General features: G+C 40.1%; 1 protein-coding gene across 1 annotated transcript; it reads left to right on the top strand.

Annotated features, from left to right (window-relative positions):
* Nucleotides 1–65596: 65596 nt before the first annotated feature.
* Nucleotides 65597–126132, top strand: MUC2 (mucin 2, oligomeric mucus/gel-forming). Its single transcript, XM_076343512.1, has 56 exons — nt 65597–65666; nt 67323–67587; nt 70117–70231; nt 70924–71014; nt 71410–71519; nt 71759–71975; nt 72433–72558; nt 73267–73384; nt 73708–73846; nt 74486–74596; nt 75604–75673; nt 78285–78422; nt 79002–79166; nt 79770–79864; nt 80783–80913; nt 81573–81824; nt 82722–82774; nt 83058–83167; nt 83598–83749; nt 84207–84345; nt 84921–85031; nt 85336–85515; nt 86586–86825; nt 88793–88949; nt 90028–90156; nt 92050–92197; nt 93068–93111; nt 93668–93865; nt 94243–94272; nt 94633–95130; nt 96042–96275; nt 97932–98366; nt 100191–100625; nt 102450–102698; nt 104709–105143; nt 106968–107402; nt 109721–111405; nt 112687–113028; nt 114765–114939; nt 115508–115755; nt 116918–117101; nt 117233–117437; nt 117760–117938; nt 118185–118187; nt 118590–118659; nt 118981–119081; nt 119246–119277; nt 119442–119619; nt 120229–120333; nt 120953–120993; nt 121653–121775; nt 122247–122345; nt 123015–123143; nt 123818–123857; nt 124149–124278; nt 125708–126132. Exons 1-56 carry the CDS (start codon nt 65597–65599, stop codon nt 125955–125957), a joined length of 10944 nt encoding a protein of 3647 aa, XP_076199627.1. The 3' UTR covers nt 125958–126132.
* Nucleotides 126133–129345: the final 3213 nt, after the last annotated feature.

The raw sequence follows: 129345 nt of genomic DNA, 5'->3' as shown, positions 1-129345 counted from the left end.
CAATATGATAGAAAAATTGTTCAGAATACTAGGACTGATATCCATATTTATTTTAGAAAGGATCTAGTGAAAATTGTGTCTTTTCAGAAGGGTTATAGCCTTCTGTATCCTGTCTTAGAGGAACAGCACATCCTGTAAAATATAGTATATCAAGTTAGCATGATGACATTTATTCATTCTTGTCATGGATGTGGAAAACTAAATGTTTAATGAATGAAATTTAAATTGAAAAGTCAGTACCTCACATTTCTTCAGAAAAGAACTTGTGAAAAGTTGTATTGGTTCTGACCAAGTGTTGATGTAGCTCAGTATTTTATTTCCAGCAGTGATCATTAGAAGACAGCCCAAGGGAAGAGTACCATCAGGTCAAGCACATATACTTCCCCAGATACTCTCTCAGTCTCCAATTATTTTCAGTTCAGGGGATTTTGTGAGGCTATTGGGATTTCTCTGCTTACCCCGCTTGTGCTCTGGCTTCCAAGTACTTGTCCAGCCTCCTTTTGAACTAAAGTGAAATTTATTTATAACAGAAAATACCACAATCACCGCTGTCAAAAGTTACCATTTTAATTATCAGTTAACATTTTAATTATATCCACATTTCTAACAGTACTTCTGATAGCTAATATTTTTAGTACTTTAAAGCTATAATATGCTAATTATTATTTCTTAGACTCAGAATGACTAGCACAAATTTGCAGTAAGTAGGTGGTTGGAGTTAATTTTGCTTACAGATTTGGGTGCATGCACACAAGCCATTCTTAGGACTTAAGGGAAAATTTCTGGGAAACTACCAGAACTGTGGCAACAATAGCTTCAGCTGGCACAGCTGGATGTTGAAGTGGAGATCTGTCCATACCCTGACTCCCCACTGGCTGCTGGCTATAAAGGTGAGGAAGAAGTATTCCATATTCCTATCTTTCACTCACACATAAATTTGTTTTAACCTGGAATTTTTAAAATAATCTCATAGACCTAGTCTATATGCAGAATCAGCTTTATTTCATTTCCTGGATTTTGCAGCATCAAAAGAATCCTTTTCCTAAATTCTTAGATAATATTAGGCAGTAATCTGCAGGAATGAAAATCAAACAGATCACACAAATGACCTCAATAGCAAATTTCTAAATGTGGAAGGCTACTAAACTGCTCACAGTTTCTATCCTTAGGCATCAAAACCCCAGCATGACACACAAAAGCACTTTCCAATTAGTGCAAAGCTTACCAGAGTGAGACAACATATTTTATTGCCTTTTTATAGGCAAACTCTTCATTCAGAATTTCTAAAACTAATGCTTTAAAATGTATGCTCCTTGAGGCAAGGACTTATTTTTATTATGTGTTTTGTACAGTGTCTTCTGCAATATGGAATTAGTGCTGAATGGAATTGTTACTCATAGTTGCAACATGAACGTTACCATGTCAGGCACTTACTTCTTTGCAGAGATTCTTTCTGTTTTTTGAGAAAAAATTGAGGCCAATAATTTCCTTCAAAAGCTGTGAAAGGAAGAAGACATCAGCAAGATGTTATCCTCTGAGCACAAGGAAGTTGAATATTGGTATATTTATTTATTTGTTTTTAAACATGGTACAAGTCAAAGCAGGGTCAGCACATATGAATTCTGTCCTGCCACACAAAACTAATAGAAATTATAGTGGAAAACCACATAATTCATCTTGTAATAAAAAATTCTTCTGCGACTGGTAAAATGTTACCAAAAGCTGCCAGAAATCCTATGCAATATGGTATTTCCTGTACTTCATCCTCAAATCCTATGTTCCTTGTTAAAAAAAGGTGGGATAAATCTTTCCTCATGTTTTTGAACTCTTATTCCACCATCTGGGTAGAAGTAGTGGAGGGAAGAGCCAAAGCTGTGAAAATATGGGAGAAGTAATGTCCCATGTGTTCTTCACAAGAATCACGGGATCTGTAGCTGAAGAGTGGGAAATCCCCAGGCCTAGTTTTTGCCTTTGCTGCTCATGTTAAGGCAGAATGATGAAAGCTGTTACCTGCTCCCTTCCACACACCTCTTCACAAAGCCTGTTCTGGTTATGAGAAGCCAAGGAGCGTTTAGCAAATGTGGAGTATAGTATGGTCCCTCTTCCATCACAGACCCAGACCTACTGTGTGTGCACAACTGCAACGTGTCCTCATACGTACCCAAAGGTTCTTTTGCCTAGCAGCTTGCTTCCTGCCCAAAGTGCAAAGAGAGTAAAATAGATGTTGAAAAAGGTTGCCACAGCCAATCTATAAGCAATGAGCCTTGTGCAGGGACAGAGGTGATGCATGCATGGAGTGAGCTTTCATAGAGTCAATAGCTGGATAGTAACAACCAAATCAAGCTGTAAGAAAAAGGACCCGGGGTGCTTCAGAAATGTGCTACTCATTTTTAAAGTTTGTCAGGTCCAGTATTTCTTAGATAGCAGGAGCAAATATCCTGTAGAAACCTTAGAATTCTCTACTATATGTTTAGGATCTTTTGCAACAGAGAAAATAGGAAGGTATGTTATGGCAGAAGGCTTCTTTAATCACATAAACCAGGCCAAGTATACATACATATCTATATATACACTACAGCTCTGCAGGCTTCTGTTGCTTCCTTATATACTGAAGAGAATAAAAGCCCCTAGGGAGCTCACCAACTGTAATAGACTCTCTAGCCAATTCCACGCTGTGCTGCTGAATGTGAAGTAATATTTATCATGTGGTATCTCAAGGATTGTAGGAAAACAGGTGAGGTTTTGTCTTGTATGTGAGGCTAGATTAAGGCACAAGAGGGCATTTTGGAGAGTAAGAGTTTCAGCACATGCCTTTGCTTTGAATCTGAGATCCAGACGTCTCCAACTTCCCCATTAGTCTATGCCTCAGTTCTTCCCTGAAATAATACTTATTGAAAAAGATGTTATCTGGGTAAACTAATCTAAGCTTTTAAGAGCTAAAATACTACATTGGTGGAATTGTATACAATGAATATTTAGACAGAAGGGAAATAAATTAAGGATGTAAGTTCAGCGACAGAAGCCAACCCCAAATGTTGTTCTAGTAGCTTTAAATGACATTCATCTCAGCCAGTTGTCTAGACTTTTTTCACAGGCTGTGAAAGTAAATACAAATTTGCTGAGTATAATTTGACTTGCAAAATATGTGTCTAACATGGAGCAAATGGATTATACACAAAAATTTTGTTTCTTTCCATTGGTGTAAGGGAAACCTTAGGTGACTATCTGTGATGTAAATGCCAAGGCAGAAGTTCAGTGAGATATGTTCCCTCTATCCTTCTTCCTAGATATTGTGTCCATTTCAATGGGACAGTGCTCCATAAACAAAAAATGAAACTCAAGAGTACAACATAACATAATTTTTCTAAGTTGGAATAAGTTATCATCATAGTAACTTCCTGATAAACTAAACAAGAATATTTCCACAAGAAAGAAACAGCACAAAGCAATCTCATTAGCTGTTGAGTTGTAAGCTGCTATACTCACGACATGGCCAGTACTTCAACTTCCACAGTTGTCTGACACACTTGTCAGAAAATCATTGTAGATCCTACTCATGCTGCCCTGTCCTCTATAATTGGTCAGCACTGGCCAATAATTGTTTGAAATTTTGCCAGTGTTTCAGTACAATCTCCGTGGTCGGCCTGCAACTCAGCAGGCATCTCCAGAATACAGCATGCTTCTTCCTCTGTCCTTCCAAATTCCTAGTGAGCCATGCATCACAGTAAGTACACCACAAAAAGTAATGGAGTCAGTTTGTGTGACTATCAAGCTAACACTCTTTACATCTAGAGTTGCTGCTGCCTTTTTTGAACCCCTTGATTTTGGTATCTCCATTTGTTCAATAATCTATTATTGTTGGTTTAACAGTTTTGCAATCACTACGGTTTAATCCCAAACTAGAAACACTACATTAATGGGATTTAAAAGCATGTAACAGCTGCCTTCAGAGGTTATTTGATTTGCAGGAACTGAACATATTCCTAAAACATTATTTCAAGTGAGATCTATCTAGAGAGCTTGATGTAAAACAAAAAGTCTAATACTTTATGGACAAATATTTTAGATCAGAACAGACAGTTTGGTTTACAAAGCTTATTTGTAAGCTTTTCAAACTCAAAATTCACAAGTCTAAGCACGTCAAACAGTTACCAAATGTTACAAATACTCCAGGTTTGATATTTAGATTAAAAAATTGAATGTAATAATCATCCTGGATTGCATGGAGCTGTGCAAGAATTATACTGAAAATAACTAAGGATATGAAATTCACTTTAACATTTTGCTCAAAGAATGGCTAGTACAGACCCATTTGCTGGCTATCTGCCAATCAGTCTGTATTCTGTCAGATCAAACTATTAAACTAATTACAGTACGGTAATTATTCTCAGCATTTACATTCTTTTTCTCACACTTAACTCTGAAGAGATTAGTAAAATCATCCTGGCAGTTTTATTAACCATTCATAACCACATGAAATGGTAGATTGTATAGATGCAGCAAGTGCTATGGCCCCACGTAGAAGCTGTATCTAGCAACCATTCAGGAATTTTCCATTGAAAAAGTTGTCCTAGTGGTAAATGAAATTTCTAAACTACTGAAATCCTCCTTACTGACATTTTACTATTACTGCAAATATTCTGTTTTCCTTTGAGAAATGGGATGATTTTGAGTTGACATGAAATACTTAATTTTGAATTAGCTCAATAGAACTTTAAACAGACTTTCACTTTTCTTACGTAAAGGAAGTTTTACTTTCAATTCTTACTCTACTCTAGTTGGCCCGACTTCCTTGAGAATTATATCTGTCAAAGTGCAGTTTCTGTGTGATCAGTCTGTCTAGTTCATGACAGCAATACAATCCAGACAGGGAACCTGACTTACTGTGAAGAAATAAGTCATTTTTTTCCTATACTGCGGTTACTATGAGACATCTCTATGAGAAAATACAATTTTATGTTGTAACTACTTCAATCAAAGTAATTCACATCAGCTAAATGCAAAATATTTGTTTGATGTAAAAAATTGAAATGAAATATTTTTTGTACTTCCAAACAGAAATAATATGGGATTTCTGTTCTGTAAAGGGTTCAGTTTTTATCTTCTCATTTGGGACAAAAAGAAATGTCATAATGTCAGGAGTTCTGGAAAAGACAAGAGCTTTAAAGTAAATTATATAAGCCTAAAATGAAAGTTAAGAGCAAGGGTAGGGCTAGAGTCATAGCTATAATATTAGTAATCAGTTGCACATGTTCATGATGATTTCTATTCAATATGAAATTATTAACTCCCTTTGTCTCTTCTGAAACAAAATGGCTGAACAGCAGAAATCAAGGTAACTTCCTAGTTACACACTTAGTAAGAAAAAATATCACGACTGTACATAAACTTCTCTTAAGGATCCATGCACGGTTTTGACTATTGAAATACCTAAAGTGGTGAAGCCTCAATTTAATCAATGAATCAGCATCTCTTATTAAGTAAAAGCTAGAACTAACAGTTTTAATCTGGTTTTAAACTTCTGTAGTTTTTTTTTAACCAGGCTAATGCATGTTTACTGCTTTTTTTGAGTTATCAAGGGAAAGAGGAAGAGGGTCTTCCAGTTTCTATCAGACTTCACATCAAGTATATGTTCTTCCAATGAATATTTACATTTCTAGTTAGAGACAGACTCAAGATATGGAAATTGGATGCAGATCCATGATGAGGAGAATTGGAGTCCTTGCTTTGATTTAACTCATTCTAAAGAGACAAGACTTGGATCTAGAGTTAGAAACAATGAGCATCCCGCATGTTGGCCAGTTTTAAAACATATAGATCAACCTCTTATGGTTCAGATATGCCTCAAAAAATTGTCTGATTTCAAAATCTTTCTTGACAGAATGAAATCTCTATTTGTTTTCATAGTCTCCAACCACACATGGCATTTCAAGGTCCCGAAATGTTGATACATCCCAAAGTGAGAAGACTGCTCTGTAAGAATTTTCTAGATCCCACTTTTAGGCTTTTATGTTTAAATTCAACTGAAGTTCCATCCTAGACAACACAGTTCTTTATAGATGAGGCCCTATTTGTAATTGCCAAGTTTATACATAAAGCTTGTGGCTCAGTAGGGGTCAACAATAATTTTCCATTTGATTGCGAATATTAGTATTTATAGTAATACATCTACTCATCTAACATATGAAGTCATGTAGATTAAGAACTTGCAGGCATCTGCATTTGGGGTTAGGACCCACGTTCAGGTACTTGACTTGATCTTGGTTAAAATGGTACTAATATAGTGAATGGAGTTATACTTGATTTATACCAATATAACTGAGATTAGAAATTGGCTCTGAGAGTCTACAAAAGGGTTGAGTTGCTTATATTTTAATTTTTTTTAGTGCTACAGTTTAAGTCAGTGATTTAAGAGTAATACATGTCCTTGTGCAATTTGAACTATATGGTTCATTAAATGTAGTAAACACAATACAGAAGAAATAAATTTAACTTTGTTCAAACTAAAGCAAGTGAAGTATGCTTTTTAGCAGCTTGCAACATGTTCTTGAAATCAGAACTGTAACAACTAATAATTACAGAGAATATACAGAAGAGATAAAAAGAAACCATTATCTTAAGCAATGCCAAACCATGGCAAAAAAGGCTCACTCTCAAAGAATCTATTGAAAACACTACAGGAAGAGGAATGAGTAAGAATGCAGAGTAGCTACAGAGTCAATGAAGTTACTTGTCAAGTCTTTTTAAAAAATTGGTCATCTGATATTCAGATGGGTTGGATCAAAAAAGTAAGACAGAGCCATTTAAAAGACTAAAGAAGTATATTGAATAATACATGGAGGAATACTTTAGGAGTCATGCAAAATTTTTAGACTGGAATCATTTGCCTGTTTTCCAGCACAGGGTTCTTTCTATCACATCATTCTTCAAAAAAGTAATGCCATCCCATAGTTCATACTTAATACTTTTTGCAGTTTGCATAACAAAGGAAAAAGGTTTTGATCATCACTCTACACAGAAGATATACAGCTTCCACAATGACATCACTAGAGCACTGCATCATGAACATCTGAAAGATGAAGGCACCTGGCAGCTTGGAAACGCAACATAAGTCCATTAAAAAAATATTCCCTGTATCTAGGGAACCAGTTTTAGGGAATGATCCAACAAATCAGTAACCACGTTTCTAAAAAAAGAACAAATAGTTCTATTTCAGTCATGTATTTATTAAATATGCAGTTGTGTTTTAAGATGCAGTGAGGGAGATGTGTAAACTTAATTCTGATGGTCATGGGAAAGGAGAGCAAGACCTGAACCTCATGTGTTGTAATATTACAATGGAGTCACCCACTTCATTTCAATACCTGCATATTTTCCTTCAAATCATACCAAGAGGAAGACAGGCAACTTAGACTTACCGGCAGATTGCAGAAAACTGCAGAAGATGAGCAGTATTACTGTCGGAAACATGATGCATGCCCTAACTGGAGAGTTTTTTTCAGTACTCTCCTCCGTTCCAAATGGGCAGTGCTGCTGCTGCCACTTTCTAGGCTTACCTCTTCAAGCTTGGATGCTTTATATATAGAATTGCAATGCCCTCCCTCATTCACATGGCTTTCAGAAATTGCAACAGCAGAGCACCCGCCAAACAGGATCTCCTCTTTATCAAGTTCAACACACCTAAATGCCATTTAGAAAGAAAAGAAAAAAGAAAACACAAACCTTCCCCAGTTCATTATCATTCTTACAAGGTTTTTATAATGGCTTCTATTTGTAACAGCTCAAACACATTTAACTTCATTTACTGAACAAATTTGGTATTATACCCAAAAGCAATATGCAAGAAGACAAATAATATACAAATTACAATCAGTCTTTGATAAGGAGAGGAATAATATTGGACCAGTACACAAAGTGGAAGAATGAAGTGCAGGAGTTTTGGAACTGCTGGAGAGAATGTGTGGATAAAAGATGGTAAGGCATGGATGAACAGAGATGCAGATCTCAGATTTTTTCATTAACTCTTCTTTCATTAACTTTTATTCGCTCTCCTGAGTGATAATGTTCATCTCTCCCTTGTGTGACTTTTTAAGAAAAATGATAAACTTTGCCTCAGTAAAAAGGGCTGTCCATGGTACAAGCACAGGAATAATACAGCTTCTTTCCTGAGTTTGCAGGGGAGCTAAGTAAACTCTTGCCTACCACCTTAGCACTGCCAAGGGCAGAGGGCAATCTATGTTACAAAATGGGAAAGGCTATTGCACAGCGGTACTTTGGCAACTCTGACAAGTTCATCTCCACCTTCCCACCAACATCCCAAAAGATCAATTCCAGTTCTGTTACACTACTTGGATCTCTCCACATCAGAGGTGAAACATTGAGTGCACTGGATATGTTCACTGTATCACTGCCACCACTGAACTGACACAATACAAGAAGAACTTTACTTGCTTGATCCTGTCATTTTTCACTAGCACAGTGAAAAATGTGCTAGTCTTGAAGTCTTGAAGTAATTACTTCAAGAAAAAATATTCTAATTAGAAGACAACTGTCCCCATAAAATATAAAAGGTATGGATTACTTCTCCATATGAATCTCTTCAGCCTTTCCTGTTTCACCTATGCAATACGTATGTTATGTAATTAATTACTTTCCTGCATTCTTATTGTTTTGTCCTTCTCTGGCATCATTCTTTTGCTTAAAAACTGGCTCCTCACCATGTTCTCAGAGTTATCCCTTCTGAGTTGTGCGAAGAAGCACAGGAGAGACAGCGACCATCCTTTAATGTAACTTCAATCCTGGTTGAACTTGGTTGTAATTAAAATAAAAACATTAAACTTTAATTGAAATTAAGGTCTGCCTTTTTTTTTTTTTTTGCCTTTTCTTCCCCTCTCCCTGCCCCCCCAACTGAAGGGTAAAGTATACGGTTGTTGGTAATAGAATTGTGACCCTGAATTCCAAAATTTCTGTTGAAAATTTTCTGTATCTGCCTTATAACAAAAAAAGTAAATGAACAAAATCAAGAAAAATTATTTTCAGTGAGAAAAAAATCTGTTTAGTTAAACCCCGGACATTTAAGAAAGAATTTTACACCAAGTATTTGATCACATCTACATACTGATCATTAGCATATCCCATGGTTTCAACTGGATTCTGAACATTTAGTATTAAAATCCTCCACAAGATAAGACAAGAACAATCTCATCACCTTTGACTCTCTTGCACTTGATGCATCATTTTTTTGTTTACAGATCCTTTTCACAGATTTCACCTTAATGTAGTTAAAATTACTTTTAAAATTAAATGTAATAATGTGAGAATTACCATTTAACTCCAATATTTAAATCTTGTATGTAACTTTTATGTAGCTCCCTTCTGAGATGCGGGAGTTCATATACTTTAAAAGTGCATGATAACTGCTCAGCACTTTCTGAATAAACAGGACCTTTTTCCAAAAGGTGTCAGCATAAATACCCTGTATCACTTGTCACTTCTGAAAATCTTGATCAAAGTGCAAAAATATTAAGTCCTCAAAACAGCCTCAATATTAGGTTGATACTACAATAAATCTGTAATTATTAAGGTTTCACAAGTGTACATATTACATTTATTTCTGGCAAATCAGCTCTAAGTTCTTACTAATGAAATCCAAACCAGAATTTTGTTTTTCACACTTTTAGGAAATAACTGCTCTATGAAGATCAGGAACTGTAGTGCTCCCTAACAACTCAAACTTGATCACTGATAGTGTCATACAGAAATTTACCTTTCTCTGACAGAAAAGATGGAAAAAGTTTCATCACTGTTGTCACATAGGTATTTATTTTCATTTGTTACATATCTACATAATCTTTCTGTCAAGCAGTAATAAATTAAAACAGCTGATATAAATGATTACTCCATGACTTGCTCATTTCCAGAGCCGGGCACTTGAGAGCAACATTTTTGCTATCAAAGATACCAGACTAAAACCTCATGAAACTATGATCACTGTTAATGCGTGAGAAGGTACCAAAGCCTTTATATACCACCTAACAGCTAATTTTCCTCTTCCATTACCAGGCCTTCAAGCTTTCCTCTGTAGCCTTTATGTTTACCAAAACCTTTTATGCTTTTATTATATGAACCTTAAGAAGAACTTATGAAATGCAAATACTGGCAAAAGTTATTACAAATACTTATCCAAAATATTGTTTTCAGTTCCCCATATTTGTAGCAATGTTCTTATATGACACTTATTCTATCTGAGAAGTCAGGATAAAGATTTTACCTTCAGCTATTATGGAAAGAATTTCACTGAATCAGCCTAAATACTTATGATTCAGCAAGTAATTTGTTATTTTATGAGGGCATCCAATGATGATGTAAATACAATTAATCAAAAGTGGCCATCTGTGACTACATTTAAGTCAGGACTCCAGACCAAGCTAAAAGCATTTGCTGCAGGACTATGAGAAGTGACTAAGTCCATAGTACATAGACAATTATTTTATGTGGAAGAGCCTTGTGAAAAATTGTCTATCCAGCTATAGTGAGAGAATGATGCCTCTAATTAATGGCTTTTTTCCCATGTCATAATTATAACTGATTTAGTAACAACATTAACTGTCAGAAACTGGCATTGTACAGGTGAGCAGGGGTTATTCTGGCCATATACATTATCCAGTAAAAGTTTCTCAGTGTTTAGGTATAGTTTACTTTCCAGCATCATGTATACTTCTGGAAGATTTTGGAATGTCAAAGGAATTCGTTAAGCTAGAAATTATGCATATTGAGAGAGTCATAACACTTTAACTAAATAACAGACTATCTTGCACAGTTTAATTCATCTAGGAAATTACAGGTGTATCAATTCTAGAATATTTTGATGCTTTTATGAAGATCCCTAAGAAAATATTCCACTTCCAGTAATATACTCCTTTTCTGTGTATGATTTTAGCAGCCTTGCATATATTTGGATAAATAGCTACATATTTTTATAAAGAGTCAAACCAAAATACAGCGTTTAATTAGCCCTAGGCCTTGTGGGTGTTCAAGTAATTTCCAGCTTTTGAAGCTTGTGCCTCTAAGATTCCTTTGCTCTTTCTGGTATGTAAAGATACTGGCTACAGCTTGATAGCAATCTGACACAACAGCTAATCTGGTGTGTTTTTTTTTTCTTTGAGCTCCAATATTTGATTTTCTATCTTATTCAAGTTTTAAATCATTGTAAGATACACTGGTTTAATGTGAGACTATTAAAATCATACATACTTCAGCTTCCAAATTATTGTAGATGGCTGGCCTTCAAACAAACATTTTAGAATATTCATGGTAGCATCATTTATGTACAATGGATATACCATATCTTAGAAATGCTGTGTCAGAATTAGGTAAAATAAGGCTCTTTAATACAACTGGGTTATCTTTATGACTGAGACATTCACTATGACTGGCAGGGCAATCTCAATTTCTACCTGCAATCAAATAGACTATTTTCTATTAGCATACCTTAACTATATGCATATTTGAACATATCTGGCATGAATACAGACATGGAAAGAAGTTTGAGATCCTTCGAACATGAAATTGGAAAATAGGATTGCCACATGAAGATTTCAGGCCAATTTTTATCCAGCATCCTGTCCAAAAGAGCACCGCAAATTTGCCTTAGAAATTTCACAGTAGGTATGGCAGAATGTTCCCTTCAGTATCTAATCCATTTTTAAATCTTGGTAAGATCACATTGTGGTAAATTAAACACTGTGCAAGAGTCACAAATGGGGAGGCTCCTTAGAAATATCTCACTTTCCTTAAAGAATTTTGCATTTGACAAGAGCAGAAGCACATCCATCTCACTCAAGATTTTGACTGAACAGTAGTATCTCTGCCGTATAAGGCAGAAACACTAAATTCCTATAGGGATAACTGAATATAAGCTGACTGTATCTCTCATGCAAAATTTTCAAATTATTAATATAAACAGAACTTAGCTACAGACTGAACAAAGCTTTAAACAATGAATGAATGAGAATTTTGTCCTGGATATGGACAACCAAAAAAAGAATTGAGTAACCTTTTCTCTGTACTATTGTGGAAAAAAGTGGAGTATTTTTTATTTCCCTACTGCAGTGGAAAGGAGTTAAAAGGAAATATTCCTACGCTGTAATACATACTGATTATTTTATGTCCTGGTCTTCTGTTCTCACAAAAAATAGCTTAAGTGAAAAATTAAATAAAGAAAGGCAAGTAATGAGTATTAGGTATTTTACATAAAACTCTTTAAATAAAGGCCAGAAAATTCAGTATTGTGAACATATGACAGGAAGGAAAAGAGGGATGCAATGACTAGTCAAGTCAGAATGAAATGGGGAAACATTAGTGCTTCACCTTACACAAGGTAATTTCATTACCAGTCCACTATTTCAAAATAAACCTAAAGATCAACATAATTGGCATTATTATGCTAAATATAAGAAAACAAGCTCCCATTTTGTCTGCCTGTTTCTCATTGTTATTTTTCAGGTAATTTAGCCAGGGAGCAAAGGATCTCATACACTGCTGCTTCTCTAGGCTAAGCTTATTGCATAGATCAGAGGCTTCTGTATAGTTGTCTGAGTAGCTGTCAGGCTATCGGGCAGGCAGGCACCACATAGCCAGCTGGTTGCCCCTGCTGCCAAGATGCTTTCCAAAGAAACTGACAGTAGAATAGGTACATACTCTAAGAATGTTCCAATTGTGGTAAATAAGAAATTTTTGGCTGAGAAATATTCACCAAAAAATCATAACCAGCTACGCCGTTATCCTCAGCCTATGTCCCACCTTTAGAATCCCCTGATATTTATGTTCATTCTATGTACCTTTCTACCCGCCTCTCTTCATGCTTTTTGTACACTTAAACTCCTTCCCCGAACAGTACCTAAAAGAAGCCCAGTATGATTGCACCATCAGACACTAAATAATCCACCTTATGGTTTTAGTAGAAATCCACACTTCCTGCTTTCCTTTTGGTCACCAAAATCAAGAGAATTCTCTTTCTCAGTACCTAGAAAACGGTCCATAATTCTGGAATTTCTCAGATACAGTCTTCAAAATAGATGAGATACCTCACACACAAACAGAAAAAAATGCTATTGGGTAGACTGTTAGGGCTGCCATTCACTTGGAGCCAGCTCTGCTGTCCTTGTGTATCAGACTACAGATATTTAAGTGTAAAATTTCATTTAACAATGTAAATTATGTTTTGTTGCAATGTACAGAGACACAGTGGCTATAGGTGTTATGGAGGATTTAATTTCTTGTTTTACAGTGCACATAGATGAAAAGTGAATACAAACTAAGAAATAACAGCACTCTCTCACTGTTCGAAAAGTAGTACTCTTACACTGTTCCAAAAGTACTTTTGTACTTAAATGACTGTAAAGTCAAGTCTTTCCCATATACTTGTTAAGAAAAAAATGTAGAAAATGATTAAACACATGCCTCTAAAAGTGGTAAAGACTTCATCAATTGGTACTTAACTTTTAATTATAATTTGTTGGGGACAATGGCCTGAGACCTCCCCGTGTGTTGGCTTTATGCCTCTGGCATTCACTTTGATGAATATCTCAGATACTATAGCTGTGGGGACCTCGGTTGGTGTCATTCACTCTTCGTATCCTGCCAACATGAGAGGCTGAGAAAGCCTGCCACTCCCACAGTTCTCTGAAGCATATCTGCTGCCCTGAAGACAAACTTGGACAAAATATTTGAAATGCTTCTGGAGTAAAACATGTGGGGGAAAAAAAAACTCCACACAAAACAAGGCAAGGCCAGCCACTGTGAGAGTGCGCTCTCACATGATACCGTGTTATCCTTCCTGTGCACAGGAACACAGGGAAGGCAAACTCTATTTGCTCTCATCTCCCACATTCTCTTCTGCTCCTGAATTCTGTGTTGTTGATGCTGGATTCAAACTGGTTTGCATTCTGATCTCTGGAGCCATCTGGGCTGCACAGTTTGTTCTATAACACTTAATCCTAAATTCTGGCCGTTTTAGCTACAGTGCTGTCAGAAAAGAACAGAATGATACAATTGTGGAAAGAGAAAACATAGAGGGAGTGTCTCCTTTATTCATGTCTGTCTTCTATCTCTTGATACTTGTATATGACTTTTTAATTAAAATTTCCCTCAAACACTATAATTGTGAACAAAATCTGTGCAGTATCTCTTAAGGCCAAATTTATCTTCTAGTGATTAAGTAGTCTGTAGAGGCGGACATTGACTCTCATTTTCATTTGCTTCTAGTAGTGAGAATAAGGGTATGACCTCTTGCTATTTCTTGACTATTCATGATGACCTCATATCAAAGTCTAGAGACAGATTAGACTTTATGCTGAACTAAAACCAAACTTGGTATGCTCCTTTTTTGACGAAATAGAAAATGTTGATACAATTTTTTTTTTTTTAAATTCCTAACATATTTTTTTGCTCTGGGTTGTATTAGCATGGAGAACATTTATTCTATGAGAAAAAAATTGGGAAAGCGCAGGTCAATTTTTTTTTTCAGCTTTTGGGCTTTAACAATTAACCTGTATTCCTTTTCTAATTAGGAATTCAGGAATTACCCTGAATTATATGTCAGCAGTTCTCTTGGGCAGCATGCATTTTGACTCCATACAATACAGCAAAGGAATGGAAAGCATTACACATGAAAGCAGCTGTGGTTCAAATGTTTCTAGCTTAGTTAAGTCACATGAACAGGAAACAGCCTAAGTTCTCCTAATTGCTACACTCATAATTGCCATGCAGCTGAAGTAAATCTGTAGTTTGTAATTAATGTTCAAACCAGACTTAGAAAAAAGTTATTTGCCACTTGTTACATCACAGCTCTATTAATTTAATAATCAGACAGATTTTATTACCAGATATAGAATGAAAAACAAATATATTGTGTGAACCAGGAATCCATTAAGTACAAGCTTTGACCTCTACTGGTAAGAAAGTAAAATAAAACCTGTATTTACACAAATATTAAGAGCTGGGAACAGGAAGTCAGTGGCAATCACATGTTTAACTTGCCCTTTAATGTGTGTGCATTTTAGAACAGATAGTCTCCAATTGATGCTAATATAATGTATCAGCTAAGATAATACAGTCAAGCATATACTTTTGTTTACTCTTTACTTGATACATTCTGACCCTTTTTCTTTTTTGTGCATTTTGGTTGACTTGGATTTAAAAAAAAAAAAGAGAGATAGATTCACTTTGCCAAAGCTCTTAGACTTCTGAATTATGATAGAGCAGATTTGAAAAACATTACTTATATCTTATTCTGAAATTTGGAAACCTCTTTCCAGTTCTAAGGAAATGAAGTTATTGGGAGAATGAAGCAAAGTTAAAGGTGTAAAAAGCATGAAGGGATTAATGAAGGTAGTTTCCATGCATACAGTTTCAAGAACAAAGGACAGTATGGCCATTTTTCCCATGGCCAGAGAGCACTATGTATGGAGAATCGTAAGAACACATTCATAGAAATCATACATTCTCTTGCAACAAGAATGAACAACTTGCATCACTTTTGCATGTCTCTACTTTTGACTAGTACAAATACATGATGGAACTGCAGCTGCAACTTGCAACTATTATTTACAGATGCTTGGCCTCTTAGTCCAGACAACTATGTTTCTGTCGTATCTCTTTCTGTCAGCTGATCCTTTAATATATTAAGACTTCACTGCATGGAGAGACTGGCAGCCATTTTGTGTTTATTTTCATGTAGAATGAAGATGTCAGCACTATGTTTCCTCACAAAGATTTGACATTTTTGTCCTCATTTTTCACCCTAATACATGCTACAGATTCAGACCTGAAAACTCTTTGCTTCTGTGTGCGATTTAATATAATCAAATCTATATGCTACTGTCAGTCACACTGTTACAGTAAGAACAGTTTTTCTCATTGGGAAAAAACCCCACTATTTGAAAGTTCTGTGTAATTAAGTGCACATGCACTTTTAATACTCTAAGGTTCCTAAGGAAGATTAAACATAATAAAGTATGAAGAATCAGTTGGAAAATCAGAACTAGATATTAAATTGCCTTTATTTGGCAGTTTCACTTTTAAGATTTTAAACTGAGCATAATATAGCACTGAATTGCTGCACTGTGCCATGTAGTTATATCTTTAGTATCTCAAGCTTGGATTTTCTCCCCTTGGGTCAGGTAGTGGGTGTCTCATGTGCAAATGTACAGGGCAAATATAAAGAACTATTTCACAGAGCTTAGGTAGGATCCAGACTTAATTTTAGCCCTTACACTTGTGAGTATGACTACTCTCTTGTGCTCTTTGTTAAAGTAATTGCTAAATTAGTAGTAGGTACTCTCAATGAGTTGTTCTCCACCTTTTTTTATTCTAGACTTTCCTTTCAGGTACATGTTCCACTACTTTAATTATTGACTTGAAATCTCTAGTTTCTCATCGTTCAGTTTAAGAACAAACAGAGGGAGGAATAACAAAAATATGCATGTATGTTATGTACCTACAATACAATATAAACAAGATATCTGCCAAATGTATTTTCTATCTAAGGTGCAATACACTGATATTTTCCTAAGAAGTCAGAACATACATTGCTAAATGCATCTAAGATCTTATGCAAATAAGCTAGATGACAACTATTATAACAAGACTCAACATATTTTCCACCTGCTAATACTTACTGTGTATATAAATGTATATACATACATATATTGTTTGTATACATATACATACTGTTCTTTTGACCTTTTCTGGCGAGTCCAGAGAACTGTGCTGCTGCCAGGTTTGCTGATGACTCTATACAGAACTGAAAACTTCGACCAATCAAAGAGTTTAATGTGGCCCAAAGCATGTGAAAAAAATGCAAGGCCACGTTTTGTTTCTCTGATGTAATTCTGGTATGATGTTAGTAATTCCGTTTGAGTTAACGTCCCAGTTGTTCCAAGGCCTGTGACGGCCGAGCTGTATATAGTATACTTACCTTAGTTTCTCAAGAGAGTATCAGCAGAGTACTTGCTTGTTGAGAATATGAGGTATATGAGAACTTGAAATTGCCTGTGGGAAATCTGGAAAGTTGAACTGTTTCTCTGTTTATATATTTTTAATTAAACAAAATTAATACACCCATGAATGCTGGCAGTTGCTGAAGTCTATGATAAAACTCTTATGTACTTTAAAGGTAATATTCCCCAAGTCTCAAAAGCAGTGGAAAATTAATATCTGAGAAGTACCAGAATGTAAAGACAATTAAAAAAAAAAAAAAAGTGGAACTTTAGCTTTTCTTTTATCATCTTTATCTATCTTCCACACATTTCCAGGCAGAACTCAATTTATTTGTGTTTCATTGATCTTACCTGAGAAGCTAGAGCCTACGATATTTACATATACTCTCACCAATTACTACAACCCCTCACTATGTGGGGGAGTGGTGCCTCTGTAAATGTGCAGATTCAAGGAAATGTCATGTATTCCTCGCCCTCACTGAGGAAGCATATGTTTCTGGTTACTCTGGGGTTTGGCAGCCTCTGGATTTTCAATAAAAAGCTGACATTGTAATGTCAGATGTTTCATACAGAGTCAGAAAAGAACAGGAAGACCTTCTTTGTGTTACCCTTTCTTCTGCTGCAAAAACCGCAAATACAGGTGCAAGGGAGTTTAATTCTCAAAGCATCCTTATTGACTTCTGCTAGGCTTCCTATAGGAAGGTGGGCTTCCCACACAGCTTTATGTTGAGGACTGAGTGAAATTCAGTTCCAAAGAGCATATTGCATTCCTACTAATTGCTACTGCAATACCTATCTTCTGCTGTATCACATTTATGATCTTGCTTGAGTTTCTTTCAGTAATGCATTGAGAAACAAGACTACCTGTCTGCCAGGTATTGGTTCAATCTCTTATTCTTTCACCAAGGTGAGAAAGATGTATGCAGTGGGGCTTTTCTTTAAAGAGTTGGTGTTTTATAAACACCATTAAATGTAATAGAAATGTTGAGGTCAATGCCTTTGCCGTGGTTTAACTCCAGCTGGCAACTAAGCACCACATAGCCACTCACTCACTCACTCCCCTACCGGTGGGATTGGGGAGAGAATCAGAACGGTGAAAGTGAGAAAACTCATGGGTTGAGATAAAGGCAGTTTAATAGGTAAAGCAAAGCTGCGCACGTAGGCAAAGCAAAACAAGGAATTCATTCATTAATTCCCATCGGCAGGCAGATGTTCAGGCATCTCCAGGAAAGCTGGGCTCCATCATGCATAATGGTTACTTGGGAAGACAAACGCCATCACTCCAAATATCTCCCGCTTCATTCTTCTTCCCCCCAGCTTTATATACTGAGCATGATGTCATAAGGTATGGAATATCCCTTTGGTCAGTTGGGGTCAGCTGTCCCAGCTGTGTCCCCCCCCACTTCTTTTGCACCCCCATCCTACTCGCTGGTGGGGTGGTGTGAGAAGCAGAAAAGGCCTTGACTCTGTGTAAGCACTGCTCAGCAATAACAAAAACATCCCTGTATTATCAACATTGTTTTCAGCACAAATCCAAAACACAGCCCCATACTAGCTACTGTGAAGAAAACTAACTCTATCCCAGCAAAAACCAGCACAATTTCCCAGGAACATTTTTCACATGATGCATGACAAGTAGTGAGCATTATGGCAAGTCCTCTCTGGCTCTCTGGAACAAGGTAAGCTTGTTCCTCTTATAGGTTAGCTTGTTGACAAGACTACCAATTTGCTCAAAGAGCACCGCTGTAGACTAGAGCCTTTTCCAGAACTTTCAACAGACTTTTAAGAATACTGAATTCAGACAAGGGAGTCTGCTGAAGATAAGGACTGGGACTGGATTTGAAATTGTGTGGGAAGGCTGCATAGATAACAAAGGACATGTATGATATACTTGTAATGGACTGCTGAGAAGGTGCTCTGCAGCATTTTTCGTTGGCTGCCATTTCCCATATACTGAAAATTTCATGTCCAGATATACCCTGTTTCTTCCAGTCAAGCAATAAAAAGGCAGTGTCATTGTTTGGAAAGATGTTTAGTAGCCTTACATCCTTATATCCAATGAGAGACAACAGAAAGAATTGTTTGTCGCCAATAGTTGCTATCTGAGAATACTTATGTATTACAGCCTATAATGACAAATGGAGGTAGTTTTTCTGCACAAAGGAAAACATCACGAGGGCTGCAAGCTACAAACTGTTATAATAAAATGTTACTAAGCTGAAGTACATTAGTAACTGTTGAAACACTTCTGCTGGTTTTGCCAGTACTAATCATACCTTCTGCTATTTTATTATGCTTGCAATGATGATGAATGCTGGTGAGAGAGAGGAAATGGTGTTTTCCAGCAGTTTTTACAGTGGCTAAACCTGAATGCATTTTTTTTTAAGATCTCTCTCCTCACATCCTATTTTGGGTGTGAGCACTGAGAGTAAGCAATAAAAACAGTGGAGTGGCTGCTGTTAGGAGATGGAGGCTTTCTACTGTTTTTTACAACTTCATGGTGTCAATGTTAGAATACATCAAGGAACTCGGCTTAAGGCAACCTGCATCATGGGATTCTTACTTGGAAAGAACTTTATCTTGGAGCAAACAAGATAAACAATCTTGGCCATTCTCTTGACAATCTGTGCGGAGGTCATTCATCATTTATATGATCATTCATACACAATTGCTGCTTTCATAACACTAAGTCAGATAGGGAAACCACTGGATTGCTGAAGGCAAATTTATTGTCTATACAGCCTGTCCCTGCAGGAAAGTTCTTTCCAATTTCACAGATAAAAGCAGCACAACACTTAGGACACCGCTGTCTGTACTGCTACACTGAGTTGCATCACTGAGATTATAATTCTCAACATTATTTTTTTAACAATATGTGAAAAATTATATTGTGTATAATGTTCAAGATTTAGCACTTTAATACTGTCTACTTGCTGAATCAAATTTTAAAGAGACCAGCAGAAGGTAGTTAAATGATCATGATTAAAATACTTGTCAGTAAGCATCAAACTCAACAGGTATCTCAAGAATGACATAAACATGATTCACTGTATCAGGATATCCTTGAGTGTTTGAGGCTTTGAAATATTTACAGCAATGTTTTCTAATGGATACAAATATAAGAATAAACAAATGGAAGTTCACTCTGGGTTTTTGATTGCTTATTGTCAGTGAAAATGCAACCCATCTGTTCTTTTCATGTTGCTTTTCGAAGTATTCAGCCCATTTTGAAGCATCTGGATTTAGAGCAGTCAGGTTATTGGTTCTGCCAAAGGAAATGTTCACTCATGGCTACTGGCAAGGAGGGAAGGATGAGAAACTCTCATCATTACTAAAGTATGTACTGTTAAGTATCAGCATCTAAAATGTCCACATTATTAAAGAAGAGGGATTAAAAAAAGACACATAATGTTTTCTCCAGCTGTCTTCTCCAGACTTGGGAGACATAAAAGATCATCAAGGTAACTCCTTCTGGTTCTGACAATAATGATGATCCACATAAAGACCAGTAACATACTTTGAGACTGGTGGCTAAAGATTGCTACTGAGTTGAATACCTCATTGAACCGGGGAGCCTTTGTCTGATCACCCATACAAAATGGTACTGTAACCGCTGTATCCAATGTAGCAATACAAAAGCAGAACACCAGTATAAGAATTTGTGGAAATTATAAAGGCTCCATTAATAAGGCAGTTACAAACCATCTGTGACTTGTGATGTTAACAAATCAACTTCTTGTTGCTTTTCCCAGGATCAAGTGTCCCAATATGCCAACAACTTACCATCAGTAAAGATACTGCAGATGCTCATGAAATCATGAGTCTGAGACAGACATCTCCAAATCAAAATTCCCATTTTAGTTGGGATTTTTTTTCCAGTATTCCATGGAAACTGATTTCCAAAATTCCATATGGTACCATGCTTTGTTGATATCCTTACTTTGGGATCATCTGAAAAAGAAACTTCTGAGCAGCTTTAAGAAGTTTGGAGCTATATGGCATCCACTGGAGAGTAGATCAGATAAATTCAACTCATAATGCCTTGGAGTCAAAATCCATACATTAGGCTTGTACATTTTTTTGATTCCTCAATTTTTACCCGGTTTCTACTTCAAATTATGAAAAAAAGCTGAAGTTCTCCCCTGCCTCTCTGACACTGAAGTTCTATGGCTACCAATGCAAAAATAGGCAGAAGCATTCAAAAATACTAAGAAGTTACTGAGATGTGATTATATCCTTTCTAATATGACAAACCAAGACTTTTGGTGATTATCTGTGACATTTTGACATGTGACATTGGAGCTGTTCTCAGCCTTGCCCAACTTAGATTAGCCTGAAGCACTGAAAGCCTACTATCCAATAACATTGATGCTAACTGAACAAAAATTTACAGAAGCAGACACATGAGCATTCATCAGTGGAATAAAAAAGCCCCCAAACCCAACCCTGTAATTGTGGCTGTAGTAGCTTGTTTGTGGTTTGTGTGGAGTGAAATACAATGCTAAAGAGTATCTCTCTCTCCAACGACTAGTTAACTCTTCCATTTGTACCCCCCATGCTATTGAATGTTATACTAAATACTGAATCATTCATTACAGGCTTACAAGCCAAGAAAATCGATCATGAATGTGCTGTGCTGGCTGCTGCAGCATATTCAGTCAGACTCAAGTCTTGAAAATGACTCTTAAAGTTCCAACAGCAATGTAGGCACATGCAGGTGTGAAGGGGATACCTGATTAAGAAAACCAACTGGTGGGCTCAAAGCTTTTTAACCCATAAACTCATAATGAAATACCGTTACAGCAGGCTATCCTGAAAAAGGTTAGCCAACCACTTCAGCTATGTTAAAAGCAGCACATCTAGCTACCATGCAAATTTAAACTGTTAGCCAAACGTTATGTCTAGCAACTCAGAACTACTGCAAACACACAGAAAGTGATAAACAACAAAATTACTTCTCAGGATACAGTGAGTCACTTAATTTTTCAGTATTTCTCTGGAAAATGATCCAAACCCCACGATCTAAGATCTCTATCGATTCTAGACTATTCATAGGCTCCTTTTAGGGGGAGAAAAACCTAACTTCCTGGTAATGTAGTGTTACTTGAAATGACTTATGAATTTAGCGTCACTGCAAACATCTGCTGTAACATTACCCATCCTTCAGCAATTGTTTGTGACTCATAGGGGTGGTGTATTTGGTAACTGGAGTGCTTTCACCTCTTGGACTCAGGAATTTAACCAGAACCAGCTGCATCTGAGCCTTCAACATTGAACTGTGGTAAGCGAAGTCAGACTATATGGAGGCCTTACAGTGGCCTTCTCGGTAAAACTGAGTTTTCCTGAAAAACAGACTAAAACAATTACCATTTTAAACTATAAGGCTCTGAATGCTTTTGATAAAAAAAGAAAGTAATAGGGGAAAAAAAATGGGAGAAGACTGTAAACACAACTCTCCACCCACAGCATCCTCACAGCACAGCCTTTTAACTTGGGGCACATTTTCCCCTCAGCAAACCTACATGGCCTCAGCCACCCTGTGCAGAGTCCCCTGTGGGTTCTCAGGACTCTCACTTCTGTGAAGGCATACCTACTCCTTATGCTCCCAACAGTGCCACGCACACTATACTGCAGGCTCCCTCACAGCACTTTCAACTTAACCCAGCTACACTACACGCCCCCCCTGCCCTCCCCTGTAACCTTCCCTCTCCTGCTCACGCCCAGATGCTCCCAGGGAAAGCCCCGCCTCTCCTTAGGGTTGCACCTTACGCAAGAGGCAACTGCCATGAGGAAGGAGGAGGCAATTTTCTCCTCTACCACTCAGCTGCCCTCTTTTAAGGCAAAATACTATAAAATACACACTAAATTGCAGGCAAGTGGATAAAATGTTACTGTCCCTTGTACTTTGAAAAAATTGAGTGGGGAGATGGGCTGAGGTACTATTAGTGTTAAAATCTACCTCCTGTTCCTGTACATCAGGAGGATTTATGTTTTGTCAGAAGACAGGGAGCTGCCTGAACATGAGTTTCCTTCACCAGTCAGTGGGGGGAGTTCCTGACTGCTGAAGAGCGAGTGGGGCTCTCCCCTGTCAGCAGGCCAAGGAAGCCATGCTCTGAAACCTCCCTGCAGCCACGGGTCTCTGGTATATCCCTCAGACGCTTCTTTTGGAGTCAGTGATCACCCTGTGATCCGTAATGCCTGTGGTCAGTCTGTCGGAGCTCCCTGAAGCAATCACTCAGAGGGAGCACTTGCTGTAAGTGATTCAAGGAGTGTGTGATGGGACTGAGTGCACCCTGGCTGGCTGGTTATCACATGCAGAGAAGTGGGAATGGCATGTAAGCACTGGGCAATACTGAAGTTCTTTTTATACCAAAGTATAAATGTCTGTCAGTGATGCTGGCCTGTGTGAACCTGATGGAGTTTGCCTGGGTCTTTTTGTCTTGGTGTTCTGTGTGTTGCCACTGCCTGCAGCGCTTCCATTTGTTCTCCTTTACAAGCATAGCAACCTGACTGCTTTTCAACACCAAATTTTACTACTGTGGTTTTAAAATCTGTTGTGAATAATGAGAATATTGAGATGTCTCAAGAAACCAAAAAATCTTGGTAAACATTGGGTACCTGCTGGTAGAAAACAAATTATAACATCTATCAAAGTTTGTGCTGTCTTTACAGCTGTCCATGCTTTGAAGGACACAACATGCTTGCATGTGAGTGAAAACCTCCCCCAGCCCTGTTTCCCCAGTTTAATTTGAACCTAAGTCTTCTCTATTTGTAGCATGCAATTTTGAAACTCTCTGTTGAAGTACCTCACAATAATCAAAAGACTAATAAAATACAAAGGTCATTTATGTAGACACAGTGTACCAAACTGAATTTAGCTATGGGATTGACTTAGGCTGGTTTGATTATTCAAACTTTAGTCTTAATTTTCCTTAAATTCTTTGCTGTAATTTATTCAAAAGTATATATGTTCTCTTTTAAAATCCAGTTACCAGTGAGGTGTCAAAAAGCAACATCTTTTTGATGTAATTTAAATCTAGCATGCTAAGATGATACATTCAGTTCATATGTTCTACACCAAGAGCTGGAAATTAAATAGTAGGAGGGTTTTTTTGAAAATATTTTTCATTTTGTAGCTCAGTAATAATTTTGTGGGGTTTGGGGGTGTGTGTGTGTTTGTTTTTTAATTTTTGTTGGTTGTAAGTATTATTGTTTTAAATCTTAGAGGGTCAACAGGCACTTTGCTATCTCTGGAATCCAGGATTCTGAGTAGGTTAATAATCTCCAGCATCCCTTTTATATCAAAGAATCCAATAAAATTTAAAATGTTTACTCTTAGCTGAGTTTCCAGGACTTTAACTACGCAATCAATAGATAGAGTATGTTTACATATTGCTAGCAGTCGGTGAGTCACTGTTTAGTATTTGCATTCAGTGATGATGTTGTTAATACCAGATTGTGATATCTCTGCAAGTTCCGTACAGGTTTTTTTACACTGCTGGTCTAACAGTCAAGTTTATCTCATCTTGTACCTATGGTATCTAAAGAAATTTTCAGGATATTTGTATAGATTTTGTTCGAAGGACCAAACTGAATCCTCTGAAGCAGAGGAGATGTGGAGAAAATGGCTGCTTGACATCTTTTGGCAGTATTTCTTTGGGGCAATTGCTGAACTTACAGGAGAGCTTTCAGAGTAAAGTGTTGCCTATCTGAAAAAAGAACTAATTAAAAAGACTTGTTTTTTTGGCACTTTTAATAGGTCTTGCCAGTTAATTTGGGCTTTTTGGAACCAAGCAAGTTCTCTACTTCCATTTAAAAATAAGTGGGGAAAAAAGAATGCTTTTTTTTTTTATATATATATATTACTAATTACCAGGCATTATCTAGTAACTGGTATGAGATTTGTGAGGATGGAGACTTTGTTTTCTTCTACAACACAATAGAAAGTTTATATTCAGGGTCCATTGTCTGTGAATGGGATTAAAAAAAAAAATCACTTTCTTTTTGCTGTGAGAACGTTCTTATATTTTCTTCATAAAGTACTATCCAAATAGGTCTTAGTGAATAATCTTAAACAGTGTATCTTCACATTTTTTTCTGAATTTCAGTTCAGCATGTCTCTTATTCCTTCCTGCTTTCATATTTTTCACTTTTATTTCCTTCCCATTACAAAGGGTAGAAAAGTAATGTTAGAAGGTGAATAAAAACATATAAGAATTACAGAATCATTAAGTTCAGAAGGGGTCCAACTCCCCTGCTCAGGCAGGGCCGCCTAGTGCTGGTTGCACAGGACCCTGTCCAGATGGCTTCTGAATATGTCCAAGGATGGAGAGTCCACCACTTCTCTGGGCAACCTGTTCCAGTGCTTACTCACCCTCATGGTTAAAAAGTGTTTCCTTACATTTAGATGGACCCTCCTGTTCTTCAGTTTGTGCCCATTGCCTCTTGTCCTGTCACTGGGCACCACTGAAAAGAGCCTGGCTCCAATCTTCTTAACACCCTCCCTTCAGCTATTTATATACATTGATAGGATATCCCCTCAGCCTTCTCTTCTCTAGGCTAAACAGTCCCAGCTTTCTCAGCCTTTCCTCATATGTGAGATGCTCCAGTCCCTTAATTATCTTTGTGGCCTGTTGTTGGACTCTCTCCAGTATGTCAATGTCTCTCTTGTACTGGGGAGCCCAGAACTGGACACAGCACTCCAGGAGTGGTCTCGCCAGTGCTGAACAGAGGGCAATGATCACCTCCCTTGACCTGTTGGCAGTACTCCTAATGCAGCCCAGGATGCCATTAGCCTTCTTTGCCATAACAGTGCATTGCTGGATCATGTTCAGCATGGTGTCCACCAGGACCCCCAGGTCTTTTTTGCAAAACTGCTTTCCAGCTGGGTGGCCCCCACCACCTACTGGTGCCTGGGGTTGTTCCTCCCCAGGTGCAGGACTTTGCATTTACCCTTGTTTAACTGCATGAGGTTCCTGGCAGCCCACTTGTCCAGCCTGTCCAGGTCTCTCTGGATGGCAGCACAACCCTCTGGCATATCAGCCATTCCTCCCAGTTTTGAGTCATCTGCCCCATCATCCACATCATTAATGAAGATGTTAAACAGGACTGGACCCAGTACTGACCCATGGGGAACACTGCTAGTTACTGGCCTCCAACTAGATTTTGTGCCAGCTTCATCAGCTTGACTACGAGGATCTTATGGGGGATAGTGTCAAAAGCCTTACTGAAGTCTAGGTAGACAATATCTACTGCTCTCCCCTTGTCTACCAAGCTAGTAATTTAATCATGGATGGCTACCAAGTTGGTCAAGTGTGAATTCCTGCTGGTGAATCTATGCTGACTACTCCTGATGACTTCCTTGTCCTTCATGTGCCTGGAAATGGCTTCCAGGATTAGTTGCTCTATCACCTTCCTATTGAAGTGAGGCTGACTGGCCTCTAGTTTCCTGGGAGCTTCTCTTAGAGGAAGTACCAAGATCTCACCTTGTATATCAAGTGTTCCAATTAGTTTGAAACTGTTACTTTCAAACAAATGGTGCTAACCTTCAGTTTGCTACTGGAAAAGCCTAATCCCTAAAAATCTCTTTCTGTGGCTTAGTGGAGTAATTGTATTTTGATTCCTTAAGTATTGCTTAAAATACTAGCATTTCCAACGTTCAAAACATTTCAGGAGTTATATTAAGTTGCTCTGATTTCTTTGCATGCCTCTGGTCAATTGTCTCTGTATTGTTCAGTAAGATAACAAAAGTAGTTCCTTAAAGAGAATCATTACTATTAGTTAGTAACCATTAGTTGTTCAAATAGCTAAAACTAATTGCTTTTTATTCTAGTGATCTTTCCTTCCTGCTGTCTGAGGACATGACTTCTGGCCAAGATCCCAGCAATCCTCCCTCAGCTCTGTCCTCTCCTCATTCCTTTCATGTGCCAAGGCCTCCCTTAGTTCTGGACCATGCAAAAATATTAGACGCTCTCTGCTACTGCCTACTATGCAAGTGCTCTACCCAAATGCCAGGCAGAAGGACTGCAGTCACTGGGAGGCTAGCAATCAGGAAAAAAGTTGATGTCTCTAGTCCAAGGCAGAGAAACTTTCAAGGCAGTCGGAGATGGTAAACAGTATTCTGTAGAAGGTTCAGACTTAGAGGTCTCCTACGGAGCTTAGACTGGATTCCTAGCTCTGAAATCATGGGATGCAGAGGCTGTTTCTATTTTAAGGTGAGCTTTTCCTGCAAGGCCTAAAATGCTATGACTAATTTGCAAGATCTAGTTTCTCTGCCTTCCCCTGAGTTGCACAGCAAGGTGACTTCTACTTTAGGGTAGGGACCTATCATTCAATCTCTTCGATTCCCCACTTCCATTATTAACTCCCACTACCACCGGCACTGTTCCTTTATACTTCCTAAGCAGCGTATGGTTAACACTGTTCTGCCAGGCAGGAAGAAACTTATTTGTGCCAACCCGAAGATGAGGATACTAGGAGAGGAAAAGATAGCACTGGAACTGGATCTGGTTTTACTGTTTGTTCGACTGAAAAGAGTTTGTGTCTCTCAGGGTACCCCTAACAACCATTTGCCAGCACAAACCAGCTACTTCCTCTGCACCAGCCTGTACTATAGAAAACTAGATATGGGTCTATGGTTGTTTTATTCACCTTTAAAATCTGTCACTCTGAGTGATTGGCTGTTTTATCAATGCCAAAAGCAAACCCTGATCAAGCAGCCATCTTCTTCCAGTGCTCTGCTTCTGTCACCTACTCCATGTAGATTTGCATTGTCTCTGCTGTGTAGGCCTTTGTGTAGGCTGAGTAGGCACCACAAAGCTGCAGCCATATCTCCTGGGAACAACTTTATGCTGCTAGAAAATCATTCCCACGTCTTCATATGTGGTAACAACTTTGAGGAAATGTTTGGCCCCTTTAAAGATAAGGAGGATGGTAGCCATTCTGAATAACAACATTTGTGAATGGTGGCCTATTGTCGTGTTTCTTTGGGGTTAGTTTATAACAGAAGATTGACATCATTAGAGCACTACACAATTTATAAACCTGTACAGTATGCAAAGGCTAGGATGGAAAGAAACTAATTTGGAGTGCACTGCCCCCTCTGAAAAGCATCCCCTCTGAAAAGTGTGTAATACTGTACAGTTGCTTCCTCTCTGTGAAAGGAAACCCCTAAAATTGCAGGAGTAGGAGGTCTGATATGCCAAACAAGGAGGTAATTTGGGGAAAAAAAAGCATAGCAAGTACATACAATGTAAAGGGGCAAGATACATTTTTACTTTTCTGGTCTATTGGGTAAAAGATTAAATAGGTAATTAAAATGGTACTTAGTGACCCTTCAGATTCACATTAGTTCATGTGTTTGGGGGTCTTCATTTCTGCTTGAAAGGCTTGGACAGAACTTTGCCTTACCAAGCAGCCTAGGAGAGGAGTGTTCTCTCATGACACATCATTCTGTGTCATGGTAATTCATATGAAAATGCTATCTTCAGAAATTTGGAGTGGAAATATGTAGATGACCTCCCACATACTTAATCATATATTTCTGTGAGCAGAAGTCAAAATTATTTGGTAAATGGTATAATAGCATATAATAGATAAATGGTATAATAGCAAAATTTTTTCTTGTCTGGCTATAGGCAAAATTTTCTTGGTTTCCCTCAGTGTGGGACCGGAAATCCTTTTTATCGTACAGAGAATCCGTGTGCCTTGGCAGTTCTGCAGTTTAAACTTGATTGCCCACCCAGAACTCCCTATTGTAATCCTCAGGTAGACTTGGCTGCTTCTGCATGCACTCCACTGTCCCTTAATTGATTAATATTGCTTCATTTATAAAGTTCCATAGGCAGAGGTGACATTTGTATGGTTTCATTTGGATGGTGTTTGAAATATTGTTGAGTACAGAATGTCTGTCACATTTGACAGCACAGTAACAGCACTACCCATATTTTATATGCAATTGTGCAAAGTAATTTGGGCATTTCTGAGTTTGAAAGCCAAAAAATTCTTCTTTAATCCACATACAAATTAATTATTTAGAAAAAAAGGTTCACAAGTTTTCATTTTTGGCTTTACATGTAACAGGAAAAAACTGGACCTGACATACATAGACAAGGTCTACTGCTTCATAGGATTCATTCCCTGGATTTACACAGGTGTGGCACAGCAACATTTATCTACTTGTAAAAATATATTTATGTATATTGATATATTATATTTGTTGATGTAATAACTGCACAAACATGACTGGTACATTCCTTATGAGTAGTAAGCAAGAGGTTACTATATACGTTATTGGCAGTTGAAGAGCAGGTATGTCTAATGATAGGTGCTGGGATTTTTTTGAATTCCTGCTTATACATGAGTGAGGAAGATATTTGTAGAAACCTCATCACCAAATCCATTGAATTTGCCTGCAGTGAATTTACCTTATTTAATTTAAATTTATCCATTATTAATCAGGTGATAGAAGAAAACAAGTAGCTGGGGGAAAAAAAAGTAAATTATTTTTTCATTTTGTTTTAATTGTTTTTAAGAAAAGCAAATACACAATTTCAGTGAAAGTTATCTTTTCCTGTTTTTTAAGATTTTAGATATTTAGTGTGATCTATTATTATGATTTTAGCAAATATCTTCTTAATATTCCCATGTTTCTTTATCTGGCATTTTTAAAAGAAAACTTAAAAGCAATGAATCAAGGCCTGTTTTACATCCAAATTCAAGTTTTGGAGTCACTGTCCCTTCACTATTGGACTCTTGGACCCAGACAGAACTTCAAAAGGAGGATGCAGCTTCTCAAGTCTGAGGCAGCAACAGAGTGCCTGGGCCTGGGGCACTTGGTCTTCTGGCCTGTCAAGAGCTGTGAAGTTGTTGAGGAGCTGTGCTTCCAAGTGAAAAAGCTATGGGAGGAGGTCAGCAAACTTTGCAGAATCCAAAAGGATGAGAAAGTGATCAACTGGCACTTCTCTGAGACCCTGCAGCTTCACTAACCTCAACTTTCAACTGTAGCGGAGAGATGGGAAGAGCCTGTGCCTATGAATTTGGAAGGTGGAAACTCCCATCATGGCAAAGGCTGGAAGCTGGTGACTTCTCACACTGGGAAGAAGGCTGCAGCCCCACCTCATGACTTGCAGTTACAGAATAGGTTTCCTGCCCCCATAGCTGATGAGGAGCTGGGAGTGCCATCAAATGGAGCATCTCCAGTGGCTGACCCTGAGCCACTCAGGACCACTAGAAGGAAGTAGCAAGCGATCATGGCTGGAGACTCCCTACTGCAGAGGACAAAGGTCTCCATCTGCTGACCTGATTTGTCATTTAGGGAGGTTTGCTGCTTGCTAGGTGCTCGAATTTAGGATGTTATAGAGAAGCTACCAAGGCTCGCCTCACACTCCACCTAATACGCCCTGCTGCTCTTCCACGTGGGTGCCAAAGATACTGCCATGGGTGGTCTGGGAAGTATCAGGTGTGTCTGAAGGGCACTGGGGAAGTGATCAAGTGCAGGGGGATGGAGGTGGTGTTCTCCTTGATTCTGTCACTGAGGGGAAGGGTCTGAAGAGGACTCGATGGATCCTGCGGGTTAACAACTAGTTGCACAGCTGGTGTCGGCAGCAGTGCTTCAGTTTACATGACCGTGGGACCCTCTTTGAGGGTCCACAGCTGCTTGTAAGAGATGGCATCCATCTGACTGAATGGGGCAAAAACATCTTTGCCAACAAGCTGGCCAATTTGGTAGGCAGAAATTTAAACTAGAAACAATGGGGAAGGGATTGATTCCTCAAAAATCAACTAAGGAAGTTAGGGAGAGGGTAGGCAAGCCAAGGGCCCAGATGGTGGGAATCGAAGGGGCATAGCAATCAACAAAACAGAGCTGCAGTGGAATCTCGAGCTTAGACATGTGAAGAAGAAAGTGCCTGCAGAGCAGCCTTATGGTAAAAGCTGTCTTGCCTGTTCTGAGGAATCGGCACGCTTGGGTGCTTCTCTGAAATGCTTCTACACTGATGAATGCAGCGTGGGGAACAAGCAGAAGTTAGAAGTCTCAGTGTAGTTACAGGGCTGTCACCTCATTGGTATAATGAAGACATGGTGGGACAGCTCACATGATTGGAGTGCGCCAGTGGAGGGATCCATCAAGGCAAAATCCAGCTGTTGATGCACATAATTTGCTCTCATAAATCCAATACCTTCTCAAAATTAATATCATCCAGTGTGATTTCCCACTGCTGTAAAAGGAGAACTAAGGTTATAGCAAAGATAAGACAAATGGTAGTGATAAAGGAGGAAGTGGCAAATTTAAGAAATAAAGGATCAGAATTTGCCAAAAATAACGTTAAGAGAATGACATTACTTAACAAACTTTTTTCCTCTGTTCACATTTAGATATTTCTATTTTTAAAATGTTTAGCAAACATCTTTAAAATACTATAGTGAATGAGACAAAACAATTTAGAGCTTAAAGTAATGAAAAAACTTCCAACCACACAGGAAAAAAACCCCAACCAATAACAAAGCAAAATTAAATGCCACCACAAATAAAAGATGCTGAGGCTAGAATGCTAATAAACAATGACAAAATAAGTACTCCAGAATATAAGTAGAAATTGTGTATTTTGACATCTAGTAATGTTAAAAACAACCAGGAGTGGGATGCTTACTTCACTACCAACATCTGATTGAATTTAAAATAAACATCCTAATATATTTGTTATCATAAACAATAATAGTGTTTTAATAGTGTCATATTAATTGAGGAACTGCCTTGTCATTGAGTGCTCTGTGATCATCATCAGTTGATGACTTGTTATTTTCTTTGACGCTCATTTATGGCAAGGTGCTAGCCTTATCTTTTAAAAAAAATTGTATCTTCTCCATTGCCTCCCTGGGCTAAATACAGGTGAAAAATAAAATTAATATCTAATTTGAAGTATTACTTCAAAAACAAAACCATAATTATAACCATGAGACCTTAAGCAAATCTTAGAAATTTGGAAATACCTGAATGCAAAAGTTGAAGTCACAGTATACTTTTGGGAAACTAGTAATAGAAGGAATATAAACCCTTTTTTCAAAAACAAATGCTAGAAAGATATTTAATGAGTCAGTTGTCTACTGACAAAGTATCTTGGTATTCTTTTTTCTCCAGAATGGTCAGTCAGTCCAAAGGAAAGGAAGGCAACATTTCCATTTATTGCCTTTATATCTACTAGTGAATTAAAATAGCATGAGGTTTATAGGGTGTCTGTTAATCCCATTTGGGATGGGATAGGAAATCACAGTCATTCAGATAGTGGCAGCTATATTCTGAAAATTCCTATGCAATTTCTGTTTCTGAGGAAGCATCATTTTTCAGGAAGGAGGTGTGTATGACTAACTGTAGAATACAGATGTTATCTCATTTAGTATGGGGTCAGAGAGTGCCCTGAGAAGCTGATACATACTTCTAGTAGACCATCTCCATTAGTCAGATAGAAAAAATACTATTTGAATTGCAGACACAATGATGTTACTTAAGCAAATCATATTCATGAACACAGTTTCACGTCTGGTTTTTCAGTGCCTGAAAAGTTTCTGTTAGGAAGCACCAAAATGATTTTTACAGAACTCAGCTAAAACCTGCTTTTGAGCCACGATAATAGTTGTTGAAGCCAATGTATACTTTAAAAAGAAAGCACAATGAGTATTACCTTTTCCTTCTCACCTCTCACAAACTGGACTATAGAGCTATCACAGTGAATTTGTTAGATTCTTGGTTAAAAATCAAAGAGAATAGTAGTGTAATGCTATCTAGATAGAATGAAGAATGTTCTAGACAATTTAATAGTACTGAGTAACGAAGACCTGTGTGTCTATAATATGGTGTACACACCATCATGCAGGAGGTGGGAAGTATCTGTGTTAGGATTTTTCATGGTTTGAGCAGGTCTTTCATGTTATCTGGCTAGATTCCAAACATCTGCTCTTAAATTTTTAATACCTGGTCTTATGTAGCTTTCTAATTGTTCATGAATTAAGGCTTTTGTTACAAGATGTAGACTGCATTAAGAATGTCAGCTAGAAATATGGCTTGGGTTTTAAAAAAAAAAATGCTAGTAGTCTCATGGGTGAGTCATTTCTTTTTGTCATTTCAAGAGCTTAAAAACAACAGTAGGTGTCTGGAACTGATACTGAAACAGGGTTTTAACCTCTTCCCCATGTGTTTATTTCTATTGCTTTAACAGATAGCAACCATTCTGTAATCTTGGAGTCCAACATGATAAGATTCCTTATTTTTTCCTAACCAACCCTGCCATCTAGCCTGCAAAGTCTGATTTAATGTACAGAAAAAAATGAAAAAGGAAAATATAAGAACTGTACTTGTTTTCATAGTAATAAAGTTTTATGGATAAACTCTTGCTGTGTGTAGAGTTTGAGTGAGCACACTTTATGTGGCACACTTTTGTGGAAAATGGGAATGGGCTCTCCCCTGCCAAGCAATACAGCAGATCAACAAATACCCTGCTCATTTATCAGAGCTGGAAATGCAGGTGAAGGAATTTACAACAAGAAACTCCCAAACGTAGGCCAATGAGTGGTCTTACCACTAGAAGAGACAGGTCACAGATGTGCGTTAACACTTTCCTCAGTGTGTACCATGTGCATGGAATAAATGAGGAAACCTTAGTCTGAATCAAGCAAGATGCTCTGCATTCTTATTTAGCATTTTAAAAAAAGGCAGTTTACAGCTTCTGAAAAATGTAGACTGTAGATTTCTGTCAGCTAGTAAGAACTGTGCTATTAACTATTGACTAGAAATCACTTTGATGTTAACTTCAGCTCAGCTGAACAGGATTTTAATTATCTTGTTCTGTATTCTTCAAATAGTCCCACTGTGATGTCTGACTTCTACCTGTAACATGACAGGGCAAGCAGCACATGCAAAAGTGCAGTAGAAAGTTGTCTTCATGTCATTTTCTTTCCATCTTCATTCAAGATCAGCTATATTGCTGCCTTCTACAGCTCACTCTCTGGGCTAGTTCTGCATGCTCACATTGCTTCTAATTTTCTCATGGGTTTTAATTACAACTTCATTGGGTGGCAGTAGAGTTCCTGCCTTTTTGGAATTGCCATTGTGTTGCTGCTCCAGGCATGTCATGATTCCAGAAAGTAAACCCCGTGCTCGCTTCCCTCTGGGAGTAGCAGTTCTTTCCTATTTTGGAGCAAAGTCAGTCTCACCTTTAACCAGTACAGTAGCATCACATGTTTTTCACAACCAGTATTATTTGCTTTTACAGTTTGATGGCTCCTTTTTTTTCCCCTGAGATATGTTTGCCCCTCCTGGGAAACAGCTATTCCTGTATTTCTGCCTACTAAGTCAGATAGAAGGAGAAATTTAAAACCTTCCAGTCATCATTATTCTTCCATATATCTGGGGCAAAAATGCACTGGATTAAGTTAAATACTATAAATTAAAGAAAACACTCCAAATTAGATCACGAATTCTCAATGAACGCTAATCAGGTGTCTCCATGGCACTGAATCTGAAAGATAATTCATTACATGGGGAAGTGTCTGCAAAGCTTAATTCTGGATCCTTAATAGGCCATATTTGAAGCCATCCTGTTACTCTTATTTCAAAGAAATCTGTGTAAACCAGCTTTTCCTACTGGTAGTACCCTGGAGTAACTTCCTGAGATAGTCTGGTTGCTGGTGATTGCAACAGGCTCCCAGCAGTTCTATGGCTGTAGAACTGTGAACAATGCCAGGAGAGAAAGTTGGTTAATAAGTTACAGTGCCCTCAGGTTAGTTTATTGTGAGTGACCTGGATCATGGTGCATGCTTTACAATGCAGTGGTTCGCAGTGTCTTGTTTTGCCCACTTTGAAGTATGTTGGAATATATACAGTGAAAAGCCAATGGGAAACCAGCAGCTCGTGTACATTACTGCAGAAAAGTAAATAGCAAACTTTTGGAGGTCACAGACTGTTTTATTGCTTTTTTTCAGGATTCTGGAATTTAGGCAGCACAATTGGCTGACAAAGGAGCTAATTAGAGGTCACACAGGGCATGAGACTGGCAACTGTCACCCTCCTATGGGAACAAGCTTGGGTCTGTGTTCTTTGGGCTTGCCCAGGAATAAAGGGAGCAAACATGATGATGAAGAGAGACTGGTATTACTGTTCGCAGACTTCCTGCCCTTTCCCCCTTTCTTTGGTCAATGAATTCCTACCAGGGGAAGGCCCTTCCTATGATTTTCCATTTCCTGTGCAATGCCTCTATTTTTTCACCCCCACCATATGTTGCCAGTGAATTTTGACGTGATACTACTGCTTAATGTTTATTCAAATAGTTTCATCTTTGGAACACAGTGTAAAGGCTGTTTGCTGCTTGCCCTTTCTCACAGGGCTAGGTAGGCAAGTGGTGTTAGTTTTGCTGTAAGAAATGAAGTGACTCATCCAAGATTGCAAAGCCTATTAGCATTACTGCTAAAGAGAGAGCTCTGTACAAAACTGTCTCTGAAAATAGTACCTATAGGAAAGGAATTTACCTTTTCATTAGGAAAATAGTGGTGTTCTGATCAGAGTCACTTAGAATAACCCTTTCAAGCTCCTCCTCTCCCCACTAATCAACTCCATCCCCAGATGGCTGACACAGCTAATCCTCTGCTGAAGCTGGGGCTTCTGTCTACAGTGATGCTTTTGGTATTTGTCTTCTTCCAGTCAACCTTTTTATCCATCTTCACTTGCTCCATGTGCTCACTTTCTTCATATCTTTTGAGATGAGACATGTGCACTGCAGAGTAGGTAGCTGCTAGATGTGAGTGCTGGAGTGCTCACGTGGTGACATTGCTGCTTGACCTGGGTTCCTGAGATTGTGTGCCAAGCTGGGAAGAACTTCCTTCTTCTTAATTTTACAGTTTAGAAATAAGGTTATAATTTCAGCAATTCAGTGTATTTGCCCACATCAGCTGATCTTTGAAAAGCACGTTCCTCGTTTGAGGCAATGCAACAGATTAGCTTAAACTACTGCATAAATTGTAGAATTTACTGTATAATACTGTATAAATTACAGTGTTTTACCTGCCCTTGCCATCAGTCAGTTACTGTGGCTCCACTGGTTAAATTTATCCTGTCACCCAGCATCTGTATTTTGTTTGCCAGTGGTGTGTGTGGGAGAGATGGAAGAGCCTAATGGAGAAGTGGTGACTGAAAAGCTGCCTATGGAGTGAACACTGTTGCACTGAGAAGCTGGAAGCAGCTGCTGCAGCAAACACAGTGCCGCAGTGAATCAGTGAACTGAGCACAGCTAATCACAGTGAACCACTGTGTTTATGGACTACGCATGAAGATCCCTTCACTCAGCCACAGTTGTTGAGGGACTTCTAGTTCTTACTGAGCAGAACTGGAAGCCCCAGCTCTTGCCTCTGCCTGCGCAGTGGGTCTTCTCAGTTTGCAGAGAGAAACCAGGGTGGTTGCAGGAGAGTTCACTTGGCTAGTCAGGAGACTGTGTGGGTTTCGAGAACCGTTCCTTTAAGTGGGTCCGCGCTGGAGCCAGGAAGTCTGGGGAGGAGCTGCAGATAACTCCCATTCTGGTATGCGGAGACAGATGGAACTGATTGCTCAAGCACCTTTGGCCTGGAATGATCTTTAAACATCACAAATAACATGTTTTCTCTCTGAGTAGTGAATTAGTGTCCCAGTGTAGTGAAAAATAGGCCTGATAGGGTTCTGTCCCCTGGGGCAGTATATTCCTCTGTTGAACTAATCCTGCAGATGACTGTACGTGTTCATATTACTGCCAGAACTGTTGTGTATTATTGCTCCTTAGGCTCAAATAGCTTGTATACTTCATACCAGATCTAACTGTGTTTCAGTGGTCAGTAAATAATAATTTTAGAATACAGGAATTACTCCTAGCGTGAAGTATACTTTTTTAATGTTTTCTGTTTTCCTTCTTGATAGTTGTCCTAATATTTCTAAGCAAAAGTAGTGGCTGTAGTACTACTGGAGGAATTCCAGATATCTGGATAAAAGATAGTATGTAAATGGATTTCGTTGAACATCTCTTAGGCTTGCCAATGTGATGCCCATCTACAAGAAGGGCCGGAAGGAGGATCCGGGGAACTACAGGCCTGTCAGCCTGACCTCGGTGCCGGGGAAGATGATGGAGCGGTTCATCTTGAGGGCGCTCACAAGGCATGAGCGGGACAACCAGGGGATCCGGCCTAGCCAGCACGGATTCATGAGAGGCAGGTCCTGCTTGACCAGCCTGATCTCCTTCTATGACCAGGTGACCCGCCTAGTGGATGAGGGAAAGGCTGTGGATGTGGTCTACCTGGACTTCAGTAAGGCCTTTGACACTGTCTCCCACAGCATTCTCCTCGAGAAGCTGGCGGCTCACAGCTTAGACAGGTGGACTCTGTGCTGGGTAAAAAACTGGCTGGACGGCCAGGCCCAGAGAGTTGTGGTGAATGGAGTTACATCCAGTTGGCGGCCGATCACGAGCGGTGTTCCCAAGGGCTCAGTTTTGGGGCCGGTCTTGTTTAATATCTTTATCAATGATCTGGATGAGGGGATCGAGATCGAGTGCAGCCTCAGTAAGTTTGCAGATGACACCAAGTTGGGCGGGAGTGTTGATCTGCTCGAGGGTAGGAAGGCTCTGCAGAGGGACCTGGACAGGCTGGATCGATGGGCTGAGGCCAACTGTATGAGATTCAACAAGGCCAAGTGCTGGGTCCTGCACTTGGGCCACAACAACCCCATGCAGCGCTACAGGCTTGGGGAAGAGTGGCTGGAAAGCTGCCTGTCGGAAAAGGACCTGGGGGTGCTGGTTGACAGCCGGCTGAACATGAGCCAGCAGTGTGCCCAGGTGGCCAAGAAGGCCAATGGCATCCTGGCCTGTATCAGAAATAGCGTGGCCAGCAGGACTAGGGAAGTGATCGTGCCCCTGTACTCGGCCCTGGTGAGGCCGCACCTCGAATACTGTGTTCAGTTTTGGGCCCCTCACTACAAGAAGGACGTTGAGGTGCTGGAGCGTGTCCAGAGAAGGGCAACGAGGCTGGTGAATGGTCTGGAGAACAAGTCTTATGAGGAGCAGCTGAGGGAACTGGGGTTATTTAGCCTGGAGAACAGGAGGTTGAGGGGAGACCTCATCGCTCTGTACAACTACCTGAAAGGAGGTTGTAGCGAGGTGGGTGTCAGTCTCTTCTCCCAAGTAACAAGCGATAGGACAAGAGGAAATGGCCTCAAGTTGCGCCAGGGGAGGTTTAGATTGGATGTGAGGAAAAATTTCTTTACTGGAAGAGTGGTTAAACATTGGAAGAGGCTGCCCAGGGAAGTGGTGGAGTCCCCATCCCTGGAGGTATTTAAAAGATGTGTAGATGAGGCACTTGGGGACATGGTTTAGTGGGCATGGTGGTGTTGGGTCGACGGTTGGACTCGATGATCTTAGAGGTCTTTTCCAACCTCAATGATTCTATGATTCTATGATTCTCTGCAGGAATATGTGTGTGTGTGTGTATACATATACATACACACTTGTAAAGCAAAAAAAAAGTAATCTAGGAGCTAGTCTAAAAAAAGACTTACGATTTCCTTTGTATTAGCTGAATTTAGTGCCCCCACCCAATGTTGAGGGTTAGTAAGCAGAATGGTTCATTGCAGCTGTGTGCATCCAGCTTTGGAAGTACATTTCTTCAGCTGCATGCATGCAGCTGTATTGTACAGTTAGAAAATTATTTCAGTGCTGAAAACCAGAAAGCTCTCTGGTAGTTTGTATCAGATCAAATTAGCTGCAAGCATTAATATAAAATGTTTTTCTGGAGAGCATGACATAAAAGCATTGTTATCCTACCTCTTTTTTGTCCAGGCTGGCTTACTAGTTTGTTTTTATTCTATCTTTCAGGGAATGTGGCAGGCCCAGGTCTTCACACCTCTTAGCTAAGTATTTGAACAGATTTGGAACAGTATTGTCAAACAGTAATTTTAGGATGGCTTTGTGTATTTTCACAGGCTTGGTTCCAGTAATTTCTCTGATCAATCTATGATAGAGGAAAATTAAACATAAGGTAGTAAAAGGTGTAAAGTAAAAGGTGTGCTGATCTCCACTGCGTTCTGTTCTTGGAGGTGGAAGGGACTAAGAAGCAGCAATGTATGTTTAGTATTTAAGCAATGCTGTGGAACAGCTGAATATTGCAGGAATACTGTGAGGCTACGTCCCTAACAAGACATCAGTTATTCGAAGTGTTCAGCTCGGTTATCCTCTGTTGTTATTACTGAGATACAGGATAAAACGTCAGAACTCAGGAAAAAATGTCAGCTGATGGTCTGTAGATGTGGTAGTTGCTGAAAATAAATACGGCAGTGGAGACACTGGATTTTAAAATCAGGATGCAAAATTTGTGGAGATGTGAGCAAAAAATTGGGTCTTTTTTTTTTTTTTAAGGGACACTGACTTGCAGATAGTTTGTTTTTCTCTAACCATGGATTACAAGGATAATTTAGGATTATTACCTCTCCCAAATCACATGTATTTCTTACTCTTTCTCTGTTTGTCATTATGGACTGAATATAGAAGTTGCTGTACAGAATGTCACTAAAGTTTACTTAATTTTGTGTAGTGAATAAAACAGGAAATAACAGACTAATGATTCCGCAATGGTGCGAAAAATATGGCTTTGTGTACAGTATGCCAACATTAAACAGTCTATTATATTATTGTAATGTACAAGACAAGACTTAGAACATATTAAAGTATTGCTACCTATCAGGTATAAGAAACCTTTGAGTTTCAGACTGAGTGGCAAATACATTTATCCTAAAATCTGCAGTTATACTGTATCTTCTGCAAAGTAGCAGAGAAAAAACATTTTAAGCCAAAAATTCTGAACCAATGAGACAATGAAGTACTTTATGCACTATAGCCATTTTTTTACCCAGCTGATTCTGAGGTCCTATTTTATTTCATTGATACATATGTATAAACTATTTCTATTGAAGTATCATTTCTATTTCCAAAAATACTTTTCTAGCGTGCACCTCTCTATAAAATATTGTTTTATACAGAGCCAAATGTAGACATTTCCAATTAAAATTAACCTATACTAGAAAATTGTTGCAACCCTCTTTAGCTGTAGAGAGCTGTAGTTGTTTAATATGCAGTATTACATATTAAATAGATATTAATACATAGCATAGAATCATAGAATATCTCGAGTTGGAAGGGACCCGTAAGGATCATCGAGTCCAACTCCCTGCTCCTCACAGGACTGCCTAAAACTAAACCATATGACCAAGAGCATCATCCAGATGCTCCTTGAATTCTGACAGGCTCGGTGCCCTGACCACTTCCCTCAGGAGCCTGTTCCAGTGACCGACCACCCTCTCAATGAAGAACCTTTTCCTAATGTCCAGACTGAACTTCCCTTGATGCAGCTTCATACCACTATGTATTATGTAGGGGCTGTAGTTCTGTTTAATAGGATTATTCATGAATTATTGCATCACTTAACACCTATTTGTAGAAATAGAAGAGTTGTTTAAAAATATTGTGATGCAGGGCCTGAGTCCATCTGCACGGAGGATTAAAAGAAAAACGTATACAAAATAGTTTTTGTGTGTGAAAACATCATGAGTAATTATTCCATATCTAGAAATTGGTATGCGTTTTGAATTAGATGCAGGACTGTCTCCATAAATTCTCTCTGTGCACTTTTTTCACAGGCACAAGGTACCAGATCTTTAGTCTGCCATTACAGTGAGATTCAATATTTTCTGTCTCTTTCTCTCAGCCTCCTGTTGTGGTCAGGTTGTGTATCACCTTACTTTTGTCTGTCGCTGTCCACTGGAATACAAAAACAGCACCTACGGCAAAGGATTGTATTTTATGCGAAAATAAAAGAGAAAAAATATCTACATAGTCGCCATAGCTTTTGCTGATAACACAGATGTTTTTCCTTGATCCCTTTTCCTAAAGAGAAGTAATGATGCCATCTACTGGCAGAGGATACTCCGCTTCTGGGATGTGGTACTTTCTTGATAAAGTTTGTGTCTTCCTCTGGCGAGTTACAAATCAGTTTTTTCCCCCATGTTTAATTCATTGATCTTGGTCATAAATACCACACCGAGGCAATTATTTCTGTGTGAGGTCCATGAGTTATGAAGAGTTGAATCAGTAAACCATGCACACAGAAATTTCCTTCCAAGTACCCATTGGCCTTGTCTTAATAAAGGAGTTTAACAAAACATTAATAATATGATCCTCATTATAATTTAATTAATTAGTGAAAGTGTTAATACAATTTTTCCTATGATACATGGAATAAACTTATGCCTTTGCTGTAAAGCCAGGAGGTCTTTTTCATTACCATCTGGATAGTAAACTGAATTTCCAGACCCTTCTAACCTCAATCAGAGTTCTTGGCAGTAGAGCCAACAGGAAAAGATAACAGGTCTCTCAGACCCTGCTGGTCTTTCTTTTAATGCCTAGTTTATGAATGAATGTTTTAACATACTCTCCAGGAAGGTGTGACTATGTTGCTGCTTTGCAAGCATGGGGACACCAGAACAAGATACTGATTCAGTGGCAGTTGTCATGTTCTTCTTTGCTGTTGAAATATGTACCCTTTAGATATGCCTGACCAGTGGTATTGTCTAGAAAGACAAAGAAAAAACATTACTGTCTCTCTGACACTTTTAATAGTCTGATGCCATATCTGGCAGGTTAATCCTAGGGCTTCTCTTAGTTTAGCTTGGAAAAGCAGTTCACATTCCTCTTCTCAGTTTGAGGGAAACTTCTCGAGACTGACTTTAGTTCACAGAGACTGTCAGATTTTGAATCTTTTCTTTCAAGCCACTGGCCCTTTGCTAAATGTCTCTGGCTTTAACTCATTTCTTCATCGTAAACTTGGATCCATTTTATAAACCCATTTTGCTTATATTCCCAGATATTAACTGTTATCTCAGTACAATTCCTGGAATTTCAGGAATTTGACCTTGCTTAATTTTACAGATCTTATGTAGGTCACAGGGTGCTGGTGGTTGAAAGCCCAGGCCTTTTGAAGGCTATGGGAATGCTTTTTCATGAGTAACCACAGACAGGCTCTGAAGGGTGTGTGATGTTACACCATTCTTTCTGGAAAAAAAACAGTATTTCTGTTGTTGATTATCTTCACCAACTGCAGGATGAAGCAAGGTGCATTTTGGTTGGAAATGGAATGTTATGAATTTCTCCTCTGTGTAAACAAATGCTATGTCTCATGCTAAGGCTATTAAGAAATGCTCTATTTGTTGTTGGATATCAAATGCTGTGGACTAGAGGAAGCAGCTGCTTTTCATAAGATAGAAATAATCTCATTTTTATGATAAGGTTGTCTTACAGGATGGTGAATGAGAATAGCATAGGTGTCTAGAGAGAAAAGATTCTGACTTCCTGGGGTTTTGGCAATTAAAGGCCAAGTTGTAGTAAACTCTGCTTAAGTTCAAGGAAGGAGGAGGAAGAAAACACGGTAAGAATTTGCAAAGTACCCTCTTTAGTTTAGGCCTATGCTGAGGGCAGTGTGGCCAGATCTTAAGAGATCTCAGATCTCAGCCTTTGCCAGACTTGCAGTCATTGTTTGAATTGAAAGCTTTCCTCCATCCCTGTCTCCAGAGAGAAGCAACCAGTTAGGGTTACTGCAGATGACAGAGCATATCTGACATTATTCTAATGAATAGACTAACGTTTGGACAAGTGTATACTGGAGAGAAAGTATTTGTCAAACCTCCTGTAGAAGAAAAGAGGATTAATGCAGAAACTGAAAGCTAATCCTCCCTGTCCCACACTGTTGAAACTGGATCAGACTTCCCGTTGCTTCTCCATCCTCTCAGTTTTTTAACAGCAGGAAGGGAAAGGGGAAGAGGGGACTCCCTGGATGTAGTTGAGGGACAGAGCTATCTCCTACCATTTCATACCTTGGCCCAGGAGGAAGGTGGATGGTCTTTGAGGTTGGAGGAGGATAATAGGAGCATGCATTGGAGTTGAAGCAGGAAGCTAAAGCATGTATTAATTTGGGGGGATGAAGGCGTGGGATGAGGTGAACACAAAAGGAATGAATTAGAACTTGGGGGATGGGAGGGAGGGGACTAACAGGAAGTTGGATGCCCTGAATCCTAGGGCCAACTTTTCTGTAACCTCGGTTACTTCCTGTAACCTAATTTTATATTAAGAGCTCTTGTATTAAAATCCAAATCACCTTATTTCTCTGTGTTTTGGAGAGTCAATTGTTCTGCAGCCATGTTCAGTTTGAGTACTGGGGACTTGGGAAAAATAAAGATAGACCAAAAGAATGTTTAAAAACCTTATCCATGAACTTTCTGTGGTTTGGGTTTTCAGTAGGTTAGACTGACAATACCATGTACCTCTGTGAACTGATACCGCAATTGAAATCCTTGCATAGCCAATAGTCTTATTTTCTGGTGATTACTTTATGGTTACTCTTATTTTCTGATTATTTTCTCACTGTCTCAGCTGGAGGCACAGCTGGTTTGGCTTAGTGCATTTCACTCAAATTTGTTCAGTTTGTTTTCCCATTGAAGCAAAGTTGAACTTTTAGAGACACTTACTATTAATTTAGTAAGGATGAGTGGCTTTAATATGAAGTCTAATGGGATTACTTTTATGTGTGTGTAGACAGGATCTTTCCAATGGTTAGCAGTGGTAATATTGATGTTATTGCTACTGTAATAGATGAGGTTGAGAACTACAAACTCAGTGAGGAAGTTCCCCATATTAATCTTTTGAGAAGGACAAACTCTTGAGAGAAACAACCAACATGTCCTAATATGAATGAATGACAGTTAAATCATATTACATATTTTCCTGTATTTTATCTTGTATCTCGTGCCAAAGCTGGCAAAGCTAGGCTACATGCTTAAGCTTTTGGCTGGACTTTGTTCCTGTTTTGTCTGTGTCTTTCAGAATCATAGAATCATAGAATCATGTAGGTTGGAAAAGACCCTTAAGATAGAGTCCAACAATAAACCTAACACTGCCAAGTCCACCACTAAACCATGTCCCTAAGCGCCACATCTACGCGTCATTTAAATACCTCCAGGGATGGTGACTCAACCACTTCCCTGGGCAGCCTGTTCCAGTGCTTGATAACCCTTTCGGTGAAGAAATTTTTCCTAATATCCGATCTAAACCTCTCCTGGCACAACTTGAGGCCATTTCCTCTTGTCCTATCGCTTGTTACCTGGGAGAAGAGACCGACACAGAAGTGAATCCATAACTGACATGAGCGGAACATGTTTAATACATGGACTCTTCACCTACATTTAGAGGACACTATACTCAGTAGACACATCCTTAGTATCATCCACTTTGCTAAAACAGTGTGGGAACTGGTTATCACTTAAGTACAACATTTTAAACAGTTCTTTCTTGGCAGGCCAGCAAATAGACTTATTCTCTTCATTCGAAATACTATACTTGTTGGCGTATAGTGCCTAAAGAGCTTATACAGTGAACTGCAACATGCAATTATACTCTATTGAGGTTTGTTGTGATGTTATAAAATTATATTAGAAAGCAGAGGATGAACTCTAAAATAGCACAGAGGACTCTAAATGAGATCAGTCCAAAACATGCTGCCTGAAATGCTGTGTTGTGCCTGAGGTTTCCAGCAGAAAATTCCTGAAGTGCCTAAAGTTATGTTAATATACATTCTTCATAATCAGTGACTTTGCTTTAAGCTAACTGTCTACGTGTCTCATCTCCTTCCTTGGCATTATAAATCCAGGAACTAAGTGACCTTGCATTTAAACTCCCTGAAGAGTCTGTGTCCTGGTTTCAGCTGGGATAGAGTTAATTTCCTTCCTAGTAGCTGGTACGGTGCTGTGTTTTGGATTTAGTATGAGAATAATGTTGATAACACACCGATGTTTTAGTTGTTGCTAAGTAGTGCTTACACTAGTCAAGGACTTTTCAGCTTCTCGTGCTCTACTGCCTGAGAAGGCTGGAGATGCACAAAAAGCTGGGAGAGGGCACAGCCAGGACAGTTGATCCAAACTGGCCAAAGGGATATTCCATACCATATGACGTCATGCTCAGTATATATATACTGGGGGAAAGCTGGCTGGTGGGGGGGCCGCTGCTCGGGGACTTGCTGGGCATCAGTTGGCGGGTGGTGAGCAATTGCATTGTGCATCACTTGCTTTGTATGTTCTATTATTATTATTATTATATTTCAATTATTAAACTTTTTTCTCAACCCACAAGTTTTCTCACTTTTACTCTTCCAATTCTCTCCTCCATCCCACCGGGGGTGGGGAGAGTGAGTGAGCGGCTGTGTGGTGCTCAGTTCCCGGCTGAGGTTAAACCACAACAGACTGGTATGTTTGGCATGCTCTGACCATACCTAACTCCATCTGACTGTGCTGAGTCAGACTTAGGCCAACACTGACTCTGAAAATATTGCTGCAGCCTGAGAAGGTTTACACATAAATTTTTAGAGTGTCTTCACCACCAAAATTGTGGGAATGTGGTGGTGGATATTCCTCCATTCCTGCTGAGGCTAAATAACTATGAGAAAGTCAGCTAGTAAATCAGAGGGAGCCCTGATAGGAAAGAGGGAGCCCAGTCAGCTGGGAAGTAGAAAGACCCTGAACACAAAAGCTTACATTGTTTTTTGGATCTAATGCCTCCTGGTGGTCGTAAAGTAATACACAATAACTGCAAGTGCCTAAGTGATTCTGTGAACCTGTCAACATTGTGATTTATAAAAATAATCTAAACAGCTTTCTTAGTTTCTATATCAACTTGAATGCATTTCTTAATCATATTAAATCTCTGTGTTTCAGAGATTTTAACCAACTTCTCAGATGGTTAAAAGCAATTGTGTCCCACCTGAGTGGGACTTCAGTAGAAGCATAGCTGTGGAACAGTAAGATTTACTTTACTTTGGCTGTTTGTCATGGATATTTAATTACATTGCATGCAAACACTCAGAATTTTAATTCTTTATTATGCTATCTCAAGCCAAATTCTATAGAAGAGTGTTTTGAAATTGGTACTAACAGCTTTTTTAAAAAAGTGGTGAAACAAAGTAGTAGAATCAGTGTATGACTTGTGAAGAGAGCTTTTTGTTGCCAAAATTGTTACTCCTCCAAATGACAAATGCCCTTTTTATATAAGATGTGAGAAGTACGAAAATATGCTATATTTTTGTTAGGAAGATTTCTACCACAGCTCCTTACATGGCCTTAGATTTCTAGTTTTCTTCACTTGCTGTATTCATCCTGAATCTTTTATGAAGTTTCTCAGCTGTCAGTCTTGGCCACAACAGCTAAACTGCCTTAGATAGATCAAACCAAAATACAGCACTCATTCCTACTTGAGCAAAATAGCTTGTTCTAAAAAGATAAGATTTTTGCTGGATTATTTGGAATGTACAAAAGTCGCTTTTTACTCAGTGGTGATAGTTGCCGTAAGATGAATGAATTCAGATTTATAATGAAAATGTTACCTCTGTGTGAATGCCATTAACTTTAATTTTAACATTGAATTAAAAGGTCTTTGAGTTGAGGAATATAATTGAATGAGAGGTTATTTAGTGGTTAGCACAACAGGTTCATGTCTGGGTGGACAGATCTATGCTACTGCTACAAAATGGGAGAGCTAGATCTTTAAAAGTTCTTTGTCTTGGTCTACGTCTGCCCCCAACAGATGTAGTTACAAAGCATTCATTAAAATAAAAAGGCAAATCTCCCATAAACTTAAGAATATAAATTATTTTAAATTAATAGCAATAAGGCATATAGATTAAAATGTTGGAAAATAAAATATACTTATGCACTGAAGTATACTAAGTAAAATCTATTTAAGTGGGCAATATATTGTACTATCGAGCCTAAATGTAGGAACATAAACTAAACAATATTGGTTTTTTTTCACATTTTAAAGTTCTGTTTGTAACCTCTTTTCAATCCAGATGCTTTAACAGTCACTTCATTTCAGTATGATGATTATAACAAAATACGCTGTGCAACAGAATATGTGGCATTTTAACCTACAGTCACAGTCAAAGCTCATTGACCTACTCTGTTGCATACAAACATGACATAATATCACTATGCTATCATGTATGAGAACTGTCTATTTTTACGTTACAGGAAGAGGCTAATTTTCTTAGGAAATGGTTAGTAGAATCCTATATTCATACAGTTGTAAGAAGGGCCATTGTTTACAAAACCGGAACTCCCTTTCCTTGCACCAGGAACTTGCCATAAGTCAAGTCACAAATGTGAAGATGGGTGCAGACTCCACACATATGCAATCTCACAATCGTTATTTTTTTATCAGCTGTGGCAAGCAGCTGTTGCTAATTCTTCAGCTCCTCCCGGAACATTTATTGTTTGTTGCCTTCAGAAACTGGGCAGAGATTAAATAATGACTGTGCTTACTGGGTGTTTATCTTGGGCCAGGCAGCTACTTCAATGAGAGTGCTGTTCTTTCTCTATTGTAAAAAGAGTTTTCATTTTCAGTAACTCAGTATTACTACAGTGTTTCGAGAATTTAAAACTACTTCTTCAGAACCATCAGCTTCTCTGCAGTGTTCTTCCCCAGAGCCTGTCTGAGTTTTCTCTGTACCAAAGTGATTCAATTTCAGAGATGCTTTCCTCCACAAAGAGCCATCACTGACTATTAATGGCCTTATCTTTTGATTGAGAATCCAGTTAATGAAAAGTAAGTGTGTTATGTCCAATAAATTGAAAGTACATGTCTGTGTTGTGATGAATGAAATATCATTCACCTGTTGAGCTGCATGTTAGTGTGGCTTATTACGATACAATTCTGGAAGGCAGAAATCCTTTGTTGAGGATAGAGTTATGGCATTTGGTAAGATAGTTGTACAAGCAGCGGGCTGTATTTGTGGGATTGGAAGAACACTCAGTGCACAGAGCTGGTAATTATTTTCTAATTTTCACTGTTCTGAAAATGAATGTGTACACTGAAACATGGTGTGAAGTATCTATTTTTAAATTGAAAAAATACTTCAGTACTTAAGGAACAGAATAAATGTCTACACCTGGGGGCATAAAGCACTTAATATAACCACAGAGTTGTTATAACACAGTCAGTACCAGTTTGTGCTTCTTCACCCTGTCTCATCATAGTTTTGCTAATGCAGAGTGACCACTGGCAGTAATGAAAAATATATGAATTATTGCTCCATTTGATTATGATTTGAGTCAGATGAATGCCTGCCTACAGAAGCTAGAAAGAAAACAGCACATTCACATGCATACAACTAAAGCTATAGTGATTTGACCTCACTACCATTATCTAAGTTGGCTTTCCATTTCTGGCCAAGATATAAAAAGGCTCTAAATCCCAGTAACAATTATGAAGAAGATTAATGGTCTACAGTGTACAGTACTATGCAAACCATGATACCTGTTTCAGGCTTCATGCTTTTGCTTCTTATGTGCAACCTTTCTCGGTATTTATCTTTTAACCTTTTTTCCAATCATGTTTACATTTATGTGTGATCACTAGAAAAGTTGCCGTACTTGTGACGGTTTCTTTTCAAACTGGGTGTGCAGTGACTTTACTGTGACTTTAAGATGGCATACAAAAGGAAAAGGCTAAGCTGTAATGACATGCTCTTATTTATTACCCCTTAAACTCTGCTTCCCACCCAATTGTTACTTTAAAAAATTGAGGTCAGTACAATGCGCTAGAAGGCGTGTGGTAGTAATGGTACAAATTGTGAAGGGACTGGTCAATCTATATGTCATATATGCATATAATGCATATATTATGATTGCAGGGCCTTTTTCTAATAATTACTATCCTGTTGTAGTTCAGTCATCAATGTATTTCCTTCTCTTTTTGATGAAGAATATTAGATTGCCCCTGACAATCTATTGCAATGCAGTTATTAACAATATGTGTTAGTTTTGCTACTGTCAAAATGTGTGTGTTTATTACACACTAAAGATGGCCATACATTTAAGAAGGGCATAACTATTTGGTGTACCAGCATGATTAACTCATGAATAAGGAAAAATTAGAACTGTAGATAGCTACCAAGGGAAATTTAACACTTGCTCACACTTACTCAAAGCCTATAGATATCAAGAAGTGGAATATAAATTATTTCTGGAATTCAAAAATAAGAGAAAAAAACTATACAGTGGAAGCACCTGAAAATGCCATCACTTGAGTAATTTACAGCTAGATTTAAGAAAATAAAAAGTATACTCCAGAAAGCAGGCATGTCTGCAAAGAGCAGAGACAATAAAAAGAAGTGTGTGTCTCTGCATTCAGTTAAATTAGGCAATATCTTTCAATCATATTTATCTGTATTCTTTGACAGGAAAAAACAATATGTGCATGATTGATCAAATATAGTTTTATATTCATTCTTTCTTAATGTGGCTTTTATTTGTTGGTCTCTTTTTGCAATAGCTTGAAATAACTTTTATGACATAAGAAGGAACTAGCACTAGCGTCTATAAAACTATTGTGTACACAAGCAGTTTAGTTTGTAAAAAGGATACATTTAAATAAAGTAGGTAAATAGAGGTGAAAAGGCAAGTCTTGTCTAAGAAATGAACCCTGTAAAAGAAGTCTACCAAGTACCCACATATTACATAACATCTCACTGCAAAACTGATAGGAAGAGACAGTAATAAGCAGTCAAGCCCTCAGAGTGAAAGGATTAGTTAGTGTTTCTAATTGTGGTGCAAACTGGGGCTATTATTTCATAAGTCCAATCTTGCAGAGGGTGCTTAATATTGGTGTATTTTTCCTTCCTACATAATACATTTTTCTGATAATCCCAAAGAGGATTTCAGAACTTTTTCTGCACTGAACAGTGTCTAAAACTGAGCAGAAATCACTGTACTAACAGAAATCACAGTACTAGCTGTAGACACAGAATCCTGTCCTACTTTAGGGAAGATGCTGGTTACATGTTAGGACTACATTAATACACTTTTGATTATACACACAACATAGGAAGAGGTGGGAGTGGAGGAAGGAGTCAGAAGAAGGAGAGAAAGCAGATAAGACTGAGAGAACAGAGTATGTGTCTGCTTAGTAGTGTACACGCACAACAGTTATATGTTCAAAAGAACTGGCACTGTTTTTTCTCACACTTTTTTTTTTAACATGGTGAAATGGGCTCTTGAAAACATACACCTGGCAAAAAAACCATCACCCCCAAAAAAAACCCAAAACCTTTTTAAATTATTTTAAAAAAATGAATTCCTGACTAAACATGCTTTCTGGACAGTGTTCATCTACTCTGTGAGTTCTCAAGCCAGTCAGACTAATTATGAGACTGTACTGCAAACACTACAATGCTGTATTCTGGCTTGCTGAAGAAAAGACTTGATGAAAGGCATACCGAACAAGAATCCCGTTGTTATATGAGATAGGATTGTCCCAAATATTGTGTTACCCTGTTAGGGTGTCCGTATTCATCACCACCTTTATTGAGAGGCTGTGGGGGCTGCATAAATAGAAATGGCCAAGATAAGGTACTTAGAGAGTATTGAATTACCTCTATTCTTGCAATGTATTATTCTTTATGTGCAAGTGACTGTACATCATTCTGAAGTCTTCCTTCAGAAGAATACTGACTAGAGACTAGTAGCATATGCTTAATATATGTTCTTAAGGCCTTTGAATGCAGCATGTTGTGGGATGGTTTAGGTCCAATGAACTTTACCGTTTCACTTCAGTTGAGATTTTGGCCCCACACCTCCACAGGTGAAGAAGTTATGCTCCGCTCTTCCACTAAAGAAACTAATAAAAACATTTGCCTGAGCTAGTTTTTGTTTTCAGCACCATGGCCAGGGCACAAGGTAGAGAATACGTAACCACGGCAAGAAGAATGTATAAATAATTGGTAATGAAAAATAATTTTACCATGGATATGTTGCTGGCTGTACTTTCAGTGGATGATCATATGGTCAGCTAGATTTGCCGGGCATGAAACTGCTTGATTTCCTCCTCCTCCTGATACTCAGCCATTAGCAGTATGTTTGTTTCTCCTGTAAGTCAGAGCTGCCAGCAAGTAAGGTAAATTGCAGCATTATTTATAATCTCTTAATCAGAAGTGAAAGACATTATTGATTTTTCCAGATTTTAATCAGGCCCAAAGGGAACTACACTCATGTCCTTTTCAGTCGTGTCTTACTTGGTTTCTTCCTTAGCACCTTAGCATGATAAAAGAATATACAAAATAAGTGATGCACAATGAAATTGCTCACCACCTGCCGACCGATGCCCAGCCAGTTCCCGAGCAGTGGTCACCGCCCCCCGGCTAACTCCCCCCAGTTTATATACTGAGCATGACATCATACGGTATGGAATATCCCTTTGGCTAGTTTGGGTCAGCTGTCCTGGCTGTGCCCCCTCCCAGCTTCTCGCTGGCAGGGCATAAGAAGCTGAAAAGTCCTTGACTAGTGTAAGCACTACTGAGCAACAACTAAAACATCGGTGTGTTATCAACATATTCTCATACTAAATCCAAAACACAGCACCATACCAGCTACTAGGAAGAAAATTAACTCTATCTCAACTGAAACCAGGACACATCTTGAACAGGTTTTTTGCAGAATCATAACTAGTTGTGACTGAATGGTCATTTCTGTTTTGGTCAGGCTGTAGAATTCATGTGTCTCACATACACTGTTATTAATGTTGGCTGTCCATGGCCAACAAAAGCAAAAAGCTGTGTCAACAAATACAGTGTCACAAATGCAAGAGCAAGTCTGAGGAATTTGCTGATGCTTTTATGATACCTTTAAGGATAGAAACATCATTTAAGCATCTTGGGAGTACTCAACAAGAGATACTCTGTTTCATGGTGAGCAAGCCAAGCACATAATAAGATTTTCCAAAGCTTAATGCTTCTCACTTCCTCATTTTAAATATGTTGTTTAGTACGCATCTCTTGTCCTGGTGGCATTACTTGATGAATTAGTAATTTTGTTTCAGATGCATGACAAGGGATATGGTGCTTCTGTCCTCTAGCCTGCTGTGTCGTACACTAAAGTGAATTTACTCGATTTTAAATTTCTTTAAGAAAAAAAGTCTTTAAAGACCAATACTGTGGTTTTAGAATAGAGTACCAGAACATTAGTGGATCTCACCATTATGTAGTTCTAGAAATCATTGTCTTTTAATGGTATAACCCACACTCAGTGGCATTTAATATATAACATATACACTTAGCAATGGAAAAAATGGTGTAGAAGACGACAGATGGCCATAGTCATCCACGTACATAGCTGTCCATATTCAGTCCACGAGATGCATCTGAAGACATCCAAGGTCCTTATAAGTGGTTAACAGATCATCACTAGAACGTTACAGGTGAACTTTTTGACGCTTTTGGGAATGCATCCCATCCTGACTCTTGTTTTCCTTCTCTGTACCTTTTCTGGTTCTAAAAGATGCTTCTTGGAATGGAATGAGCAGAATGGGAAGTATTTTTTTTTTTAAATGTGGTCCCTCCATGAATGCGTATAGAGTATTACAGTGTTACTTTGTGTTTTGTTCTCTATGTCTTTACTAACACTATATTAACATTTTGACTGTCACTGGTCACTTAGATGGTATTATTCTGATACTTGTCATATTGGTTTCAAGATATTTTTCCTGAGAGCTGATGACTAACATTGTGGCCTTTGTGTGTGCGAGATAGGAAGACAGTGTGGGCATACTGGAATTTTTTTTTGCCTTCACTGCTTTATACTGGTAGTCACTGACTTTCATCTATTGTTTTATTCCCTCTCAGTATTGCAGGCTAATTCTTTCAGTTCTCTTTCAGTTTAGTTTTGGCTCTCCTGGATAACCTAGGATCTTAACAAACCTTGTAACTTCACAGTTCACCGCTCTTACACCGGTGCCCATCAGTTATTTCTGTCTGTTGTGACAACTGACTTTCCTACAGTTTGTTTAAATCTCTAAGAAAGTTGCTAATCCAGGAGGTGACCACCTATGGGAGCTTGTCCATTTAAGAGTTTTTGTTGAACTTTAACGGTTTTATACTTGAGCTTCTTTAGAACACTTAAGGAATGCCATCCAGCCTTGGCAGTTTGTTTACTGTTCATTTTATCAATTTATTCTAAAATCTCCTGTTTTCATACCTTGAATTGCAAGAATACCTCTAACTCATACTCCATAAAAAGTGGTGGTTATGTAGGAGTATCCCTCCATAGTGAGTTATCACCTCTGTAGTGAACAGTGGTAGAAAAGCATCATTTAATGTTTCAACTGTTATAGTTTCTTCCTTGAATGTTGTTTTTGTCATCTCCCACTTCATTAAGTAGCAGTTTTCCTGCTTCTAATAGAATTGAATTGTATGATATTGTTTTCTAATGACTCAAGGCGCTAACTGCTCCTTAAAGCCTTTGCAAGCCTGTCTTATGTTAAAGTTCATACTTTTTGTTATTATTTGGGTCTCGTTTCCTTTTGTTTGTTTGTACTAAGATGTTATTTTGCCTCTATTACTAAGTTGTTTTGCCATGCTGGCTTTTGTTCTCATTTCTAGTCCTTTTAGGTCTGTTTTGATTGGTAGTGTTCACCTATTCTGAGCCTCTAATATGGTGCCTTCAAACAGTGACCAGGTCACTCCTTATTTTGACTGTTTCACTTGTTCATGGGCATTTCCTATTTTTAAAGTTAAATATTAATCTGCTATTAATGACTTTATTACTCCTATAGGTGTTGAATTATGTACATTAAAACATTATTATAGCATCTCATACCTCCATTCCTATCTATAGCCGACAAGTCCTCACATAGACACATTGCAAACCCAGTTCTCTCTATGCTTGATAATCAGATACCCAACACCGTAGCTCTGGTAGTCTCTGCCTTATTGAAAATCTTGTTCTTAGCTAATGTCCATGTGCAAGAAAAGCAAACAAAAATCCCCCCAAACAACCCTGCCCCCTAACATTTAAAGAAAAATAAATGAACAACATTATAAATGTGTCACAGTAGAACTTGTGGCTCTACCCAGCAAAAAAAAGTCACCTTTAAAAAGACATGTTGATAATGTAGATAAAAATGACTCCTTGAGTCAAAACTACTGCTGTTTTAGTAGCTGAACAATCTATATCCCACAAGGATAAGCCATAAACCTGGAACAGAAAGAGGCTACTGTGTCAACTTTCTGAAGTAGGTATGTAGCATATGGATAGAAGTATTACGCTTGTAGCTGCTCTAGATCTAACTGTCTTTTCTAATACTGTTTCTCTGTGACTTATGTTACAGAGGAGGTATGCAAACTAATTAGTGGTAGAACTGGGGAGGTATAGAAAGATCAGGCTGTGTCTCATGGAAAAGTGTTTGTAACTAGCAATGCTCAGGATAATTTGAATATTTTCATTTAATTTTCCACAGAGTCAGGAAAAAGTTTCCTGGGAAATTGTGCTGGTTTTTGCTGGGATAGAGTTAATTTTCTTCACAGTAGCTAGTATGGGGCTGTGTTTTGGATTTGTGCTGAAAACAGTGTTGATAATACAGGGATGTTTTTGTTACTGCTGAGCAGTGCTTACACAGAGTCAAGGCCTTTTCTGCTTCTCATACCACCCCACCAGCGAGTAGGCTGGGTGTGCACAAGAAGTTGGGAGGGGACACAGCTGGGACAGCTGACCCCAACTGACCAAACGGATATTCCATATCATATGATGTCATGCTCAGCAATATAAAGCTGGGGGAAGAAGAAGGAAGGGGGGGACATTTGGAGTGATGGCATTTTGTCTTCCCAAGTAATCATTACGCATGATGGAGCCCTGCTTTCCTTGAGATGGCTGAACACCTGCCTGCCAATGGGAATTAATGAATGAATTCCTTGTTTTGCTTTGCTTACGTGCGTGGCTTTGCTTTACCTATTAAACTGCCTTTATCCCAACCCACGAGTTTTCTCACTTTCACCGTTCTGATTCTCTCCCCCATCCCACCAGGGGGAAGGGAGTGAGCAGTTGTGTGGTGCTTAGCTGCTGGCTGGGGTTAAACCATGACAGAAATACAATTTGAGTGCTGTGTGGTTCATGGTATTTTACAGTACTGACCAGACCTTTTTTTTTTTTAAATAGCTCTTGTTTTTTCACTGTTCTTCTGCAACTTTTGACTCATATTTGTTTAGTGATTTTTGTATTGAAGCAGTTCCAGACATGAAGTAGCTTTTGTGAGACACATTTGATTGCTACATGGGGTAATAGGAAATGAGAAGATGAATGGTGGCAATGAAAGATATGAACGAACTAAAACCCAGTGCATTTTTCTATCCAAATGACAATATTTAGGCCATCGTTATTCTGACATACCTGTCTTGGATTGAATGCAAATATCTGTTTATGGATTGTGTAGAAAGTTAAAACTGAAATCTTCTATTATTTTTATTTTCACTATGTATCCTTGTCTCTGTTTTGTTCTCTTCTCTTTCAGCTAATCAAATAAGAAAGCTTTTTCCTAAGACTTACGTAGGCTGTGCATATACTCTTACCTAACTTACGCTCAGTGACTCAGTAGTATACACTAATCTTCTGTTCACATCAGACTCCTTTCATATTTTTTAAATTTACTTTGTGAAATGGGAGTTACCAGACTGTATGGTAGTTTCTCAGGAATCACACAAAGAGGATACACCTTCTTAGTCAATTAGAGAGCTTACTACGAAGGTAAATAAGTTAAGCATCAATCATTTCCAAGTTCATTCAGGTGTGCTTTGTTTACTGGCTTATTCTAACATTATTTATAAAACAGGAGTCAAGATAACATACAGGATTATAAAAATACTGTTTAGCTTCGTAAAACCAAATTCTGTAAGTTCAAAATTACTGCTTGCACCCTTCATGCAAATCTCATCTATGCATCCCAGTTTAGGATGAAGTGAATTGCTCTTTCCAAGTTCACTGAATTCCCCTCGGTTTTCTGTTCGCAGCTTATTTTGGCTATGTTCCACATACTAGCTTGCATAAGAGAGACCTGGCAAGTACAGGGTCACAACATGAAAATGGCGGTTTCATCAAAAGAGGAAGTTTTTCCTACAACAGCTGCAAAGTAGCTCCTATTAAAACTCAGATAATCCATGTTTTGTAATCTCTATGTTTAATCAGTTCATATTCTATGTGTTCTATATAGTTTTGTGTATAATCAATACTATCCCTTGTTTAGTTAGTAGCAAATTAAAATCTCATACATCCTCAGTCAATTCAGGGGGATTTTTTGCTTTGATTTGCGTGACCCAACCTGAAAAGAGTCCTGTGATGACAAAATGAAAACAAAAAGTTTAGGACAAGAGATGAAAGCATTAAAGATGGGGGTTTTTTTAACATATCTGTATTCCCATAGATTTCTTGCAAAGAAAGGGAAAAGTTTACCCCCAAATGCATTTAACATTAACAGAAAACAATAATTTTTCAGGTGATGGCTAGAAGTATGATTTACATTTTATTTTATTATAATAGTTGTCTTCAAGAGCTCATGTGCCTGCCTCCATCTTTCCATTTCCGTAATATCCTAAGTTACCTTGAGCACTTTGTAATAAATCTGCATTAAAGTCTGACCATTTTTTACCATTTTTGTTGTTTTAAAGACCTTTTTTGAATGATGGATGATTTACAGAAGAATGCTCCCCTACTGTCAGACAGTGCTAGCTCTTGGATTCAATACCTGTAGAATAAAGGTCTAATTGCATTTTTAGTTTGTAGACAAGCATGTTCAGTCTGGTCTAAAATACTAGAAGAAGATCCTTTTTGAAGCATGTGGCTCTCTGAGATGGTAAAGAGATGTTTCTGTAATAATTTATGTACAGGTGTATTGGGTTTACATGGCAAGATTTTGGTAGCAGGGGAGCTGCAGGGGGGACCTCTGTAGGAAGAGACTGGGACTGCCCTGTGCCGGACACAGACTGACTCCAGCAGACCCATGACAGCACAGAGCTGAGCCCATCAGCCATGCTGGTGGCACCTCTGTGGATGTATATTTAAGAAAGGGTAAAATGCTGTGTAGCAGTGAGAGAGGGAAGGAAGGAAGAAGCGTCCTATTGAGGAGGGGGAGTGAGAGAGCTGCTGGGTAAGGGTTCGCAGCCAGCCAAGGTTAACTGACCACAGCAGGAAAAATAAAGAATCTTTTTATCTAATTAAATTACAGGTTTGCCTGACTAGAGCAACGCTTAATGCGGTATTGATGAAGTACTGTTCTGAACTGGAAGATTTACTCTGGTCTCTGTCTTGGGAAAGTACAGAGAAGATATTATCACTTATCTCCTAGACCTGCTTTCGATTTAGCCTTTTTATTAAGGTATTTGCTTACAGCAAACATCTCTTGTTATGAAGATATCAGTTATCAGTTGTTATGAAATACTTTTTCTCTATAATATTTCTAACATACAGAAGCATTGCTGGAAAAATAACTGTTCTTCAGACTGGGCACAGAAAGATGATTTTACTCTGATATCCACGTTCTGCATGCTCTTACACATCACCAACATTCTGCTGTGGTATGTTCAACTAAGTCTTACTGTCCAGATAAATTTAACTTCTTTTTTTAATCTTTCTCTTTGCATAAACTGAGAAACATCTTTGTAAATGACCTTAAACAATCTGGGCTTATATCCATACTAAAGTTTCCATTCCCAGGATGTGAGCTATATTTTATATCAAATGTTTGGATTAACTGAAACCATGGCCCTCCTCCCTCTTCTCATCAGTAAGTCCCTCTAATTTCTGCATTGTAGAGTCATGCTCACTCCTGCTTTCCTTGTCTTTAGAAAAATGAAACTCTTAAGTATTCTGTGCAAAGTTGAAGAGTTTCAAAAGGAGGAGGGAGCCTTAGAGTCCAGGGATTCTGGTATTAGAATCGAATCGTTCAGTTGGAAGGGACCTACAATCATGTAGTCCAACTATATTCTCACTGGAGATGTGAATGTGAGTCCCCAAGACAGATTTAGGTATGTCAGCCCTCACTGAATGAGTACTCCGTGAGCTATAGAATGAAAAAAAGTGTCCTCCTCTGGCATCATTTTGAGAAAAGGCTCTGTTTTTTGAAAGGCATGAAGCACCCATGTTCATGAAGAGAGTTGTGTCTATGAAGGTATTAGTCATGATCCACAGAGAAGAGTTAAATTTAAACATACTCGTTTTTTTGAGATTTTCCTCTTGCCTGGTCCAGACAGCTCCTTCAACTGTCCAGACAGTTCAGAATGCTGGATGTATACATCTCATTTTGAGCCCTTGCTGTATATTGCTTAAGTACTTTCATGGTTCTGTATCTCTGGCTGTGTGTTGAATTCTGCAGTTGTAAATATTGGGACAGGAGTTTTGTGGAGACATACATCAAAACTGTGAGGTACCCTGATACTCTGGGAAACAGTTCTTCTGGACATCAATTACCTATAATTTGAAGTTATAATCAGATCTTTTTTTTTCCAAATTGTTTTTATCCAGTCCTTCCAAAATTTGAATGTAGGTAGTCCTAGTAGATGCAATACATAACTGGATGGCATGGACTGTCAGTCTCACTGCTGGTGTTTTATAATGCAGATGATCTGCTTCTGAGAATTGACATTTAAAAAAGCAGTAACTGAAAAGGAGAAACAGTAAGGAATGCCCAAAAGTATTTTTTGGTTTTCCTCCTGGTTTTGTTCTCTATTTTTTTCCCTTTCAAAAGGTACCATAATGAGTGATCATATTCAAATTTTGAAAATGCATGGAAAATAAACACAAACAGTACAAAATATCATGGAATTGTGTGAAGGAAAATATTTCTCAGGTTGTCTAATTCATCCTTCCCTCTCCTTTGCTGTGTGGGAGGTAGCAGCTCTCAAAGTGTTCTCCAATATACACTGTTATATTCACAATGTTGCTGTGATACAGCACTCGGTATTGACAGTGTTGTCTTTTTGATGATTCAAAAGTTAATTATAAAGTAATGTTGTTAGAAAATGTGCGTGGCAGCTGGAAGACTTGGATATGAGTCAGATGTATCCTTGCATTTGATGTAGTTTTTCCCTCTCACGTACAACAGAAGGCACTAATAATTACATAACTGCTTATTTACATAACAGAAAAAAGTTTACCATAACTATGGCAGTGTAGTAAATTGTACCATCAGGATCGTAATATTTAGTGGTAGGAGGAGGAAGACTAAAGATTCTTAGCTAAATGTTCATGTAATTGAACTCAAGTTTCCGTAGTGTCCTGTGGAACCATCACCATAGTTATACGATGGCTCAGAATATTGTTTAGCTCAGCTATTTGATATTAAATCTTAAATTTATGAAATTCTGTCAGGTCAGTAGAAGTGTTGACTGCATGCCATTAAGTAAGCCATTCCATCAAGGGTTGAGCAAAATGGGAAAAGTTTAATGTATCAGCCAAGTGACTAGACTGGACATTTCATAAAATAGGAGAATATACTGTATTAAACAGGCATTCAGTGCAATATTTGGAGGGTCATTCAAAAATTCTGGTTTTGAAAGCTAAAAGATAACTCACAGCAAATGACTTGGAGGCCATATCCGTATACTGCTGCAAAAAGGAAGGGAAGAGCGAAGGATTTGCTCTCTGGTTTTGTTTGTGGCAGTAAGGTGAGTCTGATTTCCCAGATGGCACCTGAAAATAGAATCATAGAATCATAGAATCATTGAGGTTGGAAAAGACCTCTAAGATCATTGAGTCCAACCGTCAACCCAACACCACCATGCCCACTGAACCATGTCCCTAAGTGCCTCATCTACTCGTCTTTTAAATACCTCCAGGGATGGGGACTCAACCACTTCCCTGGGCAGCCTGTTCCAATGTTTCACCACTCTTTCAGTAAAGAAATTTTTCCTCACATCCAATCTAAACCTCCCCTGGCGCAACTTGAGGCCATTAATATTAAAATATTAAGTAAATGCAAATTTACTTCAGTTCCACCATCAGTGTCAATAGGAATTTTGAGACAAGGAGATGGTAGAAAATATTAGTAGAGGAAAATTGCAATTAAAGCAAGTATGCTCACTTTGTTTCTTGTTCAAACCCTAACATCTCCTTGATATGTGAACTCCATTGAGAGAACACAGGTTTAGGTGCACAAGTTTTGCCTAGAATGTTTCCCACCTTCTTAGTGAGCTGTATTTTCAGAAAAAAAACTTTTTCAGAGGACAGAGGAAAAAATGCACATTTTGCCAGTATTTTAATTCCCAATGTTTCCTAGAGAGAAAATAAAAGATTTGAAAAATCCCACTCCACTGGGGTAAAATTGCCAGAGAGAAAGGCATATGGAGTATAATTCCCTTGATGCCTTTTCTATGTCATCTCTTCTTGGCTCTGTCCATTTCCCTGTAGTAAATCTAATAGATGCTTGAACAAAGGAGAACTGTTCTAATCTTTTTTTAAATTGTCAAGTATTCTTCCATGTGTATTGATATAGAAGCTGTCGTGCTGAGGCTTTTCGCAGACATACCTTTTCTAGAAGGTAAGTGTTAGTAGGAAAGTTTACTAGTTGAAGTTATTACTTACTACATCCATTCCTAATCTCCAGTAATTGTGTGTCACGTTTATCCCCATTTGTACTTAATTGGAAGAGAAAGAAATGTTTTGCAACCTTAGTCTCAGAGTATGAGCTACCAACAAAAAGAAGGAAGTATTATGAGTGGAAAATGGATGCTAATCTTAAAATTTCTACACCAAACCATTTAAGGAAGGGCATGTGAGAATGTTATACTCTAACTAGCATCAGCAGATACCTTACACTATTGTATTTGTTTGGATAAAAAAGAATGCCAGTAACCCAAAGACTTGCTCAAGTTCACAGCGATGAAATTAGTGGTAGAGCTGAGATTAGTCCTATGAGAAATCAAATACCTTAGGGTAAAATGATAGGATAATTAATTACATGATATTAGCCCATTTCCAGAAGGGACCTAGGATCAATCAAAAGCATGTGGGTTTTTGTAACATTGCCTTAAATAAAAGCTTGACTGTTGAATACATTTATATGGACATTCTGTGTATTAAAGTTCTTTTCATAAAAACAGTAACTAGTGACTTCCCATTAGAAAGTCTGAAAGAGCAATAAATTGGTTATAGCCATGGTTTTTGCCAGTTTTTTCTAATTCTTTAATAACATAAAACCCATAAATTAATAATTTCAGTAATTTTATACCAGTTGTACATCCATATAAATACTGGCTCCTTTTGTGTTGATAATTTTAGGTTAATCTGTTGACAGCATATATATCAAAAGGAAATGCATCCCCATTACTTCTACATCATTGCTTCAACACTCTCTTTCATGCACTGTTCAGCCTTCTGCTGCTTGTCTCTGTGCTTTCTTAAGTTTTTGTCAAGGTGTGCTATAGAGTGCTTACTGGTGTCTCAGTCAAGGAAGTACTGTGATTGTGTGTCAGACATCTCTTAATTCATAACCTGCCTATATTTTGCCATAGCTATTTTAGAATGGCTGCCAGGGAGTTCAGACAACCCATCTCTGTGCTTGAGATAAGGGGAGTAATGTGTATATCGTGCCGTTGGATGGTCGTGTGGAAGGCTTTGTGTGCTCTGGTGAAATGCTGGCAGGTGGAAGAGTAACAGAACAAAATCCCATGGCTACTTCTGCAGAGCAACATCTGGTTTGACAGCCTGTGATCAGCAGCAAGTCAAAAATACAAAAACAGATGTGGAAAAAATTTCAGTCACCAGGCATAATTGTACTTTCTGAGGTATTTGTACAGTGGTCATCCTGGGATTACTGTGACAAGACTGCAATGAGATTCTCTCTTGGTATGTTATGTTAAGAGATAGAAACAGACCCCAAATTCTTGAAAAAATATTTATTCTTCCTAAAACAATAAGCTTAGCCAGGTGTCTGCTTAATTTTATCTTAAAGTAATATAAATTTTCCATACAGGCCATTTTCTTCTGCGGTGTGAGTCAGAATGAAGATAATCTTCTGTGTAGGTTCTCTTTTTAACAGAAAGTATACTGCAAAATATATTTACACTGTAATTAATATGAACATTAAAAGTTAGCTATGCTGATGGAATGATTAGAAATAGTCTCATAAAAGTTTAAGGGTAGGGAAACACTCAATGCGTTGACACAGCTATAACTCAAAACACATATTTAATCTCTCCCTCTGCATCTGCTGCTATAACAAACACACTTGCCATGCAATCAACTTTTTTTTTAAACTTTGAATTTTAGCATTGGCTGTTGTAGCACTGGTGTTGGGTCTCCTCGGTCAGGCATATAGTGAAAGATTATGGGAACTTATATTTCTACTCATGGACTTCAGGAACTTTTAAAAAACTATCTCTGTTAAGACTCAGCAGTGGGACCTAAATATGAAAACACTCCTTCTCATCGCTTGTTCTGGTGATGCTACTTGCACAGTGATACCTTCTACCCAGTTAGGATTCCATATGTTTTCAGTCGTAGTGTCCCTACTGGGAGAGGATTGAAGTGCATGCAGAATTATAAGAAGAAGTATCATTGGTGTTAAAGGTAAATGAACACCTGGTATTGGAAAAAGGAAGATGACTTCTGATTAAGATGACCAGAAGCAATGAATGGCATGAAGTTCCATAGACAGGTCAACTCAGATGTAGAGAATTGATGTAAGCTTAAAGCAAAGATGCTAATGCTAAAGCAGAATTATCTTTGTTCCAAAATGGATTGATTACTTCAGGTTGTCAAACAATTTATAGTAAATAAATTAATGCATACATATGGATGTAGAGTTATCTGTGCGTTAACAGTAAGATTCTTCTGGATTAAAATGCGTAATCCAATAAACTGTAAGGTAGCTGAGCATGAAATAAAACAGGTGATGATGTCTACTTCAAAGACTGATTATTTCTGAAAGGCATATAAAGCAGCTGGTAGACAGGTTCATTACCCTCTTGGCAATAAGGAAACAGAGATGGTATATTTTAGGACACTTTCTAGTGCTAGAAAAAGTACAAATACTTGTGAATTGTGAAGATAAGGATCTGTACTCACTTCTCCTCAGATCAGCATAGCCATGTAAGCTTGAGTGCAAATTCTGTAAGAGTGGTCTCAATGCTCAAAGGCATGTTGCTTTCCTTTATTATCCAGTTTGGGATGTCACAGCGAGACACAGCTTCCTATATGTCAGAAGAAGGGACAATGAGAAGTTGTTGGTCACTCTGAGAAGAAAAGACTGGAGAAGGAAAATAGTCCTGTTTTAACCTTATAGCCCAAGAAGGAATCATGCTCCCTGTACAGGCAGGCCAGAGCAGGAGCAGAGAAAATCAGTCACTAAAATTTAGTGGCTAAGAGTAGCTCTTCAAGGGGTTAGATCTATCCATATCACCCAAAGAGAGGTGCATCTCTCACCTGCATAGGAGAAAAACACCTGTATATTGAACTGAGGGATAGTGCATCTTTAGGTGAAGGATTATTATCTTTCACAGTCCCAGAAAATGAATGGTGCTGGTTCCAGATCTAGAAGTTTCATGGTAAAGAAACCTGAATGGAAAATATGTACATTTCCAACTTATACCTGTAAGCATGCACATCCAATTTAATCTAAAAAGGGGTCAGTTCTGCTGTGTACATGGAGTTGCTGTTACAGTTTGCAAAGACTGTATATGAATTAAGTCACAGAGACTCTTTTTTCTGGGGCAATAGTAGTTCCAGACAGGAGACTATCTGGAAAAACACAGGGAGGAAAGGAAAAGCTCAAAATAAAGTCTTTTGGGAATCTCCTAAGTACTTTTAGAAAACATTTCTGAAATAAGAGTTTTGGTGGCATAAAAGACAGAAAATTCCACAACGGGAGATATCTCTGAGGTGTCATAAGAAGTTAGACCTGCTAAAGTAACCATCAAGTAATGGTCTCTGTAGACAGTGTTTCTTCTTTTTTCTCTAAATGGTTTGTTCTAACTGGTTATTACTGTTTTTATTTTTATATTCCAAGAAGGAAAATCAATTCTATATTCTTCTAGTGATAGACTCCCAAAGGAGAAAAGGGTGACTACTTAATTTCAGTCATGAGTGTTGGGTGAATGATACCCTAGGTAAGGGTGAGAGAAGTGCAAATCTGTTTCCTCAAACAGGAAAAGCAGAAAGTCTAAAACCTTTTGAGATGTATTGAGGGAAAACAGGAAGATGTTCGGGTTGAGGCTAGGCTGTACTTGAGATAAAAATAGCAAATAAAATAAAACAACAGCTAAAGACCATGCCTTTATGACAAAAGGGTGTTTCTAGTTGACCAGAGCAGCCAAAAGGGCTAAGTGAAGAGTTTCCTTCGTGTTTTACAAAATATAAAAGTTCTACTTGTAATTTGAGCAATGAAAGTAAGGAACACTGAACAATTAAGAGGATTAGAGATTTCTAGACACTGCACTGAGAAACTTTTGATGAGAAAATACAGAGCCTGGCCTGGGAGCTTTAAGAAGTAAGCCCTGTTAGTGCCAAGAAGCAGGCGTGTTAAAAGATCTGTTGAAATAAGTGAATTTTACCTCAAGGAGCCTGTGTTTTGTCTTCTGAAGAGAGTTCCAGAAACACTTTCTCAAAGGAACTTTTCAGAGTAAAATACAGTGCATGTGGAAATCTTGTATTTCTGAAGCAGCATTCTGAACTGGTTCCTGGTTCTGTTTTCTGCTTTCTTCTCCTCCTAAGGACCCTCTTCATCTTTCTCTGCACAAAGCAAAGCTGACCCTATAGCTTTTGTAGGATCTGTTGTGGGACAGTAGACTGTAAATTTATCATTCATGTAGAAGATAAGCAAGAACAAGCTGTTTAGGGGGATTCTGTCTGAAAACAATTGTTATTCCATCTGGACTGTAATGTTTTCCCCTTTTTCCTTTTTTTTTTTTTCCTTTTTTTTTTTTTTCCACTAAAGCTTATTATGTTGTGAAAGCCTCTACAACCTTTTGATGGACTTTCTGTTATACCATGACAATGTTCGATAGAGCATTTCTTTTGCTGTGAATTCCTTGAACTTACCTTGTCATCCCATCTCAATTATGTTTTGGGCACAATATGCAGTATGGGCTATACCTTGTTTTAGATGCTCCCCAGAGCTTTACAAATTAAAGGAATCCAACAATTGCTTGCAAAATAATTTTACCATGCATGGTGTATCATTTTTATTTGTAAGGGTTACTGTTGTCTACAAGGAGCTTCACAAGCATTGTTTAATTTTTACAGAAATCATTCTATGTGATGGTGAAAATTGAAGAATCCTTTGGCTTTGAAGCCATTGTTTGAGGGTATCTCATCATAAACTTCCTTCAAGGGATTTCTTTGTTCAGCCACTCCAAAATTCACTATTTGTTATAGGATTTACTGAAGGTTAAACTTGGCATGAGCATTTGAAGGGTTTAAAAGCATAGCACCCTGTAGATTAAATAGAGCAATAAAAAATTGCATGATTACTGAGTCAATATTATACCATTTCCTGTATAATGAATTCCTTCATTTATGGTGAAAAATACCTGTCTGTTTACTTCTTGTCTTCTGTAAATATCACGCCTATTTTTTTACCCCTCCTCTTTCCTCCTCCCTTTGTATCTCCTCCCCTGTGATAGAATCAATTACGTCAGTGGATATTATATAAAGAAAAATTTTCAGTGGAGTTCCCAGTTCACTCACCTTAGTCACCATGGGGCTAAGAGTTGCCAGCCTTTTTATGCTCTGGCTGGCCCTTTCCTATGCAAATGAAATAAGAAAAGGTAAGCTCTAGAAATGAAATGGTAGCAGATTGTCTCCTGGGAAAGAGGGAGAGAATTAAAATACCACTGCAGAGGTCGAAGGAGGCAGTGCATTTAAATAATGAACTGAAGTTTTAACATGCCTTAAATTTCTTAAACTCTCAAATATGGAGGCTACGTAGCTTAGCCAACATAGGTAGATACTGCTCTTTTTGGAGAGATTAGTACCTATATCTACTGCATTAATCTCTAGTTTGATGTGCTTGGAAAATATTTTCAGTGTTACTTTTCTTTCCATGTGTTGAGACTTTCCTAGGCATGGCAACTGTTTGGCAGAAAGCAACTATAGGAGTTTGGGAGGTACATTGTTACAGCAATGAAGAAAGTGGATGATTGTGCCTTCTGTTACTTTGGAATGACATAAATACTTTCTTCAAAAATTAATGTAGTAACATTGGACAAAGCTCATTTTGCCATTCAGGACATTAATAATCCTTTTGTAAAAGCTCTAATTTACTCTATTTGTTATCAACTTTGTTTGAAGTGTTGAAATGGAGCTCTCATACTGAAAACTATTTTTCGAGGAATAGGTGATGAATTTTGTGCAGTGATCAGGTTTGGGATATTAGTCTTGGTCTGCTGTGTCTTGAATTCAGCAATGGGAGGAAAGCATTATTTTGCATTTAGTATCCCAGCTGTGAGCTCTGGGAGAATCTCTGTGTAGCCTTCCTTCTAGGGAGAGAAGCATACCAGCTTGGCCAGATGTATCTGGTATGATTGATACCATCGAAGTACAATAACTTAGAGGTCCCTTTGGTAGTTTCACTTTCTCAAATTAAACACGCAAGAAAATCATGTGAAGATGAGAGGCATGTATGCTTTTGGTACCTTGGCAAGCTTCTCAAGTATGCTCAGCTTTTATGTTCACCCCTAATCTATAGCATCTTGAGATTTATCAGATACTGTGTTAATTTGTACTATTTGTTGGTATAGATGGCTGGGAAGGGAACAAATATCTTCATCTTTTGCTATTGCAAAAAAAAAATTTTTTTTTTTTTTGCTCCTACTATAGTTATTTTCTGACCTATCTTCTGAAGAATTTCTATTCTGTAGTAATAGAAATCACTACTTGTGTTAGGAAAAGAAGGAATTCTTGAAAAACTCCTGTTGTGCAAAAGTCCTTTCATAACATTTAAACTATTTGCCTTCCAGAGTAGGAGTGGTACTTCCTTGGTTTCCAAACTGTGTTTTCTTTCTAGTCCATGTTGCATCAGGGAAGAAAACAGCTCTTAGAAATATTTAATATTGCTAAAAATAATACTGTGATTCTGAAAAAATTCCTATGTTTGGCAAAGCAGCTCCGTTGCACTGATGCACCAGCTTGTTAGTGGTCAGAGAGTTAAGTTTCCCCACCTCATGCAGACAAGTTCCTTGACCTCAGTGAGGATTATAAGATATACCCAGGTCTCAGCAGTATTTGTTAATGTCTTATTTTCCATTAGAGATGCACATCTCTTCTGCTTAATAGGCAGATACTTGATCAGGCTTGAGATCTGTGGAATCACTGCACACGTTGCAAGTAGTTTCTACTGTAAAATGCAACACTTTTACCTTTTCTTGACACTAGCTTGTTCATTTCACTTTTTTCATGCCTATTTCTTTTTCATCACTTAACAGGAAGGACAAGAAACCATGGCCACTATGTCTGCAGCACTTGGGGAAACAACCATTTCAAAACTTTTGATGGAGACATCTATCAATTCCCTGGCATTTGCGAGTATAATTTTGCTTCTGACTGCCGAGAGTCTTACAAGGAGTTCTCTGTCCACATTCAGCGTGCTCTGAAGAGCGATAACCACCCTGAGATCCAGTATATTCTGATAACAATCAAGGACTTTACAGTGTACCTCAAACCAAAACTGGCAGTGGTGGATGGGCGGATGTAAGTTCCTTTAGTATAATAATATTTCAGAGAAATGTGCTGGGAAGATAAAAGCAGGATTGATTCTTTACACAGCTGTCTTTATACCATTAAGGTAACTGCTACAAGCATTTCCACAAGCAAAAAAAAGCCCTTTGAAATCCAGCATAAAAATTACTTTGGGGAGGGGCTTTAGTATTAATCGTCATTTCTACACTGGCATAAGGGATTATTTAAATGCAAGTCAGGAAGAGGTTTGAGTGAATTGTTCTTCTTCTGGTTGTGCAGGAAACAATGCAGCTTATGAGACAGATCTTTCACTGGCATAGAATGACATAGCTTCATTTGTTTTATGGCATCACCTTGAGTTTACCTTAGCAGATGGTCTAGCAAATCCTCAAAAATGAAGATGCATTTTTCTGGGGTCTTTTTCTCTTATTTTGTGGCAGAAGAGAGGTGGTTTTTTCTGATCTTCATAAATAATTCTTTAAGGTCCGATGGCCATTCCTCAAGGGATTATAACAGATATAATGCAGGTCAAAATTTACATGAATTTGTATGTGGTATGTATATGTATATGTTATATGTACTTTCTCACAGTGAGCGGTAGTATTTTTCTCCTCCTGTAACATGGCCACACAAAGAACTAGTTTGATGCCATTACTGGTGCCAAGTAGTGTCTTAACCTAGCCTTTCCTATCATTAGCCTATCCTTTCAGTGTGTGTATATATACACACTGAAACAGGTGAAGAAACTCATACATTCAGACATAATTCTGAAGATGGAAGAAACTGGCTGTTAGTATGTCTTAGTATAATTTAAAAAAAAAATCCTTTCTATTGGCATTGTAGGACTGGGTTTTGTCCAGCTTCTGCCCTGAAGTTTGGAAGCCACTGCAATGAAAATCTGTTCAAAGATAGAAAATAACATTCAGTTTTCCAAGGATCATACCAGAATGCATAACAAAATGACATGAAGTTATAAAAAATGCATTCTTGCCCCAAATTGAAAAAGCCCTTTATTGTGTACTCAAGTCTTAGAAAGAACTCCATGAAAAACAAGTTTAGAAATCCTTTAAAAATTGTTTTTCTTAACCCAAGCCTCTTTTTGTTTTAGGTAGTGTTCATAAAACAATAGATCCCTTCTGAACAGGTTTTTGCTGCATGGGGGATTTAGGGTTTTTGTAGAACTTAATTTCCCATGTTGCTCTTTAAATGGCATATGATGCATTGTCATGTAAAATAGCATTTCACACTACTGAAGTGAAAACTGTAAAGTAGAAAAATGTATGAATTTGCCTTTTGGTACCTGATCCACTGATTGATTGAATGTCCTAGTATTAGAAAAAAAGATAAATATTCCATGCTGTGATAGCTGAAAGGTGAAAAGCTGCCCAATGTTTTATAAACCCTCTCCAAAAACATGATCTCATAAGGCCTCATTGTCCAGAGGATGAACAATGCAGCCAAAAGTAGAAATAATGGCTTCTGAGTTCCCGCCTAATATTTAGATGTGTAAGTGATTTAGCCATGTTAAAAACGCCTGAGGTAAATAGTTGGAAAAATCCCAGTGATAGGACATTAGGAGATAAAGTTCTCCCAGTCAAGAGACTAGTTAAGAGGAGATGTGCATAGACATACATCAATCAATAGGTAACAATTATATTGGCAAATCTGTAGAAAATGAACTGGTTAATTTGACTGGATTCCAGTTCACACTACTTCTGTCTGAACAGGCTCTAGTTCTTTAGACTTTATAGGATGAGGCTGCTTGCCACAATCCCTTTATTGCTGAATGAAATTCAGCAGTGGGACTTGCTACATAGTGCACTGTAAGACAGACGTACAAGAGCAGGAGAGAGATCTGGTGAAATGATTCTTTATCAGACAAAAACATCTACACTCAGCCTTCTGCAAAATATCTTATGTCACATTAAGATGCCTTGTTGTCACCATTAACAAGCTTGGTCCTATCAACCGAAAACTAATGAACTAACTACTGAAACAAACTACTGAATTCCTCTTAACATGCTCCTTTCTTTTCAAACTTCTGTTGGCAGTCCTTGTATCTGCCTGTGCTTTTTGAATTCTCTCTTGAGGAGGAAGATCTTTGCAAAGGAACATTCATTCTCTCTGAAATGATTGTCAGATCTTTTGCTAAAGAAAAACTTCCATTTATGTTGTTACTTCTTTCATTGAAGTAAATTATTAGGGAGTGTTTGAATATCCTCTGTTAATACCACAATGATGATGGATTTTCCTTTGATTAAGTTGAAAACATCTGACATTTTGGCTTTTTTCTTAAAGAACCTGTACCCTTGGACAGGCTTTGCCTCTGAAATTGCTTTACCTTTTAAAGGCAATGAGTTATCATGTCAAGTGTCAGAGAGAGAGGATTTTATGCCTCATTAAAACAAGGCATCCTGTGCAGCTAGGATCAGGTAGACAGAGACTGGTTTCTCTATTCATTAGGGTATTTGGCTTATTACAGACATTCATATCATCCCTTATGTGTCTGTACTAATGCAAAGTCTCTGATTTTCTTCTTAGTGTGAAGACACCTTACTACAGCTCTGGTGTGCTCATTGAGAGCAATGACATTTACACCAAGGTTTATGCTAAATTAGGCCTGACTCTGATATGGAATCAGGAAGATGCACTGATGGTATGTATGATCCAAGTTTTTTTTATTGGTATTTCCTGGGTTTAACAGACTACTGTATACTGAACAGAAGTACAATCTCATGAACTGAACAGAGCTAGGCTGACTCATCCAACTGACACTCATAGTACCTTACTTTAAAAACATAAAACTCCTTTCTCTGCAATGTGATAGAGGTAGCAGTATGGCATGCAGATGATCTTACTGGTCTCAAGAAAGGGAGGAGGAGCTTTCTGAGAAATAGCTAATGTTTTTGCTATAGCACCCCAACAATCCAATCTGCATTTTCCTTCATTTGTCTTTTAAAGGACTGCCATCATTGACTTTCCTAATTTATAGCAAGACTTAAATTTTATCCCAGTATGGAAAAAAAGGAGAAGAAGAAAAACAAAAAGTCCTGTGATTTTAAGAATGCTTTCCTTTTCATCTTTATCACCATGGTGGTTACTGCCATTATTGAAATACAGGAGCTTCAGTCACTTCTTTCTGTTTTCTGTGTTACTTTTTGCATCTAACTGTGTGTTTATTAACTATGTTACAAATTCATTTGCAATAGCTACTTCTCTAAGAGTTTTGGGTTCACCATCACTTCTGTCATTTGGCAACTTCCCTTTCGAGTAAACCTATTTGCTTTGGAATGTCTTCATGCTCCAGGTAATTCTCTTCTGTTTTTTCTTTTTCTTTCCATTACCTAGGTGGAGCTGGACAGCAAATTTAATAACCATACATGTGGTCTCTGTGGGGATTACAATGGAGTTCCAATCTACAATGAGTTTTTCAATGGAGGTGAGTCATCCTACCATACTGACAGTTATCACAGAAGATAGGCTGATAAGCATTGTGCATAGGAGTATCACAGGAGAGCAAATTTCACGTGAGAGATTTCTGTGATTGGCCTGGAATAAACAGTATGTTTCAATGCTGCACTCCTGGTCTAAGGTTATTTTATTCCAGATGAATCATGTTCTTTTCTTTACTGGCCTTCTTTTCTCATTACCACTTGAAATTTTTAAGCACTCTTAGACATAATAGACGTAATTCAGAGCAGAGACCTGTGTCTGACAGGCATATTTGATACCATAATAACTGTTTTCCTTGATCAGTAGAGTGCCAGGTATCATCTGCTCCTTGTTGTCAATTTTTGGGGCTCAGCAAGTCCTCTTTGTAATTTTTTCTCATAGCTGCAAGCTACAATTCAATTACGTATGGGAATTTACAGAAGATCAGCAAACCCCATGCCAAATGTGAAGATCCTGATGAAACTCAGGCTCTTCCAAGCTGTAACAGGCATGTGAGTATTCCTAGTGGTGAACTTCACTTGCATGGGCACATGGAGACATCCTTGTGCTACGGGGAGTTAGTGTGTGAGGAGCTGGGAAGACTTTGTCCCTTCTAGGGCTAATGGTTTCTTCTTCCTTTCTTGAATAACTGTTGCTGTTCAGAATACAACAGTTTTTATGACAAGGCAGGAAGTGTCTAGAAGCTCAGGCACTTACAAATCTCTTAAATACTATTACTCTTCCTCCTTAGCGTGATGAGTGTGAGAGGTTGCTGACCTCCTCTGCATTTGCTGATTGTCGGTTACGTCTTAATTTGGAAATGTACATCCAAGCCTGCATGCAGGACAAGTGTGCATGCAATGGAAATGAGGACTCCTTCTGCCTCTGCAGCACCATCTCTCAGTATTCTCGCCAGTGTTCGCATGCGGGTGGCCGGCCAGGTGAATGGAGGACACAGTACTTTTGCCGTAAGTAGATATATAAATTCTACAAAAGAAACAAATATTTCATGGATGTAGCACTGTTAAACATTTAAATTCATTCCTTCTTTACAAAACTATAGGCATATATTATAAATTTCATACCAGTAGTGCAATAAACTACATACTATGTTCTTCCTGTTTTCTTCTTCTATTACCCTTGTTATTAAGAAAACTTTTTCAGCAAGTAGAAATTCTGTTCCCATTGAAAAACTGTAAGGTCTCATGCTGCAGATGACTGGGGTAATTTGATCTATTCAAGACCAAAAGATGAAAACATAAAAAGCAGGGAAAGCAGTTCAGAAACAGACAAACATGCTTTGCCAGATGGAGTCTGGCTTAGGACACCACTGACTTGAGGGGAGTAGGGGATATGACCTGTGGTTTCTGAGGAATGATGGACTTTACACTCAAGTAACTGGTGGCATCTTTCTCATTCTTTCAGCCAAGACCTGTCCTGATACCATGATCTATAAAGAAAGCAGTTCACCCTGCATGGATACTTGCTCACACTTGGAGATCAGCAGCCTTTGTGAGGAACACTACATGGATGGTTGTTTCTGCCCTGAAGGCAAGTGTTATTCTAGTTATTGTACCTGGAACAAAACCAAGAACTCTGGCAAAGGAAGTCAAAGCTAAAATAGTCAAATTATATCTTAAAAATTAGTACTGCTACTCATTATTTCCCCCCCTAGGGGAACATAATCATAAGGTTTTTAAAAAAGGAGGTCATAATTGATTAATTAATCAATGATTTTATAGTTAAATCATATTAACACAATGACAGGTAATAAATCTGCTTTTTACTTCTCAACAAATGAACTTCTGCTAATATATAGAAAATCATGGGGTTTAGGTTGAATAATTCTGAGACAATGGACATCATTTGCCAAGAGAATGATAATGAGGGACAGTGAGTGAAATTCTCAAACTTATTGTCAACCTTAGGAAAAAAGTTTACAATGATAGTCTACAGAGTATGCCAGAAGGACTGAAAATCTAAACATGTAAAATTCTGAGATTGTTCTTGTATACTTATGTTAAGCTTTTCATCTGTGTATAGTTATATAAATGGATAGACTTAGATTTTCAAAGCTGGATAAAAGTGTTTTCCATGTGTCTTGTATTACAAAAAGTAGAAACAGTATTCTTCACAGTTTTGATAATCTCAGCCTCTGCTTCCTGTGTCAAGTTGAGACCATGCCTCCTCTGAGACTTTCTTCTGTGGAAATTGCTTATTTCAGAAAGAGCTGGAATAGTTTACTGTTGTGCCTTACAGGAACTGTGTATGATGATATTACTGAAAAAGGCTGCATACCTGCTAGTCAGTGCCACTGCAAACTCCATGGAAAGGAGTATTCACCTGGAGAAAGCATTACCAATGAATGTGAAGAATGGTAAGGATCATGCTTGTTTATACACATTTCTTTGAATGATTGTAAATGGGTCTGTGTTTTTCAATCTTCCACTTAGTCATAGGAAACTTCCTGAAAACATTCTGAATTTAATATTTATGTTGTGTGTCTATACAACCAATTTTCTGAAAAGTTTTATTGTAGCTATGGCATATGGCAGAGGGGAAATCTTAAGGAAATGGTCAAAGATACAGTTTTAAAACACCTGGGGATATCTTGCTGTTTGCTATGTATACAGATTCTTTCAGTGCTCTCAGCTCCTGTAATATCCACAAGCATTTTTTTAATTATTTGTCTGTTTATAGCACCTGTGATTCAGGCAGGTGGACGTGCAAAGATCTACCCTGTCCAGGCACATGTTCACTGGAAGGAGGTTCCCATATTACCACCTTTGATGGGAAGAAATACACCTTCCATGGAGACTGTTACTATGTGTTAGCCAAGGTACTGTGTACTGTAGGGCTTTTCTCTTGTAAATACAAGTGTCTGTGCACTGATGTGTAACAGCTGTGAATTGTTGTTTTATTCCATTTTTATGGGATGTGGGAAGCAGAAATGTTAAAAGCTGTACTGGGTGGGCTGTAACAGCCCTAGGCGGGAGTTGGGCACTTACTGCAATGGGTGGTTAACTTAGTCAGATAGTAGACTACGTATGCTGTCATTATCTAGCGGAGTCCTTCATGTATAAGAAATCAAAGGATCACTCTGGCTGCATGGATAGGTAGACTGCAAAAATTGGCAGTTCTCGGGATTAGAAGCTCTCAGCCAGATTTGTAATAGCTGTTTCTGTGTCTGAGTGTCATAGTCAGCTAGGGAAAGGAGCTAGGCAGCTATTTCATTCATCTGTCCCTAAAATATCTGTTGCCTGTTCTAGAGAATGACAAATGTCTTGAACTAAAAACCATACCACTGAATTTGTTTGAAAGACAGTTCAGCTTCCAGAGCCAGTGCTGAAATGGTGGTCTTAATAGCTAAGTTCTATAGTAATTGTTATTGTAACTGATGACTTTAGTCTTTGTTTTGGAAATCATCTTGTGAGATTTTTGATTGGACTAATGGACATTTATTTCCCTGTGACTGTAGGGTACTGTAAATGACAGTCATGCTCTCCTGGCAGAGCTGGCTCCCTGTGGCTCCACAGACAGGCAAACCTGTTTGAAGACTGTTGTGCTGTTAGTAGACCACAAAAAAAATGTAAGTGTGCTGTGGGTTCTGCTAGATATGTTGAAAATTAGCATATTTCTCTTACTGTGGAGCAATAACTAATTCTTCTGGAGTTGCTATTGTGGATAGATAAGGCACCTCAGACAGGCTGAAAACCAACTCAGACTTCTGCCTCAAGAACTCAAAATAGACCTAAACTGAACAAAAGATGAGATTCAAATAAGCTGACATTTTCCCCTCTTCCCTTCTCTGCTTTGTACTGTATGATTATTCTCACTGTATTCCGGACTGGCTGGAAGTAAGAGTACCATTCTTCCTCCCCTCACAGTATTTTACTTTATGCAGATATCATTTTATAGATCTAATTACTCTTTTTCAGAAGAGATTCCACCTTTGGATGTTAATACAATCCAACCTTCTTAAATATTTATATTTTCATTCACTTTAGTATGCTGTTTGGTTATGGGAATATCTAGACTATATTTATACATAATTTTACATACATGTACACATAATTTTCCTCCTGTGTCTTCCATGTCCTTGCCAGCATAATTAGAACAAAATCAAACCAAATCAGAAACCCATCATTTTATGTTTCTGTATGTACAGACTAGCATTTTATGAGGAAGTTAAACAAACTGCTTTCTTACTGTGCCAGAATCATACTAAACCATTACACTGAAGCTGTGGCACATGCTTTTATAGGGAATAGGAACTTGCTATAGATCCTGAAGGCCCAATATTTTCTTTCACTTACTGATCCCAAGATGCCCAGTATAAATGAGTTTTGCATTTCGTTACTGCTATAAATTGTTGTAGGCAGGTGTAAGTGAAACACTGAATAGCAAGATGAAACCTTGCTTGTATCCTACAGGTCTGCGGCCGCATTCAATTTTCAGACAGATTCTTCCTTTCAAGGATTTTACGTTCTAGTCACAGTCTAAATGTGCAAAATGTCTCCCCTCTTAATTTTTTTTTATTAGTTCCTTTTCCTCTCAGTACTTGGAACCTCATTGATTCTATTTGCTATTATACAGGTGGTGGTTTTCAGATCAGATGGCAGTGTGTTACTGAATGACATGACAGTGAATGTGCCTCATGTGTCAGGTAAGGGACATAGCCTTGTGTGTCATGTGTCACACACCTGACTTCTCGTGTGGGGGTGTATTTTTGCAGAGGAAAAAGTGGAAGAGAAGAATATGAAATTTGTTCAGATTTTGGAACAGCTTGGGGATGAATGTGATTTAATAGTCATCACTGAGAATTTCATGGGCAGACTAACTCTGTATACAGTGGATGATTAAAAAAATGTCCCTTCACTTTTTTCATACATCTTGAATATACTTCTGCATGTAGCTTGGGAAAGAGGAATTGTCATGGCTTAAATTTAAAGCAGATAACTTAACCTGCCTATAAAAAGGAGTATTTAGCACTTTCTAAGTCTGGCTACATGGTGTGGGCATGTCCTGGCTCTCAGTCATGGTGAGGCTCAGGCATGTCTACCCCACCCCACTTCTTCCCCATGCTTTTCTTTTTTCCTGTGGGAAGAAAGCCTGGCAGAAGGTAACTGTTGTATTTTCTGGTCAACCAGGGCAGGAAAGAAGGATGTACTGTGTAGCACCCTCTCATCTTCCCAGCTCACTTGAGACATGAGTATCTTTTTATATAATCAGTGGATTTAGACAGACACTTTCAGAGGCTGACTCAGATCACCTTATTTAGGAGCCTAACTTCTCGTGGAAGGTCACTATCAGACAGCAGCTGTGAGCTCTGGGAGTAACTTTTGAAAGGAATGTAGAACTTCTCTTTATCACTCCTTTTTAGATATGTTCAGGCAGCACACTGAGACAGTATGTGTTGCTTGTTTACTGGCCTATCTGCAGATGGCAAGTTACTTGCAAGAAAGTAATTCTTTATCTGAAAGGACAAGAATTCATGGGATGATACATTCATGAATGCTTGCACAAAAACAATTAAAGTGTGTAGCTGAAAGTTCAGAGAAATTAAAGTGCTGTAGGCAATAAAATAGACCATCTAATAAGTAGATTAAATAGATAAATAGAGCATATAATAATAGATTTGCTATAAAAAATTGGTTAGCCAGTAGATGTTGGTTTTTTGGACTTCAGCAAATCTTTTGATACTGTCTCTCAGAGTATCCTTCTGGACAAAATGTCCAGCACACAGCTAGACAAGTCCATAATACATTGGGTTAACAATTGGCTGACAGGTCAGGCTCAAAGAGTTATAGTAAATGCGGTTACATCAGGCTGGTGGCCAGTCACCAGTGGGGCTCCCCAGGGCTCAATTTTAGGGCCAGTGCTTTTTAATGTTTTTATACATGGTCTGGATGCAGGAGTCAAATGTACATTAAGTAAGTTTGCCGATGATACTAAATTAGGAGGAGCTGTGGACTCCCTCAAGGGTAGAGAGATCTGAATAGACTAGAGAGCTGGGCAATCACCAACCATATGAAATTTACAAGAGCAAGTGCCGGATTCTGCACCTGGGATGGGGTAATCCTGGTTATACATAGAAATTGGGGGATGAGAGCCTGGAGAACAGGCTCTGGGGGTTTGGGTTGATGGCAAGTTGAATATGAGTCAACAGTGTGTCCTGGCAGCCAAAAGGGCCAGCCATGTCCTGGGGTGCATCAAGCACAGCGTAGCTAGCCGGTCAAGGGACGTGATTGTCCCACTCTACACTGCACTGTACTGTGGGCAGTTTTGGGCACCTCAATATAAGAAGTATATCAAACTATTAGAGTGTCCAGAGGAGGATGACCAAGATCGTGAAAAATCTCGAGAGCAAGACTTATGAAGAGCAGCTGAGTTCACTTGATTTGTTCAGTTTAGAGAAAAGAAGGCTGAGGGGTGACCTCATCACAGTCTACAACTTCCTCAAGAGAAGCAGCGGAGGGGGAGGTGCTGATCTCTTCTCTCTGGTGACCAGTGATAGGACACGAGGAAATGGTACAAAGCTCCGTCAGGGGAAGTTCAGATTGGACATTAGGAAAAGATTCTTCACTGGGAGGGTGGTCGGTTGCTGGAACAGGCTCCCGAGGGAAGTGGTCAGGGCACCAAGCCTGTCAGAGTTCAAGGAGCATCTGGATGATGCTCTTAGACATATGGTTTAGTTTTAGGTAGTCCTGTGAGGAGCAGGGAGTTGGACTCGATGATCCTTACGGGTCCCTTCCAACTCAAAATATTCTATGATTCTATGATTCTAATTAGGAAGCCCAGTTCCTCCATTATGCTGATTTTGTACGTCAGTTCTGCTGATTTTTCTATAATGACTTGATTAACTTGTGTATAAGCATCTAACATTTTAGTAATAGTAGTACTTAGCGAAGTATTGGCTTGTAGAGACACACCTATTATTTATTGTATGCAACAGTGTTGGGATAATACTTTCTCAGAAAATCTCTTGCTCTTCAGATTGCTCAGCGTTAATTAATGAGTTAGCATTGAAGCTGTATTGCAGAAAATCTGAATTTGGTTCTGATCCCAGGGATGAGTCATTATAGGTAATCAACTTGTTAAGTTAGTGGGGACCAGCATTGTATCTAGTTGGCCAGCGATTTTTAGAGGAAAAAATGATTAATTTGATCCTGATGTCAGAGTTTTCATGGCAGGTGATACCTTAGAATCTAGCAAGAAGTGTTTCTTTCAGCAGCCTATGTGTGTGTTTACTGCACAGTTCATGTTTTGTTTTTCAGCCAGCTTCTCAGTATTCAAGCCATCTTCCTACTACCTTGTTGTACACACTTCTTTTGGGCTTCAGCTGCAGATCCAGTTGTTTCCAGTCATGCAGCTGTTTGCAACTGTGGATCAATCAGTTCAAGGAAAACTTCAAGGCAAGTGTGTATTTAAATGGGAAGCAAAGCCATGCTGTTCCACAGCTGAAGAGTCATGTATTCTTTACATGAGTGATAATTCCTGCTTCTTATTGGTTCAAGATGAGGAAACTAAAAGCAGAAACCAAAACATTGGAAGAGAATTGACTCAAGCAAACTAGAAATGCGTTTTTATTATTCCATATTGAAGTGACCTATCACTCCGGTGCCAGTACATGAATGTTTCTTAGAATATTCCTTTCTTTTGTATTCAGTTTAATTTTTAACTATCCACAAAACCTGGCTTTTGGTGCATTTTGTGGTTTTAATATTATCAGAAAGCATAAAAAATACAGGTTAGGGCGGTGATGTCCTGAGGCAGAGATATCTTCATGAAGACTATTCTTCTCAAGATGTTAAAGATTTAAAATAGGGCTCCTAAATCTTCAGTACTTACAGTATGCATTAATATTGAGATGGAATAATTAGCTGTATGAACTTCTGTTTCTACTGTTTGTGATCAGTTGTCCTTTTCCCTTTGACCTTTTAGAATGAGAATAAGTAATAATCAGGTAAAATTTTTACCTTCTTTTTCAATAGGTCTTTGTGGAAACTTTAATGGAATGGAAGGTGATGACTTTAAAACAGCCAGTGGGCTGGTAGAAGCTACAGGATCTGCCTTTGCTAACACATGGAAAGCTCAGTCCACTTGTACAGACCAGGTAGAAAAGCTGGAAGACCCCTGCAGTCTCAGCATTGAAAGTGGTAAGCACACTAATAAGTCAGATGGTTGGCTTCTGCCAGAATGAGCATTTGCTGTATATTACTGCAACAGGCGTGTAAGAGTTGTACTGTGGCACTGAAGTTTTTTTAGAGGACTGTCAAATTAATAATTCATTTCTGCAAGTATGTATACATACGAGCACTGATTTCCCATCAAATTGTAGTGAAAGTTTAGGGGGTGATTGTAGAGCAATCCTGAGCTGGAAGATAGGGAAGCAAGGTCATTAATTTGTATTATCTGCAAAGGCAGCTTGTATTTCCTAGTATTATTTATCCCTATGTTTAACTTAGCATTATGGTGCTCAAATGGAAAGGGCTGTCACAATTCCATGTAGACAAGTTGCAGCAGTGAGGTACGATTTTTTATTTTATGATTGCATATCTACTGCTAGATAACTGAATCAGCAAATAGAAATATAGGTACAGTGACTGCATGTAGTTTCTCCACTCCCAAAAGTGCACACAGTTCTCTCATTTGTATTGTTGCATTGCATTTGTGTGACAACATAACTAGACATGGCACAAGGAAGATAAGTGAATGTAGTTAATATGATGATATAATTTCATTTTTCTCCTCTTTTGCAGCAAATTATGCTGAGCATTGGTGTTCTTTGCTGAAAAACTCAGACGGTCCTTTTGCAAGATGTCACTTAATCATTGATCCTTCAGACTACTATAAGGTATTGTAATCTTGCACTCTTTTTAGTACTACTTTATTTCAGATTGATGACTGTAGACATTTATCATTGTTCAAACATTTGAGACATTACTGAGTAGTTTGCCCATAAGAGCTGGGGAAGTTTTTACAGTGATTAACCGAGGCAGCATAACATGCATCCAAAGTATCTCCTATGATGAGATTCCTATGGAATGCTGCTGAAGAAAAAGGTAAATTTGTTCTGGTTTCTTATGTTTTGTATTTAATGTACATTTTTATTGGATTGGATATTTGAACTGGAAAGAAGATTCAAGAGATGCAGGTGTGTACAGAAAGTTTAAGTCTACCCTTACACACTAGTTGCTATAAGTCAAGGAAAAAAAAAAAGTAAATATTTATTAAGTTTCCTGTATTGGTTGGGATTTTCATGCCAGAATCTCCATGTTTTCTTTTTCCCCTGTGCTCATTACTGTTGAGCAGTAAGTGAGGCTTACCTGAGAAAAAAAGGAGAAATTCCTAAGTCTTTGCTCATAACTGGAACTCAGTCTGAGCTCAAATTTTGTGAAGATCTTCATAGATCTGGTTAATATTTTGCCATTATTTTTTTTTTAATTTTTATGGATCTCTGCATTTCTAAGTTGTAACTGAGAAAGAATGGTATCAAAATCCTTTAAGAAAGGTGTTGTTAGGAGGCTAGCTACTTTTTAAAGGTTCAAGAGGCTTGGCTTAGATTAGGAGAAGCATCCAAACGTTTTCATTGTGTATGAAATGAAGCAGCACTTTCAGTCTCTGGTCTTTGTCCATTCCTTCCACTGTTCTCTGATTGTGGGAATTAATAAAAACAATGTCAGAAAAAGGACACAGGATATTTCATAGCAACTGAGTTACAATTGCCCATTGGTTTCCTATGGGCTTACTGACCCTTTTGTTCTTTATTCAGAAATGTAAATATGACACCTGCCTCTGCGAACACAATGAAGAATGCTTGTGTGCTGCCCTGTCCTCTTATTCAAGAGCCTGTGCTTTCAAAGGGATCATACTGGGAGGCTGGAGAAAAAGTGTCTGCAGTAAGTAGTGGAACTGTAACTGCCGTGGAATTAATTAACCATGAGAAATAAGCAGGTTCTCTCTGAATTTGGTTGTCAGTGATCTCAATGTTAAGGGATTTGGAGTATCTTAGAAATGTCTAATGGACTTAAAAGAGACAATGCTTATAAAATTTACTATATTCCTTAGTTGTCATTTGTTCATGACATTTAAAAGTAGAAAGCAATATTTTTCACTTTCACCTTCTTTCTGCAGTTTAAATAATAATGCTGTTTCTGTCTTTGACTAATGGAATCCCAGCCATCACGGCTTTTACATTGTCTTTGCTTATCAGTGTCTTTGTTTATCATTGTGCTTGCTTTTCATCAACAGTACAGTATTGTTGAGACTACGATTTTATTATATTGTGCTTGCTCTCTGATAATCAGTATGTGAAACAAATATGGGTATGAAAGTAAAAACTATTAGTAGCAGTTAAAAAGAAGTCTTCAACTGGTAAACAAAGTTAGGCTAGCATTACTTGTGACTTATGATATTTTTGTACTTTAATAAAATCTAAGGGATTTTTACCATTTTTACCATTACATGCTGCACAGCCAAAGAAACCAAAACAGAAATGTCAAGGTTAACTTGTCCATCCTGCATCCCTTATTTATCAGTTTGTTTATTTTCTCTCCAGCTAGTGAAGTGTCTGCCTGCCCAGGAAATCAAATCTTCCTTTACAACCTTACAATGTGCCAGCAAACCTGTCGTTCCCTTGCTGATGGTGAAAAACATTGCTTGCAAGACTTTGCTCCTGTGGATGGCTGTGGCTGCCCATATAATACATACTTGGATAACAAGGGTACCTGTGTGCCCATCTCCAAGTGCCCATGTTTTTACAAGGGATCATACTTGGTACCAGGGGAATATGTCACAAAAGATGGAGAACGTTGGTATGTTTTATTGTGGCTTCTTGTTTGTTGTGATAAAAGCCCTTTTTAAATTTACTTATTAGGTGTAAGCTGCTTAGCTTTTTTTGGTGCTTTAATGAACATTTGTAATATGTTTCACACCATCTTCATGCTGAGCAAAGTATCATCCTGTTGCAATGTCATTTATTAATAACTGAGAAGTGCAGCTTTGTTTAGAGGTGTGAGTACTGGCCTTCACAGATAAACATTGCTCTGAAGCTGCACTGTTAATAGGGCTTTGTTGAGCAGAGGGGTAAAAGGAAGATAAAAGGCTAGCTATAATGTTATGGTGCTGTTTCCTTTTCTGTCAGAGACAGATTGCTTGTGTTTTCCACTGGAGGAAGGTCCCCTTGATATGTATTTACTGTAGCATAGGCTTTTGAAAGCAACTTTCACGATGCTGGTATTTTTTATCATGAACTCTGACAACTGTTTGCTGCATGAATCATCAGTGCAAACTGTGAAATACTTCCTTCTCTCATCCGGCAGATGAAACATACAGGCCAACAAATTTGAAACATATGAGTTGAATAGGCATGAAATTATACTGTGTATCCAAATGAACGCTTTGATTTAAATTATCATTATTATCTGTTTCCTGAGTCATCAAAAAGCATGGTATTAAGGATTAATAGAATAGCTGTCATTACTTAAAACATAACCTTTCTGTGCATTATGCCTAAAATCTTGCTACATTTTTTCTCCAAGTGAAAATTCATGAGTGCGCTTCAATAGAGTTCACCTTGAAATAGCAGTAGAAATTATGCAAGACGTCTCTGATAAATACTGTCAAATTTATATAAACAAATCCTTAGATTTAAATTTAAGACACTGAGCTTACTTTTTTTTTAATTTGTACTTACTTCACTTCTTTTCTAGTGTTTGCCGAAATGCAAAGGTCCAGTGTACTTCAGTGACAATAAGAACGAAGAGTAAGTGACATTCTATAAAGTAAAATAAAATAAAAACCATAAGCCAACCTCCAAACCCAAACCTACACTTTCCATTTGAATTCTCCGCTTATTTGTTTTGCATGTTTGTTTTTTCTCTTTATGTGAAACAGTTGCACATTTTCACTTTGTTCTGTCTTCACCGAGTCTCTTTTTTTCATAAGGGTAGACATACCCTGAGATTCCTGTCTTAGTAACTACCACCTTTCACACACATTTCTTTTGCCTTTTCTTGATTCAACTAAACCAACAATGTACCTTTCAGATGCCACAGAATGTTCTTCTAACAAGATGTACTTTGACTGCAATGCATCCCCGAAGTGGACTTCACAAACACCTGTACAACTTAGCTGTCATACTCCTCGAACTGATCATGTATGTATTCAATTTTTCTCCATGTCATGTTTCCTTTATTCTGCATTCTTTAAATGACACAGTGCAACACAGAAAATGCAGTTGTAACTAACAGTTTATTTCTCTTTGGTTTAATCTTCCTTTCTTTTCTCTGCAGTGATATTACTCTGTTGACAATTTCATGATGATTCTCCTTATGGTTTCCCTCTCTTGTTCCTTTTTACAGTGTCTTCAGTAGGGTCATACCTCCCAAGTGAAATATGATTTGGGTTCTTAGACAATCAAAAAAGAAAAGAAAAACATTAGAAACCTAGAAAGAAAAACCTTATAAAACTAATCAATATTAGGCTGTTTGGTTATAAATGCAGTTTTTACTTGAGTGCTTATGAAGAAGTGGAAGAAAAATGCAGGGCTTTTTCATAAAGTAACAATTTCTCCTTATATTCCTTAGTTCCAGGCAGAGTGTGTCTCAGGCTGTGTGTGTCCTGAAGACCTATTTGATGATGGGAAAGGGGGCTGTGTTGAGGAGAAGGACTGCCCATGCATTCATAACAACCAGTGGTATTCTCCTGGACAGAAGATAACAGTGGACTGCAACACCTGGTAAGTTATAATTTTGTACTCTCTTCTAGAATATATTCTATGCAGTGAATTAATAGTCATGTTAAGTACAGGCTTATGTACTACAGTGACTGAGATAGCTGCAAGTATAAACCTTCGTTTTCAGGCATAATTTTTTCTATCTGAGGAAATACAGATTGTGCTGAAAATATTGGAGTAATAGCTACCTCTGTTTTCAGTAGGCATCTCTTATTGGGAAAGTGCACTCATTTTTTAAATATAAATGCTATCAGATTAAAAAATGTAGCTGGCCAGAGTTAAAAATCATGTTATAGGCTTAAAAACAGGCTAAACTATTGAAGCTGAGCCTTAAGACACTGAAATGGGTATTGTGTACATTATCACATTGTATCAGGTAGCTGCTTGGTTTGTTCTGCAGTTTTCCAGACAGCACACTCTTGGTGCAATCTGAAAATTCAACTCTTCTGCTCTCTTCTAGTACCTGCCAAAAAGGGGTTTGGAGCTGCACTGAATATGTGTGCTATGGGACTTGTATGATATATGGAAGTGGCCATTATATCACCTTTGATGGAAAATTCTATGACTTTGATGGGAGTTGTGAATATGCGGCTACTCAGGTAATGCTTATTGGGGGGGCTGAAATGGCATCCAATTGCCTTGAAGATGTACTTTCCTCTTTGGTTTTGTCATTCCTTATTGCCTGCCATCACTGTTCCTGAGGTGTTTACACATTCTGCCAAGACAAATTCTGTATTTTCAGTGCAGGCAAGCTGTGTGAATGTTGGGGTTTTTTTCTGATAAAAAAAAAATGGTCATAAATTGTATGTAACAGGACTATTTTATATTGAGAGCTAACAGCTCATTATCAGTTGTGAAATAAATCAAAATTTTAAGTTTACAAAACAAAGATATTTCTATTTAAAGATATATTCCTCATTTTGTTTTATTGGCCCACTTGTTTCACAGGTTTTGCCACACATGAGACTGTATTAGCAGTTTATATGTATGCAGAGATGTATGTGTATATGTTCATGCGTCTGTAAAAATATATGTATGTAGGATTTCACATATGAAGCAGCAGTAACAATTTATAAATTGTGGAGATTTAAATGATTGTAATAATTATGAGACTGAAGTAAAAATTAAATATTCTACCTAATTTTCTTATGCTCATTTTTTCCTTTTTCAATAGGATTTTTGTGGCGACAAAAATTCCAGCAGCTCATTCAGTATCATCACAGAGAATGTCCCTTGTGGAACTACAGGAGTCACCTGCTCAAAAGCTATTAAAATGTTTCTAGGGGTGAGTAATGATACTCAGTGAGTATATATCGATATTCAAGTATTTCAAAAAAAGTAATGCTCCAAAGCCACATCCCTAAAAGCAGCTATAACAAGTAAAGGTTAGAGGCCCTTTCAAATTAATCTGTAAAGGTGTAGATTCTCAAGTACTGAAACCTCTCTCAACGGTGTTACACCACTTTCTGTCACCTTGGAAAGTCATCCCAGACTTTGAGCTACTGGTTTCAGAAAGAGTTGTATTGTTATGAGCATCTAATATTTTATCTCATCATAAAAGTTACAATATTTCTCTTTTTATCTTTCAGAAAACAGAACTGAAATTGGAGAACAAAGATTATAAAGAAATTCAGCGAGATATTGGTGATGATGTGCATTATTGGAACAGGACAGTAGGCCTCTACCTCGTTATTGAGGCTAGCAATGGTGTGATGCTTATCTGGGATAAGAAGACTACTGTTTTCATCAAGTTGACCCCTGATTACAAAGTTAGGACCTGTCTGTCTTTTTCTGAAGTAGTAGTATGAATAGATAAATGAGATAAGGAAACATAAATGTTCTTTTACTCTGACTCCGTGTTTAATTCCTATATCCTTTGCACATTGATGATTAGCTTGCATTATTACTACCAGAGCTTGCAGAGGTGCTACTGGAGTTCCTTACAGTCCATCACAATGCATTGCAGAGGATGCATAGCATATGATTGCAATAAAGCTAAATGTCTAAGGCATTCTGAGTTTGGAAATATTAAAAGCCAAGCACCCAAAGTAATTTAGGGGATGCAAACTGTACGTGTTCTGTACATGCACTGTACATGCATGTACATGACTCTACATGTACTTGGAAACCTGCATGGAATCTCAGCCCTGAGTTAAAACCAAACTCCCTATGCAATGCATAGAGATGGTTCTGATTTCTGAAAATCAGCATGCTGAATTATAGAGTACTGAATTCATTGGGCTGATTGAGGAAGTGTGGGGTTGTATAAACAGGGACATACTGTTGCTTGAGGGGGCTGATGTACCTTAAATAACACTACCAAAAATTCACTGTTGTGGGTAAGTTGTTAAATTCTTTCTTTCGAGAAAAATGAGTCACTGTCATTTTTTTTCCATGGATGAAGAAATGGTGTTCATTATGTTAGAAGCTTTTAATAAAAACAGTTTTGAGCAGAATTAAATTCCCTCAGGTTTATATTAATAGCTGAGTTATGATAAATTGAGAAGAATGAAAAATAAATTAATTCTTCTCAGCTGAAAGAGGCTTAGCCACTCTTTAGTGTTTTAAGTTGGATGAAGGGCTACCACAGAGACATGGAAATACACTAGATATCATTTGTTTCAAGTAAGGAAGACATGGCAGCTGAATAGTTTGCTGAGTACATAGACAAATAAAGGTTTAATTTTTGTACAAATGATTCGGAAGTAAAGATGAAAATATGTCATTTACACAGAGAATCAGTTGTCCTTTTTAATGTCAATGTTTTTCTCTTACTTTGCTAAAGTCTCACTTCCATGGTACATTTAAAAGCTGTGGATATGTTAATTTTCTTTTCCAGGGCAAAGTGTGTGGTCTGTGTGGCAACTTTGATGACAAGTCTAACAACGACTTTACAACAAGGAGTGGGCTGCAGGAGACTAATGCTCTGAAGTTTGGGAATTCCTGGAAACAGTCTTCCATGTGCCCAGATGTCACACAAGAGATTAAGCCCTGTGATGTGAAACCACATCGGAAGTCCTGGGCAGAGAAAGAATGCAGCATCATCCGGAGTGAAGTCTTTAAAATTTGTCACTCCAAGGTTTGTAGAGGGCAGTAAGTGATGGGACAGCACAGTGCATTTCTGTTACTGCAGAAGCAGAGAGATCATCAGAAATGAATGAAGAGATGGTTAAATAGAGTGATCTTCAATTAAGTCATCAGTACAGCTACAGGTGTCAGCACATTTCAGCTAGCCTTAGTCAAAGAAGTTTGAGTATCTGTGGCAACAGGACTGTGACAGTAGTGGTGCCAGCCATGGTTGTACAAGCCCATATTCATCACCATAGTTTCATTGCTACTGCTGTGCAAGCTAGCTTCATAAATCTAGCCTGAATAGGTCTGTGTGTGCTGCAGTTGCACCATCTCTTGTTGAGACACTGTCAATACTGTAAGTTCTGAAAGGCCTTGCGATCATCAGACCCATTTTCTGACAGAAATGCATACTATACTTGAAAGGTGGCTGTTGAAGACACCACTGCTCCTTATAATATTCAACCCACAGAAGGGATCTTCTTGGAAACCACCGACATTGCGCAGTTTAGACAGGCTTAGCTGCTAGTACTGTGCCTCCAAATTGTCATAGCAAACACTATGTCAGGCCCACAGCTTCCAGAGCACAGTGCACAGAGAACACTTCTCTCTATTTCTTGTCTCTTTCCTGAAGTATGGTAATATTGACAACAGTTTGTTCTTAACTTACAGTGGAAAAGTCACAAAGAGTTAATTTAATTGACTTAGAATCATAAAATCATAGAATCATTTAGGTTAGAAAAGACCTTTAAGATCATCAAGTCCAACCATTAACCTAGCATTGCCAAGTCCACCACTAAACCATGTCCCTAAGCACCATGTCTACATGTCTTTTAAATGCCTTCAGGGATGGTGACTCAACCGCTTCCCTGGGCAGCCTCTTCCAATGCTTGACAACTCTTTCAGTGAAGAAATTTTTCCTCATGTCCAATCTAAACCTCCCCTGGCCATTTCCTTTTGTCCTATCACTTGTTACTTGGGAGAAGAGACCAACACCCACCTTGCTACAACCTCCTTTCAGGTAGTTGTAGAGAGCGATAAGGTCTCCCCTCAGCCTCCTTTTCTCCAGGCTAAACAACCCCAGTTCCCTCAGCTGCTCCTCATAAGACTTGTGCTCTAGACCCCTCACCAGCTTCATTGCCCTTCTTTGGACGTGCTCCAGCACCTCAATGTCCTTCTTGTAGTGAGGGGTCCAAAACTGCACACAGTATTTGAGGTGCGGCCTCACTAGTGCCGAGTACAGGGGCACGATCACTTCCCTACTCCTGCTGGCCACACTATTTCTAATACAAGCCAGGATGCTATTGGCCTTCTTGGCCACCTGGGCACACTGCCGGCTCATATTCAGCCAGCTGTCGCCCAACACCCCCAGGTCCTTTTCCGACAGGCAGCTTTCCAGCCACTCTTCTCCAAGCCTATAGCGTTGCATGGGGTTGTTCAATATGTGTTTCTCTGTTGATTCCTTCAGCAGCTAAAATCCAGTCTAAGTTTCTCTTCTTGCAGTCCCAAGCAAAAAAGTGGAAATGTTTTGCTAATGTGTCATTAGATAAACTCAAAAAACTGGCAAGCACAAAATTCTCTGCTTTATATTTGCTGTGAAGTGCAACCTTTCTGATATTGCTCACCGCTTGGTTGGCAAAGCTTGCTGGAAGACAAGACTTCATTGGCACCAATCCAACTTGGTTTTGAGAGCAGTAAAATGGAAATCTGTTAGAAAATGTGGGCACTGCCAAGGACTCCTATTTTATTGTTTCAGTCATAGCAAATTATGAAGGTATGATATTACTTTAAGTCTATTATTATCCAAAATACATTAAAGCAGCTTCAAGCCTATAATGTTTGTCTGTGATTTGGTAATTCTTAGAAACAGTCTCATTCCTGCCCAGCTCAATTCCCATGTCTCAAGAGATCTCTCAAGTTTACTAGTTTGAAAACTAATTTAGAGATGAACTGGGGCAACATTTCTTTCCCCAACAGGTGGACCCAATTCCTTTCTATGAAGCTTGTGTTCATGATGCCTGTTCTTGTGACAGTGGTGGAGATTGTGAGTGCTTCTGTTCTGCAGTTGCTGCATATGCTCAAGAATGTACCAAGGCTCAGGCCTGTGTTTTCTGGAGAACTCCTGATATATGCCGTGAGTAACAGTTAAACACAACTGTATCTTTCTGGCTACTGTCAGAAAGCCTATCAAATAAATCATTAATACTATCACTGCAAGGTTGTGCTGGCTATGCAATGTAATTTATTTTCATGGCATATCAGGGAACAAACAGAATGAGTAAATTTGTATATTTCAATTATCTTTTATTCAGCCTGGCTTTTCCTCCTTTTCCTTTTCCCTTTCCCTTTCCCTTTCCCTTTCCTTTTCCTCTTCCTCCTCCTCCTCTTCCTTCTTCTTTTCCCTTTCCTTTCCTTTCCTTTCCTTTCCTTTCCTTTCCTTTCCTTTCCTTTCCTTTCCTTTCCTTTCCTTTCCTTTCCTTTCCTTTCCTTTCCTTTCCTTTCCTTTCCTTTCCTTTCCTTTCCTTTCCTTTCCTTTCCTTTCCTTTCCTTTCCTTTCCTTTCCTTTCCTTTCCTTTCCTTTCCTTTCCTTTCCTTTCCTTTCCTTTCCTTTCCTTTCCTTTCCTTCTCTCTTTTTTTTAAATTAAGGCTAGGTTTCAAGTCATCCTTCCATTTTGCTTGATAATTGGTGAACTGCAACTCCTCTTTATCTTTCTCCTCTCTTTTTTTCAAATTATTCAGAATTTGATTTTAGCAAAAGTATATAGAAGTACTGCTGTGTAGATGAACCTAATCAATACTAAGTATATTAAGTAGTGTCCATTAGTGGTGCTTATGCTCATACCAGTATATCATAAAATAATGTAAAATAATATTTAAATTAATATTTCCCCAAAAAGTGCTCAAAACAGAATTTTGAGATTCTAAGTAGCAGAAAGTAAAATATTTTAATTTTAAAAATTCATTCTGATTTGGATTAAGGCTAGAGTGTTTAATATGAAATTCTTGGGCCCAAAGTTTTGGTCAGAGTTTTGACCCCAAATTTTGATGTACCCTATGTTTAAGTATAGTAGAAGAAAGTCCAGGTCCTATACCTCAAGAGAAATTTCGCTAGCTTAACATGTAGATTCATTTAGCTTGTACCTTTAAAGACCTGATCAGAGCTGCATTCTGGCAACCATCTTTTTAATTAGCTTTTCTTTTTTTCTCATCAGCGATATTTTGTGACTACTACAACCCTCGTAATGAGTGTGACTGGCACTATGAGCCTTGTGGCAGTAATGTCATGACCTGCAGGATGATTAATAATGTCAGCACCAACTTTTCAGTACCATATCTGGAAGGTAATAAATTCCTTGACATTTTTGTATTTTATTTCATATAACTTTGTCCAGGTATCATTTAATGAATATGGAATGGTCAGTCAGCTTGACAAGATGCTCCTAAATCTGTTATGTTGAATTTGTCTCCAGTCTTACATAAATGTTTCCTATAATGTAATTTATTATTTATTAACATCAGTGGGTGATAGTTACATTGCTGTCAGCCATAAAACTAGGTCTCTGCTTGGATAATATTCTGAAACATGCAAGATTATTACACCTTTGTTATTTTGCATCTCATCCTAAGGGCATTTCAAGAGAAGGAAAACATTTTACGTGTCAAAGAAGCAAGTTACTGATAGTTGGGATTTTTTTAACCTCAGCATTCTTCATGCATCAAATCCATCTTGACCTTATCAGATTAATGTGCAGCATACTCCTATCTTTACAGTGGAAAATATCTTTGATATTAGACACACTGATGCTGCTATATATTGGATTCTTAACGGAGACCACAAAATATTGTCAGAGGGCTACTGGGGGCTACCTCCATTTTTAGTGTATTTCATTTATAGTTTTTTGTTTAGGCTTTAAGACCAAGATATGAGGCTAAAACAGGTTATTCTGCATTCCATCCCACTTACAGGATACACAAGCCATTTAAATCCCATTGAACTCTTCAAAGTATGTAGAGATATGATATTAGTAGGTGAAAGTCTTTGTGCTTAATAACTGAAAAGGAATTTCACGTTATGGGGACTGCAACGATCCAAGAATGTGAATGACTTTACAAATATCTTCTGTTTTACCACATGATAAAGTTGGAAAAAACAGCCACGTTTTTGGCCACACAATCATTTTGGTCTGGACTGGAAACAGTTGTCTCAGGTTTAGGGATTGGAAAGAACTGCCCAGAGTTTGACTGCTATTTTAATCCTTGAACTGCTGGAAAGAAAAAAAAATAAACCCAAAAAACCCTAACCAAAATATTAAAAAAAAAAGTTAACTCTGTTTTGAAATAGATTGTCTTAGATTATTAGAAAGATTTGGAAAGTGTCAGAAGGCATATTATTATATATCCAATTATCTTTCTAAATTATTTTTGTTTTTTATCTTCAGTGGAAATATAGAACACAACTTTTGTTAGGACATCTTTAGTACAGTCTGGCAGTGTGAAGTGACTTTTAAGTACCAGTTAATTACATGGTCATTCAGTTTATAGGCTATTTACAACTCCAATCAGTATAAAGAGGACTTTATGTAATTAAGAATTTGGACTTTATGAGAGTTTATTTGAAAGTAGGACACAATAATTTTTTAAAAGTGTATTTACATGAAAAATGCAATGAGAATTGACAGACGTTTAATCCCTTGCAGGTGGGGTTTGGGTCACTGGCCAAGGGTACAGAAAAATGCAGATAAATTATCTGTTTGGGGTCGAGATACCTGGTCTATTAAAGGCACATAAACAAGGTCTAGTGTTCCAATAAATGTAGTGAAAAACCTTTTGTTAATTAATCCACTTCCATATTCTTCACAAAAGTATTATTGATATAGTGATCACATTTCAATATCTGTAGAAAAATTGGGCTGTTTCTTTGTCTTAAAATTACTAGCTGCCCATAGAAATTAATATAAATTAGGGGTTTCTCCAAGATCTTGAACTAGAAAAAACCAACTTCCCTAGTTTTCATGACTAAACTTATTTAATCCTCCTCACCCCAGTATTATCAATGAGAATTGTTTAAGTCTTTTGTAAAGAATAATTGTCCAAGGATTAATTTGAATTGGAAATTTTTTATTTCTTTCACTATGCTTGGTTTAGTGAGAATCATTTACTTTCAGAAGGTATCATTGAGTTAACTCTTTATACTTTTTCTTCATCCTGTATACTGTTCTACTTGTCATCAACAGGTTGCTACCCCAGATGCCCTAAGGACAAACCTGTTTATAATGAAGAGACAAAGGAATGTGTGCCTGAAGATCAATGTTGGTGTTACATCAATGGAATACCTTTTGTCCCTGGGAATGAAATACCCACAGAAGAGAACTGTACAAAATGGTATATAAAAAATGCAAAAACATTTGCAGTAATTCAGGAAAGAATTTATGTATGCTGAGCCCCTAATTTACTTTACTAGGCCTCAAGCAAATAGAGATGCAACTTCAGCTGAAGAGCTGGTATATTCTAGCATTTACCTATACAAATCAGAGGAACAATGCCGTTTATTCCAGTTGAGACTTAAACTCAAAAAATGCTGCACTTACAATACGTATAGATTTTAAACTTTTCATTCACAATTTTCCAAACCTATAAAATCCAGATTTCAGGTGGATAGTGTCGTTATAGTAAGTGTATTATCAAATTCATTAAATATACTCTTCGAAGTGTCATAAATGATATAATGGCATGAAACCTGGGTGTGTCTCTAGAACAACCTTTTGATTCTCATGGCTCTTTGGGAAGAGAGTGGCTACTCTGCCCTGCATTCTCACTTAAAACTGCGATTTTAAAATCACTGTAGTCTGAAATTATCTGTACTAGCCCTGATAGAGATAGTTGAGTCCTAACTGCTCATTCCTAGGACCTTACTAATGATAGCACTGACATCTATGACTCCTCAGAGGCAAAAAAATACTGATCTAGCTATAAGTTCATTGCTCTGAAAAACAGTTGTTATTATTACACTATTGCAACTTGCAACACAAAGTGGTTCATGATAGTTTTAAGATGTTGTACTTAACAATGAAAGTGATGACAGTTTGAATGAAATAATGTTAGGCAATATTGCAAAATATTACACCCAGAAAAATATCCAGTAGTATGAATGAAGATCAAGTGACAAATTTCTATGTTTTTGTGCTCTTGGCACTGCTAACAGGTGCCATAAAACATCTGCAACATTTTGATTTTTGAAAATTTTGCTTTTAGTGTCTGTGGCCCCTCAGGATCCATACAGTGTACACCAATCCCAGGTAAATAACATTTGGGTTTTTCTACAAATAAAAAGAAAAAAATGCATGGAACTGCTATGTCTGTCTCTACAAAAGACTTAGTACTGATTTGGAATAATTCTTTCCAGTGCAAGTGAAAGTTGTGGCCAAAGAAAATTGGGCAGCACTTTTGTTGAACCTTGCTGTTAGTACTTCTTGTTCAACCTTTTTCTCATGTCCCTTTATTCTTTATCCCCATGTCCCAAATCCAAACTAGTGGATTTCACTACTCCCAGAACATGTAGTATTATAGAAAAGTGTCAGATAGTAAATTGTAGTTGTTATTTCTCTCAGAACATTTTAAAACCTGGTTTGTAAGTCTGTTCTTCCAAGCGTTTTATGCAGGGCTTTATTAAATATGCTTTAATGATCCTCTAAATGTAAAGATAAATTAGTGTGATGTATTAGATCTAAGCTCCATGTATAGCTCTGAAAGGAGCATGCATGATTCATGTAAATGCTTACTTGTCCGTAAGTATTTTGCCTTTGTCTCTTACCTGGTAGTAGAAAAATTGCACAGTAAAGCTCTTTCTTGCAGGGTGTCCTTGTGTCATCAATGGAACGCATTATAAAGTGGGTGAAACTGTGGCACAAATACAGGATGGCAACATATGTATAACATATGTTTGTGCAGAAAATGGTTCTATAGTTGTTGGAAGTACTTATCCTTGTCCAACATCTACTTCACCTACAACCATTTCAACCTCCTTTCCTACCAGTACTCTTACCACCACAGGTAAATCTTCAACAGAGATGCACATCTAAAAATTATTTTCTTTAAGAAAAATACTTTAAAGATAGAATGTACAAGTATACGGGCTTATAGTTGACACAGAGTGATACTTATGAATAGTTTTATCACACTACACTAAGAAAGATTTTTAACACTTTTAACACTCAAAGAGAGTTGATCTACTTCTCATGGAAGAAATTGTAACTATAAATGTACAGGGTGCCTGCCTAATTCTGAAAAACATGTTAGCATCTCAATATCCTGCTGGGATAGTAGAAATTGTCTCAGTAGTCTCAGCAAAAAAATATAATTAAGGTATTTAAAACTACTATTATTTTTTTTCTAAAGCTTGCAGATGATAATCTTTTTTTCTATTTCAGTTACCACTACAAGCCCTCCAGTAACTACAAGTAAGTTTTAAATAGAAAACTACATTGTTAAAAAATGTCAAATGAACATTTTAAGAAAGAGTAAATTAAAGATGGCCACTACAGAAATATATATTTAAAACAAAAATAAATAATTTTTTAAAATTGCAAAAATGTGGTAAGTATAGTGAGAAGAAAGACCTTTAAAGGCTTCAGCTTGGTGATTTAATTTTGATGCAAAGCTTCCTGTTGAAAAACGTGGTAATACAGAACCAATTTCAGAACTCTCTTCTCTTGGAAAAATAACAAGTTGCAATGCATTGCTCTAGTTCTTAATGGAATAGAATACAAAATCAATCTTCTCAGAATGTTCTCTGTAAGAATGTCTGTCTTTTCTTGCAGCTCCATGCTTTGGATTAATCTGTAATTGGACTGAATGGTTTGATGTTAGTAAACCTGAAGAATATGGCGGTGACTATGAAACCTACGATGCAATAAGAAGTGAACATGGAAACAAAATATGTGAAGCTCCTGACAGAATTGAATGCAGGGCTAAAGATAGGCCCGATGTGAGCTTAGAGGAACTTGGACAGAAAGTAGAGTGTAATGTTACATACGGACTAATCTGTAAAAATGAGGAGCAAGATGCAACTCTGTGGCAACTTTGCTATAATTATGAAATCAGGGTAAACTGTTGTGAGTGGCATGAAATTTCTTGTGAGACTACAAGTACACTGAGTCCAACACCAACTGCAACTTCAACCACCACCAGCACAACAGTACCCATCACGACTACAGCCAGGCAGCCAACAACACTTACCACCATGCCCATACCCACCCCAACCATCACAAGCGAATTCACACCATCAGTCACCACCCCAGTAACTTCAACCTCTCCAGGTATTTGGCAGACCAATACTCTCTGCTCTTGCTTTGCCATAGGAGAAATAAAGGGCCGTCAGCTATTAAAGGCCTGTCATCTCCATAGCAGATATTGAGCTGGCAGGAAGTCTTGCTTATGCTGGTTTGGAGCTCTATTCTTCTGCTGGAGAGAAGATTCCCAGAAGGACCCCTTGTGTGAGATTAGAGTAGGCCTTGATTTAGAGTACCATCATTTTAGGCATTGTCTATGTGGGGCTGTGCAGAATTCCTTCCCTTTCTCCTCCTGCTTTTCCTGTCAGTGCTAATGTTTGCCTGTAGTTATAGATCTAGGAAGGAAGGATTCCACTGGCAGGCTTTCGGGAACAGTTTCAGTTGGCAGGCTGCCACTTGCTGTGAACTGTGGTCTTTGGCTGCTGAGATCCACTAGTACTCTGTGAACCTTTTCATCAGGCTGACATTGCACCAAAGGGAAATTACATGGCAATCAAGGCAGGAACATATTCCTGTGCATATTTCCTTCCCAGACCACAACTTCCCCTCTCAGTTCTTACTCCATGAGATAGCGAGGTGTTCTAAGTAATAATGCGCAGATAGAAAGCCTCACAGAGCCTTACTCCTCATCATCCCTTACCTATTGGTACGTATTTTCGATTTAGTGAAAAGCACATTACAGCAACATCCCTAGTCTCTTTGCTAGGAAAGGATTGTCATGACCCTGTCTGTGCATTGATTTGGTCTACCTTCTGGGGCTGGAAAGGAAGGCCTAGTGATATAGACCTTTACTGTGATAAGAGTGGGTTGACCGCTATGGGTTTCAGGCAGCTGCCTAACACATAAATTCTGTTCAGTGCATGTTGTGTCCCACTCATGCATCTTGCATCTGTTTTCTCTGTCCCTGCTGTTTCTAACAGCCCCACCTTCGTCCACAGTGAGCACAGTGTCCGTTCCACCCACATGGACAACCATTCCCACGCCAACACCATCGGAGCCTCCCAGCACCACCGCCACCACCACGATGCCCCCCAGCAGCACCACCAGCAGCACCCCGGGGACAACGACGACTGCGCCTGGCCCATCAGTAATCACCACAACTCTTTCACGTACGTTCCCAACACCAATAATAATCACCAAAACCCCGCTGCCTCCGATTTCAGAACCGATAAGTAATTCTCTCGCTGTGTTGTCGTTTGTTGCCTGGCTGTGGGATAAATCAAGGTTTATTGGCAGCTTAACATGTGTCTTAATTTTTGTACTCTGAGGGAGTGTAGCTGATGTATATTTCAAAAAAAATCATAGAATCATAGAATAGTTCGGGTTGGAAGAGACCGTTTCTACAACCTTCTAGTCCAAGCCCCCTGCTATGGGCAGGGACAACTTTCACTACATCAGGTTGCTCAGAGCCCCGCTCAACCTGACCTTGAACGCTTCCAATGATTGGGCATCCACAGCTTCTCTGGGAAACCTGTTCCAGTGTCTCACCACCCTCATCATAAAAAATGTCGTCCTTATGCCCAGTCTAAACCTACCCTCTTTCAGTTTAAAACCGTTGCCCCTTGTCCTGTAACTACAGGTCTTGGTAAAGAGTCCCTCTCTGTCTTTCTTATAAGCCCCCTTTAAGTATTGAAAGGCCGCAGTAAGGTCTCTCCGGAGCCTTCTCTTCTCCCCGCTGAACAACCCCAACTCTCTCGGCCTCGCTTCACAGGGGAGGCGTTCTAGCCCTGTGGTCATTTTTGTGGCCTTCCCCTGGACCCGCTCCAACAGGTCCATGTCTTTCTTCTACTGGGGACCCCAGAGCTGGATGTAGTACTCCAGGTGGGGTCTCGTGAGAGTAGAGTGGGTCCTGTACTGAGCTCTCTGTTTAGGAGGGAGAGTGCGCAACATGTTTCTGGTTCTCGGTTCCATTCCTTTGATTATCGGGAACATTAGGGGTTTTTTCATCCTCGTGCCTCTGCCCAGCTTAGACAGGTACTGAAGTAGGTACGGGAAGTCATGCTTTTGCTGCTGCTGGAGCTCGTCCTTCAGCTGCAGAGAATGCACTCAGCGGGACCCGTGGTGTGCAATGGGAGTGGGGCTTGGTTTTGTGGCACTGTCGTTTCAGGCGCTGTTTGGGCGCAGCTGTGCAGACTTTCTTCCCTTTCTTCTCTTGCGTTGCCCCTGTGGCCACTGCTGCCACTCACCTGCAGTTCTGGCTGTAGGAAGCTTCGGAGGTTTTCCCTGGCAGGGTCTGGGGAAAGGCTTCAGACCACGGGTTGCCCCTTGCTATGGACCAAAGGTCTGGGCAGCGGGGTTCTCCCAGTATGCCCATGAGCGTTGTTCTCCAGCTTACCCTGCGCTGCTGGGAAGCAAGCTGATGTTTTGGCAGCGGTGTGTGTCCTGTGCCTGCTTCCTTTGTGGTCACGACCCTTGCCGGTGTTTGGTTTCTCCCTGAGATAGTGAGGTGGTGTGAGTGGCACGAGAAGGTGAGAGAGTGGCGGGAGTCCCTGCTTAGTCCTGCTCCACCTCATGTGTTGCCCTTATGCAAGTGTTTTTTGCACACGAGAAGCCCCATATAGCAATGCGCCCTAGCTGCGAGGTTGGAGACACACACGGCTCAGCAGTGCCTGTGTCCTGATTTGGCCCTAGTGTGCTTTGTAGGGCCAGGAAGGGGATGCCTGCCCACACAAGTGAGCTTTGTTGTGGCCAGGGTTGGCTGACCGGTGTGGCGGTGCCCGAGGGGCACCCTTGTGTGCAGGGGATGCCCAGAGCACCACTCGCGAGTGTGCCCCGGCTTGTTGTCTCTGTTCCAGCTGTTTCTAATTGTTCCTCTTGTTGTCCCCCAGCCTGTGATTGCATCTGGACGGACTGGATTGATGCGAGTTACCCAGATAGTTCTGACAGAAACGGTGGTGACTACGAAACCTTTGAGAATATTGTGAAGAACAACCCCTCCTGGGTCTGCGCGAAAGCTGAGAATATTTCATGCAGAGCACAGAAATTCCCTGACATTCCCATTGCAGATTTAGGGCAGAACGTGGAGTGCAGTGTTAACACAGGGCTCATCTGTAACAATAAGGATCAGCACATAGGAGGTATAACACCGATGCCGGTCTGCCTCAATTACGAGATCAGCGTCTGCTGCCTCCCCAACATACCAGAGTGCATTACAAGTACCACCACGAGCACCACGACAGCCACACCTTCGTCCACAGCGAGCACAGTGTCCATTCCACCCACATGGACAACCATTCCCACGCCAACACCATCGGAGCCTCCCAGCACCACCGCCACCACCACGATGCCCCCCAGCAGCACCACCAGCAGCACCCCGGGGACAACGACGACTGCGCCTGGCCCATCAGTAATCACCACAACTCTTTCACGTACGTTCCCAACACCAATAATAATCACCAAAACCCCGCTGCCTCCGATTTCAGAACCGATAAGTAATTCTCTCGCTGTGTTGTCGTTTGTTGCCTGGCTGTGGGATAAATCAAGGTTTATTGGCAGCTTAACATGTGTCTTAATTTTTGTACTCTGAGGGAGTGTAGCTGATGTATATTTCAAAAAAAATCATAGAATCATAGAATAGTTCGGGTTGGAAGAGACCGTTTCTACAACCTTCTAGTCCAAGCCCCCTGCTATGGGCAGGGACAACTTTCACTACATCAGGTTGCTCAGAGCCCCGCTCAACCTGACCTTGAACGCTTCCAATGATTGGGCATCCACAGCTTCTCTGGGAAACCTGTTCCAGTGTCTCACCACCCTCATCATAAAAAATGTCGTCCTTATGCCCAGTCTAAACCTACCCTCTTTCAGTTTAAAACCGTTGCCCCTTGTCCTGTAACTACAGGTCTTGGTAAAGAGTCCCTCTCTGTCTTTCTTATAAGCCCCCTTTAAGTATTGAAAGGCCGCAGTAAGGTCTCTCCGGAGCCTTCTCTTCTCCCCGCTGAACAACCCCAACTCTCTCGGCCTCGCTTCACAGGGGAGGCGTCCTAGCCCTGTGGTCATTTTTGTGGCCTTCCCCTGGACCCGCTCCAACAGGTCCATGTCTTTCTTCTACTGGGGACCCCAGAGCTGGATGTAGTACTCCAGGTGGGGTCTCGTGAGAGTAGAGTGGGTCCTGTACTGAGCTCTCTGTTTAGGAGGGAGAGTGCGCAACATGTTTCTGGTTCTCGGTTCCATTCCTTTGATTATCGGGAACATTAGGGGTTTTTTCATCCTCGTGCCTCTGCCCAGCTTAGACAGGTACTGAAGTAGGTACGGGAAGTCATGCTTTTGCTGCTGCTGGAGCTCGTCCTTCAGCTGCAGAGAATGCACTCAGCGGGACCCGTGGTGTGCAATGGGAGTGGGGCTTGGTTTTGTGGCACTGTCGTTTCAGGCGCTGTTTGGGCGCAGCTGTGCAGACTTTCTTCCCTTTCTTCTCTTGCGTTGCCCCTGTGGCCACTGCTGCCACTCACCTGCAGTTCTGGCTGTAGGAAGCTTCGGAGGTTTTCCCTGGCAGGGTCTGGGGAAAGGCTTCAGACCACGGGTTGCCCCTTGCTATGGACCAAAGGTCTGGGCAGCGGGGTTCTCCCAGTATGCCCATGAGCGTTGTTCTCCAGCTTACCCTGCGCTGCTGGGAAGCAAGCTGATGTTTTGGCAGCGGTGTGTGTCCTGTGCCTGCTTCCTTTGTGGTCACGACCCTTGCCGGTGTTTGGTTTCTCCCTGAGATAGTGAGGTGGTGTGAGTGGCACGAGAAGGTGAGAGAGTGGCGGGAGTCCCTGCTTAGTCCTGCTCCACCTCATGTGTTGCCCTTATGCAAGTGTTTTTTGCACACGAGAAGCCCCATATAGCAATGCGCCCTAGCTGCGAGGTTGGAGACACACACGGCTCAGCAGTGCCTGTGTCCTGATTTGGCCCTAGTGTGCTTTGTAGGGCCAGGAAGGGGATGCCTGCCCACACAAGTGAGCTTTGTTGTGGCCAGGGTTGGCTGACCGGTGTGGCGGTGCCCGAGGGGCACCCTTGTGTGCAGGGGATGCCCAGAGCACCACTCGCGAGTGTGCCCCGGCTTGTTGTCTCTGTTCCAGCTGTTTCTAATTGTTCCTCTTGTTGTCCCCCAGCCTGTGATTGCATCTGGACGGACTGGATTGATGCGAGTTACCCAGATAGTTCTGACAGAAACGGTGGTGACTACGAAACCTTTGAGAATATTGTGAAGAACAACCCCTCCTGGGTCTGCGCGAAAGCTGAGAATATTTCATGCAGAGCACAGAAATTCCCTGACATTCCCATTGCAGATTTAGGGCAGAACGTGGAGTGCAGTGTTAACACAGGGCTCATCTGTAACAATAAGGATCAGCACATAGGAGGTATAACACCGATGCCGGTCTGCCTCAATTACGAGATCAGCGTCTGCTGCCTCCCCAACATACCAGAGTGCATTACAAGTACCACCACGAGCACCACGACAGCCACACCTTCGTCCACAGCGAGCACAGTGTCCATTCCACCCACATGGACAACCATTCCCACGCCAACACCATCGGAGCCTCCCAGCACCACCGCCACCACCACGATGCCCCCCAGCAGCACCACCAGCAGCACCCCGGGGACAACGACGACTGCGCCTGGCCCATCAGTAATCACCACAACTCTTTCACGTACGTTCCCAACACCAATAATAATCACCAAAACCCCGCTGCCTCCGATTTCAGAACCGATAAGTAATTCTCTCGCTGTGTTGTCGTTTGTTGCCTGGCTGTGGGATAAATCAAGGTTTATTGGCAGCTTAACATGTGTCTTAATTTTTGTACTCTGAGGGAGTGTAGCTGATGTATATTTCAAAAAAAATCATAGAATCATAGAATAGTTCGGGTTGGAAGAGACCGTTTCTACAACCTTCTAGTCCAAGCCCCCTGCTATGGGCAGGGACAACTTTCACTACATCAGGTTGCTCAGAGCCCCGCTCAACCTGACCTTGAACGCTTCCAATGATTGGGCATCCACAGCTTCTCTGGGAAACCTGTTCCAGTGTCTCACCACCCTCATCATAAAAAATGTCGTCCTTATGCCCAGTCTAAACCTACCCTCTTTCAGTTTAAAACCGTTGCCCCTTGTCCTGTAACTACAGGTCTTGGTAAAGAGTCCCTCTCTGTCTTTCTTATAAGCCCCCTTTAAGTATTGAAAGGCCGCAGTAAGGTCTCTCCGGAGCCTTCTCTTCTCCCCGCTGAACAACCCCAACTCTCTCGGCCTCGCTTCACAGGGGAGGCGTTCTAGCCCTGTGGTCATTTTTGTGGCCTTCCCCTGGACCCGCTCCAACAGGTCCATGTCTTTCTTCTACTGGGGACCCCAGAGCTGGATGTAGTACTCCAGGTGGGGTCTCGTGAGAGTAGAGTGGGTCCTGTACTGAGCTCTCTGTTTAGGAGGGAGAGTGCGCAACATGTTTCTGGTTCTCGGTTCCATTCCTTTGATTATCGGGAACATTAGGGGTTTTTTCATCCTCGTGCCTCTGCCCAGCTTAGACAGGTACTGAAGTAGGTACGGGAAGTCATGCTTTTGCTGCTGCTGGAGCTCGTCCTTCAGCTGCAGAGAATGCACTCAGCGGGACCCGTGGTGTGCAATGGGAGTGGGGCTTGGTTTTGTGGCACTGTCGTTTCAGGCGCTGTTTGGGCGCAGCTGTGCAGACTTTCTTCCCTTTCTTCTCTTGCGTTGCCCCTGTGGCCACTGCTGCCACTCACCTGCAGTTCTGGCTGTAGGAAGCTTCGGAGGTTTTCCCTGGCAGGGTCTGGGGAAAGGCTTCAGACCACGGGTTGCCCCTTGCTATGGACCAAAGGTCTGGGCAGCGGGGTTCTCCCAGTATGCCCATGAGCGTTGTTCTCCAGCTTACCCTGCGCTGCTGGGAAGCAAGCTGATGTTTTGGCAGCGGTGTGTGTCCTGTGCCTGCTTCCTTTGTGGTCACGACCCTTGCCGGTGTTTGGTTTCTCCCTGAGATAGTGAGGTGGTGTGAGTGGCACGAGAAGGTGAGAGAGTGGCGGGAGTCCCTGCTTAGTCCTGCTCCACCTCATGTGTTGCCCTTATGCAAGTGTTTTTTGCACACGAGAAGCCCCATATAGCAATGCGCCCTAGCTGCGAGGTTGGAGACACACACGGCTCAGCAGTGCCTGTGTCCTGATTTGGCCCTAGTGTGCTTTGTAGGGCCAGGAAGGGGATGCCTGCCCACACAAGTGAGCTTTGTTGTGGCCAGGGTTGGCTGACCGGTGTGGCGGTGCCCGAGGGGCACCCTTGTGTGCAGGGGATGCCCAGAGCACCACTCGCGAGTGTGCCCCGGCTTGTTGTCTCTGTTCCAGCTGTTTCTAATTGTTCCTCTTGTTGTCCCCCAGCCTGTGATTGCATCTGGACGGACTGGATTGATGCGAGTTACCCAGATAGTTCTGACAGAAACGGTGGTGACTACGAAACCTTTGAGAATATTGTGAAGAACAACCCCTCCTGGGTCTGCGCGAAAGCTGAGAATATTTCATGCAGAGCACAGAAATTCCCTGACATTCCCATTGCAGATTTAGGGCAGAACGTGGAGTGCAGTGTTAACACAGGGCTCATCTGTAACAATAAGGATCAGCACATAGGAGGTATAACACCGATGCCGGTCTGCCTCAATTACGAGATCAGCGTCTGCTGCCTCCCCAACATACCAGAGTGCATTACAAGTACCACCACGAGCACCACGACAGCCACACCTTCGTCCACAGCGAGCACAGTGTCCATTCCACCCACATGGACAACCATTCCCACGCCAACACCATCGGAGCCTCCCAGCACCACCGCCACCACCACGATGCCCCCCAGCAGCACCACCAGCAGCACCCCGGGGACAACGACGACTGCGCCTGGCCCATCAGTACTCACCACAACTCTTTCACGTACGTTCCCAACACCAATAATAATCACCAAAACCCCGCTGCCTCCGACTTCAGAACCGATAAGTAATTCTCTCGCTGTGTTGTCGTTTGTTGCCTGGCTGTGGGATAAATCAAGGTTTATTGGCAGCTTAACATGTGTCTTAATTTTTGTACTCTGAGGGAGTGTAGCTGATGTATATTTCAAAAAAAATCATAGAATCATAGAATAGTTCGGGTTGGAAGAGACCGTTTCTACAACCTTCTAGTCCAAGCCCCCTGCTATGGGCAGGGACAACTTTCACTACATCAGGTTGCTCAGAGCCCCGCTCAACCTGACCTTGAACGCTTCCAATGATTGGGCATCCACAGCTTCTCTGGGAAACCTGTTCCAGTGTCTCACCACCCTCATCATAAAAAATGTCGTCCTTATGCCCAGTCTAAACCTACCCTCTTTCAGTTTAAAACCGTTGCCCCTTGTCCTGTAACTACAGGTCTTGGTAAAGAGTCCCTCTCTGTCTTTCTTATAAGCCCCCTTTAAGTATTGAAAGGCCGCAGTAAGGTCTCTCCGGAGCCTTCTCTTCTCCCCGCTGAACAACCCCAACTCTCTCGGCCTCGCTTCACAGGGGAGGCGTTCTAGCCCTGTGGTCATTTTTGTGGCCTTCCCCTGGACCCGCTCCAACAGGTCCATGTCTTTCTTCTACTGGGGACCCCAGAGCTGGATGTAGTACTCCAGGTGGGGTCTCGTGAGAGTAGAGTGGGTCCTGTACTGAGCTCTCTGTTTAGGAGGGAGAGTGCGCAACATGTTTCTGGTTCTCGGTTCCATTCCTTTGATTATCGGGAACATTAGGGGTTTTTTCATCCTCGTGCCTCTGCCCAGCTTAGACAGGTACTGAAGTAGGTACGGGAAGTCATGCTTTTGCTGCTGCTGGAGCTCGTCCTTCAGCTGCAGAGAATGCACTCAGCGGGACCCGTGGTGTGCAATGGGAGTGGGGCTTGGTTTTGTGGCACTGTCGTTTCAGGCGCTGTTTGGGCGCAGCTGTGCAGACTTTCTTCCCTTTCTTCTCTTGCGTTGCCCCTGTGGCCACTGCTGCCACTCACCTGCAGTTCTGGCTGTAGGAAGCTTCGGAGGTTTTCCCTGGCAGGGTCTGGGGAAAGGCTTCAGACCACGGGTTGCCCCTTGCTATGGACCAAAGGTCTGGGCAGCGGGGTTCTCCCAGTATGCCCATGAGCGTTGTTCTCCAGCTTACCCTGCGCTGCTGGGAAGCAAGCTGATGTTTTGGCAGCGGTGTGTGTCCTGTGCCTGCTTCCTTTGTGGTCACGACCCTTGCCGGTGTTTGGTTTCTCCCTGAGATAGTGAGGTGGTGTGAGTGGCACGAGAAGGTGAGAGAGTGGCGGGAGTCCCTGCTTAGTCCTGCTCCACCTCATGTGTTGCCCTTATGCAAGTGTTTTTTGCACACGAGAAGCCCCATATAGCAATGCGCCCTAGCTGCGAGGTTGGAGACACACACGGCTCAGCAGTGCCTGTGTCCTGATTTGGCCCTAGTGTGCTTTGTAGGGCCAGGAAGGGGATGCCTGCCCACACAAGTGAGCTTTGTTGTGGCCAGGGTTGGCTGACCGGTGTGGCGGTGCCCGAGGGGCACCCTTGTGTGCAGGGGATGCCCAGAGCACCACTCGCGAGTGTGCCCCGGCTTGTTGTCTCTGTTCCAGCTGTTTCTAATTGTTCCTCTTGTTGTCCCCCAGCCTGTGATTGCATCTGGACGGACTGGATTGATGCGAGTTACCCAGATAGTTCTGACAGAAACGGTGGTGACTACGAAACCTTTGAGAATATTGTGAAGAACAACCCCTCCTGGGTCTGCGCGAAAGCTGAGAATATTTCATGCAGAGCACAGAAATTCCCTGACATTCCCATTGCAGATTTAGGGCAGAACGTGGAGTGCAGTGTTAACACAGGGCTCATCTGTAACAATAAGGATCAGCACATAGGAGGTATAACACCGATGCCGGTCTGCCTCAATTACGAGATCAGCGTCTGCTGCCTCCCCAACATACCAGAGTGCATTACAAGTACCACCACGAGCACCACGACAGCCACACCTTCGTCCACAGCGAGCACAGTGTCCATTCCACCCACATGGACAACCATTCCCACGCCAACACCATCGGAGCCTCCCAGCACCACCGCCACCACCACGATGCCCCCCAGCAGCACCACCAGCAGCACCCCGGGGACAACGACGACTGCGCCTGGCCCATCAGTAATCACCACAACTCTTTCACGTACGTTCCCAACACCAATAATAATCACCAAAACCCCGCTGCCTCCGATTTCAGAACCGATAAGTAATTCTCTCGCTGTGTTGTCGTTTGTTGCCTGGCTGTGGGATAAATCAAGGTTTATTGGCAGCTTAACATGTGTCTTAATTTTTGTACTCTGAGGGAGTGTAGCTGATGTATATTTCAAAAAAAATCATAGAATCATAGAATAGTTCGGGTTGGAAGAGACCGTTTCTACAACCTTCTAGTCCAAGCCCCCTGCTATGGGCAGGGACAACTTTCACTACATCAGGTTGCTCAGAGCCCCGCTCAACCTGACCTTGAACGCTTCCAATGATTGGGCATCCACAGCTTCTCTGGGAAACCTGTTCCAGTGTCTCACCACCCTCATCATAAAAAATGTCGTCCTTATGCCCAGTCTAAACCTACCCTCTTTCAGTTTAAAACCGTTGCCCCTTGTCCTGTAACTACAGGTCTTGGTAAAGAGTCCCTCTCTGTCTTTCTTATAAGCCCCCTTTAAGTATTGAAAGGCCGCAGTAAGGTCTCTCCGGAGCCTTCTCTTCTCCCCGCTGAACAACCCCAACTCTCTCGGCCTCGCTTCACAGGGGAGGCGTTCTAGCCCTGTGGTCATTTTTGTGGCCTTCCCCTGGACCCGCTCCAACAGGTCCATGTCTTTCTTCTACTGGGGACCCCAGAGCTGGATGTAGTACTCCAGGTGGGGTCTCGTGAGAGTAGAGTGGGTCCTGTACTGAGCTCTCTGTTTAGGAGGGAGAGTGCGCAACATGTTTCTGGTTCTCGGTTCCATTCCTTTGATTATCGGGAACATTAGGGGTTTTTTCATCCTCGTGCCTCTGCCCAGCTTAGACAGGTACTGAAGTAGGTACGGGAAGTCATGCTTTTGCTGCTGCTGGAGCTCGTCCTTCAGCTGCAGAGAATGCACTCAGCGGGACCCGTGGTGTGCAATGGGAGTGGGGCTTGGTTTTGTGGCACTGTCGTTTCAGGCGCTGTTTGGGCGCAGCTGTGCAGACTTTCTTCCCTTTCTTCTCTTGCGTTGCCCCTGTGGCCACTGCTGCCACTCACCTGCAGTTCTGGCTGTAGGAAGCTTCGGAGGTTTTCCCTGGCAGGGTCTGGGGAAAGGCTTCAGACCACGGGTTGCCCCTTGCTATGGACCAAAGGTCTGGGCAGCGGGGTTCTCCCAGTATGCCCATGAGCGTTGTTCTCCAGCTTACCCTGCGCTGCTGGGAAGCAAGCTGATGTTTTGGCAGCGGTGTGTGTCCTGTGCCTGCTTCCTTTGTGGTCACGACCCTTGCCGGTGTTTGGTTTCTCCCTGAGATAGTGAGGTGGTGTGAGTGGCACGAGAAGGTGAGAGAGTGGCGGGAGTCCCTGCTTAGTCCTGCTCCACCTCATGTGTTGCCCTTATGCAAGTGTTTTTTGCACACGAGAAGCCCCATATAGCAATGCGCCCTAGCTGCGAGGTTGGAGACACACACGGCTCAGCAGTGCCTGTGTCCTGATTTGGCCCTAGTGTGCTTTGTAGGGCCAGGAAGGGGATGCCTGCCCACACAAGTGAGCTTTGTTGTGGCCAGGGTTGGCTGACCGGTGTGGCGGTGCCCGAGGGGCACCCTTGTGTGCAGGGGATGCCCAGAGCACCACTCGCGAGTGTGCCCCGGCTTGTTGTCTCTGTTCCAGCTGTTTCTAATTGTTCCTCTTGTTGTCCCCCAGCCTGTGATTGCATCTGGACGGACTGGATTGATGCGAGTTACCCAGATAGTTCTGACAGAAACGGTGGTGACTACGAAACCTTTGAGAATATTGTGAAGAACAACCCCTCCTGGGTCTGCGCGAAAGCTGAGAATATTTCATGCAGAGCACAGAAATTCCCTGACATTCCCATTGCAGATTTAGGGCAGAACGTGGAGTGCAGTGTTAACACAGGGCTCATCTGTAACAATAAGGATCAGCACATAGGAGGTATAACACCGATGCCGGTCTGCCTCAATTACGAGATCAGTGTCTGCTGCCTCCCCAACATACCAGAGTGCATTACAAGTACCACCACGAGCACCACGACAGCCACACCTTCGTCCACAGCGAGCACAGTGTCCGTTCCACCCACATGGACAACCATTCCCACGCCAACACCATCGGAGCCTCCCAGCACCACCGCCACCACCACGATGCCCCCCAGCAGCACCACCAGCAGCACCCCGGGGACAACGACGACTGCGCCTGGCCCATCAGTACTCACCACAACTACTGCAAGCACGTTCCCAACACCAATAATAATCACCAAAACCCCGCTGCCTCCGACTTCAGAACCGATAAGTAATTCTCTCGCTGTGTTGTCGTTTGTTGCCTGGCTGTGGGATAAATCAAGGTTTATTGGCAGCTTAACATGTGTCTTAATTTTTGTACTCTGAGGGAGTGTAGCTGATGTATATTTCAAAAAAAATCATAGAATCATAGAATAGTTCGGGTTGGAAGAGACCGTTTCTACAACCTTCTAGTCCAAGCCCCCTGCTATGGGCAGGGACAACTTTCACTACATCAGGTTGCTCAGAGCCCCGCTCAACCTGACCTTGAACGCTTCCAATGATTGGGCATCCACAGCTTCTCTGGGAAACCTGTTCCAGTGTCTCACCACCCTCATCATAAAAAATGTCGTCCTTATGCCCAGTCTAAACCTACCCTCTTTCAGTTTAAAACCGTTGCCCCTTGTCCTGTAACTACAGGTCTTGGTAAAGAGTCCCTCTCTGTCTTTCTTATAAGCCCCCTTTAAGTATTGAAAGGCCGCAGTAAGGTCTCTCCGGAGCCTTCTCTTCTCCCCGCTGAACAACCCCAACTCTCTCGGCCTCGCTTCACAGGGGAGGCGTTCTAGCCCTGTGGTCATTTTTGTGGCCTTCCCCTGGACCCGCTCCAACAGGTCCATGTCTTTCTTCTACTGGGGACCCCAGAGCTGGATGTAGTACTCCAGGTGGGGTCTCGTGAGAGTAGAGTGGGTCCTGTACTGAGCTCTCTGTTTAGGAGGGAGAGTGCGCAACATGTTTCTGGTTCTCGGTTCCATTCCTTTGATTATCGGGAACATTAGGGGTTTTTTCATCCTCGTGCCTCTGCCCAGCTTAGACAGGTACTGAAGTAGGTACGGGAAGTCATGCTTTTGCTGCTGCTGGAGCTCGTCCTTCAGCTGCAGAGAATGCACTCAGCGGGACCCGTGGTGTGCAATGGGAGTGGGGCTTGGTTTTGTGGCACTGTCGTTTCAGGCGCTGTTTGGGCGCAGCTGTGCAGACTTTCTTCCCTTTCTTCTCTTGCGTTGCCCCTGTGGCCACTGCTGCCACTCACCTGCAGTTCTGGCTGTAGGAAGCTTCGGAGGTTTTCCCTGGCAGGGTCTGGGGAAAGGCTTCAGACCACGGGTTGCCCCTTGCTATGGACCAAAGGTCTGGGCAGCGGGGTTCTCCCAGTATGCCCATGAGCGTTGTTCTCCAGCTTACCCTGCACTGCTGGGAAGCAAGCTGATGTTTTGGCAGCAATGTGAGACCCCCTAACATCCCAGTGAATCTTCCTCTCTGACCATACACCATTTGTTCCTGTATTTCCTTCTGAACATGAAGGAGTTTGCCTGTCCTCATCCAAATTTGAATTAATTTTATTTGAAGGATTGTCCTTGTGGACTGTGTGGGCAGAAGCAGCATATCTTTCTTCCTCCTGTCCTCCAGCATTATGACTGCACTCTTATTGCAATGCTTCTCCATCTACCACATCTCTTACATCATGCTGTAACAGCACAAACAGATGGCTCTGAGGCTGGCCTCTGAGTATCGTGAACAATTTATAAAATGCTTATCAAAAACTACTTTAAAGGAACCTGCACTAGGGCCCATAATGAAAACTGGCTTGGTCATGTGAGAAGGAAAAAGCAGAAAAGTGAATTTGGGATTCCTAGCATGCCAGAATAGCCTGTGGGTGAGTAGTCTTAAAGGCCTGGGAGTTAGGTATGGAGCACAGATTGCTCCAGTAACTGCTCAATTTCAGTAGAATCAAATGACTCTGAGCATAATCAATGCTGGTATGAACATGCCACATGAAGTAGCACAGGGAACCGTGGTGTATCCATAGAATATACCATGACAGCAATACAGAATTAACCGAAGAGTTCACTGATCAACTCAATGAATTCCCCTGGATTTAGGACCGCTGAAATCTTCTCTGCAGTATAAAGTTTTAAGACTACAGACAGCTGTTCCATCCAACAATGATCATTGATAAAGTGTTTACATCAATGTCTTCCATGCAAGATGTAGGAGATTTTTTTAATAATTCCTCTATTATGCAAAAGCCATTAATAAAACAGTTTCTGCTTTATTCCCATCTAAATAACCTATGCTTAGGTTTGTAAAATTTCACTGCTTATCAGAAAATGAAATGAAATTAATTTACCTACTTAAAATAAAATACTGTGTTTTCTCCCTGTATTAAAGTTGGTATAACACCTGTATCAGGAATACCGACAAAGACAAGTACTACAGTTATTCCTTCAGCTACCTCACTGAAAACAACTAGAACGACGGAAATACAAAGTACAGTGTCTACCATGGGCACCACTATTCAACAGTCAACACTGTCAGCATCAACAAGCCCAGTGACAGTCACCACCTCTGGAGTCACTGAAACAGGATCGACCACCAAAACCACCACTTCGGGCCCCACCTCCTCCGGACCCACTCCCCAGAGCACCACAATAGTAACGGAAACATCTAGCCATGAGACCACTACCACCACGACTGGGAGCCCTCCGACAGGATCACTTGTCAGCACCGTCAGCACCACAAGCTCAGGACCACCCTCCCCAGAGCCTACAGCCAGCACTACTGTATCAACACCATCAACATCAACAAGCCCAGTGACAGTCACCACCTCTGGAGTCACTGAAACAGGATCGACCACCAAAACCACCACTTCGGGCCCCACCTCCTCCGGACCCACTCCCCAGAGCACCACAATAGTAACGGAAACATCTAGCCATGAGACCACTACCACCACGACTGGGAGCCCTCCGACAGGATCACTTGTCAGCACCGTCAGCACCACAAGCTCAGGACCACCCTCCCCAGAGCCTACAGCCAGCACTACTGTATCAACACCATCAACATCAACAAGCCCAGTGACAGTCACCACCTCTGGAGTCACTGAAACAGGATCGACCACCAAAACCACCACTTCGGGCCCCACCTCCTCCGGACCCACTCCCCAGAGCACCACAATAGTAACGGAAACATCTAGCCATGAGACCACTACCACCACGACTGGGAGCCCTCCGACAGGATCACTTGTCAGCACCGTCAGCACCACAAGCTCAGGACCACCCTCCCCAGAGCCTACAGCCAGCACTACTGTATCAACACCATCAACATCAACAAGCCCAGTGACAGTCACCACCTCTGGAGTCACTGAAACAGGATCGACCACCAAAACCACCACTTCGGGCCCCACCTCCTCCGGACCCACTCCCCAGAGCACCACAATAGTAACGGAAACATCTAGCCATGAGACCACTACCACCACGACTGGGAGCCCTCCGACAGGATCACTTGTCAGCACCGTCAGCACCACAAGCTCAGGACCACCCTCCCCAGAGCCTACAGCCAGCACTACTGTATCAACACCATCAACATCAACAAGCCCAGTGACAGTCACCACCTCTGGAGTCACTGAAACAGGATCGACCACCAAAACCACCACTTTGGGCCCCACCTCCTCCGGACCCACTCCCCAGAGCACCACAATAGTAACGGAAACATCTAGCCATGAGACCACTACCACCACGACTGGGAGCCCTCCGACAGGATCACTTGTCAGCACCGTCAGCACCACAAGCTCAGGACCACCCTCCCCAGAGCCTACAGCCAGCACTACTGTATCAACACCATCAACATCAACAAGCCCAGTGACAGTCACCACCTCTGGAGTCACTGAAACAGGATCGACCACCAAAACCACCACTTCGGGCCCCACCTCCTCCGGACCCACTCCCCAGAGCACCACAATAGTAACGGAAACATCTAGCCATGAGACCACTACCACCACGACTGGGAGCCCTCCGACAGGATCACTTGTCAGCACCGTCAGCACCACAAGCTCAGGACCACCCTCCCCAGAGCCTACAGCCAGCACTACTGTATCAACACCATCAACATCAACAAGCCCAGTGACAGTCACCACCTCTGGAGTCACTGAAACAGGATCGACCACCAAAACCACCACTTCGGGCCCCACCTCCTCCGGACCCACTCCCCAGAGCACCACAATAGTAACGGAAACATCTAGCCATGAGACCACTACCACCACGACTGGGAGCCCTCCGACAGGATCACTTGTCAGCACCGTCAGCACCACAAGCTCAGGACCACCCTCCCCAGAGCCTACAGCCAGCACTACTGTATCAACACCATCAACATCAACAAGCCCAGTGACAGTCACCACCTCTGGAGTCACTGAAACAGGATCGACCACCAAAACCACCACTTCGGGCCCCACCTCCTCCGGACCCACTCCCCAGAGCACCACAATAGTAACGGAAACATCTAGCCATGAGACCACTACCACCACGACTGGGAGCCCTCCGACAGGATCACTTGTCAGCACCGTCAGCACCACAAGCTCAGGACCACCCTCCCCAGAGCCTACAGCCAGCACTACTGTATCAACACCATCAACATCAACAAGCCCAGTGACAGTCACCACCTCTGGAGTCACTGAAACAGGATCGACCACCAAAACCACCACTTCGGGCCCCACCTCCTCCGGACCCACTCCCCAGAGCACCACAATAGTAATGGAAACATCTAGCCATGAGACCACTACCACCACGACTGGGAGCCCTCCGACAGGATCACTTGTCAGCACCGTCAGCACCACAAGCTCAGGACCACCCTCCCCAGAGCCTACAGCCAGCACTACTGTATCAACACCATCAACATCAACAAGCCCAGTGACAGTCACCACCTCTGGAGTCACTGAAACAGGATCGACCACCAAAACCACCACTTCGGGCCCCACCTCCTCCGGACCCACTCCCCAGAGCACCACAATAGTAACGGAAACATCTAGCCATGAGACCACTACCACCACGACTGGGAGCCCTCCGACAGGATCACTTGTCAGCACCGTCAGCACCACAAGCTCAGGACCACCCTCCCCAGAGCCTACAGCCAGCACTACTGTATCAACACCATCAACATCAACAAGCCCAGTGACAGTCACCACCTCTGGAGTCACTGAAACAGGATCAATCATCCCTTCAGGGCCCACCCCCTCCAGACCCCCTCCCCAGAGCACCACAATAGTAACGGAAACAGGTAGCCCAATGACAACAACTGCAACTCGCACTACTCCAACAAGACCAACTGCCACCAACACCATGACTTCAGGACCACCCTCCCCAGAGCCTACAGCCAGCACTACTTTATCTCTGCCATCAGCATCAACCAGTCCTGTGTCAGTCACCACTTCTGGTACAACTCGAACAGAGTCTTTTACCACCACTTCAGAAACAACCTCTAGTAATTTTACCACAGTCACTGCAACCACCACCACCACCACCTCCGGAATTGTTTCCTCCGGCTCAACTAGTACTTCTCGGCCAACTGCAACATCAAGTGCAGTCACCATTCCAGGAAGTTCTACGTACAGTACAGTTACTCCACTCAGTGCCTCAGGTTCAACTACAAGTCTACCACCAACCACTCCTGGAAGTAATTGTTCTATTTTACCTAATGAATCTTATGTGGTAAGTAGATTTCATGAGGTTTTTAGCATTCTTCTTTGAATGGATACTAGGCATATAATTTCAATGTTACTAACATACGGAGTATGTATTAATCTGGATAGAAAAGGAAATATCAGTCCATTCTATTTCTGTTTTCTTGGGTACCAGCCTGACTTCCAATGATATTCGATTTGATAGCTTATATGCTGCTATTAGTGCTTCAAGGTTAGTTTTAAAAAGGCTTTCTTCAAGGAGTTAAATCACAGCTCAATGTTTCTCTTTATTGTAGGATAGCTTTGATGAAGAGGTAACCAAGGGCTAAGTGGTGCTAAACTATCTTTTTCTGTTTCTGCTTTTGAATAGGTCCAGAGTGGGGAAAAGTTGTTTGTGTGTTTACAGTGCAGCCCAACAAGAAACTACAGGGCTGACCTAGTTTGAGTTTGGAATGAGTCATACTTGGTCATAGTCTGGTTTCAGAAGAGGACTGTGAAACAGGTCACCACATTCAAATGCTCATGAAATTTGACTCAGAGTTCTGAGTTTTTCAGAACCCTCCACCTCTGACACAGACAAGCTAATGTCTTGTACCTTTCTAAAGCCTCCTCACAGCTTAGATGTCTCCAACTTGCTCTGTAGATCTGCAGGGATAAAAATTATACATGGCTGAAAAACTGTTGGAAGGTAGAAAAAATGCATACAATCACAATGCATGCACGTAATCACCTTAGACATTACTCCCCATATAGCTGGCGTTCACTGTAGCTTTAGCTGTTAATCTGTTCTAGGCATTCATGGAAGGGGATTGATCATATATTGATCAATGATATTGATCAGTGTCTTTCACTGTCGATTAGAGAGGGAGTCTGGGTGATGAGGTAAGATCTGACATCTAACTTTTAGATAGCTGAAACTAAAAAAGGCAATTCACACTTCAGGTTATGGGTTTGTGTCCTGGTTTCGGCAGGGATAGAGTTAATTTCCTTCCTAGTAGCTGGTACAGTGCTGTGTTTTGGATTTAGGATGAGAACAAAGTTGATAAGGCACCGATGTTTTAGTTGTTGCTAGGTAATGCTTACACTAGCCAAGGACTTTTCAGTTTCCCATGCTCTACCGACTGAGGAGGCTGCAGGTGCACAAGAAGCTGTGAGGGGGGCACAGTGAAACTGGCCAAAGGGACATTCCATACCATGTGACGTCATGCTCAGTACATAAACTGGGGAAAGCTGGCTGGGGGGGCCACTGCTCGGGGACTGGCTGGGCATCGGTCAGCGGGTCGTGAGCAACTGCACTGTGCATCACTTGCTTTGTGTATTATTATTATTGTTATTATTATTATTATTATTATTATTATTATTATATTTTATTTCAATTATTAAACTGTTTTTATCTCAACCCACGAGTTTTTCTCACTTGTGGTCTTCCAATTCTCTCCCCCATCCTACCGCGGGGTGGGGGGGGAGTGAGCGAGTGGCTGTGTGGTGCTCAGTTGCCAACTGAGGTTAAACCACGACAGCTTGACTTTTATAAGTAATGCTTTTCACTTAGCAACTCTCAGTAGTGCTAGCTCATCTTGCAGGCCTTGATGGTGCTGACTGCTGCACTTCCTTCCCATTTTCAGACTTCTGGTGGGGAAAAAATTGTCAATAAACATATGGTGTTTTAAAACTCTGTAAAACATATTCAGGCATAACTGTTGGCAGTCTGACTGTTCATAAGGTTCCTCTCTCTCTTCCCCCCCCCCCTCTTTCTAAACACAGCCAGGTGAGTCATGGTGGCTCTGTAACTGCACTAAGGCAATATGTATAGAAGACAATATAATCCAGGTGGTTCCCATAATCTGTAATCCACCTCCTAAACCTACATGTGCCAATGGGCTTTCTCCTGTGCAAGTCATTGATGAGGATGGATGCTGTTGGCACTGGGAGTGTGATTGTAAGTATATATTTTGTTGAACATTTTATCTTCTGTGGGAACAATACTAGTGTCAAGGGCAAAAATATTTATCAGGGGACAAGTATCGCACAAGGCTGTGACCCTCAGATTTCTAGTGTTGGTTTGTTTGGAGTGCTTCATTGATTCTTTGTAGCTAATCAGGGGCTTTTACTTAATTTGCCATCATTTCTACATAACTATTGTGTTAGTAGAATAAATTGGTCTCCCAAGGCAGGATTTAAATGTCCAGATGCAGACTTCTATAGGCTAGAAGCCTACATATAAGTTACTTGTTCAGACTATCGGTAAAGGTATATCTATGGTGCAGTCAATCCTATTCTCAGTTGTCTATCAGAAATAAGTCAGATGAACTGTGCCCTGAAAGTGCTTGTTTTTCGCTATTATTGATAAGTTCTAGATAATAAACTCATGCATTGACATATACACTTTAAAAATTTAAATGCTTAAAGTTAGATGAGGTGAAACCCACACTTACAGATTTTGTTTATAGTCTGATCTGATTCTGTATATTGCCATAAGAAGCTAACCTAGCTGTATGTTTTTGTAGGCTACTGCACTGGCTGGGGAGACCCACATTACATGACTTTTGATGGACTGTACTACAGCTATCAAGGGAATTGTACATACGTCCTTGTGGAAGAGATTTATAAGAAAGTTGACAACTTTGGTGTCTACATTGATAACTACCATTGTGATACACGGGATTTAGTCTCCTGTCCTCGAACGCTCATTGTGAGACACGAGACTCAGGAAGTGCGCATAGCAACAGTCAAACCAAATACTCTACAAGTAAAGGTATTGGAGAATGTTACCTTTGATTTCTTGATTAAAATATTAATACAACATTAACCTGATAATTGTATTCACAATGTTAGGAAAAAAAATTAAAAAGAAATCTGTGTTTTAGATTTAATACCAGTTTGGATTATAAAATAGGACTGCTTTGAAGGACTGCTTTTTTGACTGAATATAAATTTCTACAGCTTCTTCCCTTTTTATCTCAAATATTTGCAGTGCCTTATCTCTTCTAAATACACAAACATGGACAAATTGCTAAGAGTTAAGGATATAAAATAAATTCATTTATAATTAATATTAATGTAACAAAGGAAAAGAATAAATGTTGAATGGGAGGATACAACATAAAATAGACATAACAATAAAGTACTGGGCTTAAGCATTTTTAAAAAGTACCATTACTAGCTTTGATTGGTGTCACCTTTTTAATTTTTCAGAATAGGGGCTCTTATGTGTTTATTTCATTGATAAACATGATGCCCCAGCTTTGGGGCTTCAAAATTGGGTGAGAAGTGTTTGGTTTTGGGCTTTTGTGGGGTTTGTTTGGATTATTTTTGTACATTACTGTGTAGGAATATTAGAAGTTATGTCGCAGCACATTGTTGAAAATTTGCAACATTTAGACCTCTTTTTTTTTCTCCAAAGCAAGGAAATCTACCATTGCTGAGTAAAAGTAGTAGTGTTAGTTCCGTAGGTAATATCATGGCTACTGTATTTAAATAAATAATAAAGATTTTGGCTTATTTCTTTCATTTAATTTTCCTACAAGCATGTTCCCTTTATGCCAAGGAAGTTAAAACTGTGTGCACTAGGAATTTGGGAGAATTTTATATTGCAGTTTCACGGGGTGTCCTCAGTGCCATAGTCACTCTAATAAATCTCTTGAGTGTTAGAATTTAGCTGGTTTAAACTCTGAATTTTAGCCTAGTTTATCAGTGGCTGATAGGCCTTTTCTTTGGCTCAGAGAAGAAAAGTTTGACTTTCCAGTAACATAAAAGGAAACTCAGGGACACTTGTTACAAAATAAAACCACATTATTTGCATTTACATTCTATCTCCAATACCAAGTAACAAATAGTCAATTGTTTTCTGAAGTCAAACTAAATATTCTCTATAATTCTCTATAATAATCTCTTTTCTGTTTTCTTTTATTTATTAGGTGACAGTAAACAAACAAGCAGTGGCTTTGCCTTATAAAAAATTTGGCTTGAGCATCTATGAGTCAGGCATAAATCGTGTAGTGGAAATTCCTGAACTAAAAATGAATGTGACTTACAATGGCTTGTCCTTTTCTATCAGAATGCCCTACAGCCTGTTTGGCAACAACACTCATGGACAGTGTGGTAAGGCTTACTCTTGTAATTTTTGTACTCTCAGAAAACCACAAACAGGTAAATGACAGCCCTGCCACGAAGATGAATGGAATTTGATAACAAATCTGTGAGTAAATTCTTTCTCCCCTTGCCAATTTTAGGTACTTGCAATAACAACACAGCAGATGACTGCATGTTGCCGAATGGTAACATTGCAGAAAACTGTGAAACCATGGCAGATCATTGGCAAGTTGTTGATCCCTCCAAACCACAGTGCTCTCCAGGCCTAATTCCTACAAAAGCACCTAGCACAACCCCGATGCAGCCTTGCAAAGAATCTTCCATCTGCAAGCTTCTTTTGGGAAGGTAGGCATTCCTCTGGGGTTTATAAGCCTTTGATCTTCAAATTAAGTGGCAATTTTAGGATTCATTTCTCAATAAAATGTGTTTCTAACTATTGCTCCATTTCTTGTAGCTTTTGTGGGTTGCTTCCATTCCTTTTACTGTTTCTGATGTCATTCTTTGCTGATAGCTTGCTTCCAACCCTCTGGCTGCTACATTAACCTTTCTTGATGTTCTCTTGCTCTTCTATGCTCTCTGCCCTCCACTGTCCTATGCTCTTGCCTTTTCCCACACTCACTTAGCAGAAAACAGAATAACTAATAATGATAAATGTTTCTGTTTCTAGTCTGTTCGAGCCATGCCATGGCTTTGTCCGGCCTGAAAAGTACTATGCAGCCTGCATTTTTGATAGCTGTGTACTTCCCAACTTAGACCTGGAATGCTCAAGTCTGCAGGTCTATGCTGCCACCTGTGCTGATCAAAGTGTATGCATTGACTGGAGAAGTCATACCAATGGTGTTTGCTGTAAGTATTTGGCCATTTATCTTGAACTATTCGGGAAGCTTATATGGAACTGTTTTGGCAATAATGTCCTGATAGTAAATCATATTGCTTTCTGAGCAATGAAGACACCAATAAATCACACCAGTTTCTTTCCTTAAGCAATTTTACAGGTAACATTTTTAACAATGGAAATGATAAATGAGCCTGCAAAAATATACATCTATTGACTGTGCCAGAAACATCTGTATCAGTACTTTTTGTACACAGGCAGTTTTATGTTTTGCAGACATCAGCAGATCACTGTATTTAGTGACATATGCATTCATTTTCAGCTGTAGTAAGAAGAGGGTAGAGGGTAGGAATACACTCCTCTTTGAGAACTTGTGCAAAAGAGACCGAAATTATGAAAAAAATTGTAATTAAGATGTAGACTCTTGGCTTTATCTCCTTAATGTAAAGTATGGTGCTATATCTCTGTGGCTAAATTGCATAAAATAATTCCATTCAGAGACATGAGTCTGATATCTGGTTTTTTTTTCTCTTTGCTTCTCAAGATTGTCAAAGATACATAGGAAAATGAATAGTCAGTGTTTAATTTCTTGGCATAAGGTCTTGGGGCTTTTCTGTGATATTGTTACTGAGCTCTTTCTCCTTCTTATTCTCCCATTCCAGCTTATAAATGCCCCTCAGATAAAGAATACAAAGCATGTGGTCCTATTAAAGAGATAACCTGCAAATCAAGGTAAATAATTCCTTCACTGTTAGTTATAGTTCATACAACTGTTCAGTCATATCTAATGCATAGGTGGATGAGAGCAATCAACCTCCTGTCATGTCTTAAACTGACTGTCAAATTTGGTACCACTGTTCTCTTGATCCTAAATCTGGGTGCCTGTACTGTTTATGTTGTTTGGCTATACCAAACATAAACATTGACAATCCCTAAAATGCAAATGTGCAGATCATTTGCCACTGTATCTTCAGTGAAAGGTTATTTGGCATAATCTTCCTCTGTGTGCCTATGACAGTAACGGTGTTCCTCTGAACATTTTGTCTCATACAGTCAACAAAACGAAACTTCAACTAAACAAATGGAAGGCTGTTTCTGTCCTAATGGAACAATGCTGTATGACTCTGGTGTGGATGTCTGTGTGAAAACTTGTGGTGAGTTTTACTGCTTCACTCGAATGCATGTTTGTTTCCTCTTTGTTGTCTCCTTCTCATGTGTGCAACATAGATCTGACTGTATGCAATACTCATACGACATATAGTAGAGATGTCTACCATTATATGAGTGGTAATGGAAATTTAATTTGATATTTTCACAGGCTGTCTTGGATTGGATAAGATACCAAGAGAGGTACGCTGCCATGTGCTTTTGTATTTCAAGCAGAGGCTTGGGGTGGGGAGAGGAGAGTGGTGCAGTCTTGTTTTGTGGTCTCCCAACTTTTCATTCCTTTTTTTACTTCTGTTGTTTTTAATTGGCAACCATGCAATCACTTACTTTATTTTCTTTAATGACAGTTTGGGGAAAAGTTTACAGTAGACTGTCAGGACTGTATTTGCCTGGAAGGTGGAAATGGCATTGTATGTGAGCCTCATGAATGTGCCAAACAAAATAAGACCAGTTGTGATGGAGAAGGCTTCTATGAGGCCAATGAAGTCAATTCTGAAGACTCCTGCTGCCCCATTGTCACCTGCAGTGAGTTTATACTTTTGTTTCTAGTCTTTCTATACCTTTTAGGAATAGAAAGGAAAAGAGAACTGAACTAGTTTAGCACCAGAGACCTGCAGCAGCAAGTCACAAAATAGTATCTTTCCTCATGCTTTTTAAAATCAGCTTGCCCAGTGTTAGGGAAAATACTTTTTAATATTGCAATGATTCAGCATAACTGAATTTACAGTTATGGGACTCAATGTAACTGAATCTATAGTTCTTGAGTTCAGGACCACATTTTATTCAAGTAAAATGCAGATAGATTATGGAATTCTATGTGTGTTTTCATTTTGCGGCAGTTGCCTACAACCTTGGAGAGAGTAACAGTTGTCCCCTACTTCTCTGCAAAAAACTGTAATACTTTTTTAACACTTGGTAATTACATAGTAGAAAAAGTTTCATAAACTAGTGCAGCCCCCCAGTCCAGTCCCTGGATTCACTAGGAAACATGTGTTCTCTTTCTGCAACTCATTTCTTTGGAGAGGATCTGGACTGTTTCCTAGCAATGGAAAGTCTATTCTAAATGCTTTGATAGATGCCTATTTCTAGTAGCCGTGATTTAGTGTACTTTCTGGCTTATTCCTTTTTTTTCAGAATGCAATACAAGCTTGTGCACAACTAAAGCCCCCAAGTGTACAGTGGGATTTGAAGTTCATTCTCATATTCCCAGTGGCCAGTGCTGTCCTGTGTACCAGTGTGGTAAGTCGCTTGGAAATGTACTACAATGATTAGCATTATATATTACATAATTTAGCATCACACTTAGTAAGACTGTATGCAATAACCTATTGAGAGAATAAACACAGTCAGATTCTACAAAGTGGTTACTATTAACATTGGTTACTACTGCCATGCTTATGATGAACAACTACAAAATCAGATATAGCTCAGGTGACTCAGGTTCAATTTTCCTGGTTGTAAGTACATGCAAGAACAGCTACAGAATTAACTGGGACTGTGGTCTCAGCTTAGTCTAGCAAAATGTCCCTGTAAGCCCCCCCAATAGAAGATAGCTTTACAAAGTCTGCTTTGTTCTTGGCAATTGAAACAAGGAACTACTTGTACCCATTAAGTGGACATTCTTGGCTATGAACTGGACTGCATATATTGGGCCAAATCTTCCTCCCTTTTTGCACACGCAGTTTTTGTTCTTATACTTTATATATGTCATATCTGCTACCGGAAATGGGCAATAACCAATGTATTTGACCATATGCATTGTGATTCATTGTGGAAGAAATGAGTTTGACTAGAGTGGGGTGAAGACCTTTTTTTTTTTCCACCCTATGTAACCACCTAACTCCTTGCTTGTTAACAGTTCCCAAGAGGGTTTGTGTACATCAGAATGCTGAGTTCTTGGTAAGTTCCTATTTCAACAGTTTTCTGAAAATGCTTAGAAGACCAGTTAGTATACTTTATCAGAAGCACTATGAGGAGGTTTATCTAGTACAATCGATATTCTAGAAATTTTCAAATTCCTTTCAGGAGGCCATCAATTTCACAAAGCCTAAATCTTTTCTGAAAAGGTTGCTGTGTATGAAAGAGACTGAGGAGTTGTTTATATGTCAGTATCAGAGAGAGATTTGGGTTTAAAGTTAAGTGTGCATGCATTTTAGAAAGTCAGTCCACATTTACTGTCAGCACATTATTGCAGTTTTAAGACTCTGTTTTCAAAAATGAAAAGATTTGTAAATAAGTATTATTCTAAACAGACAGATTCCTAATAAATTCTGTTTGGTCTAGTAATTGTTTTATTGCAGATATTTGTATGACACCTGTCCTTTTAATGTCTGAGTTTATCATTGCTATATAGGACTTCAATAAAGACACACGTTAAATTAAATTCAGTATTTAAAATGTTGTCTTCATAAATGGCTAGCCAAATAGCTATCCAGTAGTGTTTATGATAATTTCCTTTTCCATTGCTTGGTTTACAGATTTTTTGGAAATTAAGAAATGTCTGTCACACATGTCATATCTCATTAATATATGACCCTTTTTTTCCTTAAAATTTATAGCCTAATTCCTCGGTCTTTGTTGATAAGTGTCAGAATTGTTTCTGCACTAACGAAGTTAACGTCAGCACTCAACTGAATATCATCTCATGTGAACATATTCCATGCAACACATATTGTGAACCAGTAAGTGACAAACTTAAAACAACAACAAAAAACCAACCCCAAAATACCCATGTACATGAAAAGCAGTTTGATCAATGAGTGGTATAAGCAAAGGACAGGGAGCAGAAATCCAGAGTCCAACTCCAGCATAGATACCAACTGTCCTTGAGCAATCTATTGCGTGAAGCTTGACTGTGTAACTTACAGTATTAAGTTCACATTGGGAGGATTAGCTGGGAAATTTCTGTAGAGCACTTAATGGAGTGATATTTAATTATTAGGCATGTTTATTATAGCGCTTTAATTTATTCCATCTATAGCCTGCTTTTAATACTTGTCTTCCATTGGGTTGGAACACAGAAAGGCACAGAAAGGCACCAATCTAGAGTGCACTTCAAAACATAATCAATTAATGGGTTAGTATGTTTTCATTTATTTCTCAAAAATGCATCTATCATAGTGCTTTCATTTTTAATTAATTTTAATATCTAGGGATATGAACATCAACCAGTGAAAGGTGAATGTTGTGGAAGATGCGTGCAGACTAAGTGTGTTATACATACAGCAAACAATTCTGACCTCATCTTGAGTGTAAGTATGCTTTACATCTTACATCTCTACCAAATTTGTAAAGTTCCCCCTTTCAGAGAGGGAACCTCTCCTTCTCAGAGATAAAGCTTAGTGGAAGTCTGCACCTGAAAGGTCAGAGGCTCACCTAAAGCAAATCCTATCTACAATTTTTTGGCCTGAAGGAAGGACTCATGAAATAAAATTTTCTGGAAGGCTCTTCCTGGAATGACAAATCCAATACCATTGGAAGGGTTTTTCTTGCGATGTCTGGAAGCTTGGGCTTTTCTATATTATTTGATTTCTGTGTACTGAAAAACACTAGTAAAGCCTGCATGTGAAAAAATTTTATTGCCCCTGTAGGGTGAAAGTTTAGGATTGTTCTTAATTACCATATAACAGTTTAGCTTTCCCTAGGCAAAATCCATTGGCATGGATGTTTTTGTTAATAACTCTAATGTACTCTACATACTTTAGAGGGATTTTTCTTTTCCAAGGGAAACCCCATGTAAAACTGAAGATTCTCTCCACATATGGCATGCTGCAATACATGTAATAATCTGTATCCGAAACAGCTGTTAAACTAAAAGTAATTGACTGGGAAACAAGAGGAAAGTCATTGTCAGAGGACAGGAAAACTTTTGTCTGAGCTCCCTTCAGCTTTCCTTATTACATTTTGTATTTCGCTTGCAGCCTGGAGAGTTTACAAGTGATCCTTACAACAACTGCACCATTTATAGCTGTGTAAATATCCATAACCAGCTTCTCTCTTCCACATCTGAGATTACCTGCCCAGCATTCAATGAGGAGAGCTGCAAACCTGTAAGTAAATATGGAAAACTTAACCTCTACTCAATGCATGGATTACTTCAGTTTAGTTCAGCCACCTAACTAGCAACAAAGTCAAATTAAGCTCTGATGACCTTTCACCAAAGTTTTTCAGTCCCAGGGGCAAAAGTTTCTGCTGCATCCATGCACAGACCTATAGAGTTTATAAAATAACATATCTGGGTGAGAGTTCAAGGCTTATAACTGGCAGCTCTGTCTCAGTAGCCAAAACACTGGTCAGCACTGAGATGCAAAGTCCTCGCTGACTGCTTTGTGCGGGGTCCTGTCTGAACAAGAACCATGTTTTCTTGAATGTTACAGAAACAGAAGCTGTTCAGTCAGTAGGCTGCCAGTAACACCATGCATACTCCCCATTCAAATATAGAAGTCTCTGAGAAAACATTTTTTGGAATTGTTTTTGGGGAAAAATTGCATGATGTTAACTGTAGACTTCCTTCAAAGCATTTTCTTTATTTCCGCAGTCCTTTGTAAATTGATAGATTTCAAGTCTGGAAGAGACCTATCTTTGTTTATTCAGATCAATGCTACAGTTTTCACTGGTTATTTCCAGCCATTGAGGAATTGCTCTCCTCAGGTATTGGCCTAAAAACCTCTTTAATACAGGGAAAGAAAATAATATTATTTTTCCTGTTTCTTTGTTCTTTTAGGGAACTATTACCTTCTTACCTAATGGTTGTTGCAAAACCTGTAAGTATGCCAGTGTACCTGAATCAACAATACTGAGAATGAATTTTATTCTTAAATCAACCCATTTTCCAGCCATAGAGGCTGATATGTTTGTATTTAAATAGATACTTTTATATTTATGTTTGTTATTCCAAGCATTCACTGTCTGATCTCTCTGGGAAAGTTTAAGCTGAAGCAGGAAGTCCACTTAAGACAATTCTTTGAGTGCACTAGTGAAGCCCAGAGAGTGCTGAACTGCAAGGAACTTCTGGAGCTATTTCACTGAAAGTATTTTCTGATCTTTCCCTACAGGTGTACCTCTGGATAGTCCCACACCGTGTTCTGTCCGTCAAAGAAAAGACTTTATCGTCTATAAGAGCTGCCGTTCTGTGGACAGAGTTGTCATGACTGAATGTGAAGGAACATGTGGAACCTTCTCACTGTAAGTAAACTGATCAGACAATGAGATTTGAATTCTGCTGGCACTGAGTTTGTTTATGTAAAAGGAACAATAAATAGGTAGACTACAGAATGGTAGAAGACCTTAAACTATCAGCTCCCCAAATCATGGGCACAAAATCATGAAATCTGTGACTGAACAGTTGATTCATCTTAATACAAAGCAGAAAAGTGTGTTAAATTGCCTTGGGATTCAGACAGCTATGATAAGGTCAATTCATCCATTAAGAGCTGGCTTGTCTGTCATTTGTGTCAGACCACCTTGGCTAGAAATCATCACAAAAGAACATGGATTATTTCCTGTAATGGGAATGAGCCCAGAGAGCCGCCAGACCTGATGCTCATAAGCTGAAAAGCTGTTTCTCAATAATTAACATCTAAAATGAAATACACATACATCTTTTAAAGGAAGATTCAAACATGCACAATTTTTATACAGTAAAGAAATTAGAAAACAAATACGTTAGGGGTGGTGTTAGTAGAGTAGCTTCACTGTACATTTTTCTCTGAAATGAGAGAATCTACAAGAAAGTGGCTATAAGAAAATGGCTAGTAGGACACCTGGTTCTGAGCTATTAAACCACTGGAAAAACGTAGTTCTAACTCCCTAAAGAAACTGTCATTTGCTGCCTATCACTGAATATGCTACAGGGTACCTTACATGGAAGTAAACTGATCTTTAGTCTCGGATTGAACCCGGATTGGCCAGTGGGTTTATTAGTATTTTGAAATGCCTTATCGTCTTAGAGTCTTGCTGTGGTTGTGTCTGCACACAAATAGAAGAAAAAGATGGCTCTTGACACAGTTTATAGCCTGATATTGATTCTGCAGGTTAGGAATGGTGTTTGGGAAGCTGATGAACACAAGGCTGCAAAAAATACTTTGCGGTGAGATAGGAACAGAAAGAGCTGCTGCTTCCACTTCCTGTTAACACTGCCAGGTTTGGGATATGCACTTTGATTCAAGTGCTGCAATTGTAGCCCTTGTAGCCAATTGACTGATGTGATGCCATTGTAGATGGCATTGTAGCCACTTGTCTATGCAGTTTTCTTATTCAAGTCAGGGCTTTGTCTGCCCTTAATTGTTGATCTGGTGTATTTAACATCCATCAGCAATGGGATGATGAGAGAAATCTAAGGAAGCTGAGTTCCTAGAACTCACCGGGTATTTTTACTAGGACTTTGATACTAATTGTTTTACCAGAAAAAATCTCAGCAAATGCAATGAATTTTAAAAGCATATTGTTATAACCACTGCTCTGTCAGATGAGCTTAGCACCTTCGTTAGCCACAGCTGTGGCTCTTCTACATATTACTCCAAACTTCTCACAGGAGTTCTGTACCTAATTTCACCCTCTCCTCTGTATGCTGACTTCTGGCACAGAGTAATGTTACCATTTTCCATGTTAACAGATACTCTGCTGATGCCAATTCTATGGAGCACAGCTGTTCTTGCTGCAGGGAATCAAGGACTACTGTGAGGGAAGTGGAACTGAAATGCCCCACTGGGCATTCAATTTCCCATAAGTATATATATGTGGAAAGCTGCAGCTGTCAAGACAGTGAATGCTTACAATCCAGTGAGTTGCAGAGCACAGAAGAAAATGACAAGGCGAGCACTCTGAACCCTATCAAGAGGGCCATCAGCTTAACATCAAAATGAAGGGGAAAAGACCTAACAGCATTCAACTGAAAGGACTATGCACCGTTCTCATCTTCGTTGACTACTTTTGAACTTTGCTTTTCCCAGTTACTGTATCCTGTTTGTTCTCTGGTTATTTTTAACAGTGCTCTATTTATTTGTGCACAAAATAAGAACACAAGCTTGTATTCTTCCAAGTGCACAGCCTTTTGGGTCCTTTTATAATCAGCTTATTTTCTCTGAATGATTAAAAGCACATTTAAAAAACCATGGGTTTTGTACTTATTCACGTGCTGTCTTGATGAGCCTGAGTTTTAAAAGAAAAGACTTCTTTTTCAAGTTATAGGAAGTCAACTGACATATTTTCTAAATTTTTGGGGTATCTATTTCTGGCTCCTTAAAAACTGAAATATCAGAAGGTACTGTCCAGAGGACCCAACGTGTAAGGTGGGACAGAAGTTGATGCTGTCTGCCAGAACAAAGCCAAAGATGAATAATGCGTCATGAAGTGATTCAGATGACTTGGGGAAACTTTTAGTTCAGCACCAGATCTCATTTTAGCAGGGCTGTGTATGTTAGAACTGTCTCAGTTCATGACAATTATGTATTTTCACTAAGAAAGTAGTCCCTCAGCTATGAGAATATGAAGTTCATTCACAGTGCTTGAGGGATGTACAGTTAGTACTATAGTAAGAGGTGTCCAAATTCCAACGTTTGCAGAACACATGCCCTCTGTGAGCTAGTAATCCTAGGCTTCCTCTACAGGAAATTGAGAGAAATGGCCATTTTCGACATTCATTTGTCTCACAACAAAGGACTTATCCAAAGGAGGTTAGGTGAATTGCACTCTAAAGTGCCTGTTTATTTGATCTTACTGTAAGAGGAGCTGAAGGAGATGAGCTGAGAGATGGACACCTCTCTTGAATCATCTGAAGTACAACGAGGGTAATCCACACCTTCTGTTGTGTGTGAAAAATTCTTTTGGTATTATTTTGTCTCTGTTAATGAACACCAATTGTGCTTTACCCTTCTGAGAACTTAAAGTAGCTGCTTAAGCCACAGCCAACCTGAATACAAGCATCTTTGCTACCTAAAGAATTGGTGGCACCATTTTGTACTACTACTAGCCCTGCCAAATGTGTTGCAGCTTAGAATGCAGACACTGGTAGGAATGCACAGAAGATGAATCTCCAGAAATTTTGCATCTTTAGAATATTATGATTAGAGAGCTGATTTCTCTGGAGGGGGAGAGGTTGATGATCTAAGAAGAAGGAAGTTTCATCATTTTACAAAGCAAGCTCCAGAACTAATGAAGCCTGGTTTCTGCTTTAGTATGGGTTTGTAAGGATTTCTGTCTCTAGGTTCATTGTGAGATGTGACTGAGGCTTTTCTCCTGGGGCATTTACAAGGTCACTCTCCTCTGTGGATTCTTTGTTATCTAACAATTTCTGTGCTGACACTACAGCCATACATTTCCTTGAGTCGTTTGCAAAAACCACTGTTCTCAAAATCTGTTGACATTTAGCTGTCTTTGAGATCTTAATTCTTGCAGTTAAATTTGGCTGAAGTCAGCAAATAGCTTCTGGAGGCAAGATATGAGGTGTGATCAAATCTGCCTTGTTTCCTATGAAAAAAAAGATAAAATATTCCAAGCCAGTAGTGACATTTTGCTGCGCATTATATTTACACTGAAGACTAAAATCTCTTTTGCTTAATTTTTTTCATTTGTTCTGTAGTTTGCACGGGCTCTTTCTGTCCCTTCTAGTGATGGGCAAACTACTTCTAAATAAGGAAGTTAAAAGATCCTGCCTATAAAAGTCAGTAAGGCTGCAGATTTTGGCTTCGCCACTGCAGGGCAGTCTATGGCTAAGAATGTAAAATTACTTCAGACACAAAAAAGCCAGCTGCCTCCAAAAGGGCGTTTGTAATTCATCAAGTAGAGGGTTTTACCTCTGAGAAGAATGAATGCTGGTATTTCCCCACAGACACTTGCATGCTCTTAGTAAGCATTGAAAAAAAATTATTCTGACAGGAATTTACATGTATGCACAGGATGGTGTTCCTTAGAGTGCTCTGGATTATAGCAGCCCCTTCAGTTTTGGTGCTGGGTCAGTGCTGCCCATAAGCAGGCTCCCAAGCAGGTGCTGTCAGAGAATTCTTATTTACAAGTGCTTGGCAGTTCCAGGTCAAACTGTACATGTCAAACTTCCGCTCCTTTCTGTACTCTCAGTCACCTTAGAACTTTGCAGTTCAGTTCGCACCTGTATTTCCATTGGAACTGGATGACAAAATTGAACAGATTAAACTTTTTCCAGCAGAGAAATCCACAGATAGTCTTTTGGAGAGAAAGGAAGGAAAGAAGCTTTAACTGTGTATCCCTACAAAGAGAGTAGTAGTGGCAGTTAGCAGCACTTTTGCTCCTTCCCACAACCCTCTTGGAAGTAAATGGAGACCTGTCCTACCTGATCCTATGGAGCATTTTGTTTCTTAAGCAAGAGCTGTTGGATCTGCAGGTCACAAGCAGAGATTCATCTGGAAACCCCGGGGGACAAACTGAAGAAGTCTCTCACAAGGCAATGTCAGCCCTTTAGGGGCTCAGAGGAGATGGTGGAACCTTCTGATCCCATTGTCTCCCAGGCAGGTCCTACTGCGAGGGGCACTGACATCTTCATAAAAGACATTGGTGCTGGAAGGGAATGGGCTTGACTCCCTCTGTCCGCCAAGAATGACTCCATTTTCCAGGAACTTCCTTGTGTTCTGGAGCCTAGCAAGAAGGCAGCAGTAGCAAGAGCCCCAGCAGAGTTCAGCTGGGTGGCAGAGTCGCTAAAACACTGTCATGTCTCCATGCCCGAGTCCTGTGTTCATCTCTTCTTAGACTTAATGTCTAGCCTCCCACTTTCATTGGTGGCAGAGGGTTTCTTTTTGGTTTGTTTCTTTTTCTTCAATTCCAGTTACTTAGCAGTTTTAGTTTTGCCTTGAAAAAGGAGGAAGCCTTCTTGGGAGGCAAGTGGGACTTCTAGCCACACAGCTCTTGAAGGCACCAAAAGCCAGGGTCCTAGGTCTTGCTCTCCAAGCGCTGCTTGGTTTGGCCTCACTTTGTCACATTGTCCCTAAGCAAGAGATGAGCAGAGTTCCTCTAAGCATGGGGTTTGAACCTGTCCCTGGGGCCTCAAAGAAGTGCTTGAACCTTCTTGGACATTCTGGTGATCAAAACAAAACAAAACAAAACGAATCATGGCCTTATTGCTGCTTTCCCTAAGGGAAGGAAGGGCAGATACAGGCAGGCTGAAATTCCCAAGTACAGGCTGGAGTTGGGATTTACCTGTAGCATGATTATTGCCTTGGTTGCCAGAGGTTGTGATTTTGAGTCCTTGCCTCAGGTGCAGGCACCTGCAAGACAGCTGGAAGC

Source organism: Aptenodytes patagonicus, chromosome 7 (genome assembly GCF_965638725.1).
Source record: "Aptenodytes patagonicus chromosome 7, bAptPat1.pri.cur, whole genome shotgun sequence".
Classification (NCBI taxonomy): domain Eukaryota; kingdom Metazoa; phylum Chordata; class Aves; order Sphenisciformes; family Spheniscidae; genus Aptenodytes; species Aptenodytes patagonicus.
Note: the sequence above shows the minus strand (reverse complement) of the source record. Positions and strands in the feature narration are given on the sequence as shown.

Coding starts and splice junctions, on each gene's coding strand:
- MUC2 (XM_076343512.1), top strand. CDS start 65,597: ATGGGGCTAAGAGTTGCCAGCCTTTTTATGCTCTGGCTGGCCCTTTCC. Junction 73,385..73,707: donor ACCAATGAATGTGAAGAATG/GTAAGGATCATG, acceptor GTCTGTTTATAG/CACCTGTGATTCAGGCAGGT. Junction 79,167..79,769: donor CAGTCTCAGCATTGAAAGTG/GTAAGCACACTA, acceptor CCTCTTTTGCAG/CAAATTATGCTGAGCATTGG.